At 27.3% G+C, this 128,918-nt stretch overlaps 1 protein-coding gene across 1 annotated transcript; it reads right to left on the bottom strand.

Moving 5' to 3' along the window:
• Nucleotides 1-53,486: 53,486 nt before the first annotated feature.
• Nucleotides 53,487-121,350, bottom strand: LOC136985363 (dopamine receptor 2-like). Its single transcript, XM_067282634.1, has 3 exons — nucleotides 121,255-121,350; nucleotides 120,401-120,621; nucleotides 53,487-55,344 (listed from the first exon to the last, which is right to left on the bottom strand). Exon 3 carries the CDS (start codon nucleotides 55,237-55,239, stop codon nucleotides 53,917-53,919), a length of 1,323 nt encoding a protein of 440 aa, XP_067138735.1. The 5' UTR covers nucleotides 55,240-55,344; nucleotides 120,401-120,621; nucleotides 121,255-121,350; the 3' UTR covers nucleotides 53,487-53,916.
• Between the last annotated feature and the right edge of the window lie 7,568 nt (nucleotides 121,351-128,918).

The following is a 128,918-nucleotide window of genomic DNA, read 5'->3' as shown; positions in this document are numbered from 1 at the left end:
TGTACTTCGTTAATTTCGACAACAGAGTTAGATAGATTGGACCTGGTCTCTTTGAAACCAGATTCTATCTAGCTAACTTCGGATATGGAATCAAATCGAGATCAGATATGGAAAGATTAGGGACCGGAGGTCCCAGATTAATTATATATGAACTTCAGATCTGGACCGGAAGTCACGTTTAAATTAAAATTCAATTTTTATTAACAATTACACTCATTTAATGATAATTATTCACAGTTTTGTATTATTTATAGCAAAGTTTTTCAAACTTGGGTCTATAAAACTTTAAGTTTCGTTAAAGGGTTTCTACAAGATGAAAATGAGCAATGAGGATGAAAAACATTTATTAAAGGCCCTAAGTTTGTGTGTTTGGCATTTAACATTAATCGTTCAGTCACTTTAAAAACACTTTGAAGACATTTATTTTACTTATATAGGAATTTACACTACAAATCTACTATGTTAAATAATTTTTATCTATAAATAAATCCTTCGAACAGTATTAATGCTTGGACATATCAGTTGTGAGACCTCATCTCACTACTCATTACTTTTTTGTTCTGTATCTATACCTGTGTAATGCCTCTAAAGAAATTGGTAGGGCCTCAAAAATGATTAATGAAGTCCTGAAAACAATATTCAAATAATAATGATAATAATAAATCAGCGCGTAAGTGTGGCAATGACGTTTTATAAATGTATATAAAATATATTCAGGACAACAGTGAAAGTATGTACTTTTTAAGAGACTTCTGCATGGAATAATGTATAAAACAAATATAGAATATAATGTGGGTATGTTGATAAAATTATAATAGAAATGTCTTTAGAAGATAAAAGAAATATACTTGAATTTTGAAATACAATAAATTTTCTCTTTTAAATCTGGAAGAAGTTAACACACATTGAAAAAATAAAATATGAAATAATGGGGCTGTAATTAAAAAAAAAAATTGTAGACTTATAAATCTCCAATGTCGTCCATCTGTCTGTCTGCCATTCCTTAATCTCAAGAAAAATTCCAGATAAATGAAATCGAGACTAGTTGTGGAAAGTTTAGGGGCAGGAAGCCCCAATTAACTGTATACGAACGTCCAATCTAGATCGAAAGTCACCTGACTTCAATTCAAAAATTTTATCCAGAACATAGTTATATAGATGACCCGCATGACACTGTTGTTATCAGGAAAAGTATGATTTACAGAGGCAAGACACTATTTGAGATCGAAAGCATATATTTTAAATTAAATAAATTAAAAATATGATTAAAAATTACTACAATATTTGCTCGTTCATTATGATTTTAAATTTAATAGTCTTTCCTATTTTACTATTTTCTCTTTATTAATTTAAATGCTCGACTTTAATTAAATTTTATACAATATAATTATTTTCCAAGAAATATACTTCTCAATTATCCTTTAGCAGTTGGTTTATTTAATGCTTAATAACTGAAATATTTAGTGAATTTTATTAATTGTTACATTGCCACTAAGCCAATTTAGTTTTAGATTAAATGATAAATTAATTTTGTTTTCGGAACAGGCATTAAATTTTTCTCAATAGGATCATTGGTAAATTTTATTACCAATCAACCAACAAAAATCATACCATGATAGGGAATTGAACACATGAAGCGTAATGTCGAAGATAAAAGAATGAAGATATCACAAAAACCATTAAATTTAACATCCTTTCATAGAACAGATTTAAACTGCTTAGAAAGTAAAAGTTTTTATTTGGTTTAGAAAATCTCATGGATCAAATTGTATGCGAAATCGTTCGTTTTCACTAGGGTGTCACACAATAGTTTCGACTATTATTCGTTCTCTGCTGCCTACATCTGTTGGATAAAAATTAGATATCTTTCAACGGACCTCGAATTAATTTCAAAAACATTTTAGGCCATGAAATAACTTTACAAGCACGCGAATTTATTTAAAATATCAGTAGAATGAAGTATCCTCTAACGCTTTGCCTGCATAATTTTATATAATTTAAAGTTTTATAATAGATCGTAATTGGGCTGCAATTTGTAAAAAACTGTTGACCTATAAATTCCCACTGTCTGCCCTTCCCAAATCTCAAGAACGGAGATGAAATTCGAAACCAGATATGGAAAGCTTAGGGGCAGTAGGCCCCGATTAACTATATACGAACTTTCGATGTAAAACGGAAGTCATGTTATTTTAATTGGAAAATTTTCTCCCAAAAAAAGTTAGATAGATAACCGGCACGACTCTATTGCTATCAGGAAAAATATGATTTACAGGGGCAAGCCACTCTAAGGTGGAGAGCAAATATTTTAAATTAGATAAATTAAAAATATGATTAGAAATTGCAGTCTGGTATTGTAAACTATTATTTTACTTTTTTTTTGTATTTTAATTCTCTTTTAAATTGAAAACGACAGAAAATATCATAACTATAAAAATCAATGAAATACAGTAAAAAATACTGAAGAAATGATACTAAATACGGAAATTTTTTAGAAATATCAATTTTGGAACGTCCGCCAAGCAATTAACAAATAAAATTATATTTGAAGCACACCTGATTCAAATTTAATTGTTGCCGTAGGCAATGTCAACGAGACACGTCTACAACTTCATCTGAAGTCATGTAATGACGTAGCTTTCCGACATTCATCCCTTCGGGGTCATCTGTACATCGTTTAGTAAATCCCTTCCTGCCAGATATTCTCAGAAACAACGGCTGCAACGACAAATAAGTGACCTAAACATAAAAATGAAGATGATAGTACTCTTAGGATTTATTTATTTCTTCTTCTTCTTCTTTTATAGAGAAATATTTTTACCAGTTTCTAGTAGCGTGCACACAGAAGAAACAATACGTTTAAAAATAGTAACGTATGAAACTGATAGAAGATTGCACTGTATTTTTCCAACAGAATGAATATTTTCATATTTATTTATTTATTTGCCAAGAAAATATGATTTACATATGACATCCCCCTATGAAAAAAAGGAAGTTCAAAAGGAGACAGGTGTTGTTAAATTTGAAAACCAATGGAAACAATTTTGTAGGCAGCTTATTGAATAACAGATTTGACAATTTTTATTACACTGTCAAGTTTTCAGACTAGATAAAGTAATAACAAAAGGTTTTAAATAAAGAAAGAGCCATTTTAGACAAGAAACAAATTCATTTTATTGTGTTAAGTTAATTTAAACTCGACCAAAAAAATATTCTGTATGAGATGTTTTATTTTATATTAAACGTTTGATAGAAAACTTAAACTATATGCAACCTCCTGTCAACTTATTAAAGAGAAATATTCTATATTTTATTGTCAATAGATGACTTAAATTTTTAAGAATTATTCACCAAATTATGTCCGGTAGGAATAATTAGTATATTGACATGAAATCAATATACCGTGAAATAAATTGTTATTCTAATTTGGAATAAATCTACAGATTATATTATTACTCGCAGAGAGAATATTGTGTTTAATATTCATAAATTATCGTTTAATATATTCATCAATCATAATTATTGCTAATTTTTATACTTTGCTTAGAAGAAAATTAAATTTTCCTGTTTGGAAAATTGCTCTATAGAGATTCTAATGTAATTATAAATCATATATTATTTTTTAAATTTTGGTAAATGATAATAAGTTTTAAGATCCTTCATAATAAATTTACCGAATAAATTGTAATTATCTTTATTTTTAATTAATAAATAAAGAAATTCGATTATCCAGTCTTGACACTTTGAAGCCCTCGTTTTGTTAAAGGAGTATTTTACAGATCTATAGTTTACATTCTGAAAACATCCCTAAGGACCAAATGAGCTTGGTATTGTGCCAAAGCTATTGTTTGACTACGTGTCCAATGTTTTTATTTTCTTTCCTCGTTCTTCTTTATCACAAGCGGATCCAGTAGTAGCATGAGTCTTTATAAATAACATCTGAACTAAGATTCCTTGTCTCAATTTACTTTTACTTTCTGATATGTTTCTTTAAATAGCATAATAAATAAATAAGTTACAGTATGAAGATCAACTTAAACTGTAAACTGAACAATTATTTAATACAATAATAATTTTAATTAAAGAAAATAAGGTCTTGTATTGTTTAATTTTGTGTTTTAGTTAATTTAAAACTAATTTATTAAAGAAATAAATCCAAAACTATCTCTAGAAGTAGTGAAGAATTTTCGAATTGCAGATCTAAGCATTTCCCTGTCTCCTGTCTGTCCGTTTGTCCATCTGACCTTCGTTAATCTCGAGAACGGCGTTACATGAAAATCGAGACCAGATATGGAAAGCTTAAGGAACAGAAGCTCCTAATTTACTATATACGAATTCCCGATCTGTACAGAAATCACGTGATTTAAATTCAAAATTTTTATTTTTATATAGAGTAATATATTTGGTATAGAATTAATTTTTACGATAAACTAAGATCAGTAATACATTGCTCGATCCTCTAAGGTGCACAATATTCACGTGATCTCACATTTTCTGTAATAAAAGCCATGTGAAATGTAACATCATCGTAAACAAAAGTAAACGCAGTTTCAGATTCATCGTCAAAAGTTATATTTATTTAAATTAAAATATGAATAGAAATGCAACCCGACATTGTGACGACGTCACAATAAGTAAACGATTTTTATTATCTAGAAACTTCATACAAGAAAATGATAAATAAAGGAAAGTTTTCTGTAAAGTTAATGAAATAATCTTGACCATTCTTTCAAGCTCTAATTATCTTAATTCGTGTCGGAAATAAAAACATTCCTTGATAACATCGCCTTTGTTAACTGTAATCAAGCCACATTTTCCAAACGAGTGGTCATATAGATCGTTCGATAAAACTTCAATAGAGTTTTTGACCATTAATGGTACTTAAGATCTGTCCTGATAAGATCGGACAATGCTAATCATTCGATTTATCTCGAGTAGAAATATTATTTACGGGCTGTTGAAAGTTCTCTTCCTATATTCAAACTCGATAGGCCCATCAAATTTGTCAGAATTAACAAATAAATGTCGCAAGTAGCAAATCATCTGTAATTTGAAAATTTTCTTGTACAAATTTGTATTGTAATCAATTTCTTTTATTCGTCTACTCTACAAATTTCTCTTTCGTTTCTTCAAAGAAAAATAAATATTTGTCATTTAAATTCTTTTTATTTAACTGAAAAATAATAAAAGTAAAAAATCGAATATATATTAATGTGACGTCACACTGACGGGATGCAAATTTGGTTAATGTTACGTATTGTTCTAAGATGGCGGCTCGTCTGATTCCAGCAAGGAAACAGTGGAGACGCAAGTTCTAACCTAACCTAACCTATTCTAATAATTTTGTTGGTAATAATTATGATAATTTATTAGAATAGGTTAGGTTAGGTTAGAACGTGCGTCCTTACTGTTTCCATTCTTCTATTTGCTAGAATCAGAGACGAGCCGCCATCTTGGAACCATAGGTAACATTAACCGCAAAGTTTAATCATATTTAAATGTAAAAATCACGTGACTTCCGGTCTAGACCGACAGCTCGTATATAGTTAATTGTAGCATCTGGCCCTTAAGCTTTTTCATATCTGGTCTCGATTTTAATGTATTTTATTCCGTATTAAGTTTTTAATATCTGGACTCGATTTTAATATAACTTCGTTCTCGAGATTAACGAAGGATAGACGGACAGTTGGAATGTATAATTTTAGGTCTGCAGCCCAATTATTCTTATTATTTTATTTATAGAAATATAGAGTATTGTAACAGTATAGATCTATAGAGCAGAGTGGAAACAACGGGATTAATGTTACTAATATTCTTAAATTTAAATTTGCATAATTACGTTGTATTGAAGCAAAATATTTAATACTTCCTAAGTGAAAACTGGCATTAATAATTTCCTTCCTAATTCGTCAAAGCGAGCACTTATGTTACTCTGTATTCAATATAATTCTGTATATAATTATATACAATTATACTGAATATAGAATCACAGAAATTGGTAATATTTAATGTATTATGTTCTAATGTTACTCAAAGGACGAGACAATTTAATACTCGTCTCAAAATAACTAAAATATTAACTTGTATTTGTTGCTATTTTTTTAAAGTTTTCAATATGATTATATAAAATTGCTTTTAAAATAATGAAATTTATATTTTAAATTACAAGTATTATTTTTCTATTGATAAATGTATAAATAATTTAGTGAGAAATTGTTCTGTAAATTGATTTCACTTGAATTTATGAGTTTTTGTCAACGTGATTCTCTTATTTTAATGAAATATAACTAATTTTCAGAGTATGTCCTGATATATTTGCAATTATAAATGATTAAATATATTAAAGTATGTAATTTATAAAGATATATGTAGATCTATGAGATAAGAATTGAACTTTTTTTAATTGAAAAAATTTAATTACTACAGTTTGCTGATATATTTCATTAATGAAGGGTTTAATAGCGATTAATTTATTTTATTTTAATTTTAATTTCCCGGCTATTATGTATATAACTCGAGAAATTATTGGTATCGTGCAAAATGTGACCATCGGGTTTTTGCAAATCTCTACGTTTTGAGAAATCTTGAACACAAAAAAGGAAGAAAAATCGTGTTTGTTTGTATGTTTCTGTTTGTGTGTTGGCATCTAGTTTAATATCTTAGGATGGGGATTAAGAAACGAAATTTGGCACAATAACTTGTATGTAAGGAGCATTGAAACTATTAAATCTCTACCCTCAATATTAGGCTTTTTGCCATTTTATTATAATTAATAATATAAAAGTTATTTTTTAAATAAAATCCAATTACACTCGAAAAAGTTACGCAATCGTTGTTGAATTTTTTTTTGCTGGAAAAAGCGTAAAAAACTGGAATTTGCATTTTTATATTTAGTTTCTAAATGATGATGTGTTACTGTAACAAAAAATTACTCTTTTTACATTAACTATTAATTGGTCATTTCGGGACTGATGTAACTAAATTACGTATTCTTTAAAACTGAATTTAATAAATTAGACATTTCTATAATGAATAGTGATTGGTAAATTAGATAAAATAAAAATTTGGAAAATGGAATTAATTTCCTTCATTCTCCGTTGATATATCATATAAAATAAAAGGTAAATTAGCTAACTTTTAAGATAACATTTTTAGACTTAAAAATTTATAATAAATTAGCAGATTTTTGTAAACAAAAAATGACAATACTCATTAACAAAATTTTCAAGATTTAATGTGTTACTATTAAATTAAAAACTCAGAAACAAGTCACTAATTTTATAAGTTTTCTCGCAATGTAAAGTGTGTACTTAATAGCCGTTTTAATAAACAAATTACTCATTAGAAAGGATATTTATTGATAATTAATAAGAAAAACTATAGTTATGTGGTATTGAAATTTTGCATAGAATTTTCACGTGGCATTTGATATGAAAGAAAATTAAATTCATTTTAAGTAGGCAAAATATTCCAATCCTTTTGAAATCGCTTTAATTTGGCAGTGAAGCTAATTTTCTGTTGTATCAATTTATTATTAAGTATATGCGTAATGGATTACTAATTTCCCTTTTGTAATGTTCTAATTCGCTTGATTTATATTAAGAAATGTGAATAATAATAAAACTCATAATATTTACATATCACATATCTCCTGACCTCGAAAAAAATATATATTTTTTCTGCATAAATTAATGACAATTCGATTAAATTGTAAAATAAAAGTAGCATCTTAAATAGCTTATAAAAATTAGGAATGCAAAATGTTAATTTTAAAATTGCAGCCCAATTCTTTTTTGGTGGTACTTTTTATAAATTTTCCACTAATTTTAACTTAAAGTAAACCGTTTATTGGTTAAAAATTTACAATATCCGCATTTAAAATAAACACAAAATTAATTAGACTGGCTATTAAAATAAATTATTAAGTGTATTTTGGCATAAAATTAATATATAGCCTAATTAACAAATTTATATTATGAACTTTTTTTTACTGAAATAATTTATTTAAGTAGAAGAAATGTATTGTTTAGTTGAAGAAAATTACGAAAAGTGGTAAATTAAACATTATATTTATATCTGGACACACTCAATAATTTAAATAAAAGATAAAATTTTAAGTAAATTGCTATAATCTAAAGTTTATTACTAAGAAATAAAGTAGATGAATAGACTTAATATTATCAAATCTTAAGTGCAGTAAATAGAACATTTTCTAATTCTGAGTCTCTAACGACTCATGTCACGTATCTTCAAAATGTTCAGTAATCCACTGTTCTATGATAAATAATTGCATCAAATAATAGTATAAATTTGAAATTCAACAGTTACAATCCTAAATATTGTCTTACAATCTCATATATTTTTTTTATAAACAACACTGTTCAACAAATAACTTTTGTGGGTAATAAATTTAATTTTTTCATAGGCTCTAGTTTGAAAAAGAGTTTATCCTTAGATACGATTTTTTAAAGCATTTAATCTAATTTTTATTTTAAATTAAACCAAAAGAATTTTAAAGATTATAAAAATTAACGTGTTAAGTTTAACGTCTACGCTCTTTATATTTATGAAAGTATTTCGAAAGTAAATAAAATAATTTTAAATTTAGTTAAGATCACTTGTAGTTCAATTAGAAATTAAAAATGACCCGGAGAATGAATTTAGATCTGAAGTAAATAATGTATATGTTTTAAGAAGAGACATCTGATGCTACTGTATATTGTTTAAATCTATTGTTTACCTTTGAATTAAATTGAATTGATAGGATAAGGCAATGAATACATGAGAGAATTGCTAAGAAGGAGAATTTTTGAGAGGATTTTCTATGAGAAACTGGCCCCTATTTAAACACGTGAATAAAACTAGGAAACTCCATGCTGCTAAGTCTTTGGTCAGGTGAGAACTCGCTACCAGTGTTCAGAGGTTTATCCATTAGTCCACCCACCGGTGGGTTTCTTGTCTCCTTTAAAGAATTACAGAAAATTAAAATGTTAATTTATTTTAAATACTGACTCGATTTAAAAATTATATAAAGTTTAATTCAGAAAGAGAGTAATTAATACAAAAACGATTGAAAGTATAAACATATATTTTTACCCATTTATAAAAATTTTTGTATTGTATAAGTGATGGCAGTGTCTTTAATTCTCTTAAAAAATTAAGAGGCAGGAGCGTAACAAAAACTTTCTTCTAGCTCCATCTTAGAAACGACAAACATTCAACGGATAAAACTATGTGAACGTGATTTTGTGGCTTAATTTGATTTTAAAGGCTGGTATAAAACGTTCCTCAAAATGTGTTCCATATCTGGTCTCGATTTTCATCTATCTAACACCGTTCTCGAGATTGACAGACGGACAGAAGACAGTGAAATGTACAGATCGATACTTTGAAAATTGTATTCCAATTCATATTGAGTATTTTTGCAAATGGATTTGTGCCATTTTATATTCCGAAAAACTCTTGGTCTCTAAATTTCTGAAGTATCATATAAATTATATTATAGTTTATAGACCAAAAATTTTATGAAATATATAATTAAATTTTATATACTGTAATACCTTTACGTATTTCATTAAATTATTACACAAAATGAAACTACAGTTCCGAACCAAATATCCGACGAGCTTAGTACCGGAATAGGTCCGGATTTCTGGATTTTCCAGTTTTTTGGATTCGGACAAAATATATATTTAAGATATAAAATAAACAATAAAAAGTAAATGACGAAACTATTTTCAGCATACCGTATGCTAGCAGTTACACTGAAACTGTCAGCACGACAGCTACACTGCATTCCACCAAATTTAAAAATGAATGGTTTTCTGTTAATTCCGGATTTTTGGAAGCCCGATAATTGATCGTATGTTGTATTGACATACATATTTATTTTTTAAAGCTAGTTATTATCCTGCATTTATTAGCTATCGTTATTAATTTGGTACTATCACGAAAAGTATTGAAAAATCAAATTTCATACAAAGATATGATAAAAATTTAAAATTTTTTGTTATAAATTTATATTTTGTTTTTAGGCATTAAATATTAAAAATAAGATGATCTTTATCTTATTAATAGAAAGAGATATAGATCGAATCTAATTGTAATTGCATTATTTAGATATTGAGAAATTGTTAAGCCACCATAATTTTTGAACTTCATCCTTTTTTCCCTGTAATTTTACATTTATTAAACTATTATTCATAAAGGCTTTTTTTGCAAAGTCGATTAATCCTTATTGCATCTTCTTCATAAATTCTTCAGATGCAATAAGGATTTTCTTCTTTAGCATCATAGCATCTTCTTCATAAATTTCTCTTAGCATCATAGGATCTTCTTGTTAGCATCATAGGATCTTCTTGTTAGCATCATAGCATCTTCTTCATAAACTTTTCTTATCATCATAAGATCTTCTTCATAACATATTCTTTATAAATTCTTCTTAGCATCATAGGATCTTCTTCATAAATTCTAAATAATTTATAAAGAAGATGCCATGGAAGCTATGGAAGTTATACTACGGAAGTTATGAAGTTCCTTTGTTTTGAACAGTAAATTTTTGTTTTTAATTTTATTTACTACAGTATTATTATTTTTCTTCTAATTTTAGTTTTTGGTGTTAATTTTGCCCGTATTTTTGTTTCAAGAATGATAGAGAGCTATTTGTTCTTGCTTCGTGTTATATGACCAAAGCAAAACTGGAGAAAGAAACAGGATATTGTTATTGTATTTTCTGTTCTCTAAGTGTTTTGCTATTTTTGCATTTTAGAAGAGTTGGAAATAATGTACTGCATTATTCTAATACAAACAATTCTTGATTTTTCAATAGTAATAATGTTTTCTTCAGCGTTTTTTCTTATTATTTCATTCTCATTTATTTTACTTTGTTTCTAGGGTCGAATTTCTAAACAGGAGCAGTAGCCCAGGCAGTAGCAGTAGCAGTAGTCCAGCAGCAGTTCTAAACAGGGCCAGAGCGTAGAGCGGCAGATTTTGAGGAGTAGAAAAATTGGCGGGCATAGTGAATTTCACATAAATGTTGCAATATTTATAATTATTTATTAATTCATCTAAATAAATAAATAAAGATAATGATTTAAACAATTCAATTACATTAGATAACATGACGATTTATAATGTAGGCTAAACATACTCCTATCAATTTTTAATAAAAGCAAAATGTACAGTACCGTGCATACCGTACCACTGGTATAATGATACATTTAACTAAACGTACCGTTTAGTTAAATGTAACATTTTAATATGTAAAAATAGTGTACTAAATTTAGTACATTTTCGTATAATATTCCTTAATAACAGTCCAAGCTAGTATTGGAAGCATTTACTTTTATGTCAGAAAAGCAGGATGTCCGAGCAGCTAAGGTGACAGCCTATTTCTCTTGGGACCCAGGATTGAATCTAGAATAGAAAAACCTCAAGAATTTTCGGAAAATATATTGGATCAACTTCCTCTCCATCCCGTCACTTCATTACCCAGGCCCACCACCACATGTAGGTCTGACCAAACTTATAATGGGCATGCTAAAAAGCTAAAAAGGCCCGCTTAGAGCTCTAAGCGAACTTTTTTAGCTTAAGGGCAATAGAGTTTAAGAAAAAAGTCTGTGCCTATAGCGGAAAAGTGTTAAACCTGATCCTGTCACTGCATTGCATTATTCGAAGTAGTGTTGAAAAACAAATAAATTGTTTTCCAAGTAAATATATACTGTGTATTTATTTGGAAAACAATTTATTTGTTTTCCAAGTAAATATATATTTTTCAAATTCTAAATTCTTATCCATTATATAAAATTAAACTGCAAGATTCAAATGCCTCTAGCATACTGTATTTAAATACAATTCAAATATGAATACTTTATATTTCATATATTTCATATAAAGTATTACTTTGTATGAAATAAATATATTTAATTATAAGAAATAAATATATTTAAAGTATGAATACTTTATATTTATATATATATACTTTATATTCATATTATATATTTATTATAGTATTTATTAAAGTTTAAAGTAAGAATCGTACATAAAGAAGAAAATTTGTTTTTGATCACACACTCATCTAAATGGAGAGCAAAACTTGGTTTTCGATGAATAAACTTCATTGACAATAGGCAGTTGAGACCCACCTCTTTGGGAAATCCGGAATCAAATCCGGGAGAGTAACATCAGAAATTTGTTTAAGGGTGGTCTGTGCTGCATACGTCTTAGCAATAAGCTTAAACATGATACACAGTATTATTTGATAGTATATTGTGACTCCTTAGCTTACATCAATGAAATAAATTTAACTGTAGTAACAATTACATAAATAAAAAGTAAAACTTTCAGTGGAGTCAGCATAAAAATTACTTTAAAATTTATTTTTTAATTTGTTCGAGCAAATCCTCACTCAAACTAGACTTTTAGACGCATTTTCAGAACACACAACACTAAGCACTTACAAGAACGGTTTTATTTGAACATCAGGTGTTGCGTCCAAACGCATTTCACCTTGATAACTTTGCGAAGGTCTCTTCATTAGGTTTTACACCATAGCACCATTAGGCTGTAGCAAATTACCATTTGACCATTATTGGTCATACCGTAATTTAAGTTATTGTGGTCATATAGTTAATACTTTCATTTATGTAATATAAAAAGTACTGAAAATTTTACGCTTTTCATTTCTTAGATTGAAAATTGTTTGGCAGAGAGGCTACAACAGAACCATATTACTCATAAGGTTAATTAGACTAAAGTCTAAGGGACTCGCAGGGCTGGAGAGGTGGCAATGGATTAATAAGATCCCAGTTACAAAATTATAATTATGTTACGATTCATCGACTGCATAGCTTCACGTAGTTTTTAAAATCCCTTTTGATGCGTTGCTAATCCGCACAAAATATTTTTTGGCAATTAATTCTAAAACTGAAAACAGATTGAGTTTATAATTTCAAACGAAAAAATTTTCAAGACAATATTCGTTTAGATATTTTATTACGTCGAAAATACAAATTAAGTATATAATGGAATATACAAAGTATTCGTAGCGCGTCTACTTATGCACAATTTGGCCGGCCAATCGGAAAGTTTGGGCACCACTGTATAAGGCAGCCAACACTTGACGATCTACCAAGTGCCTAGTTTCGCGTAGAAAGTCCATTTGGCGATGTTTCAACTGGACTTTCTACGGGAAACTGGGTACTGTTTAGGTGTTACACACGTAAAAATAACCCGGAAAACTCCACGTGACCAGATCGCGAATCTACCACTAACTGTCAGAGTGGTTTTGACATATAAATGAGAATTAACTGTATTTTCATTTAATATAATTCCGAAGTAAAAACATCCGTAACTGATTGCCAATGTAGGCTTTTTTATACTAATACTATTATATTAATCCATATGAATTTTTTAATGAATTTCTGATACAAAAATTTTTCGATTTCTGGAATGACAGAATCTGGAAGTTAATTTTAAATTTGAGACAATTTTGATTGATAAACTAGAAACGAAATGATATATATCACCCAAAATTAATGTCAATTCTTAGTTAAATTGGTTTGTAATTTAATAGTGCATTAATCATTTGAATATTGCTATACAATCACTATTCTATTCTCGTAACCATAAAAAAGAATATATCAAATTGCAGAGTTTCTCTTTAATTTTTTCGTACACTATAACGTTTTTTACGATAAAATTTATAATTCTTTTTCTAGTTTATTCTTTTCTTTCAACACTTTACTTTGTTTTTCTCTACCGATTAATTTTTTTTTCAAGTGAATGTTACTATTTTTCATTTTAAATCATTTATACTAAACTATATTTTATGTAACATGCTATTAGTAATTTGATATACCTTCACATATTTCTAATTATGTCTTAATTATGACATTTACCTGTAGTAGGTGACTCGACAAGCGTTATAAACTTTACATTGAAAAGTTTAGATAAAAATTAAATAAGGAATTGAATCTTCCATAAATTATAGTTTAAATTATTTTTAGTTCGTTTCAGAAAATTAAACATATTCTAATACAATAATAAAGGATAATTGAGAAGTTATTTATTCTCCAGTTGTAACTGGAAATTGATATTTTTCCATTGCGCTTTGCCTCCACTGTGCAAAGCGCAATGGAAAAATATCTTAGAGGTGCAGATTCAAAGCAAAATTCTCTGCCCTATTTGCTTTCTTTTGACATAAGAAATTATTACTTAGAATTTAAGTTAATACAAAAGCCTGAGTTTCTTGTAATCATTTAATGGTTATTTTGTTGAGTTAATCAGCTAATTCAGCTTACTAAAACACACGTTTATATGTTTTTTAGATGACGAAAGTACCTTTAATAATATATATTATTCGTTTAATTGTATTAATTTTTCAAAACAGAACCTGAAAATCTAGGAGTTTTAGCTGTAGAAAGTAACACGAAAAGAAAAATTATTAATCTTACAAAGACCACTTAGATCGTATTGAAAATAAAATATTTAAAATAAATGGTTTCAGGACAGAAAATAAGTAGAATTGATGATAATATAATATAAAATCACATAAATCACTTTAAAAAAAATAAAAAGTTAAAACCTAAAACTTTCAGATTTATGTACAGCAGAAAATATTTGCCTGTATTTATTTTTTTATTCTAGTCTTAAAACGAGAAATACAGACAATTTGATAGAATAAATCTTAAGAGTGGCTCCAATATCTCATCTTAGATTTATTTCCAGCCAATGTTTATAGAAAAAAATTTAATTGTATGATGTAGAAAGGATGCTTACACATTCCTTTAAATTGAACGTTGATAATGCCGTAATGTAGTAATGTAAAAAATATGTAATGTACTAAGTAATGTAAGATAATGTAGCTGAAATAAATTCTTAAAAAATAAAAATAAATAAAGATCTTAGCTTCCATATTAATAATGAGTCATATTTCTTAAGCAACAAAGAATTCTTACGGACGTTATAGGTATTTTAATGGTATTTTAACACACAAGATTAATAATTCAGAAAGAATCATTAAAAATTTTTAGCAATGCTTAAAGTAATAATGCATTTAAAATTATTAATATATCGATAATGAATTTTTTTTAAAATATATGAACATTGTTTTAACTGGAAAACTTCCAATTTAAGTTAAAAAAAACTGTAATTTTGTCATGTTTATCAAACTAAATTATAAGTTATCGGGTGTATGTAGTACTACATCATTATAAGTGATTTAATGTTTAAGTATTTATATAAAAATAGAGATTGCTAGCAAAATTGTATATTGAAAAATATGCAAATACAGTAGAGCATCGATTATCCGACCCCCGCATTCTAGTCGGCAAATTCAAATGTCCGCTAGTGATGTGGCGCTACAATATTTGGTAATGTCTTGGCTCCTTTAATATTATTTTTGTTAAATTTTTGCATGTTTTAGCTGGCAGCACTGGCTCGACCATGAAAGAGAGGCTAGTATTTAAACCAGGCCTAATACACTATACTACTATACTAATAATGTATTTTTTCATACTTTTTGGTTATCCGACTATTCAGTTATCCGACCAACCCCAGTCTTCAATTAAGTCGGATAATCAATGCTCTACTGTAGTTCTGTTTTCATTGTTCCTGTATAAACAATTTTGAACCATAACTGTAAGCTTTGTTTCTTGAAAGCATCTTTTTTTTGTTTTTCAGATAGAATAAAATTTAACTTTAACTTGCCATTTATTGGGCTGAAATGTGAAAAAATTGTAGACCTATAAATTCCCACCGTCGTCCGTATGTCTGTTTGTTAATCTCGAGAACGGTGTTACATAGATGTTCGGCATGCCTCTGTTGTTATCAGGAGAAAGTGTGATATGCAGGGGCAAAGCACTAGTAATTTGAGAGGGAGAGCATGTAAGTACTAAACTAATTAGGAAAGTATTTAATAAATATATAAGTACTATCAAAATAAATGTGGATTATGACAGACTGTTAAGCAAAATATAGTGTAACTATTCGAAATCATCGATTAAATCCTCGAAGCCAGAGACAAATAATGGTAGAACTTCCGGTTTGCTGGAGTGCAGAGTTAGGCTCGCATGATTGGCAGAATATAGATCAAGTGCCTAAGATGAATCTGATTCTAATTGGTTATGCATTATGGCACTTTTGTAACGTACGTTTTTCTAATGATTCTCAAATAAAGACATCAAAAATCTGCCTGCATTCTTCTTAAAGCACATTTTTTAAATTATTATATAAATTTAAAATTGATAAAATATTAAATTTGTAGCAATCGATCGATAAAATCAATTTCTCAAACGATAAAATTTAATAATAAAATCGTTTAACAAATTATTATATGCTTTCGTAAGCAGTAATTTTGAATAAATTATTAAAAATTTTATTGCATTTTAAAATAATATTTTAAAGATTTTTATTGTATTACGCAGGAAAACAACACTGGAAATTTTATTTAATTTCTGTAATGAAAGCATTGCATGAAATCACAACAGAAATTAATTTAAATGGAAAAGTAAACTCAATACACGATTGCAATCGATCGGAAAGTTTAAATACGATCCACGTTGCGCGTGATCGATGTTAGTGACTTTGTTCGGTTATGGTCCTACATGTCCAAGTGACCACGTGCCTGTTGGTGTCTGCCTTATGTTACCACGCTATTTGTAATACGTTGAACAGTTTTAGAAATTCCATCCGACATTTTTCGGAAAAAACGAGAGTCATAACCTTCATATAAATAGTGAAGAAGAAAAATACTACGATATACGGGATAGATATGTTAGATATTTTAGATTTATACTTTCTTTTATGTCTTTTTATGTAAATTATATACACTTTAATTATTGCAAGAATCATTTTTATAATGCCGGAATGCATAGTTTTAATAATATGTAAAATTTATTTAATTTAAAATATATGCTCTCGATCTCAAATTAGCAGTGTCTTGCCCCTGTACTTCATACTTTTCTTGATAACGACAGAGTCATGTTGGTCATCTATGTGACTCCATTCAGGAGAAAGTTTTGAATTGAAATTATGTGTTCTAGTTTGTATGGGTAGTTAATCAGGCCCCCTGCAATAAGCTTTCCATGTCTGGTCTCGAATTTTATCTGTTTAATACCGTTCTCGAGACAGACAGACTGATTGATATAAGCGGGTATTTATAGGTCTGCAGTTTTAAAATTGCAGCATGACAACAACAACAACAAAAATATAGTCATTATCTGATTTTTTGAATCTAAATATCTGAATGTATTTGTAAATATATACTGTAAAAGATGTTATCTGAAAAAAAGAGCACTTTTGTTTCGTAAATAAACGAAAAAAGTGTTCTTCTCCAATTATCTACAGCACAATTTATAAATAAACAAATAACGCAAAAACAAAAGCAAATAACAAACAACCAATCATTGAGTAAAGTGCCAGGATCTTGTTTTTAGTACAGTAAAAAATCAATAAATAGAAGAATCATTTGCAACGAAATAAAACTATTAAGTCAATATATAAAGTTAAAAAAAGGTTTATTTCTCTTAAAAAATCATGGTTTTGTAAAAAATATTTTAGATTTTTTTAATAAAATAAATACAGGGCGGGAAGAAAGTTACTTAATACCCCTGCTACAGAATATAGAATGTATAGTGTACATTGATTACATTATGTAACGTGCATAACTCTGTAGCCGTGGGCGGTAGGTCAATAAAATCTTTCAGCAATCAATTCCTTGTAAAATTCTGACCCTAAATGATGTGTCACATGACTCCCTTCCAATTTACAGTTTAGGAATTGCATTCAATATAGCCGTCATCAAAATGGCGGCCGTGCGCGTAACACACATGAATCTGTTTCACCTTCGGTGTAATATCAGTAAATTAATTTTAGGCAGCTATATTCTGTAGCAAAGGTGACTTTCTTTAAGTGACTTTCTTTAAGTGACTAAGTGACTTTAAGTGACATTCTTTTCTATCCTGTGGATTAATTTATTTGGGCTTAAGGCAAATAAACATGTAATAAATTAATGTTTCTTTTTATGCAGCACTTTAAATTATCTGTATTATTTCTTCAGTGCCAATTTATAAATGAGCCCGTTGGATCTTGGCCCGAGCCGCCAAATTTTTGGGGTGCGCAAAATTTTGCACGAGGAGCAAAATTCTTGGTCTTAGATGTACTGGTCACCGTTCTTCACTACCAGATTGCCCATCGTAAATCTGACTAAACCTCCAATGGGCTTGATAAGAAGGTCCTCTCAGTGCCCACAAGACGTAGTGTAAACACACTATATATGTTTAATAATAGTGTTTTATGAATGCTATCAGTGAAAGAAATTCAAGGCATTCAAGAAATTTGTGAATTTTTCACAATACACCAATATTTTCGGAATTTCTTTTTCTGTTTATGTAAATGATATTTACATAAATCATTTTTAGTATCGTTTAGATAGCAAGATAAATCACCTATTTATATCTTGTAACTTACATAAAGAAGCATTTAAAATGCAATAAATTGAATTGCTGGAGGGGTTGATTTTAATTGATCTGTAGCAATTATTTTCCAAATTTTTCAATCTATTATTTATTATTCTTATATAAATAAGTTTGATACTATCTAAGAACAAATGATTTTTAACTTTATTGTTACATTCTGTTAACTTTAAAGTTAAAAAATTAAGAAATATTATCAAATATTTATAATTAAATGTGGCTTGAGTATAAAACGTTTATATTATTTAAAGAAGAATAGCATATTTGTAACATAGTGATATTATATCAACAAACCTTGATCAACCAGCTAAAAAATAAAATAAAATGGCAACCGTCTATCAGACAGAATGATGCATTTGCTTTAAGAAAACATATAAAAATTTATGAAAAATATGGAAAATTTCAGTAGAAATTGTTTGAGAATAATGTTTATTGCACATGTACTAAATTTTCATAATTTATCGTGCATTTAAAATGTAATAAATTGAATTAATACAAGTTGTGGTGTCGTTCTGTCTCACATTCATGTTGATTGATCACATCGAGAATGAGCTAATAATGAATGGGATCTTTGATTTGGATTACCATGATAGATTAATCGATTTATCATGGTAATCCAAGATTAAAAAGTCCACTAAGTATAAAAGTCAACAAATGGAATTTCATTTGTTAACTCTTAGATTGGTGAGTTAGAAGAGTCGGAATTTCGCGTAACACTTTCTAATGAATTAATAATTTATATATAAAAAGAATTTCAAATAATTAATTACAGTAAAACCTGTCCAAAACGGAAGCTGAATGAAACGGACACCTGCCAAACCTGAAAAAATATTCGGTACCGTGCGATTCCGATTTACACAGGTTTTACTATATTAAAGAGTACACACACATGCACACAAAAACACTGGTAATAAAGAAATAATACTTGAAATATAATGACAAAAAATCTACCGATCTGTAGACGAATAGATTAAGGTATTAATTTTACTTTGCTAGATCACAGGTTCGATCTCGTTTAAGGTATAGATGTTTATTAGATTTCAATGGGAATGGTTCTAATAAACAAAAAATGAAGTTATATTTTACAATAATGTCTAATTTCATATTTTCTGTTGTTATTCATCCTTTAAAATTTAAATCAATTTTGATACGGAAATTTTGTACTCATTTAAATTAATGTTATATTTAATTACATCGTAACATATTATATTTCTCGGTAATTAAAATAAGATATTTAAAATTAAAGTTGAAATGAAGATTACATTTATTCTCGCAAGTAATATAATTGTCAATTCTTCTATTTAAATTTCTCTAGATCTTAGAAGATCTCATTAAAATCTCTTAAGGTATAATACAAAACTCTGCTAATTTTCCCTAGAATATATTAATTCAAGTATCAAGTTATTTGCCAAGGACTGTTCGTAAACAATTATCAACAATGTTACGTAGAGGATATTGATAATTGTATGTATAATATTCTAAAAATTCTTAACTTAAAAGTCGTAGAATATTTAATAACTGTTAAGTGTTGTAATGTTTTTAAAATTCTATTAAATTCAAGCATAAATATTTTTGTTTGATACGAATGTTTGAATTAAAAATTCATTTTTTTAGATGTATATAGAAAAGTGTTAAAGAACAATCTTAAATATTTCATATACTAGCCAATAACAGAGACTGTAGATAATAATTAAAAACGCAGGTTCCGAAGGTATAAAAATTAAAAATGATTAAAAAATAATGTTTTACAGAACGATAGCTACAGCTATCGATCATCAGTAATAATTTAAATGTTACAGATTTTTACTGACTATGGTAGTATTAAAATTCCTTTAAACAATATATCAACTTGGCTTCAGCTTCCTGCTGATCAAAAGTGTGGAATTTATTTAAAAAATATTAGTTAAAAACTATATTTAAAACATAAATTTTTTAAAAAACGATCAAACTCTTTAATAAATTGACATAATAATTTTAACATCTGTAGCTTTTAATTTATATGATATCAAATATGTGATGTTCTGTTATTTTATATTTATTTTAATTTACAGCAAACGCTTGATTAAGTATTGGTATAAAATAATAAATGAGACAAATTACAGGCTAATAACTTACTAAAAGAAAATAAATCAATATAATATTTATGCTTGTAAATACAAGTAATTAAAAATTATAAACTAGAATTTTTTCTGAGTACGTTTAATGGAATTTAGATCAGCAATAGATGGAGATACAAACACCAAAGATAAAAAAATTATGTATCGACGTTTAAGGAAGGAAAAAGAATGTTCACTTATCTTATAACATTGTTGAATTTCTCTGCAAGTTTTCCTCTATTTCCTTTCTTTCTTTTCCTCTTCGTTTTCATCTAATTCTCCTTCTTTTCGAAACAGCTTGTAATGTTAGAATCTTGACCACTTTTTCAATTTACCGATCATATTTCGATACAACTCACTTTACCTAGATCATAATTTTCTCGTAAATATTCCAATTCTTTGCAAGTTTTTCTTCTTTTATGACTTTTTTCTCATTTATCGTTCTGCGACAAAAATCTAAATTTTGAAATGAAATTTTTAGGTTATAATAGCATTTTTTTGTTTCCATGTAACTAACACATGTAACTGTATACAGTATATTTATATTATACTGTATAAAATAACGAATGAGAATTTGTAGAGTTTAGTTTATTATGTTTAGTTTTAGTTGATTTTTCTTGCAACAAACGAATAACCATTTTAGTTAATTATTTGCATTAAACAATAAAACTTCAATTGATTCCAGAATATATTTTTACTCTGTTAAGACAAGAACACACTAATCTTTAACGATTAGCTAATAAAAGCCTAAAATACTCATAATCTAACAATAAACTGGTTCAATTTTTATCTTTTAAACTCTAAACATAATAAGAAGTGATGCAAGTCATAGACACGACAATACTACGCACTGTTTACTATAATACATTGCGAACTTTGACCTTGTATATCTCCGGCCACAAGTCGAATTTTGAAATGATGTTCGCCTCATCATCTAGACAGAAATAGTATCTATCTGTATGTAAAAAATTATTTAAATCGATTAAGCTGTTTCTGAAGAGTTAACCGTCATACATGCTTCAAATTTGTCTCTATGAGAACTCAATAATGTATAAAGCTGTCATTTAAATTATAATGTAAATCATTTCTTATAATATAACGAAAAGTTTAGAAATAATAAATAAAAATATTACTAATAAAATACAAACTTTTGACAGTTTTTCTATAATAATATCAATAATTGAAGCGATTGAAAGCCATTGATTTTACGCGTATTGCATGATTAGAATAAAAAACTGGATCGAAGTAAGAAGAAATTCAATTGGACTTTTTTGTGAATTCTAGAAAAAAACGGCAATTTGGCCAGCTCTAAGACAAATGGAATGAGGCGTAAGGAATGAAATCCAAATTGGACTATCTACGATCATTTATGTATGTATATAAGTAGTCTCTCGTAGCCTTGAGGGATCCGAGATCGAATCTAGATCAGATTTGAATCTGGATCACTCAAGGCTATAGCAAGGTAAATTTTTACATTTTGAAATTTCGAATTAATGCAAAAGTCGAGTAATATTTATTTTTCATTATTCAAAATAAATTGTCACTCAAAATTGAAATATTCCATTGTAAATAAAATATTAAGTAAAACTAAAGGTTATTTTCAGCTAATTTATAGAACCTTCTCATTAATTAAACTTAATGATTCCAATTACAATTTATTTTCAAACCTAATTAATATTTTTAAAGAAATTAAATAATTTTTGACGACGGTCAAAAATTCCTGGTATTTTTAAAGATTTTTCTTTGTAATTTTAACTGTTGTATTAGGGAATAACTGATAATATCGTTTTTACGACTCCACATATAACAGTTCGTTTAGTAATTTTGAATAAAAAATGTATTCAGTTTATTTAAATTTAATAAGAATTTTTAAAATAACTTGGAAGACATGACGGAAATTTCTTTTCTTGTGTAAGAAAATAAATAAATAATTTCTTTGTGGCGTAATTGAGATTAGATCGAAATCTACTTTATTCACTATTGAGCAATTTAAAACATAATAATTACCAACAATTTTATATATTTATTCTAAAGATGCTTCTAAAATCGAAAGACCTTTCCTACTAATTTACTATTTTATTATATATTTATTGGTGAAAATATATTCTACTTTCTACAAATTTTAATGTGTACCGGTTGAAACACAGTTATTTTCTAGGAATTATCACATAAAACATACTATTTTCCGATTGTTTTTTTCATTCCAGTTAATGAATTCAACTGTAGGATACTTCTGTATTCCTGTTCATTTTTCATATTTTTCATCATAATAGCAATAAAATGAAATAGGAGTTTATTATTTTTTACGTTTCTTTTAACGAAATTTAAGTCGCTTTTTAAATATTTAATATTAATTATAATTTTCTTCGCTTGAATTGCTACATCCATTATGGGCACTTCGAGTTCAACATGTACCAATTGAAAACTGTTAATTAAAATATCAAATAACCCTTTTTTTGGAAAATCCAGGATGAATCCGGGCCATCAAAATGTCCCAGGAATTTTTTGTGGGTAGTACTTCACCAATTTCAGTTTGTTGCTAAATGGCATCCATGTACTGAATATTCAGAACTTCAGCAAGATAAGAGTGACCTTCTGGAACGTAAAAAGTAATATACTAATTTTAGGGGTCTTGTTTAGTTTTTTCAGGTGACACTTATAAGATTCTCAGTCAGCATATTTTGCAGCCTTCCAGTTGAGACTAAGCCGTGAAGAAATATGTCTATTGAGTGCATATAAGTCCCTGTTACGTTGTCGTCAAATCACAAGTTTTGTCACAGCATTCACGTAGCAAAAAATACACATGTTTCCACAATCGGTGGTTCCGGTTATAGAAACAAGGTTCATTTTCAGTTCCACCAGTAGACATGTGGAAATGCGTTTTCTGATGGGACGAATTTTGTTTATGTTGCAACAGTATCATTGTACAGTACCGTTTGAAAATTAATCATTATTAAAAGCTTCAGTTACATCATTAATAAGTTTTCTAGCCATTGCCATTACTTAAATAGTGCTTGAGTAGAAATACAGGACGAGTCTGCAAACTTGTCACATACATCGCAAGGAAAAAATCATTCTTAGTTATTTACAAAAAGAAATATTCAGTTGTCATAAATGACACATTTGCCAAACTGCCACACCTTGTAGTTTCTTTATCCTTTATGCAGTGCCAGCAATTTTTTTTATTTAATATCTCTTTTGATGATTATGCCAGTGTTGGTTAATGTTAAAACATTTCATTATTAGAGTGTAGGTTACAATTTTTGCATGTTTGTTGCGGAGGCAGTAGCCTATAAAGAAAGTTCGTCTCCGTAATTTTCGATGGACTACTGATGGTGTGCAACAACGAAGGGAAAAGGCAACGACAAAGGTTTTATCTTTGTGAATGCTCTGTATTTTTACATTTATTAAGTGTAGGTTATGTTTTTAAGTAATAATATGTATTCAAAACTTTTTTATTGTCAAATGAGTGTCACACCTTTCATTCTCGATTCATTTTGCAATCATTTACATACAAGAAACTTTTTGCAGAATGTGCTTCATATTTGAATTTCCTGGCCTGAAAACTTTGTCTGAAGATAAAATGTCTTTATATAGTAACAGAAGTCGAAGAAAAAAAAGAAGTTAACATTTTATATAGTAATGTGTTTTATAATAATTATTTATGTATTTAAATGTGAATGCAATCAAACCTCTACATACGGTCACAACCGAGGAGATAAAAAATATCCGTTGTAAAGAGGTGGCTATTGTTAGAACAGGGCCTTTATTAAAGAATAGATTGAAATTTAGTTAAATACTGTTTATATTTTACAAAGAGCAATGAACTGTTACTTTAATTATAACTATTGTTTGACAACTCAATAAATATGTAAAGAATGTTTTATGTTATAAAAACGACTTATTTTATTTTCTACTCGATGAAAATTAATTAAAATATAATCAGAAAATCATATTTCATATGTAAAATTTTACATAATTCATTATGTAAAATTTATTTTATTCATATGAATTATTCGAAAAATCTCTCTTTTTTTATTGAATTACAATTCTCGAATAAACAGTGAATAAATTTATAAAAACTCTATTTATATTGATTATAATGCAAATATATGAAAAATAGATTAGTTTCAAAATATAATATTTAATTTATTTATTAATTTTCAAGTTCAAATTTACTATTATAAATCTCCTATTATTTTGTAGTCTTTAGAAGTTATCCTCAGGGAAATCTGAGCTTTCATATTTTCCTATTCTGGTGGTAAACATTCCTATAATGGTCTCAGCTCTATACAGTTAAATTCTCTACAAAATCCGCACTTTCTCTACGCCGATGATATACTTTTTCATCTATACAATTATACCGAGTAACTGAGAAATTTATATAAATAGTCTTTGGAAAATATTAACATTAATATTGATAAATTTCAAAATTTCTTTTGAAAAGATAGCAAAATAAAATTCTTGAAAATTTTATGTATAAATCAAGAAAGTGAAAAATTATTTCACATATATTATCAAAAAATGTATTTTCAAGAAAATTGTATTTCCATTGTTTTAACAATATTACGAGAAATGTCCAATAAATAAATTGTAGTAAGCAATATTTTCAGTATAAAAATATTATTGTTTTACGTTGAAAATTATAAATTGAATTAAATATTCTAAATTTAATTTAATTTGTTAAAAATTTAATTAAATATATCCACGAGAAACAAGGGAACTCCCCCAAAAATGCGATGTTTTTAATTTCATATTTTATAGTACTTAAGTAATGGCAACTTACAACGAAAAGAGAGATTTCTTCATACATTAGAATACGTCGAAATGCAACTTTGAATATTCCAGCACATATCCAAGAGCAATGCCTCTCTTCTCTGCAAATGGAAGATCCAAAATGGTGACATCGAAGCATCAGAAAAAATGAAAAAAAAAACAACCATCGATATTCAGAAACGTGCCAAACTTTCAACAATCGAATTTACCTTTAGGAAACACAAACAAGTAGAGTCTGGTACTTGTTTTTTTATTGACAGTCTGGACTCATTGAAATTTATCTTCCAAAAGTTATTAGCAACCTTGCCTACACCACTTCTAAGTGAAATATGGCACACATCACCTGTGCTAATATCGAAGCACAAGTTAAACAAGTTGCTGCAATATGTTCCTACGAACATAGCGATTTTTACGTTACCAAAATGAGTTGTTTAACTGTAAAAAAATCTATGAAGGAAGCTGAGAAATATTTCAGAGAATACACGTGCAGAAAGTAATTAGCAGTATTTTAGCAGCCTAAGCTTAAATAGGTAATAAGGACATCACATTAGTGATACCACCTCATTCTTCTCTGGTATAAAATTATTGAAAAACATTATATCACTGAGAGTTTGAGGTTTTTAATATCTTTGCAACGATTTTCATACCATTGAAAAGAATTTTTAGTGTTACAATAAATGTAGTGAAAAAGGAGGCATTTCCCCGACATTTTAATTATGATATATTATTATGCGAAAGTAATAACCACCGGTTCCAAACATGATAATGTATCGAACTGGTGGCTACTCCTTATCATTGTTTATTAATATTGTACAATATAGTTTATATGTGCTAACCTGCAAACATATAGTAATGTTCAAAATATCCACTCAGTCGGTTTGACGAAAAACACAAAATTTATATTTACAGTAAATGTACAAAATAATCCAATTTAGAGATACAATTAATTATGCACGAACACTAGTCTGAACAACAACCGACTATTCCCGTACAAATTCGTCGAAAGAACTCCTTACGAACAAACAGACTTGTAATTAACAAAACCTCCGAGTCAGGGACAAGTTCGTACACAAACACGTAACTTCCAACGAGAGAATTAGTTAGCACCTCGATAACGACGATCTCCCTTGATCCGATCCGATCCGATCACCTCCGATACGATGCCAGCCGATCCGAACTCTCGATACGAGCTCGATCCGAGCTTAAATAGTCGACGGCGTTCGAACCCTGCTCCAATCAAATTTGAATGTTCCCGCAACAGCCGCCAACGGTCACTTCCCGCCGGCCAATCGTCCGGTGGTCGACGATTTGAAACTTAACGGTTCTTCCCACAGAAGTTCCCAACGGTCGTTTCTACCGGCCGATCCTAACGACTTTTCCGTTATGAAAGTTCGTTATAACAAAACAGGTGGGAATCGCGCGCCTTGGCGATTCCATACCTTACACATATGAAGCAGCTTTTTTCTTCTCCGTAGTATTTTGGAGAAGTTCCGTCGTTACCTGGGGACGTCCAATAAATAAAAATTTAAATTAATTTACAGAATTTGCATACTTGAATAAATTCATGTGTCATCAGTGGCCGAGTGTTTAAAACTACTGAACGCTGGCAGTTGGTTGCGGGTTCGTACTTCACAATGGGCAAACCACGCGATTTTCCAAGTTTCTTAACACGTATAACACTTAAATAGGACTTAAATAGAAGGCAATTTTCGATAGAAAGTCCTGCAAGGAGTCAAATTATTGAATTTTCTTGTTCCATCGATCTAGTGCAACATTGAAAATTTCTTTCCATAAACAAAATAAAAAATATTTTGAAATGAAAGGAAAATTTTTCCAATTTTCTCCGGTTTTATTGGAAAAGATATCATGATATGAATTATAATTCTTAGTAATTCTATTTAATATCCTGGATATTTGGCATTTAATAAATCACTTTATATATTTCGAGTTAAAAGACATATATAAATCTCTTAAGGAAATATAACAATAAGATTAAAATGTATATATATCAATATATATATTTTAATCTTATTATCAAATTTTTTTTTCTATAAAAGATATAAACTATTTTTGGTATAATATTAAAAATATTCGCTATGGATAAGCTAAACTTACTTTTTACCGTTATTTTTGGCAAGAGAAATAAATATTAATCATTAAATAATTATTTTTTACTCGATTATGAATAATGAATAAGTAATTTGCTGTGAATGTCTGTGTTTGTGTGTGGCACGATATTGTTCACCCACCTTGAAGCTTAATAACTCCCGTGCCTTTTCTGGAAAATTTTTAAAACTTTGCAGGATTGTTTCAGAATTATGGGCATTGATGCTGTTAAATTTTCGTAATTAAAGATCAAGGGAATGGAGAGATAAAGAAGGATCACCTGTCGTATCTCGAGAAGGGATGGACTTAATGAAGATTTTACTTATTATTAGCATTTACAATTATTTGTAAAATTCATCTCTATTTTCAACATTAAGTTTTTTACTATTTTATAATAATTAATAATATAAAATCTTTTAAAAAATAAAATCCAACAGATGGCGCTGTACGCAATTTTAACTCCTGCCGGGAGAGTTACGCAACTCGTTGCTGGATTGTTTTTAATGGAATAATGAATATATTCGAACATTTGGAAAGAGAATATTTATTATATCCTCTTTTCACTAATTATTAAGACCAGTCGCTAAGAGGTTTCGTTCCCTGAACATTGGGAGTTTGGTGGTGGTTTCGTGCCTCGCCAGGACGGGCTACGTGGAATTTTTCGGGTTTTCTCCACGTCTGTAACGTCTGAATAGGGGCCAGTTACCCTTAAAACGATCTCCCCTAGGCAGATCGCCCAAGTGTTGCGTTGCCATAACTTAACAAACACTAATTAATAAGAAACTTTAATGCTAAAACGAAAATTTTATAGCACGTATTTCTAAAATAGTTTCCAAAAGTCTTCATATTTTACAAATTTCATATGTCTGCTGAAATGTCCTTATATCATTTATCTGCATTAATTTCTAAAATTTATTCTAATTATAGAAGTTAAGCGTTATAAATCTGTGACATTTCTAATTATTTTAAATTTTCTTTCAGATAGAGATATTTGGAAATTAAATAAAACACTTGAATAAATTTATTAGAAACATGATTTCAGTTGTGTATATTTTAAAATAATTTGAGTTAAATTACATCAGATCGTTTGAATAATCTATCTCGAGTCCGGACTCTCTTCTCCTTCCTTATACACGGAGAAAAACTCGTTGACAATGAAGAAAGCCGAGGCAGACCATATATTTGTTTGATCTATTACAAATGCCGTATCATTTATAACACGAAGCATTAAAGTATAGTGCATTGGTATAACCGGTAATGATCTAATCCAAGCGAACAAAAACAAAAGCAAATTCAAAACATTTGAATGGATTTTAAAAAATGTAAGACCAAGATTGAATAATGCATCAATAATGTAACAATATTGTAAATGTTTTAATGTTTTCTTTCACTAAAGTTAAGTGAAATTCGAAAAGTTTAAGTTTTCATATTAAAAGTAACCATTAATATACTATTGATTTAAGTTATATGATTTTGTATTGAATTAATGACATACCTGGAAGACCCGCCAAGGGAATTGTCTCTCGAGTAGTGGCGCGTTATAGCTTGGTAGTGCAGGCAAATTTGATCTAGGAACCGCACTTAGTGTTGACTTCATACATTTTTCTTCCAAGAAATTTCTTGGGGAAAATATTTTCTTATAAAATATTGGTTTGAGGCCTCATGTTAGTGGGAACGTAAGGCAATTGTTCGTTTTGCCTATACGATTATGTGCCGCTGCTCAAGAGAGGATTTTTAGATGTTAAACACATGAAAAAACTCGGAATGGCCATTGCATTGATTAGAGACGAACCTTAGTGTTCAGTTTGAATCATTCGGCCACTGGAGCTCGATTTTGAATTGAATTAAATTTCTTTTTTTATGTTTTCATATCACAGTACAGTAAATTGAATTATGGCCAGTGGCATTAACGTCTATCGACTATATGACAAATTGTAATTTTACTCATTAGGAGAAAGTATGATGACTGAAAACACGTCTCATTCAAATTATCCATATTTTTAATGTTAGTAAATTATAATAAATATTGGTTAATATCTTTGTTATTTCGTAGCCAGTTTATCTGCGTATCCTTTTATTTACTTCATTTTCTAAAATTATTTATTAATAGCAGAAATTTTTCAACAGTATTTGTTGTTCTTAACACGTAGAATGGCTGCCATTAGTCCTGATAATAATAAAAAACTTAAAATTATTCAGTTTAAGTTCAATGATTTGTAATCAACTGACTTTTCATTCAGCTTCGTCAGTAAAATCCAATTTTGAAAATAATGTCCTAGAACTGGCATAAGCCTCTTTATCTACTATTACACAACATTGTGGAATTTTTTTGTATGTATTGAAAACATATTGTATACTGCTACCTTTGTTGATTTTCGAAAAGAAATTTATATTTCTTCAGGCAATAATATAAAAATAGAACTTTTTATACGAGTTTTTAAGGTTTCTGTAGCATCTGGAAAAATAAAATCTCTCTTCATAGATGAAATGGAAAAAAATAATATTTTTTTGAAATATGAAAATTGCTTCAGGTAATTACGTTACATAAGTACCGCGAAATTTATAAAATGATATAAGAACATTAATAAAAAACATGCCAAAAACATCATGTAAAACGATAAAACCAGAACTTAAAAAGAAAATAAACAATAAAAATATAATTTTCACAAATGAATTTCGTTATTGGCTGAGTTTAACTTATATTTAAATGGTAAATTCAGACCTCGGATCCAAGCAAGAAACTTCCTGGAAATGGTCTGTCTCTAATGTGTTGGGTCTCATCTTCCATCACCCGGCCGTCCCCATGGAGGGCCTGGCCGAACTCACCATTGTTTTTTCGTGCCGAGGATGGATTTCTCCCGGGAGGACTTTTACGAGAAACTTGCCCCTATTTAGGTGTTAAAAAGGCGAAGAAAACTCGGAAAATGCTAAGTGGCCAGCCCGTTGGCCAGGTGCGAACCCACGACTAACTACCAATATTTTGTGATTTTATTCACTCTGCTACTGGTGAACACCCGAATCCGCGATGAATATGGAAAAATCTCCTTCAGTGCCCGTATGGCGAAAAGAGTCAATAATAATGATTATTGTTAATATTGATGAATTTTACAATTACAAAAAGTAAATTAAAAAAATGATTGAATAAGTCATATTAAATATGCGGGGTGTAAATTAAACGCAGTTGAAAATGTCTGAAATACGAATTTGGCATACGAAAAGCGACTTAAGGGTTAAAAAAAAAGACCATATACTAAAGGGCCAATTGTTTGAAAGTTCTCTGTTTTCATTATCAGAGTATTAATTTATGATTCTGCATATATAGGGTATTGAGAAATTAGATCGACAAAATAAAATGGATGGTATAAGCTGTTAAAGATCAGTGGCAGATAAAACACTCGAAGGGCCACAAGCACAACCTAGTTTCGAGCCCCTTTTTTCTAAGTACTAATGTTATCAAATCAATTTATTACTTAATACTAAAAATACTAATCAATCAATCGTTTCCCCGAAAACAAATCTTTAAATATATTATTTAAGATGGTATCTGTGCACAGAGTGTCTCTCTTTTTGAAACTGCTAAATTTCTAACTTTCGAACGACCCTAACAATTAGAGGCTCTAATGTATAGAATATAAACACAGGGAAAGTACGGCGATTGTTTATTTTGAACTCGAAACATTAATAAATCTTTTGCTAGATAGAAAATAAAAACAAATTGTTAAAGTGTTAATGGCTAAGACGTTGCAATGGCTAATCGATTGCTCTGTTTCTTCCACTCGAATCAAAGTTTTTATAACATGTATATTTTATAATATATTTGCCGCATGTATTCAAAATAACGTCGAGAAGTCTTAAAAGCTATTTGCATAAACTTCAAAGATTTTCCAAAACTTTTTAATAATCATATTTTATCTTAATTAAGACACCGAACAATGGAAATTACGTAAAGATACAAATTATGGAATGAAGAATATGCTAATAAAAAGAAGAAAAATATCCGACTTTGCATAATTTTTATCTCAATGCAATTTATTATTTAAATATTCTGGTATTAATGAAATTTATCATATTAAATGGCTCTATCTTAATGTCAGTTTTAAACGTTTATAACAAATAAAAAATAGGAATTTCGATCTTTCTCTTGTATGAGAATCCGAACTTTAACAAAAAATAAAAAAAAATAATAATAAATAAATAAAATAAAAAAACAATTGTAATCGACGATGAAGCTATACGTGCTCACGAATTGTTGTCCTCAGCTACCTGAGAAAATCTCCACTACACTTTTCCGACGATGAAAAAGACGCCATCCCGTGATCTGCTGACCTTTTAGCTGGGCGATAACGGACTGATATCAACGTTGTCGGCTGAAAAGAGTCGTTGCCCGTTCCTCCAGGAATAAAGTCATCCCAAAAATTTCTCCAATTTCCTTCAATTGTGTCAGTGCCCAATCCTTCCCGACTGGATATATCTCTTACTCGCCCTTGGACATCGCCTACAATTGTGCCTGTATATACGAACTATCGGAGATTCCAACTTTGCCGACGATCCTAAGCGGGACGGTCACCAGCAACCCTAAGCCAGGATCATCTTTCCAGGAACATCCTTCATCCAGGCGATCCCGGGTGTATTTAGACGAATTTTTTTTTTGATTCAAACTCGTTAACGAGACAATATGTATAAAATGTACATAATTATATAATTTCCTTCCGTAATAAAGGATTATTAAGTAACCTAGTCTCAGCGTGTGTACCTTCCCACTTGCTGCCTCGAGGTCTCCATCCCGAATCTGTTCTCTCACTCACGCGATCGTTCGCGTGACCTCCTTTTAAATCAAACCGCTGTCGCGGCTTCCGTTCAATCGAGACCCGGTGGCGTCATTCCTGTCGACCCTCCGGTCACACTTGTATTTTTGAATGAATTTCGTCAATGAAGTCGAACCTCCGTTAACGACCACCTCTCAACAGCGGCCATTTTCTTATGTTTCTATCGCGGCCGTTGTTCAGAGATTTCACTGTAAATGTTTTGAGTTATTAAAATTACTTGTTTTAGAAAAAAGAAATTAAATTATTGGATTTACATGTTTCGAACATAAAATTAAAAATTTTATTTTAGCCAACAAGGAATGATAATCTAATTAGAGGCATGGAGTGACAGTTACATTTTAATAAATTTTAATGGAAAAATAGAAATATATCTAAATATATATCGTTATATAATGAATATATATATATATATTCATTATATATTATATAATTATATATATATTCATTTAATAACAATATATATTCAGATATATTTTTACTTTTTTATTAAAATTTATTAAAATGTAACTAATGTCACTCCATATATATAAATGGATATATATATAATTTATATATATGGAGTGACATTAGTTACATTTTATATATATATTATTATTTATTATTATTATATATACATATATATATCCATTTATATTCATTTTTCCATTAATATTATTTTTGGCAGGGGTGGTCTTTGTTTGTCACTTAAAAACTTGGATGTTTTTAAGCGACAAACAATTTATATAATTCAAAAGAATACAAACTAAATTACAAAATTGAGAAACTAAAAGCTCCGTAACATAACTACAACTTCATTTGTCTTAGATTAGTTTCTATTCTTAGATTCTAAACCAGGGTGAATGATGACATTCCGATTGTATAGTCTAATTATATGCTAATTTTTATTTCCTATCTGATATCAATGGCCAAAAGAAAGCTGATGCTATTAAGAGAACGTAATGTGTTAACGAACAATAGAAATTGTCATAATTGTCTCCTGCAGAAGACAGAATGAAATATCTACTGCGATTAAATAGCCATATATATATACATAAACATACGTTTTAAATTCATAAAATTGGATAAAGAAGAAAGGAAATTTAACCACGAAATTCGAATTTTTAAATCGTATACAAGAACAAATACAGAGTACAGTAATAAAACCATTCAAGCCACTGACGAAACAACACATATCTATCAATATATGTGAGGAAAAAGTTATTCAACAGAGAATTGTGTTTTGAAATATGATATAGGGGAGATTGAGGTATTCCTGAATGATAAAGCCTGACTTGAAATATTGTAGAAATAAAAGTTTGGCAGCACTGTTAGTTTGCGTTACGATTCTTATCAGCCACGTAATATTGACGTATGTTGTTACGCTCGCGCTGTTTTGTCCATGTCTTATGCAACTGAGAACTTGTTAAAAAATCTTACTCTTTCCGGAAGCGTTTATTACAAATATCATATGAAGCTTTTATATATATATATATATACTGTAAATATCTTTAAAGAGCTCATATAGAATTTATATATTTACATACTTATAAATGTAAACAATAATATTTTTTTCTGTTATTGATTTATGAAAATGTAGATAGGTTAACTTCTCTGTTTTCAAAGTTGAGTCCAATCAAACACGGCGATTTGGGTCAACCGCGAACACTTTCTAGGAATATTCACGGACAGCTTTATAATATCACGGTTTTTCTCATAATACTCTTCAATTGTCGCTTTCCATTGTCAGAAGAAGTTGATAAAACCACTAAACACTGGTAGTCGTGGGTTTGCGCCTGGCAAACGGGCTGGCCACGCCGCATTTTCCTGGTTTTCTTCAAGCTGTTAACGCCTAAATATAAGCTAGTTTCCGGTAGAAAGATCTCCCGAAAAGCATTTCCCTCAGCAGATCGCTCATGTGTCGTATCCAAGTAAATCATTTTATGGTAAGGATCTGCTCCTGACACTAGCAAACAAAATTATGATAATATTTGAGACAGTCATTTTTTATATAAATTGACGAATTTATTGTCTTTCAATTTCTAATAAATATTTGCAAATAAATTATATTATTTTTCTTTATTTCCTTTGTCTAGAAAATTTTGGTCATTTTCTAACTGTCATTGCCCCAGATACTGTCCGCCATTACCTTGCTCTACGGTAGAATGCAGGACTTTTCATAGTTGGACACTGATATTAAATAGCAGCTAAAAATATAAAGTTTTCCTATAGTTTTGACTGTTTTTCTGTTTAACAATATACCATGGAAATTCAAGACTTCCCTGATGAAATTATGTTAAGAATAGTTTTTGACTTGTAAATAAAATAATTTTTCTTAGTTCTAATGTAAGTAATGATTATTCTGTAAGAAAATATTTGAAAAGAAATATTCAAATTAAATCGTAAAAATCGTACCAGTTTTTATGTATATATCTATATATATAATCGAGACGAGTTGATGATGATGATGATGATGATGATGATGATGATGATGATGATGATGATGATCATAATAATAATAATAATAATAATAATAATAATAATCAGCGCAGAGCCCAAACGGTTAGGAGTTGAAAGTTGAAATTTGGTACACAGTTAGGGTACGTCACGAGAATGCACACTAAGAAGGGATTTTTTGAAATTCCTCCCCACGGGGGAAAGGGACAGGATTAAGGCTTAACACTTCCATCAAGAATGGAAGTGTTAAATAACAATGTAAGTGTTAAGTAACAATGGAAGTGTTAAGTAACAATGGAAGTGTCAACAATGGAAGCGTTACGTAACAATGGAAATGTTAAAAGCCCAAACGGTTAGGAGTTGAAAGTTGAAATTTGGTAAACAATTAGGGTACATCACGAGAACGCACACTAAGAAGGGATTTTTCAAAATTCCTCTCCACGGGAGAGAGGGACAGGATTAAGTCTTAACATTTCCATCAACAATGGAAGTGTCAACAATGGACGTGTTAAGTAATAATGGAAGTGTCAACAATGAAAGTGTTACGTAACAATGGAAGTGTTAAGAGAAAGCAACGTGCAAGACGCAGATGCAGTTTTTTTTCGTTTTTGCGGGAAATCGAAATATTTTTAGACCCACCTAAAAATTCTCTAATTAGTCTGGAAACAGGGGGACCCAATTCTTGCATTCTGTGAAAACGAGTAAGGTTGACTATAACGTAATAATCTTAATCTTCACTATCGTTACTTTTGCCAGAGCAACGCCGGGCCTACCTGCTAGTATTTTGAATATTTATTTAAAAAAGCAGTCATATAACAGAATGGTTGCAATGCCTCCACTCATTAATTTTTTCCACATTATCAGTCAGTGAGAAAGAAGTGTTAGATTTTAAGATGTGAACAGAGGCAAAGAACGAATACACGACATAAAACGAAGTAATGTTGGATAATTTTTTATCATTTTTTTATAACCTAAGATACACATGATGGGTGCAAGTAACGCCATTTTCCCTTTTACCTTAAATTCCATGAACTGAAATTGAGACAGACTCTTCTCAGGGAAGAACTTTTTCATTGTGTGGAAGTTTCCCATGTGTAAGAGTTAATGAGAAGTAAGCCGACAATCGTGGGATAGTAAGAAAGGAAGTTCAATTACTAGAATGAACGTAAAGGAATAAAGAAAGGCGAGTGAAGTAGACCAGTCAGAATCAGTGATGGGGGAGTCGGCGGAAAAATCTACCACTTCCGAGTTGATACTTTTTAAAATCGACTCCAACTCTCAACTCTCGACTCCCGATTCCGACTCCCCATTTATGGTTATAACTTTACCAATTATAAAAAGTATTTTAGCTTCTCTCAGGAACCCTAAATTTCCAGAAAAATCCCAAATAGCAGTTACTTATGTCACACGAAATAATCTTTAGATAGCTCATATAGAACTAATTACAATTCGAAGATAGAACAGTGTAATTGGGAAGTCCGGCATAAAAATCCTTTTAAAGAATTTGAAATAAAAAAAACTCTTTGTTAATTAAAGATCTCAATATATCACAAAGTAATAAATTACCTGGAAGAATTAAAGGAAAACTGAAGATTTGGCTGATAGGAATTTTCTAAATGCCCATAAAATGGAGAAGGATTTAACAGAACTGACAACAAATTAAACACTATCGAGAAACAGAACTTTATAGTTCATTTGGAATATTGATTTGCCTGAATTTATATTTGTATAGTACACAATTTAGTTTTGTTGCATAAAAATTTTTATTTGTATGTCTACGATACAAACTATTTTATTTTGTTATGTAAATTAAGAAATCATTTCAAGAATAAATTTTTATTACGTATAATATTCCTATATTTTCCTCTATTGAATTAAACTTTAAAATTCTAACTGAATTGAAATTCGACTTTGCTATTTGTGTTATTTTCAATAGTTTGATAAAATATTGTATGAATTTTCTTTTAATAAGAGAATTTTATTAAGAGCAAATTTCTTTCTAGGCTGAAATTTAAAAAAAAATTGTAGATCTATTAATTCTGTCATTCCTCTATCTGTCTGCTGTACTTCTTTAATCTTGAGAGCAGAGTTATATAGATGAAAGACAAGACGAGAAGTGGAAACCTTAGGGGCAGGAGGCCCCGAGTAATGGTATATACACTTCCTATTTCAACCAGAAGTCACGTTATTTCAATTCGAATATATCCCCTGAAAAGTGTAAGATAGATTATCGGCATGACTGTATTGTTAAAGGAAAAGTATGATGTACAGGGGCAAGCCACTACTAATTTGAGGTGGAGAGCATATATTTTAAATTAAATGAATTAAAAATACGGTTAAAATTGTAGCCCAGCATCGTGATGCTGTTCTATTTATATGAAATATTTTATAATTAAAAACAAGAAAATCAATAATTACCGCATTTTAACTTAATTGATCCATAATTTAGTTTTTTGTTACATATTTTGTACACATTTTCTTCAAAAAATGAAGTTAATATAAATAATAATAAAATAAATTTAATATATACAAATTCTATATTATCTGTGCAAGATTTTTTCAACAGCATTGAATGCATTTCAAGCGTGCTTAATTACTACGAATGATTGATTTTTGATTGAGTATGCTTCATTAAAGAAATTTGAATTTAATTCTCGATCGGATGGATTTTTTATTACTTTTTCTTAAATGTCCTCAGAAGTATTTGAATGAAAAATATATCCCATAATAATAAAAGCGCAGAGGAAAAATTCATTCCTTTGCAATTTAAATACATTCTTCATATTCATGATGAATCCATAATTGATTGAAAATTGGATTTTATTTTTCATAGTATTCATAATTCGTCGAATTTTACACAATTGATCGGTGTTTTTACATATTTTTATTTTTTCCGATTGTTATATGTAAAAGAGGAAAAGTATAGCTATCGGTCAAAAAAATGACCCCCAAGATTCATTTGGGACTCGTGGGACCTTAAAATGTCGAGAAATGAAAGAAAAAAAAATTGGGGGTAATTTCTGTATGTATGGATGTTAGTGTGTGTGTGTTTGGGGGACGATTTTGTTCACCCTGTTTGAAGCTTAATAACTCTTGTGCTTTGTGTCGAAAATTTCTGAAATTTTTCGGGGAGGTTTGTTTATTAGAGGGATTGATGCTGTTAAATTTTGGTTATTAAATGTCGAGGGGGTGGGGAGATAAAGGGGTCGTGTGTATCTCCAGTAGGGTCGGACATAATGATTTTACTCGTTATTAGCATTTACAATTGCTTATAAATTCATTCCTACCCTTAAAATTTAGCTTTTTGCCATTTTCTAATAGTTAAAAATAAAAAAAACTTAAATATAAAATATGATAACAGATGGCACCACCAATTGTTGCGGGGAAAGTTAAGCAACTCGTTGCTGAATTTGTTAAAATGATTACATAGAACCAACCTTTTGATCGGAAATTAAAAAAAAAAAATGTGTCTTATAATCTTTTGACACGATTAGAAATACAAAGGAATTATAAAATAAAATAAATTTTGGTTTATTTGCCTTTGTATTGATAGAATATAGCATAGGGAAACTGTAATGATCTGTCACGTGTTTATGTATCATATCTGGTGTGTGGGGTCGAACTTAATCAAAATTTTACCTGTTATTGGCATTTGCAATTTTTTAGAAACTTATTTCTGTCGTTAAAACTTAGCCTTTTGCATTTTAATAATAACCTGATTAATAATATAAAAATTATATTATAATATTATCTCATAACAAATGGTGGCACACACAATTTTAACTTTATGCTAATGTGGCTTGCTAGTATTGTTAGTAACTTAAATGTATTTTTAACTAGAGAAATTTCTCATAGTTCAACGAAATTACTCCTTTTAAGCTTTTGTTATTATTTAAATTTTATAACATAGTGTAATTAATTAAAAGTTATAGGGTTTTCTGGTCCCTTAAACTGCTGTTCGAATGCCTGGAGAGTCGAGAAAGAGTCCTTGCCAGCTTTTTCAGTTGTTAATTTATTCATATTATATAATAATAATCGTAAATTATATCATTTACGTAATTAAAGCTATAAATTTTAATGTAAACATAGTAGTAAAGCAATAATTACACCCAAGCCATGTTTATAGTCATAATAACGATGTATTATAGTTCTCCATAACTTAAAAATGTTAGACTGCAACTCAAATGTTTCTAGATTACATAACGAGATTGAAATTACAAGAATCTCAGAGAAGATAAACTATAATTTTTTGTGTTTTTATATATTCCAGTTAATAGTATTATAATCACTATGGCACTTAGCCTATAATCATAAAAACCGCAGCTCATCTTGCATTATTTTCAGGCTATTTTATGGCGATATGTTATTAATAACACACTCATATTCATGTTTCCTCAGCTTAACACATCTGTACCATATTCCGCCAGGAACTCTTTGTAGAGGTTTTGGCACATAAGTGTTTGAAGTATCTAGAACTACGAGTTCCTAACCTTACTCGTGCATTGATCCCTTCAACGATATGTTATATATTATATAATATTATATACAGTTAAATCCAGCGGTTATCGTTATAATAATAAATCTCTTCGTAACGACAAGAAATATAGTCTCCATCACACTTCGTATTAGCTTAACTTCTCCCGAAATTATATACAAAAAACACTGGAATTTCTTTGTCAATTACAAACCAATTTTTCGACTTTTCTTTTGACATTGCCTCTGAAGTGTTACTTATGAACTCCTTTTCAACAGACACAACTTCATTTTCAGATGCCCCGCCGTGTCTATTCTAAAAATCACCCTTTTAAAAATAATTCTCAATGACCTCTTCAGAAACTCAATCCCACGACATTGCCAAAAGATGTAGTGAGTCAAGTAGAAAAATTATTTTATCAATAGATGTCATATCACTTTGTTTAATAAACTATAATCTATTTTCAAAATTCTTACACACATTTCTACATGCCTTTAAATTAAATATGATTCTTTGGTGGCATGGCTAAACCAATGACGATGTACTGTACTTGCAGGAAGGAATATTACTTTAATGTTTTCTAATAGATTTTTTTTTTTGGTTTTAAAAAAATACAATTTTGACGACTCTGTAATGGTTTGAATCGATGGAATGTGGCAACTCAACACATGGAATGTCTTCCAGGAGGTCTTTTTATGGTAAACTAGCCACAATTTAAGTGTTAGACACAGGAATAAATCCCAGTAAACTCCATGATTGGGGGCGAACCCCTGTCTAACTACTAGTGTTTTAGTGGTTTTATTCATTCGCCCAATGGTAAACCAATATAATGTAAGGTCGCATTAAAAAATTAAATGCTTATTCAGTGCCGTTACTAGCAAACAATTTCAGTTATTATAAAATCGAATTGAATTAAAATTGACTTGTTAACGGAAATTTTTCCAATCTCATCAGCAATAGCTGATGTGCCAATTTTTTCAATATTATTTTAATATTTTTTTTTCATTGATTATTGAATTCGTGATTTAATTAATAGCATAATTTAATTCTGTTTAGAACAGAATTAAATTATGCTATTAATTATGCCGGATGCAAGTAGATTTTATTTAAATCTGTTCAGGCGTAAAAACGCACTTGTACCCCTTTTAAAACAAAGGAAAGTTAGCATTATGAAAAATTCTAAAATCGAGTATTTAGTATATTCGAAATAATATTTTTATTATATTTAAGTATAGACTTTTATTTACTCACATAAAGTTTAAACTTAGCAATAGAGATTCTGAGATTCACCAGTCATAATATCTATTATTGGCTTACAGTGAGAGAGAGAGATGAGGAACTTGATGGGAGGAACACGGAATTTTCTGTAAACCAGAGAAAGTAGATCAATGAAATTCGATTCAGTTCCTAGAATTGAATGAAAAAAATTCAATGAAGCTTATTTTCTCAGCACGAATGTTAAATTTAGAATTAATTTTACTGTGTTATTTGACACATTATTCTTGTGTAATTGAATTACTTAAATTATTTGTGATTCTAATTAACTAATTGCTTAAAATAAAGACACGAAATAGAAATAGATTATTATATTCTATGTTTATTAAACACCGAATCACATTTCCTTGGTTTCCTTTTCAGATATTTAAGGAAGTACAGGTTCTGCAATTCTCGTCTTTCCTATTAATTCCATCAAGAACACAATCGCTAGTAGAATTCTAATTCCGTAATGTAAAACTAAAGGAAGTAAAACCAATGTTATTATGGTTTACAACTAATTATAATGGTGTATAAGTTTTTAAATACTGTACTAATCGTCTATTTCTAAATTCTACTCAAACAATTAGTTCGGAATAATATAAATTAATTAAAGTATATTATGTAAACGAAAACTAGGAATAAATCATTTAACATTTCTATTAATTTTATTTCGAGAAAAAAATAATAAATTAAACATATTTGAGATGATTTAATTGACTTACGTTCGTTACACTAAAACAGCTTTGAAGTTAAATTCATTTACTTATTTATTAATATAAGCGATGTCGGTAAGATAATAATTGTCATCTGAATATAAGCGAACAATAAAGGAATTGCATTAAAATACAGTATATAATAAAATTACAATTAAGGTATAAATACAAATGCAAAAAATTTATACAAAATACAATAAAACGAGCAAAAATTCTCGTGACAAAGTCACAATCCTGGGCTGCAATTTTAAATCATATATTTAATTTATTTGATTTAAAATATACCTTGTATGCTCTCGATTTTAGTAGTGTCTTGTCCCTATACATCATACGTTTCCTGATAATAACAGAGTCGTACTGATCATCTAGTTTTGGGGAAAGTTTTTGAATTGAAATCAAGTACTTTCGCTTTAGATCGGAAGTTTCTATATATTTTAATCTGGACTTCCTGCCCCTCAGATTTTTAAATATAATCTCGACTTTCATCTATATAACTTCATCCTCGAGATTAGGGAAGGACAGACAGCCGGATGCAAGTGGAAATTTATGATCACAGTTTGAAAATTGTAGTCTAAATACATACAAAAATGCAAAAGATATACAAAAATACAATTAAAATAGAGTACATACAAAGATACAAAACAACAATAAAAAATAAAAAATATTAAATTCAATAGAATAAGAAATAATAAATTAAGTAGTAAAAGTATTTTTTACACATAAATTTGATTAAATATTTAAAATTTCTAGTTTCAAAATATATTTCGCATAGTTTTATATAAAATCATTTAAGTTATTTATATGGAATTCCTTAACGAGTGATTTAATGATCCTTGTTAAAGTGGCAAGGCTATAAAACATTATAAAGTATGTTGTTTTAGTTGAGGCAAGAAAAATTACACTTATAAAGACGTAGACATTTTATTGATTTTTTGAAGTGTAACCATTATTACTTTTCTTATTTGTCACGACGATGGAGATAAAGCGAATATTCCAACGATTACCTCTTACATTTTAAAGTAAATATCACTTAATAATATATTACAAACTTAATATAAACAATTATTCAAAATTTGAGAGTAAGATAAATATAAAAGTATTAAATAAATAATGTATCCGAATTGATATTCTCATTTATATAATTCAATAAACGAATATAAAGTAAAAATAATTTATAAAGTGTTATTCAGTGTTTAAAGTCAATTTTTCGAAGTTTTCAATGTGAAAGGAACTTCGTAAAATTCTATCATTTATCATTGTTAATTTTTCTGTTTATTCTTTATTATTTCGGAAAAGTCTTTGATAAATTATCCTCTTTCTTTGCTAAATTCCTACTTTAAAAAATCATCAATGAATACATTACAGTAAATGCATTCTTTGTCTGCACAGCATTAAGAGTTACAAAGTAAAGTGGAGAGACCCTTTGAATAGATTTATGAGAGTTAGAAATTAAAAGTATTTTCTAGTTTTGGATATTAAGTATATTTTTCCTATTAAAGTGGATAAATGTATAAGCACTTTATAAATTGAAAAGACTTGTCGTATTGTAAATAACATAAATATGGTATTAGTTTCTATAATGTCAGATAAATATAGAACGATTAAATATATATACATATAATTTGAATTTTAGCGAAAATAAAGACATTTTTAAGTCTCAAATGTCTAAATTTCTGGCTAAATTTGCAATTTTACTTCCATTTTAAACCTGAATGTTACACAAATTCCTGTAATATTTGTTTAACAGTAAATTGTAGGTAAATTTTTAAAAATTAAATTTGATTTTATATACATATTTTATCATATTAATTCGCAATTGTATGATTAAAATAATAGGGGTGGATCAATAAATAACCAGCGAAACCAATAGCGTGGCTGGTTATTTATTGATTCAACCCTTATATTAATATTTGAATGGAAGTAAAAAATAGATAAATATTTTAAAATTTAAAGTAAAAATTTATTTTAGAGTTTAGGTTATTATTAAACCGAAGTGAGCATTCGATTTCAAATAAAAGCTGATTCAACAGTCGATGTTTATAAAAAGAAGAAGAAAAAAACAGGAAGTTAGACGGCGTCAGAACATGATTTGTTTGAAGAAAAGACATTAAAAAATACAAGAAGTCGAGATTGAACGATTGAATCAATAAAGAGATTGCAAAGTTAAAAAAAAAATGTGATTGAATTTTTCTAACTCTGGGTTTTATTTCTTGAATCAATGAAGTTATCATCACTTAAATAGTGACAATGTGTCAAGTTTATCAAAACAAGACAATAGAAAGATTCCGTCGTATGTCATCGATTCTGTATAACAGCCAAATTTTGATATACTTTGTGAATAGACATCGATCAAAAATTCACTGGTAAAATATCCATCAATTTACCATAAATATCGTGTCTATTAAATAAATTTTAAATTAATATAATTTTTTTATTTTATGTTATTAAATTATACCTTTATCCATCATTGTTTTAATTAATTTTACTATATACAAAACTTGCTTGTTTGTTAGCATATGGCAGCGTAACACTTGGGGTTGCCACCTGGAAGGACTTTATATGATAAACTGGATCCTATTTAAGTATTACAAACGTGAAAACCAAAAAAAAAAAAAAAAAAAGAAATACTCCACGTGGCCAGGTGTAAACTTCAAAACATTGTTTTTTTGAAGATGTTTAGTGAAGTTTTTCTTTATTTTTTCCTTACAAACAGGGCTTTTTTTCAGTTATACCAATCATGAATTCGGTTATGCCGACAAGGAGGGATGTCAGGCACAAGACAAACCACCCCATGAAAAATTTCCGGGGTTTTTCCATCGTCCAGATACGATTCCGGCTTCCCCAGAACGATAGGATGACACCTTAACTGTGTCGATCGTTTGACGCGATATTTAGTGTTTGTTACTAGAGACAGTAAGCGTGTTACACTTTTATACAGCGTTAAATGTAACTTAACAAGGTAATAATTGCTCGAATATAATGAAGAGTTTGAAATAGAACACGATCCAGTTACAATATATTAAATTACTAACTAAGGTAATATTCAAAGTAGGATAATCGAATAATCGAACTAATTAATCTCATCATTAAGCAAATTATAAAGTTCGAAATCGGAATTAATTATTTGAGTTTAGTTGAAATTTAGTTATTATTGTTGTTACATTTTAAGTTTTTTATGCAAAAAATTATTTAGATTATTACAATTCTTTCCAATGACTAAAATACACGTGTCACAATTAAAATGACTTAAATATTTGATACAATTACAATTTAATTTAAATAAATGAATAAGAAGCAAAAATTATTGTTATATCGTCACAATACCGGGCTGCAATTTTCAATATTTTAAATTTATCTAATTTAAAATATATGCTCTCAATCTTAAATTAGTAGTGGCTTGCCCCTGTACATCTTATTTTCCTGCTAGCAATAGAGTCGTGTCAATCGTATATCTAACTTCATTCAGGAGACAATGTTTAAATTGAAACCACGTAATATTTAATGATTAATTACAATAAACAATTTAGAATTCAAATGATAATTATTTTACAAGATCAATGCTTTGTTATTGTTGTTTTTTTCTTTCCTGAATATAATGAACAGTAATTATGTAATGGAATTTTTACACAAAGATTTAATTTTTAATTCTGTAGACATAAACATTACGTAAGAACACGCGAAATTAATTTTAAGTGAAGTAATTATAATAACTTTAATATTCATATCTTAGTGTTTACGGATTCTACGACTTAAACTTATATTACTTCTCAGTGCAGATGAATAATTTAAAGTATATATCAAACAAATAAGCAAATTTTAATTAATTATAATTGAGAACTTTGTATTATTACTTCTGTATTATTAATATTTAACAATTAATAATTAGTAGTGACTTTTCCTAGGGCAAAATATACTTCTATTTATAGTAATTGACTTTCCTGAATATAATAAACCTCTCAGTTTAGAAATAGTTTTAATGGTAATTTACCCTAAATTTTGGTATAATCTATGCATCTATGGTATGTACAGTAAAACGTCTGAAGAACAGACACTGATGGAAACATAGAAAATAGCTGTTGTTTAGGTGACTGTTATACTTTGTATGCAGTTTTGTTTAAAAAATTGTTCCTAAAAATGGCCATTGTTTGGAGGTGACTGTTGTATTTTGTACGCAGCTTTCTTTAAAATATAGTTTCTAAAATGGCCGCTGTTTAGAGGGTCGGCTGTCTCAAATTCTTATTTAATTCTTCGATTATTATGAACTGTAATGGTTGAAACTTGGATTATTATGTTTTGATTTTGTTGTTGTATTTTGTATTATTGTAGTAGTAATAAGCTATCTCAAGATATATCTTGCCTTATAATAAGATATGGGTTAAAGTGGTTGACCTCAAATATATATCAGAGATAGGGAAATCCATTAAGATAACAGAAATATCAAAATGTTCATAAAGAAGAGACGATAAGATGCTGTAGGAATAAGTAATTTACGCTATCGTAAAGTGTCTTATGTTCGAGTAAATCTAGTGAAAGAAAATGATATCATACTTATGGTTAATCTGTTGAATCTGAGTCTGTATTGAAGACTTAATTTACAAATTTATCATTTCGTTGAAATTTGCATTAAGCGAAATATTGCTCTTAATTAAAACTTCCTTCCTGATACGTTAGGTCTTTCATTAGTATTGATTATAGCACTTTCAGAACATTTTCGTGCTCATTCAAATTCTACATACATTGCCGGTTGCAAGTTAAATAATTATGTTTCATTCAAAATAACACGCAATATATGTATTTCCTTTCAATATACTTAATTAATGCTACGTATATTAATATATCAAGACATATCTTAAGTATGGAATTTTCAATAAGTCTATATGAGTATCAGATATAAAATATCAATAAAAGCTGACAATGTTGTAGTTTTTATTTATTTTCATCCCTAATAATTGTACTATTACTTTATAAATCTTCACTTTGGTTCGGGATATATAAAGGGGATGAAGACCATTTCTTTCGAACCAGTAGTTCAATTTTCCTGAAAATTTGACTGGGGTAAGAGATGATACATGTTTTGTGTTTTTACTCATCACATTTTAGAGATTTTAGGAATTGTACGTGTTCTGAAAAACTCCCACGGGGAGGGACGAAACTGTCACGTTTTTCTTAGTTTATTGGCGTTTGTGTGTTGATAATGGAGTTATTTAGCAATAACTTTTTACGATTTTTAAGCTGCAATGTTAGCTTAAAAATTGACAAAAGAACATAGAAATAAAAGTAGCCAGTGGCGCGTTATCCTTTGGGCAAAAAGGGGCAATTATCTGGGAGCCCTTGTTGGTGGGGGCCTCAGGCAATTGCCGTTTTTGCCACAGGATAACGCACCAAAACATTTTTCATATTTTCTTATAAAAGAAAATATTTCCCCCGAAGAAAAATATTTGAGGTTATCATTGTACATGAGGCCCCTAATTCAAATTTTCATGGGCCCAAGAAGATCTAACACTCTACTAAGAAGAGTATAATAATGCTAAAGAATATCAAGTACTAAAAGAAACACTAGAAATGTGCATAAAACTAATTTAAATTAATTTTAAAAAATAACCCAAAATTTGTATTCCTTTCTGGTGTTCGAATTAAAAACACCGCATAAATTATATTTAACAACTCTAAATATTATTTTTAAATTTAATAATTTAAAATTACTTTCCTTTAATTAAAAAAGCTTCTTTTATATTGATTATTTCGTACACTCCCTCGTAATATAATAGAAACGACGAGGAAGGTGACAATATTACAATTTGCCATTTGCTTTATTGACAACAAAATAATCAAATGCAGTTCATTTAAAGTTTATTTACTTAAGTAAGTAATCAAATATAAACAGAAGGAATTTTAAGATGACAGATAACACATCTAAGTGATAAAGCAGATGACAGCGCTATTCAGCGACGAACACGAGTATGATTGATAAGGCATTATAAAGCAGTTCGCATTATTAAACGTCAAATTTAATAAAGACGGAAAATTTATAAAATTATCTTAACTACATTATTATGTTTAATAATAAAATAACCATAACTTATATAATAATTTTAGAAATAAATTTTTTGCATTACTTTTATTATTTAACATAATTTTTAGTTAAAATTATTTGTAATAATATAATATTTACATTATTTTTGAAGATATTTTCTTGTTTTTTTAATAATCTTATTTATCTATTTTTGCATTTTTTAAATATTTTTAATAAATTAATTAAATTTAAACATAGGGATGCGTGTTATATCTCATGCCTGTAAGTATACCCGAAATTAAACAATATACGGGAAAAATTCATAATTTATTTACATAATAATAATAATAATAATAATAATAATATAATATACGAGTAATTTACAAAATTCCCTTACAAGCTCTGACATAAATAAGCGGCGTTAATATATTTTTCTACACGACAATTATTATTAAATTGTTAATAAAATTCTTTCACAGTTTCCTGTGTTAAGTTTTTAACGAGGAAACTTTACAAGTATATATATTATTTTAAGTAAAATTGCCTCCTATTCTTTCAAATCTTATTAACTACATAAGAAATGGTAATTATCGAGAAGCAGAAAAACACTTTTGGTTCACTTTTCAATTAAATATAAACGTCTTTTTTCCCTCCAAATTAATTATATTAGCTATACACCATGTAAATTTTAATAAAACTACATTTTTTATAGTTTCATGACTATAGAATACTTGTTAATTACTTGGTATCTTTCGAAAGGTAACTAATTATAGATATTAGTAAATAATTAAAAAAAGGGAATTAAATTATTTAGTTATAACCTTTCCTTTGTTTAATATTTAAAAATAAAGGATTAAATATTTATTTATTTTTATTTTACGTTTATTTAAACACTGGGGCTTTAAAAATTAATATAAAAATATTTTGTGTTTTATTCAACCGTATAAATGTTATTTTGTCAAACAACTGGAACTTTTTCTTTTTAGAAAAAATATGTGTCTACAATATCATCCCCAAAGATATTTTTTTATTCTCTTTTTTCACTATTTCTTGTTTTCTCTCCGTGTTTTCATCACTGCTGAATCTATGGTTATCGCTTGTCGATTTTCAGATACAAGATTTTTTTTAAAAGATGATTTGTAGATAGCATAAAATCAATAGGTGCCCTGTTCTGTTGTACTGCTTTTCAGTGTTGTGTGTACTACACATTACAACATTTAATGTTTTGTTCAGACGGTGCTCTTGACGTATAAAACATTGGCATGGATATAGTATATATTTAAGATAGTATTTATAATAGAACTAAATACTACAGAAATAGTTAATTCAAATACAATGATTTATCCACTAAGCCAGTGATTCCTAAAGAGGTAGTGATACTACTAGTAATTTCACTAAAGTAATAGGCAGTAATTCCATTAGATATGTAGGTAGGTAGTACTCACAGGAGGTAGTAATTCTACTATGTAGGTATAGAGCGGGCAGTAATTCCGGTAGGTAGTAATTCCATTCCTAAAGAAGGGTATAACCCTCTTTAGAAATCATTACGCCCTTAAGGGGTGCCATTGAGAGCGTAAAGACTTAACAGGGCGCTGAAAGGCAAGGGAGCAGTAGGGGTGTTGTAAGACAAAGGGGATAAGAATTAATTTTGAAACAAACAAAAATATAAGAAATATATGCGCTAAAAAGTAGTCCGGAAATTTTGGGAAACTACACTAGGCCCTATTTAAAAAATTAATAAAATAATATTGTGAAAATTGATTAATAAGGAAAAAAATATATTCTAAATATATTAATATAAAAGCTTAAAAATTATTAAAGTGTTTGAACATAGCAAGCGATTACTTAATGTATATTAATGTAATTGTATAAAGCATTTTATTGTAACTAAAATTATTGATTTATATGAATTTTTTGTATGAACTGTACATAAATTGACTTTCGAATTATAATTTTTTAGTTTATTCTTCAGAATAAAAACAATAAAACTGTATTTTCATCCACGAAAAGTTAAATTTATGCAGAAGGTCATTAGTTCAAAGGCAATTTCCTTTATTTTAAAATTAGATAAATTGGATAGAATTGAGTAATCTTGTAAATATGTATTATTTAAAATTAAGTTTTAGGAACTATCATTTCAAGAGGAAAACTTTAAAGATACTGTTTTGTAGGAAAAATCGGGCATTTTACAAAGTAGGTCATTGGTGATGGAGTGGTGTTCAGTTAGAAAGAATGGAGAAAATCAGACGAAGGAGTATCATTTTTAGAAGATATAAGCCACTCGAGTGGGTTGAATAATACTAAAAATAGTATCTACGTCGTTTTAAACAGGATGAAAATATTCGAAATTAAGGAGAATTATTGGAAACTAAGTAGTTTAATACGAAACTGAATCTATTACAGACAATTTTATGAGTCAAAGTCCGATGATTTTACAAGACAAAAATACTTAGAATTCAGTGTTGTTAAAATAATTTTATGCTTAAACACGACTTTTTAAAAAGTTGCAAATAAAAACTTTAAGAAACGTTTATTTTGTTATTTATTCGTTAAATTATTAAAACACAGAGCAATTATTGAAAAAATTCGACTAACAATAATTGCTTTCACCTAGCTCATACAAAACAGCAATTGTTTTTAGAGTAGACAAGGTTACAGATTGCATATTCCTCTTATATTGTTTAATTTATTATACTAAACTCTTTAAAAAGTTTATTTTTATTATCTATAAATTGTAATTAGGGTGATTAATTGTAAATACATCTTCGAGTTTTAATGTATTATCATTGAGTCAACTATAATCATCGATATTAGGAAAAAAACGCACTATAATTAATTGTAAGCACGATTAATATAATAGTAACGATAGTATAATAGATTAGATTAAGATAGATTAGTATAAATAGTATAGATTAGTATAATAGATATAATATAATAGTAGTATAATTGTGTGTGACGGCCGGATAACCGAGAGAATAAGATGGCATCCTACCTATCGGGGATTGAATCTGGATGGGTCGAAAACTTGAAGAATTTTTTGAGGGTGGTCCACCTAGATATGTCGAGAAAATTTTCTAGGGAACAAAGCTTGGAAGGAATAATTGCATTATTTAATTTTTGGAGTTTTTAACACGTAGATGATAGATTAAATTTAAGGTCGAGGGTATAAGGTAAGGTTACATATCTCAATCACTTTTAAGGTTATAATTTGTGGAGTTTTTACGTGATTCCAGAGGAGGGCCTCCTCTGAGGACCCTTCGCTTACAACCTGGCTACCCCATTGTGGACCTGGTCGAACCTATAATGGGATCGTTAAACAAAGGTACTGTTAGTGCCACAGAACGGAAAGAGTCTTTAAAAAAAGTAATAATCGTAACAGTATTGTTGACATTAGAACTAAGAAATATCTACAATTATATAAATTCGACGAGAAATCTTTCGGAAAAAAGAAAACACTCGAAAAGAATTGTAGAGATAAATTTGCATCACTTGTTCTAAGGCTAAAAACTCTCATCAAATCGGATTTATTAGAACTGATCAATGGATGCTCTGTAACAAGTATTCATCAAAAGAAGTCTTCAATTTCGATACTCCTTCAGTTTATCATACTTCACAAGAATTTTTCGATAAGAAGTATCCATCAACTGAAATAAATCCTTTTTGATGGGACCCTATTAAAAAAATAACAGATCAAAGAATGCTTCAAAGGAATTCCACATAATAATTAATTAGACTTCCTCTGGTATTATTTTCTCCTCAATAAATGATTGCAAATGTGTCAATAGATTATCCAGCCTTGGGGAATATGTCCATGGGTCAAGGAAGCTGTGTGTTTAATAGAAATTTATTGACTGTGCATTTAACAAGATCCTTGCTATGAACTGAAAGAAAATAAATAGAGAAGCTCCTGACCTTGAATGCTTATATATATATTATATATATGGAATTTCCTATATATCACGTAATTCCGAATTTGATTGATAGATATTAAGAAATGAAGAAATTACTCCATCGAACATTATTAAATGAAAATTCTCTGATTATAATAAATGTTCTGTACATAAATTTAGTTCTAATTTATTTATTTAAATTATTAAATATTCTTAAGTTATGTTTTAAATGACAAAAATTAAATAATTATATTTAAGAAGTTTAAATCAAATATTATTTTAACAGTAAATAAAGAAATTTAATTAAATACAAAATAATAATATAAAAAAACTGTTTATAAAATATAATTTTTTAAATTTTAAATCAATTTTAATTTAGAATATTTACAATAGAATAATATAATAATTATTTTTACAATCTTATTTTAAGAATAAATATAATTAATCTACAGATTTAAATATAATTAATTAACTTTGAAGATGTAAATTGTACTATTAGAAAAATACATTTAAAGGCTCTTAAGTGTTGTAAATTAACATTAAAATTATTGAAAAAATCGTAGATCTTTAAATTTCTGTCTGTCTACCTGTCTGTCCTTTCTTAATCTCGAGAACGGTGTTAGGTAGATAAAATACGAGATCAGGACTGAAAAGCATAGGTGTAGGAGTGACCAATTTAGTATACATGGACATCCGGTCTAAATTGCACGTCACGTGATTTCAATTCAAAATTTCCCCAGAACAGAGTTATATAGATGACCGGCAAGATTCTATTGCTATCGGGAAAAGTATGATTTACAGGGGCAAGACATTACTAATTTGAATGGAGAGCATATATTTTAAGTTAAATAAATTAAAAATATAGGCATTGTGACGTTGTCACAATAATTTTTGCTCGTAAAATTTGTACATAATTTTGGATTTTCTTAATAAAAAAACCTAAATTTTTAGTTTTTAGAAATATTAATTTAAGAAATTAGCCAACCAGGAATCGAAAAAGAACCGAATAACTGAAGAATTTCGGCTATTTAATTTTAACCATATAGTAATATAAACAAATATTTCTTAATTATTAATATTTATAATTAAGTTTTGCATACATTAAAAAATTCATGTATAAATAAATCTGTTGTTTACAACCAGAAAATAAACAAAAGATAATTTACTTGCTTAAAATACTAATTAATTTTAATTATTAACTATTAATTATGAGTTAAATTGTATATTAATAATGCACTTTATAATATATAACGGTAAAAATTTGATAAAATTAAATATATATTTAATTATTCTTTATTTTCTTTAAACTTTAGATTGAGAGTAAAACTTATAAATCGCTAATATATAAAGATTTGTTCCAAAATATTTCAATTATAATTAAGAATTGCAATTTTTTTAATTATAATTTTTGATATTTGAACCAATATCTATTTAATTATAATTTAAAATATTTTTAGGTAGATTTTATTTGTATTTTTTTTTTTTTTTTTTTTTTTTGCTTATTTAGTGAGTTTTAAGTGTATTATTTTGATGATAAAATCTGCTTGAAACGTGATTTGTTTACAGAGAAAACTAGGCCAATGTTTATTTTGTCGGCTATTTCATAGCTGAATTCTTACTTTAACAAATTGAAACAGCATCTGAGATTAAAAATGTTGGATTTATTGTTGAAATTTTCTCATGTTTTTCTTTTCTATCAACTGTCGTGTATTTAATACGGGTTCGTGCCTCAACAATGGCCAGGCCACGTGAAGTTTACCGGAATTTCTTCACGTGTCTAACACCTAAATAGGGGTCAGTTATGCACAGAAAGTTCTCACGAATGTCACCACCTTTTCCACGTGTTGATTTACAAAAATTAAAACTTTTTAATATAATTATAAACAGAAAAAAACATTAATTTATTAATTTTAATTTTTACCTTGAGATAAGACTTTAAATAAAGTCTATTTACATGGTTAAAAAGTGATTTAATATGCATAAAGTTAATTAATTCGATTTTACTTTTATCTAATATATACATAAATTCATGTTTATAACTTTAAATAATTAAATATTAGGATACGGTATTTACGGATTTAATTATGAAAATAAAAGCATTTTTCGATTAATTATATGGCTTGTTTATAATCAACGAAAAAGTAAATTTTACTTCTAGAATAAAATTAAATATATTGTTTAAATAATTAATTAATTGTATTCAATATACCGTTAATTATTTTATAAAATTTCTTCAAGCTTATTAATATTATTAAGGACTTAAATCTTGATATACTAAATTAACTTTATTTTTGATTTATTTTAAATATTTCAATCTTTACAAATTTAATAATACAATAATTCAGTAAATACAACTTTTCTTTTTTTTGGCTTTCACTGTTTTACACAATATATTTCTTAAGTAGATTATTGAAAATAATTTTAATTATACTGTCTAAAACTGTTTGGGCCGATTGCTAAAACGATTTATATTTATTAATTCATACTTTTTGATAAGAATTTTAATTAATTTCAATCTAAAAACTGTGATCTAGAACGTCCCTACATTGATCTAAATCACAGTTCATGATAATTGATTGGATAATAGGATTTAAGTTGTAAGTTACTCACAGATCTATAATTAAAACTATGAATTTTGTAGATAATTTCCATTTCAGCAATTGGTCCAACGTGTTTAGGTTTAAAATGTTTATTCATAGGAAAAATAATTGTAAAAATTCGAAGTTGATTAGTGTTTTCTTTTGGTAGTCTGCCAAATGTACTCCATTAAAGTATTGTCGGCAGAATATTCTAGTGCAATGGTAATTCTGTTAATTGTGCATTTTAAAGGAGAGAGGGAATGCTTTGAAAAAATAAATAAAATCATAAAGTAACTTCTTCGGTTGCAGGTGATTTAAATCCCGACATGCTGACATCTTCACGAATAGTTTTGCAAAATTCCGCTCTGTATCTTTGTCTCTTCCTCAGAGATTGAGGGCAGAGTAGTTTTCCAAATGCTCTACGAAAGTCTCTGCTCCAACACGCGTAAATAACGGGATTCATTCCCGAATTGATCCAACCTAACCACGTTACGGTTGACATTAACGTGGCATCAATTTGACACCTCTCCCGACAAATTCCCATTAGCACGTTGATTACAAAAAAAGGAAGCCAACATAAGATAAAGACACCCATAACAATAGCTAAAGTTTTAGCCGCTTTCCTTTCTTTTGCCAACTTTGCTAATTTTCTACTAACAGAAAAGTTCTTTAGGTGTCGAGGAACACCCCTCAACGAACCTCTTTCGTATCCGTCTTCCGAATAGTCACCTTCATCCGCGTAAGAACTCTTATAGTGTGATGGTTGCAACATCCCTCCCCTATGTATCCTGAGAGTTAAAAAAGTGCAGTGTTCTCCGTTAACAGATTGTATCTGTTTTTCTCCAAGTTTAAGACAGCGAGTTTGTGCAGCCGCTGCTTTGTATATCCTGTAGTAAGTGAAGAGCATAACTGTCAAAGGCCCATAAAAGGAAATGGTCGAAGAAAATACTAAATAGCCAATGTCTTCGGTAAATTCGCATTGATTAGGAATTTCAGGTAGTATAGTAACTTCCCTCCACCATACAATTGCAGGGAATGATATCAAAGCCGAACAAATCCATACTAAAGCAATTAAAACGCATGCTTTAGTCGTGGTCATCCTTCTAGGATAAGAAATAGGATCCGTTATTGCCCAGTATCTGTCTAAAGATATCACACACAAATTCAGTATTGAGGCGGTGCTCCCAAGAACATCGAAAGAGTGCCAAACGTCACACAGGTCTCTACCAAACGGCCACGAGTTTTCTCTAACTTGCAGGATCACAGAAAATGGCATCACTATGGCACCCACTAGACAATCAGCAGTAGCTAATGAAGCGATAAAATAGTTAGTAACCGAATGGAGATATTGCTCTTTGGCCACTGCCACCATAACTAAAATATTACCAAAGACGGTGGCTACACAGAACATAGTTAACACAACACCTAAAACCAAATTAAGCACTTTGAAATCTCCGGGAGGAATGTTTTCTGTGACGTTCACATACCACGAATTATTCTTATAAATTAATATATGCAGATATTCCGTCCGGTTAATGTCATCATCGCTGTAGTTAGTCCAGAGAACAGTTAGATTTTCATAAATTTCCAAAGTGGTATTCTGCATACCGATACGTTATTTTATGCTTATTTTATGGGAATTACTTCTATTCTAGAGATAAACGGTTCCATTAGACAAATCGATAACTTCACCCTTCCAGCCAGCAAGAATCTGCAAAGAAAAATATGTACATTCGTACATTATTTTGCTGAATAATTTAAGATTTTTGTACGTTTATTAAAGCTTTAAATTTAAATACAATTAATTTAATTATCATAACTTGAATTAAAGCCATCGTTTAAACTACCTCACGAGAAAGTAGAGAGCGACATTAAAGGGTAGAGATTTCATTTCAGATATTGCTAAATATACAAATCACAATTTATTTATACACGTATTAAGTATTTCTGTAAACATTGAAGAAATTAATTAACATATTTATGTAACGGTGGATAAAATAAACCGTTGTTTCGAGGTTAAAACCTCCCATGAAACAAAAGATACATTTATACAAACAAGAAAACCTCTGTTATAAATTCGTCAATTCGATTTAAATATTAAAAATGACTTATATGAATGGATCCTTATTCAATTTTCTTTTAAATAAACACAATCTTAACGACAATTAAGAGAAACAATTATTAATTAAAGTGCAATAATTAGTTTTAAAATATTCACATATTTTAATTAAATTATTCATCTGAAGACTTGTGATCATTTGAGAGATTGTTTTTAACGTTTAGCTTTCTCCATGTTGAAATTTAAATGGAGATTTACCTTTTTTTTTTATCATTTTAATCGCTTTTAAATTCTAGTTTGAAGAAGAAGTTGGAAGGTAATAAACAAACACATTAGAAACTTATTAGAAAGTAGAGAAAATAAAAAGGAAGAGAGGTAAAAAAAATTTAATTATAACGAACAGCCTTGATATTTGACATAGGAGATGTTTTCTATATCAGTCAACCTGTTCTTAGAAACTTCACTATAACTTTTTTATTTATTTTTTATTTTTGATTTCGACAGTTTTTATAAAGTTATAACGTTGTATAGTTTTAAGTAGAAGCTTAAGGCAATTTTTTGACTAGAGTTTTATATAAGTTTTAAAGAATTGTTTTTCTAGGACTTTCTGCCTTTTTGCATGAGCGATTTTCCAATATTGTATAACATTTTCACTTTTCACATTCTATACTTAAATGATTAAAGTACTCTCTGAAATTTTATTATTTTTCGTGTACTTTTACCAAACTTGGATTACCTAAAATAAAAAGATGAAAAGATAAAATACATATATATATATAACTATTTTTATTTTTTAATAGTTTTATTGATTATAATAAAACGTAAACAATTATAACATCTTTCAGAAATGTTTGCATTCAAACATCTATTAACGGACACTCCCGAATAGCGAACACCTCTACTTAACGGACAAACTTCCCGATAGTTGAGGTTGAACTGTATTATTATTATTATTATTAAATTAATTATTATTTAGTTATTATTATATATTTAAGTTTAAAATATATTTAAACAAATAACTAAATTTTAATATGATTTATTTAATTTATTAAAAATTTATAAAATAATAATTATTAATCCCACTTATCGCGCTTAAATTAGGATAAAGAGACTATAAATGAATATAAACAGTAAAAGAAAAAAAATGTAATAATTACAATTTACCTTACAATTCGAAGTTTAATTTACTATTAAATTTTCTTAATTAATTAATTTATTAATTGTTTAGAAAGAAAATTAAAAGTTGTTATTTGAATCTCCTTCGTTCTTTAATGTAAAAATATGAGAAAGACAAAAGCAAAGTTTGTTAACTCTTAATGAGGTGGAACTTTACAAGATTAAATTTATTTTAGTAACGGAATAACCTTATGGAGGATAAGTATAGTTGCTAAGGGAACTTGTCACTTGACACTTTTGTCGATATGACATGATGCCAGCTTGTAATGCAACATTTAAATCATAGTTTTCTGCCAGAAAGTGCAGTAGTATATATTTCTCTATTGGAATTTTTATCTCCTTTCTGCTTCTATCGCCTAATATATAATCTAAAACTCCGAGATATACCGAAAAAACTTTACAAAAATATAACTTTTACATCAGACTTCGTTAAAATTACATGTACAGTACAAGATTCTATCGATTGATCGTAAATCGATATAATTTATTTATTTTACCTGATTTTATATTTTAAAAAAATACTAACGTATATTTTTCCTTCCTTAATTGCAATAACACATACAAAAATTTGAGGGGAATTAAATAGAAATCGTTATAACCACCATCAAATTATTAAGAATTTTTCCACATCCGGATGAAGTATTGATAAATTAAAAAATAATAATAAATAGAATAATATAATGCAAATTTTTTTAATGTTTGAACGTGTAAATGTCACCTTTTATACAATTGAAAATCAATATTAAAATACATAACCGGTTAAATATTAAAATTACTTGTAAAATTTACAAGTAACGACCAAACTATTTGAATATTTTACGAGGTTCTTTGATGCTAAGAGTCTTGAGAAAATAGATAAAAATTCTATTTTATTTGCTTTTATGTACCAAGAAAACTTTATAAGAATTCAAGAAAAGAAATATATATATTTCTAATTCTTATCTGATTTGTAACATGGCACTACAAATCTATAATTGGACCTTGTAAAGAAATCTTTGCAGATGTATTTTATGAGAGACACAAGTTAATATTTTATATTATATTTAAAACAAATGACTTTTTTATTCTTAATTTTTTAATATTTATAAATTTGACATAAAAATCTTATTATATAAATTTTAATTTCTATTATTTTTAGAAGTTTTACGCATTGATTTTAAAGAAAATAAAGTTTATTTATAATATTTTCCCGCTTATACTTGTGTTGTCGTTTAATTATTCAACCATGTGAATCTTCAAATGAATAATTAAATGTCAACACAGATCTTTTCCAAGTGTCCGGATTTCTTTCAAACTTCATGTGCACTCACAAAGCATCAATACTGAGACTATTATGAATAATTTCGTTGATTTCTCTAGTAATTTTTCATTTTAAATAAAGAAAAACATGAATATTTATATAAATTTCCCAACTGTAGATTGTATATCTTATTACTTCACAATTTCTCACATTAAGAGGAACTTCTTTCAATGCTTCAACGAAGTGCAACTTTTATATTGCATTCATTTAAAATGAATTTTGTAACAAAAGTTATTTTACATTCATTAAAACTCGGCTACAAATATAAACATCATTATTATGATATCAGATAAATATAATTAAAGCCTGAGATAAATATAATTATATTTTAAAAGAAATTCTATTTTTGTTTTTATTATTATTTTAATTAATAAGAAATAACAATATGCATTTATACAACATTTATTTACTAATTCTTGTAAAGTAAGAAGTGTTTTTAGATAAAGTTTCAGTCTGATTAACGATTTCTATCTTATCTTCGATTGATTTATGTGAAAATTATTTATTTATTCTTTATAAATAATATAAAATGATATAAAAGTATGAATTTTTTAGTATTTTTCAGCTGTTTGTATTCTCTCTTTCTTTATAGAAACTTTTGTTACGCTATAAAAGTCCACAATATATTACAAGGAATTTTGGTAAAGTTCCATCTAATATAAAAGTTTTATCCACTTTAAGTTTCCTACAACATATTTTAACGAAAATTACACTTTAATTATAATTTTAATATATATTTTAATAAGATAAGTGTGAAAATCTTAGTTATATCTCTCATTTAGGACATTTTTATGCTGCAAACTATGACTCTCGTGCCAAATTTGGCCTTAGAGCCCACTTATAAATGATAAAAATAGTCTTACGTAAGCAAAATTTGGCTCTCCAATAAAAAAATTTGAGCGTTACCGTTGTAAATAACAAAATTTAAGCAATATTTATTGTATTAATAATAAAGCGTGTTTCCAATTAATGAATAAGTGATTTGGTGTCAAATAAAAGGAAGAATAGATGAAGGACCGTTACGTTGACATAACTCAAGATTAACCATGGACCTGTCAGATAACAGTTATGTATAGACTAAGATCTTGTGGCACTTGTGTACTTGTGCTAGATTAACCAAATCGAACTTCTCATTCCCATTACACGACTCCTCCAAAGAATGAAAGACAAGCGAATACTAAAACAAGATCTACTCATACGTTTTCTTCAGGGATAATTTATGAAATATGTTCATCAGTTTCAAACTAATATAAATTATCTACGGAAAAAAAAGAGATAAATTAATCTGTAACCATATACAATAAATGCTTTTCCCTAATAAACTGATTACAAGAATAATTTTGATTGGTGCTTCTCGTATAACAAGATAAATAAATTTGGGGTGCATAGTTATCAAATTTAGATTAATTTCGTTATTGCTGGACCTTAACGTAGTTAGAATCGTTTATTCTATTTTAAAAACAAATTTTTCTTAAAAATTAACAATAATTACAATTAAAAAAACGAGTTGCGTAACTTTTCCGGCAAAAAAAATTAAAGTTATGTATGGCGCCATCTGTTACGAGATTTTACTAAAAAAAACTTTTCATATTACTAATTATTATAAAATGGCAAAAAGGTTAATTATTAGGGTAGAGAGAAGTTTTATAAAAATTTGTAAATGCTAAAATCCAGTAAGATCTTCAAGTTCGATCCCACTGGAAATATGATAATATCTCCTCACGTCCTCGATCTTTAACCCCCAAAATTTAACAACATCAATGCCCCTAATACACAAATCTTCCTGCGAAATTTCAGAACATTTCGAAAAAAGGCACACGAGTTGTTAAACTTTAAAATGGGTAAACAAAATCGTGCACTCCTCACATACAAACATCCATATATATAGAAAAACACCCAAATTTTTTCGAATTGCTGGACGTTTCAAGGTCCCCCGAGTCCGAAAATGTGAAATTTTTGGGGATCGTTTTTTAGCCGATGGCCATACTTTCCCCTTGTTATATATAACAGCTTGAAAAGTAATAATATTCTTTATGTTATTGATAAAATTTGTATTTAACACTAATGCTTCACACGTATTTAAATGAGAGTATTTAAATAATTGCTACAGATTTAGAATTCTGTTTTGGTTAATGATGACAGAAATTATTGAAATAATAATCTTGTTTAAATATGGTAATTAAAGAATTACGTGCTTAATAAAGATTGATTGTCTTAAAACAGCATCATTACTGTAAATCTTTCAAAATTAATAGATCAGTAATGATGATAACGCGCGGAGGATACGACAAATGCTCGCTAGAAAGTTAATTATTTCTTTATAAAATTGATACGGCAATCTTATTTCACAGGAAATTTTGTTTTATATCTTTTTAAAATTATGTTAAAACTGAATTTAAGGAAATGTCAGCTCAATATTAAAGAAAAAGAAGAAGAAGAAGAAGAAGAAAAAAAAAAACTATATATCCTGGAGGAGAAAGAAACATCTGGAGATCCTAGTTAAGTTCCTTCAATTAGAAAGACTATAAGTGAAACGTAGATTCAATATTTTCAAGATACTTTATTGGATTTGCCAAGCAAGACATCCAATCAGACAAAATGCGATCAAGCAAAACTCTATCGAATATTAGAAATATTTCTAGTCGATCTTGTTTAATTTTACTTTCCAGGCCGTTATACAACACAGGGAAAGTATGGAGATCGATCAAAAAAATGACCACCCAAAAATTTTGGACTCAGGAGACTCTTAAACACAAGTGTAAAACAGTTCGGGGTGTTTTCTGTACGTATAGATAAGTTGGTCTGTGTGGGGGGGGCACAATTTTGTTTACCACTTTGGAGCTTGTACCTTTCGTCAGAAATTTCTGAAATTTTGCACAGAGGTTTCATTATTAGGGTCATTAATGCTGTTAAATTTTGGAGGTTAAAGGTCAACGGGGTGAGGAAATAAAGAGAGTAATGTGTCATGTCTCGAGTAGGGTCGGATTTAATGAAGCAATTTACAATTTTTTATAAAGCTCATCTTCACTCTCAAAATTCATCTTTATCCATTTTATAATAATTAGTAATATAAAAAGTTAGTAAATAAAAATCTAATAAGAGATGGAGCCACACACGATTTTAATTTTTTATGCCGGAAAAGTTACGCAACTCTTTTGTTTTTCATAATTTTGACGAATATTTCCGGTCTTAAATTTAAAGTATAAATCTAATTTTTCTGTTAAATTTCACAATTATTAAAGCATTTGTTTATGTTAAATATATAACGTTTCCACCTGTTTTACGGGTTTAAAAATCTATATAAAGACTAAAAATTGGCATATTTTCAGGGGAAGAAAGTATTTACTACGAGTAAATTTATTTCAGTTCGAATTTAATTACGATATCATCAAACAATAATTCTGCCAAGTAATTATGTTAAATTTATATAGTTTATTAAAGCTTATTAATTTAATTAATTCTTTAGTGGTTAAACAATTAAACTATTAATGTTAATATATAAATTGTCCAAACAATTTCAAGATATTAAACAATAAAATCGTTTAGAGTAGATTGTATAATGTTTAAATAAATTAAATTGTAATTATCTAACAACAAAATTCGATAGGAAATTTGTTTAAAAGCTTAATTTAAAGAAGAAATGTATAAAATTTATTAAAATTAGAACAATTTTGGGTTGTAAATTGGCACTAATATTAGCCACAGTTTATTTTAAAAAATGGTATTTATTTTGTTTTATTTTTTTAAAGATAAAAAACAATAATATTTTGCTATTTATAATCGAATGATATTTATTTTTTGCTATTAAAACTCCATATAAGTTAGAATAACATTGCTAATTTAATCATGTAAAATAGACCAGATACAATATTATTTTCTCTCAAGGCACATTATTATTGAAATTTATTCTAATTAAATTCTACCATTTTAATATTTTATTTTAAGAATTTCTTTAAGAATATGAGCAAGATGAGGAAGAAAATCATAAACAAATTTTTTTCGAATATAATATACAAAATTTTAAAAAATAAAGAATTATTATTTATAATTTTAATTATAAATTTTAAGTAAAAATGTATTAATTGTTATTAGTCTTACTTTTTAAGTTAAACGAGAATTTATTTATGTAAATAAATAAATAAGTAAAAATGAAGAAAAATTGATATTAATTTAAGGTAAAAAATGAGGAACGATAACAAATTCATTGGATAATTAAGATAATGATTTATAAGTTTCGTTATCACAAGCATTATTAATTATAAAAGTGATAACTTATGTAACAAAATATTGAATAAACGTGTTTAATAATTTTCATATTTTATATTTAACTTGCAATGTCAAAAATTATATTAATTTGATTAATAATATACTTTTAAAAAACCAGAATTATTATTATTATTAATTATCAGGAGAGTTTGCTGATTAAGTATGTAGTTCACTTGTATATTTTCTATTTAGAAACACAGTGATGTGTTAATTAAAGACACAAGACTTATTTATTATTTATATTTAATAATTTAAACTTGTTTTAGTATATCCAGAACAAATATTTTCAGATTTGTATGCTCAAAGTTGAACTTGATGGCATAAAATTTTGAGTATGAATCACACGATACATTAAATATTAAAAGTAATAATAAGCTGTATATTATTTAATGCATGAATATTTTATCAATTAAGAAAGACTTTGCCATATAAATTTTAATATAAAAATTCTCAGAAGTGAATTTTATTTAAATTTTATCACTTTTACTTATTTCTGACAGCTTATTTACAAAATAATGTGAATATCTTTATTAATATTTTCAAAAATATGAACAATAAATCGATACTTTGTAAATGGCACTACACTTGTGTAATTAATTGTAATTAAATTAAGTGGTTTAAGATTTATAATACGAAATAAAATTATGTGTATGAGCTTATATGTGTAATATTTATTAAATTGAATATATAAGCTAAATAAAAATGGTCGTGTCAATCAATATTTATTTTTAATTACATGTAGGAAATACCTTATGACAACAGATTTCCTCCCCCACGTCAACACATAATCCTTCAATTAACACATTAATATAATGAATATATTAATATAAAAGTTGCTTTAGAAATGGATATTTCTCGTATTAAGAATAAGGAGAAAATCTTTTACGTCTGCATTTAGACGTCACAATAAAATGACGTGTAGTTTATAATATTTACATCAGACCTTTTACAATATTAATGCAGTCTACTTTTCACATCATACACGTGAAACTTATTCTTCGATTTCTAGAATATATATATATATATATATATAATAAATCGATACACGTGTATGATGTGTGTGTCGTAACCTAAAAATCTGTAATTTTATTCTAATCTCTCCCATTAATTCTTGTTTATAATAGATTTTTAATTTAAAAAATCTCACAGTTTTATTTAGAAATAAAAATTAGTTTATATCTAATCGTGTTAATCTTATTGTGCTTTTTATAATTTCCCAATTAATTGTGAGAAATACAATGCTCCCTCCAGAATATTGATAATTTATATTGTTTAAACTCAATAAAATTAAGGGAAAAAATCAAATGCGTGTTATTGTGAGATCATCACAATGTCGGGCTGCAATGTTTAGTCATATTTTGATTTTAAAAAAATCACGCCACTTCTAGTCCAGACAGGAAGTTTGTATGTAGTTAATTAGAACTTAAGCTTTCGTATCTGGTCTCGATTTTTATCTATCTAACTCCTTTCAGTAGAGATTAATGAAGGACAGACGGACGACAGTGGAAGTGTATAGGTCTGCAATTTGAAAATTGCAGCCCAATGAAACAAACTTTATTTTTTCTCTAGTGTAATCATTTAATTACTTTGTAAGTATGATAGAATTTGAATTTTAATTTAGGTAAGCTTAAACTATATAATAAACCTGGCGTATATTTCAGTTCTACACGAATTATAATAGCTGGAGGAAGTATGAAACTCGACAAAGCAGATATCATTATAAATTACACATTAATTTTTCTCTTGATAGAACAGTGGCTGGGTAATGGAAGAAAGTCAAAATTAGCATTAATATTCAATTACCGTAACAATATTTTTGTTGAAACGTAACATCAATTGGCAGTGAAGTTTCTAATTATGATGGTAATGTCATCTTACAACATATCTACATATTACATTATGAGTTAGCAATCAATACAACTGTAAATAAATAAAAGTTCATCGTAATATTTTCAACAGAGGCGAAATAAAATAAGATATAAATGTTAATATCAATATTAAAGAGAATTTCTTAATTACGCAAGTGAAAAATTATAAAAAAATAAATCATAAAATGAAACTAGTTGCACTTTATGTGTGAAGAATAATACAACACGGTTTCACAAAAATCATAAATCAATATTTTAATTAAAAAATCACATTATTCGCAATCCAGAGCAGAAGTTCATATATAGTTAATCGGGCTTCCGGCCCCTAAACTTTCCATATCTGGTCTCGATTTTCCTCTATCTAATTCTGTTCTCGAGATTAAGAAAAGAAGGACGGACAGACGAACGACAGTGGGAATCCATAGGTCTGAAATTTGATAACTGCAACCCTATAAAAAGATAAACTTCCAATGTATATACAGTTTGAATGGCATTTTGACGTAAATCAAATCTCTATCTGGAGAGCTCAGGTTCGATTTCCGCTTGTTATGATATCTCTTGCTTCTTAATAACCAGATAAATTACATGTTTATTTCATTGACACTAAAGAAAGTCGAAGATAAATTTCAATACAAACGAGAAACTTTAGTAACTTGTATTAATTATACAGACAACCTACAAATTTAATAACAATTAACTTGTTTAAACATTAAAATTAATTGCTAAATGTTCTCCTATAAAATAAACATAACTGATAACATAAAAATAATTATTATTAAGTATTAAAATACCCAATTTAAACTCAAAGGGGAGTAATTTAAAATGTTTTTATGCGGTAGAGATTTATATCTGCAAGTAAACAAAAGTAAAATATGACAAAAATCATTTGACCTTTTCTTCTTACAGAACCAATGACGTAAAAATTAACTTTGAAAAGGGAAAGAGAGACGATAGTATTTAAAGAAGTGATGGAAGGATCGATACTGAAGAGCCATCAGATAGCAAATTAAGATATAATTGAGTTTTAATCGCATTAAATAGCTGCCAGGATCGAAAACTTCAATTTATTATTGGTTTTAAACCATGTAATTAAAGGATATTGTATACGATAACATTTCCTTTTTTATTATGTTTTTATAAACAAATTACAATTAAAAATAAGTATGTGAAAACAAGTATAATTACCGATAACAATTGAGTGGAAAAAATTGCAATTAATTTAATCTTATTAATTTACTTGATTTGCAACTTGGTCTTGGTAAAAAATTTTGATTATTATTAAACTTTAATAACTACTAACTTAAACATAACGAGTAAAAATTAAGTCTGCAGTTCTTTAATCATATTCTTAATTTATTTAATTTAAAATATATGCTCTTCATCTCAAATTAGTAGTATCTTGCGCCTGTACATCATACTTTTCCTGACAATAAAAGAGTTGTGCCGGTCACTCCATCAGGGAAACATTTGAATTGAAATCACTTGATTTTTGATCTAGACTGGAGGTTCGTATATAGTTAATCGGGGCCCCTGTTCTAAGCTTTCAATACCTGGTCTCGAATTTCATCTATCTAGTACCGTTATTGATATTAAGGAAGGACAGACAGACTAGGAATTTATAGGTCTACAATTTTTTTTTCGAATTGAAGCCCAATTATAGTTTGATAATTTATTGAAGAAATAGCATTAGGTACTAGTAAAGGGCATTAGTGATTTTTATTGAATTATAAAGGTAAAAATACAATGAACTGATTATTGATTTATTTACTTTGTAAAGAAAATAATTACGATAAGAAATTCTGAATATTTTATAAGAATATGGAATAAAAAGTATCTGAAATCATTAGAAATACACTTGAAAGCGTCCAACTATTGCTCAACTTAAAAGAAAAAGTAAAAAAACAGATACCACCTGATAAGATACATTCTCCTTTTGCATTTATTCATTCAAAATCATTTTAATTTCACTCGAATAAACTTCGACTAAAAAGAAAATAAAGTATATAAAAATACAATAAAAATAAGCTATTTTCTTCCTTAAATAGAATAAAATTATGTAGAAAATATTTTATTCCTTTCATTATTAAAATTTAAATGTAATAATAATAAATTAATGATCAAAGAATCGGGTGTTAAAAATGCAAATATATTTTTAATACCCTTTTTAATAATTTATAGTTTAAAATTTTTATTGAAATATAAGTAAACCAATATTTCATGTTCTGTTTTGTGAATCCTTTATACATTTTATTTCCCTTCAAGATCTGGATTTGTCAGATGATATATCATTAAAATAAAATATTGAAGGTAAAGCAGTTTAAATATGATTTTCCGTTAAACACTTACCACTAAAATGGTAAGTATTTTTTGCTCCAGTGAAGAAAATAAATCACTTCTAAGTCTCTAGGGTCAAGCACTTTGGTGAAAAGACAGTTTTACACTAAAGACCGTTCCTCCTCTAATTCAAAAACTGTTGCCGTTTTTACACTTTTCCAAATTGATTTTATTCTTTTGTAATATTAATGATTGCTTAAGAAATTTTCAGTAATTAAGTGTCAAACAATTCTGTATTTTATTATAAATGAAAATTTAATAATTCTTCTAATGTTAAAAGCGTAATTCTACTCGAAAAATTCTATTAATGAGGTTTTCTTCACAATTTAAGAAATTCTATTCAGAATTTTATTCGTCTTTAATTAATAAAACGTACTTAATCATTAAATCCTCTTTTAATGCTCGTTCTCTCTCTTTTCTCTTGGTTTCTTTCTTTCTCTCTCTCTCTCTCTATTTTTTATTTTCACTTCTCTCTCTTTGTCTTATTCTTACTTCTCTCTCTCTCTCTCATTCTCAGTTTCCCTCTTTTGTCTCATTCTCTCTTCTTTTTTTTTCTTTTTTTTTCTTTTACTCACTTTTTCTCTTTTTCTTTCTTACTTGTTCTCTTTTCTATTTCTTGTTTTCTCTTCTCTCTCTCTCATTCTCAGTTTCCTCCGTTTGCTTTCGTTCTCTTTTTTCTCTCTCTCTTTTTCTTTTACTTGTTCTCTCTTCTGTTTCTGTTGTTTTCTCTTCTAAATCTCTCCCATTCTCACTTTTCTCTGTTTGCCTCATTCTCTCTTCTCTCTCTCTTTGTTTCTTATTTGTTCTCTTTTCTGTTTCACTTACTTGTTCTCTTTGTCTCATTCTTTTTCTGTCATTCTCTCCGATAATAATAATAATAGTCAAGAAATTATGTATTTTTAATTATTCAATTTAAATTTTATTTTAACTCGATATATAACTGGATTAAAAAAATTCGTTCTTTGGAAAATATACAAGAAAGTTAGTCAGATTTCAAGAACACGTGTCTACATTTCAAATGGCAGATATAAACGTTCTCTGAAAATAAAATTATGATTAAAAAAATTCGATCGATAATCGGAAGTTTAATTAGATTAATGTCCGCTTCCATCACTTTATAATGCTTTAATACAATTAAGGGGTTAATGCTAGAAGAGGAGAAAAAAATCGAAATTTTTAATGAGATTTATTTAATAAATATTTTAGGGCATAAAAAAGAGATTATTTTAAGATAATTAGCTTGTAAAATTTTTAAATAAATTGTTTATCAAATAAAAATTTCTTAATAATTAAATAAAAATAAAACCGATAAATTATTTAACACTAGAATTAAATTGTAACAATTTCTATCAGAAAAAAAATAAATATCCCGTTTTATCGCACACTAAATTAAGTTTCGTTGAAAAAATTATTGTTGAAACCATATCAATAAACTAGTTAATATATTTTACATTAATTTAATTTATCTGTTAGTCTGTAACAGTTTTACTGTTATCTTTAACAAAACCTGTACGAAACGGAACCTTAATAAAACGGAAACCTGCCTAAATGGAAAAAATATTTTGCAGTGCGATTCTGGTTTACCTTTACACTATTTTAATTTATACAGTAAAACCTGCATAAACCGGAATCATACGGCTCAGAATATCTTTCCGGTTTGGCAGGTTTCCTCTTTAAACAGGTTTCGTTTTGGACAGGTTTCAAAGTACTATTTAATTATATATAATATAATTATTTATAAATATAATTACCTAAATAAATAAATGCTGATAAATTTAATACAGATCTCCTTTAATTACAAATAAAGACGTTTGAGTAAAACTTTTGCTAATGAATTTTTTGAAAGAAATAATAATATTACAACCGGTAATTTCATTTTATAAATAAAATTGTAATATCGGAAGAAAGTCATTTAGCTCTTTAATTTTGAGAGTCGTTAAGCAAAATGAAGAATGAGATCGAAGGCAGTTACAGGGAAATTAATGATAATCGAATGAAGATCAGTAGACGTAAAGTAATCGAAACTTGGTCAAAACTCGGCCGAAATAAGTATAATAATACAAGAAAACTAATTAAAATTATATCAAATAAATAAATAATTTTAAGGATAGTTAATTAAAATATTTTTTGTATCGTTTCCTGCTTAATTGTAGAGCCAGATATTATCACAGACACGCAAAAGAAGTTCGAATGTCACCATTATAAATATGTGAAAGCTCTCATCATTTGGTGTTAGGAGCTTTTTAAAAAAATACATAATTTACATATTACTAAATGTATCTTGAAAAACTGATTTGATGCCGCTAAAACTCCCACCGGATTACACCCGAAAGAAACTGCAATTTTCTATTTTAGCAGGATGGTGGAAGAAAAGTTTTATGTGTCTAATGGAATTTTGTGAAACATGTAACCTGTTATTTTACGCAAGACTTGCTATTAAGATCGTCCGACACAAACAAAATACTAATGGATCGGTATGGAATCTCGGGTTTAATTTGTCCATGGGATAACTTATTGTTGTGTTTTTTCTCGAAAAAATTATCTTCTCCATTAAAGTTTTATAAAATGATTGAAATTTAGATAATTGCTCCTTAGTTCAGAGCAAGTAGTTGAAGATCTATCCGTTTTCTTTCCAATCAGCTAGGCTATAGAAGTCAATCAAGAGCAAAAGAATCGATCATCAGTAAAGGTTCTCGATTACATCACATTTCCCTTAGGAAACAAGCTGTGTTTCTCTTCAGTTCGACAATCAAATGGACAAAAGTTTTAATCACAACTACAGAAACTTTACAAACTTGATTTTTATTTCATAATTTTTCTCACTTTTTTCAAAAAACTAGAAAACTCGACTAAAGAGAATGAAAATGTAATTCTTAAATCGAAAGACTGCAATCAGAATAAATTGAGAAGATTTTTAATTTTGTAAAATATTCAAATACTTTTGTAATTTATTCTCTTTGTTTAGCCTGGAGATATAACGTCTTTTTTAATTTTTTTTATAAGCGAAATATGAAAAGATTGGAATATTTTAATTTTACATCTTGAAGAATGAAGTCGAGCTAATTTTAAATCATTAGAGGAAAAACTTAATAATTTTATTCGTTTCCAAAGATAAATTTAATTTCATACATTCTCCTCTACTTAAATTAATACAAGTTTTGTAATAAAAACATATGAATAATTGAGGAGTTTTATAATACTAATTTTCATATATATTATTATTATTAATGAAGCTGTAAATTATTTCTAAAATATGCTTATACTTAATATAGACGGTAGCTGATACAACACTAACTTAAAAAAAAACAATAACTCTTTATAATTCTCGCATGAATAACACTTTACAACCTTCGATAAATTTCACGAATGAATAATGAATAGAAACTCGATAAAAGTTAAATAATGAAGACATTTATAATTTTATACTCCGTAGATCCATTAAGTATCGTTTCTATAAAATTTCGAAGCAAAAATTATATTTTATAACTTCTCTAGTATATAACTTTTAACACGTCACAATAAAGTAAAAAAATCATTAGAGAAAGTTAAATATTGACTTTATAATCACAGAATTTATGCCTCAGTAATTTTAAAAAGTTATAAAATATTTTAAAATAATAAATTATATATCATCCTGTTATAGATCCTGCTCTAGAATTCTAAATCCAGAAACTCCTGTGATTTGGACTTGGTGTAAAGAACTTTTCTTTTGTGGCATGTTATTATTCCATGTAAGTCTTTGGAGCTGTCGAACTGAGCAGATTATTCTGCCTGCTACTGATAAGGATGTTTCCGATAGAATGGTTTATTGCTGGATCAAAGAGGCTTAGGTATAAACCAACACGTTAACAGCCTGACATTGTTACAGAAGTATCGTTAATAAAACATCTTATAATCCACAGACAGAGGAGTAACAAGTATAAAAAAAATGGGAGGGAAGAATTCTGTGATTCATTTTTTATTTAAATTGTTAATTAAGAGATTTATATATATAACTTCTACAAATATATCGTCTCATATTCAAAAGATAAATTGATTGAAAATAACATCTTGAAAAGGAAGAGTCATTCTTTGGGGAATATAACGTGACACCTTTCTCGGTTTCCATAGCAACGCTAAAGTACAGACCGACATGCCAATGTGTTATCAACAGCATTCGTGTACCCCACCAATCCTTTTAAAAATACATCTTGTCACATAAAAAATAGATCAACACATTGTTATACACGTTTACAATTTATAATTGATATTGTGAGCAATATTTTATTTTATTTTATTTTATTTTTATACGTAACAGTTTACAATTGTTGAAAATTCCTTTTAAATTTATAAAATATAAAAATAATTTGTACTTCCAAACGAGCAAAAATAATTGTAACAATGTCCGGTTGCTATTTTTATTTAAAAATATATGCTCTCGATCTCAAATTAGTAGTGTCTTGCGCCTGTACATCATACTTTTCCTGGTAATAACAGAGTCATGCAGGTCATCCACGTAACTGTTCTGGAAAAAATTTTTAAATTGAAATCACTTATATAGAGTTTATCAAACCTTCTGCCTCTAAGCTTTCCATATATGCTCTCGACTTTCATCTATCTGACATTATTCTTGAAATTAAGGAAGGACAGACAAACAGCAGTGGATAACAGTGGGAATTTATAGATGTTTAATTTTTTAGTCCAAAAAGTTATATTTGGATATAAAGTCATTATTTCACTTTATAAATTATTTTAAATTGTAATAGAGTATCTTATACACTCAATTAATAGGGAAGGTTAGATTATAATTGTGTAATGTTAATATTAAGTGTATTTTTCACGAGTTAAATGTAGCATTGCAAATTTTTCATAAATTATTTAAATGAAACAATTTTAGCATAAACGATTTCTGAGAAAATTACAGTTTTTTCTCCTCTATGTATTTTGTGTGCCACGTACTCTAATGTCTTGAAACCACTTTGTAGATTCTCTGTGGACACAAATTCTTGATACCTTAAAAAAACTAACTCTGAAATTGTTTTTTGTAAGGTTAGAGAAAAAAAAACGTTAATGGTGTAAAGAATGATTTTGCATTTTCTTGGAGTTAAAAATCAAATTTTCTAGAAGAATTAATTCCATAAATAATAAAATAAGTTAAATATTAAAAAGATAAATTGTATTTTGAAGTGGTTTATGTTAATTAATTAGAAATGATGCTAATGTATATCTGTATTTTATTTTATTTTGTAATATAGAAACCGAATAAAAAATTTGCAAATAAAACATGAATTATGTAAAAAACAGTCATATTTTATTTGCAAATTTGATTTAGTGCGTTAGCAAATATTTTGATTTTCGAAGTAAAAAAATATTTTCAAGTTTTAATGTATATTCTTTCCTAAAATTATGTTTTTTAAAAAAAATTTAAAGTAAAATATAAGTTATGGTTTACACTAGTTTTCCTTTAAATATTTTAATATTCTTATTACAATGGATATAAAAATATAACACACGATACGATACAAAATAAGGATGTAAACATACTAAAGAATAGTTTATGTTTTATATGATATATAGACAATTCTCATGTAGGAACTATCAATATGAATATATTTTCTATATAAAACTAACTGTGAATGTAAAATTGTGTACGGGTGATAGTATGATAGTAGCTTACATTGTTATTTTTATCTTATATAAGTTTTCGTTTAAAATTCAAGGGGAACAAACAACCTTATATACAATATAAGGATAAGAATATTTTCTTTAAAATACAAATAAGAATATTTTCTTCTTAAATTTCCACTTCATTTACCGTAATTTTTATTAAACCATCTCTACTTTTGCATATAAAACCTCCATCCATTCAATGACAAATGAAATCCCTGCATTTATCTTGAACCCCAAATCCCCAAATAAATGGGATACAAGAGGATGATGAAGTGATCCAGTATTCAGTATAAATAAACTAGTTCTTCTACAGTTAACATGTTACAATAAAACATATATATTTTTATTCTTAGACTTGTTTAAGGTTATTTATCATTAAGACTCCATTAAATTCAAATAAAAGCACAAAGAAAATGACGATTGATGACTGACGATTGAACTTATTAAATATTACATTGTCACACAACGAAAGATACAGTAAACCTGTCTGAAATGAAACCTGGATAAAAGAGAAACCTGTCTAAACTGAACAAATTTTTCAGGAACGGAGCAATTTCCTGTTATAAATATGTAATTAACTATCTCATACTTGTAAAGTTATATAATTCGGGTTAAATTATCATAAAGGAACCCGCGACAATAATATTTATTTAATGAAATTTTATTTATACGTCTTATTAATAAATTAAAATTTAAAAAATATATAATTTTTATAGAATAAACTTTCTATTCTATAAAAATGACGCGTAAAAAGCATAGCAAAATGAAGATTGATGAATAATAAAGCATAATGAAGCGCTCGAAAATTTGCTTCTAAATATAATTTTTATTTTGATACTAATTAAAAGAGATATTCTAATTAAGACAACTTTAAAAAAAGAACCGAGAAATTAAAAGAAGCAAGAAATAAATACGTAATAAATTTGTAGCCTTCAGGAAAAAAAAAAAAAATAACAGTAAAACAAAGTTTGATGTTATATTATTAATACAGGAATGGCGCAATTTTTTCTGAATAATTGTTTCAGACACTGATTAGTTGATGTATGATCTCGTTTACGTGACACTGCATTAATGGTCAAGCATTTAATAACAATGTGTATCTGCCTGCCATGATAAAGAATAAGGAACGGGCTATACAACAAAGGAAAAAAAAACGTTTTCTTAGAGAAATTCTTTAGAACTAAACATAAAAAGTAATAATTATTATTAAATTTACGTAAAATTTAATACAAAAAACAAAAATTAATATTTTCAGATGTGTAGATATTAATTTGTTGGTAAATTGCGAGATAATTTTTCATTAAAATTTTAATTATTAGAATAATTAAAATTTATTAGAATGATCGTTGTATTAATTAGCATTAAAAGAAAATTAAAATTGATAATTTTATAATGTTTAAGGCCCGTTAAATTAATTTTTCGTTCCTAATCTGATATTCGTATTTGAAAATTTCATTTGTAATTTTACGGATGATTTATTTTTGTATTGATGCAACATGTAGAAAGGTGAAGAATTTTTATTTTAATCCGAGTTTTAATTTGCAGATTTAAATTTTTATATTGATTAAACAAGCAATTATTCATTGTGACGATGTCACAATGCCAGACTCCAATGTTCAATCATATGTTTAATAGTTTTTTAGTTTGAAATATAAGCTCTCCATCTCAAATTAGTAGTGGCTTGCCCCTGTACATCATACCTTTCCTGTTAGCAACAGAGTCATGCTGGCCATTATCTAAATCTTTCACGGGGAAATTTTTAAATTGAAATAACGTGATTTCCCGTTCACACCAAAAGTTTGTATATAGTTTATTAGAACCTCCTGTCCCTAAGGTTTTCACATCTCGTCTTGTCTTACATCTATCTACGACTGTTTTCGAGATTAAAGATGAACAGACAGATGGACGGACGAAAGTGGGAATTGATAGGTCCACAATTTTTTCAAATTACATCCTAATTAATAAGGCTAAAACATTCAGCAGAGAAAACATATAAATAGTTATAAAAAGCGTATAAGTTATTAAGTTGCACTTTTTCTTTACACACAAGTGCCATTGAATTTAAATAAATTCCTATGAAACCGCTTAACCGATCACCACAAAATTTGGTGTGGTCATCAGGTCCAGGAGACGAATGTCTTAAGTTATGAATCTTAATCAGATGACCTCCCTGAAAGAATATCGAGACTCTCAGCTTAAGTCTATGGCAGAATTTTCACGTGATATTTTACGTGAAAATTTTGCCATAGACTTAAGCTGGGATTTTGGGTACTACCAAGCGCGCGCAGCAGTTCAGTTCTGTTTATAAGCTTAAACAAACACACTTTACTTAATCTTTGCTGGGCATGCCTCCAGTTTTAAACAATTTAACGTGACGACTGAGTCAAAATTGTAGCTTTACAGCTTATTTATATGGCTAGCTGACAATACCGAACAAGATCAATGCTTGTTAGAAAATAAGAGCTATAAAACAGAAATTTACAATTAGTTTCCTTTTATTATTAGCATTAGTTGTGTTAGTTTGATTAAATATATTATATTGAAAAATTCCTCGTTATATTCTTTTAAATCGTTTATTGTGGACATGAATCCAGTTCATGCCCACATTAAACTTATCTTGATTCTAAATTAGAAAGCATCAATTTATTATCGATAATCTACATAAGTTGAATGAATGAGGAACGAACAATATAATCGTAAAGAACATTTACGTGGAAGGTCAAATCCATTGCTAAGTTATTTATACTTAACGATGGTTTTGATGGTAATGTGTTTAGCACGAAAAGTACCTCTTAATATATTGATATATTTTTGTATTACACAGTGATAAAATTTACTATTCCTATTAAAAACTATAAAGTTTTAGCGTGTAAAATTTAATTATCAATTAAATTTTTTATATTATAAAATAAATGTTGTTTCTGAATACTGCGTATAATTAATTTTTTTTTAAATTTAAATTATAGAATATAGTATTTTAAAAATAACATCGGAAATTTATTATTTTTTAAATTTTACTATTTATGTAATATTTTGTTTTTTTTATTACATTACTTACGACATATTCAACGTAAAGTTTATACAATGTAATCTATATTTTTATTATAGAATGATATGTAAATGAAACTTTAATATTTAATACTTCTATATTTGTAATTTCAGTGATTCAAAAACACTTCACAAGTATAAAAGCGTATAGAATTTTAATTAAAAGACAATGGGTTAAGTCGTTTTACCTCGAATATTCATTTTGGTTTGTTGTGAACACCATCAGTGATACAGTAAGCATCCCACTTGAATTTAATTTTTTTGCCAAACTCGAAACAGCATATTTTATTTATTTTTTGTCAATTCGGTAACTGCGATGATGATTCGAGATTTAAGGAAGGGTGAATAAACATTAGATCTCTAATGAAAATCCAGATGAAAAGTCGAAAGGTGTGAAATCATCGAGAATGGAAAAGATGGAGACAAACGTTTATTGAGGATTCTTAGGTGGGGCCATAAGATATTCTTAGGAAAGGGGGCCATACATACTTTGTTAAGAACACAAAACACATTCACTTTTGAATCCTGTCATGAACATGTTCAACAGTTACTTGCCAGTTTTCGAGGCTTCAAATCCAGCAGTTGTGAATGTTCACATTACCAATGAGATGAATTGTGGACTCAGCAATAAAGATAATGCTGTCTAAGAATGTCTCGTCACTCTCAATCCCACGCAACATTTCTACACTACGTGTGATAAACTTGATGTGTATTTTGCTTTGAACTAACTCCTCAATCGATTCTGTAAGACTTCTGATTAAAATTTATATTCTTCTGAAACTATAAAGTTTTGTTTGAATTACCTTCCATTAGAATTTGCGATATCTTTAAGTCAGAGATCTTTAATTAAATTTGTCGCTAAATATATGAAATATCATATTAATTTATAAAATAAAACTGAATTTCGTTCTTCAGTATACTTTTCCGTTTAAATGACTTAAAAACGCCTATATAAATTGTTATCTTTATCAATATAAATTTAAGAAAAAAAAAATTACTTTTGAAATGATATTTTCGAAATATCTTGAAAACACGTTTAAAAACAAGATTTTCTCAATACAAAAGCAAGAACATCTGAAAAATCCGTGAAAGAAAATACAAGCGTATCAAAATTCTGTTTCTGAAGGTGACAGAGGTGACACCTCGTTCTGTTTACAAAACCTGAAACTTTTCAAAAGTATATCAAACTATCAAGTCTATAAATCATGAAAACATAAAATGTACGTACTTCCGACGTCATTTTAAAAACTTTCGATAATAAAAATAAAATAAAATAAAATAAAATAAAATTTTATTGAGTTTTCTCAACATTTTAAATTATATTTTTAATTCCAAGTTTTAAAAATATATTAAATAATTTATAAGTTCGATAAATATGAGAAATTTATCGCTTTGTAAAACTTAAAAAAACTTTTATTATTAAATTTTTGTCTTTCGTGATAAAAGAAACAAAATAAGAACATAAGGGTGAGAAAAAAAAGATGTACAAAATATAAAATTCTGCAATGTTACAGGAAAATTTTTTCTTGTTTTTACTTCTCCACATATTGAGACATTTTTCTCTTTCGTATGGGGTGAATGCAGAAAAAATTCATAAACAGGCGGTTTTTTACACAAACATGACATGGATTTATGCATAGACATATTTAGTTTTCTGCTGTAGTTTACTAAAAATATGTAAGGAGGAGTCGAAAGAAATAAGTCACCATCTCGGATCACCATTTTTTCCCTCAATTTACACCCCACTTAATTCACTTTTTCCATAAAAACCGTTTTATATAATTCATGTTTATGACTGAACGTGAATTATGAATTTTAAACCGTGACATTATATCATTATATATATATATATATACACACACATATATATAACAGAAGATGTCACGGTTTTAAATAAAATTCATAAGCGCGTAATTGGGAAAGATATCTAGAGCCTAGTGATTCAGATATTAGTCGATAGAGTCCGCCACCATTCGCTAAAAAGGCTGCCAATATCGTTTTTGGTTTCAAATAATTGTTTTGTGAATTTTGTAATTAATAGCAAGTTTATATTATTGCTATGTAAAATTTTATGCAACATTCTTATCTATTTATAATAGTTTTGAGATAAGAAGGTATTTAGGTGTGTTTGCAGAAGGCTTAAAGATGATAATTTAGGAAAATGTGCTGTTGAACCAGATTCAGTGTTAGGTTTTTAAATTATAAAATTCCGGGTTTTCACCAGAAATTCGTGATTGGCATGAGAATAAATTCAAATTTTCTGTAAAGTTAGGAATAAATGTTAAGTTTAATAGACCAGAAAAAATAAAAGCTGGAAAGTTAAATATTTTCTTATGGAAAAACCAAGAATTGCCCCCTAAGAAAATCAAAGAGTAATTTCTTTAAATAGAGCGAAATACATGAGTAAAGAAGTTGCGAAAGTTCTTAAATTGCAAGAAAATGTTTTAGACCAGTAAAGTTTGAGAAACAAGCCTAGTCACGTGATCGAGACTCAATAATAAATCAGTGCATTTAATTACTTTAATAGGATCACTCATCATTCAATCTTTCCTGAAACTATTATAGTTGTAGCCTGATGTATCAGAGAGGGAAAAACAAAAAATTCTCGAAATCGGTTAACCGGTTTCAAAACCACTTTGCATTTTCAGTTGAACGTTTAATTATTGTATTAAAAAGTGCAACGGAAAATATTAGAAAATATTCACAAACGTGCTTTTACTACGTATTTTCTCCAGCAAAAACAGGCAAGTGTTTCTTTCATGTCAATAAACGCTTGAGTTTAACAGCATTTGAAAACGTTACCGTTTTGAAATTAATTCACTGTGATGTTTACGTTGATTTTCATTTTAAACTTTATGCACGAATAGTGCTTGAGGTTATTATTATTATTATTTAAAAAAAGCCAAGAATGGTAAATTGATGCTGAGTATCAATTGCAATACTACACTGAAACTTTCTACATCAGTTATGTAAAAGTATCTTAAATCCAGGCATACTTTACTGCCAAGTAAAACTAAAAAAAAAAAAGTAACTACACACAATGGTACCGATTTCATTGACTATTCAAAACTGGTTTACGGTTTTTTGCTGAAACAGCGGTTACAGAAAACTGGTTTTGTTGCCAGCACATCTTTTTATTATCCATCTGTAAATTTAAAGATAAAGAAAAAAGTTTTCGATGTTATAACTTTTGAAAAACCCACTTATATGAATTCTGATTTGTTTTTAAGTGGATTAAAACCTACTTTCCGCTAAGAAAGCTTTCTGATTAGGTGATTTTAATTTTAAATGTCCATGTTTCAAATGAAAAGTTAAAATTCTGTACGGAAAATAATAGTTTTCTTTTGCTTCATACAAATGATTATCTATAATCCCTTGACACATAATTCTTTTAAAACCTTGAAAAGTCTTTTTTAACAATAAATATAATCTTTCGATAAAATTAAATCGGCTTCGGTTTGGGAGATATTTTTGATGAGCGTGGCTTATAAGTGCTACTGTCTCTAATGTCGTGTCAGGTATCAAAGCAACCGGAATTCATAATTATTCATTTAAAGTTTGTGAAACAGAAGTTGACATTGTGTCAATTATTCAACAAGAAAATTCTTCACAGCCAATAAGCAGGACCTAGTCAGATAGGTTAGACTTGCCTTCTCATGGCAATAATATCTTAGCAACTCTCAGTAAAGATGGCACTGTCTCTAACAGTGATAATAAAAGTGTAACACTTCAAAATGGATGCATGAAATTGCCATCATACCAGAGTGTAAGAAAACTAACAAAGGAAGGCAACAATGATTAAAGCTTCTCTGTATATCTGAAAACATTAAGAATGCTAAACAAAAGAGAAAGGACGTTTTAGAAATAAAAATAAAGCCACTCAAGCCAATCAAATGTTAAGAAAAATAAACGTGTTAATTTTTCAAAAGCACAACTGTTTTTTGATTCCTCGAATTTTGATAATTACCCAGCTCAATATTGTTCTTTGTATGATTCAGAAGCTGTGTATTGCAATGTAACAAGTGTAACAATGAAAACACAGTTGAGTACACTGATACTATATGTACTGTACACTGCTGTGTTTGTACACTGTATTTGTCTACTGCTGGACAGAAAAAGTGAATTTATTTTTCATATAATCCACCATTAAAACACATTTAAGCACAAAAACAAAACTAAGCACTTTACTGTTATAATTTTCATACAGTAAAAAAGTAAAAATATTTTTATTTTATATAACTTTCTTTAAACCAATAAATTAATCCAGAATGCAAACCGACACAATGTTTTATAATTACACAAATTTCGTATAATTTTTTTAATATTAAATAAATTATTTACTGATTTATAATTAATTGTTTAATTTATTACTTCGTAAGAGTTTTATTACTTGTTTAATTAATTACGAACACCAAATTGTACGTCTGTAAAATGTAATAAGTCTAAGTAAATTAAGTCGAGGATGTTAAGAGGAAAATATTTTCTTCTTGATTATTATATTTACATTGATATTCTATTATGGAAAGTACACGTGAACCTGTTTATTTCTGGGATAATCAAATACACGACTATTTTCTATAGAAAGATTTATCAAAGAGAAACAAACATATTAATGCTCAACATAAAGGCAATTTCTTTGTTACAGGACAAAACAAATGTGCTTATATGCTTATATATTTTATATGCTTAATGTAACATTACGCATATAAAATATAAATTCGACTTAAATTTTAAATTATGCTACGCTATTTTGAAATCCAATTTACATTCTTGTTTTCTCTAAAATATTTGAATACAAATAGTATAAAATTTTATATATAAATGTATCATAAATTTACTTAATCTAAATATTAAAGTAATAAAGATTTTTTTATACTTTTTGGGTCAGAATTTAGCTTTACACACACACACAATTAATATAAATTAAACAGTATTACAGTTGTTAAATTACTGTAATAAATTTGTGAATATCTGGTTTTGTTTTTAATTTACAGAAATTAAAAGCATAACTCGCGATTATGTTCTTTTACTGTATTTAAATTTAAATTTTCGCACAAATAGTTTAGCAATTTTAGTGGGCTTTTTTAAAATTAACAAACAACGTCATTTCCTGTTACCATTTGTTATATAATGCATCTATAATTTACTGTAAACATTTTTTAAATTCAGATTTTTATTCTTGTTTACGCAAATCTAATTTACCTGTAAAATTATTTTACGATCGATTGATTCTAGAGATAAATTTAGTGAAGGTCTGATAATATTACAGTATAAAAATCGAATATAACGACAACAAAAATGGAAATAAGCCTTATAATATTGTTTAAGGCTTATTTAAATGTTTTATAAACATTAATTACTCAGTAATTTCATGTTAGGTTTTTAACTAAAAATGCTCTTATACAATTAATATTTTCAGATAATTTGTAAATCAAGACTTTTAAATGCTTAATGTTTGTATTTTCTATAGTATAAAACTTTATGTAGTTATAGTCTTATGTCGTATTTATGGGGGTGATGTGGATGTTGGATACATATAGAGGCTTCGAGAATAAAATTTTAACTATAATATTTATGATAAATGAATAAATTGTTTATAAATAAACGTTACTTTATGGTACACTTAATTTTTATTCATTCTGAATTCAGATAACCTCACAGACCAAAATTTTAGTTATGCCATAAATTACCTACTAATGTTTTCATTTCATCCATCTGTTGCTATGAAATATTTATAAATCACGAATTATAAAAACTATAAAATTTACCAATTGTTGTATTATATAAAATATAAAGTAATTATTCATTTTATAAATATAGATTTTTTCTGGATTTTTTAAAGCTGTAACTGGCAAAAAATATATATATTGAATTAGAAAGGTGCACATTGAATTTCTTTAATAAATGATAGAGTTTTTTTCCTCTCTAGCTAGTAGATACAGTTAGACATATTTGCCAAGTCTCTTTTGGCTGTTCTCTCAGCGGAATAATCTAATATTTACGACATGTTAAAGGTTTCTGAAGTTGATACTGTGGTTGCAGGTAATCATAACTTACTCGTATATGCATAGACGATTTCAACTATAAAATTAAGTGCTGGTAATACAGAGCGATAGAATACAATTAATTAGATTAAAAAATTAAAATACGTCATTATTTTATACACGTCATAAGAATTTTTCTGCCAAATATCTTGTGATCAAAGTCTAAGACATAAAGAACGAAACAGTAAGCTCTTGTGGATTTAAAAGATAATGTTCTTTCTCCAAATGATAATGTAATTTCTATAACCTTTAAAGAAAATGAGAGTCATGAAACATAAAATACATAATTAGAAACGAAATGAGAGCAGTTATAAACCATCAACAAAGCAATGATCTTTAATAATTAAATAGATCATTAATATAATAATTGTGAATATAACATAAGTATAATGTATTAATAATTAATATGTAGCATTTATTTTAAAATAAAAGTGAAACTATATGTTTTTTTATTATTATTAATAACAATTTACTGTTTGTATTTTTAATATATTTATGTAGTTTTTAAATTAATTTTTAACCTATTCTATCTGTATCTTATCTGCAAGCTAATTAATATAATAAAAAATTTAGAATATATTCTAGGGGCGATACTGTGAGTAATGTTCAAAATAACCACTCAGTCGGTTTAACGAAACACAAAGTTTATATTTACAATATGAATGTACAGTACAAAATACTACAAAATTAGTCACAATTAAATATGCACAAATACTAATCCACGACAACCGACTATTCCCGTACACGTTCGTCGAAAGAAACTCCTTACGACCTCCACAAACAGACTTGTAATTAACAGCACCTCCGAGTCAGGAACAAGTTCGTACTAAACCACTGGAGACTACTTTATCCAGATTTCCGTAACGTCCGACGAGAGAGTTAGTTAGCACTTCGATAACGACGATCTCAATCCGATCCGATCTTCCCGATCCGAACTCAGTCGATCCCGATACGAACTTACGATACGAGCTCCCGTTCCCGCCGAAACTACGGCTTAAATAGTCCCAACGTTCGAATCGTCCGCCAATCAAATTTGAATTCTTCCACAACGGCCGCCAACGGTCATTTCCCGTTATGAAAGTTTGTTATAATAAACCAGGGCGGAAATCGCTCGCCTGGCGATTCCAAGCTCTACACTGTGAACGTTATAAATTAATATATGTTAGCATCCATTTTCAGTCTAGATTTTTCAAGGAAGAATTGGCATTGTAATCCATCATAATAATAAATATAAATTTTTTCAAAAACTTCCATAAGTTATGGAGTATATATTTTATTAATATATTGATTTTTATCTATTACTTGTTATCAACAGCTGTTATTAAAAGTTTTATAGTGAATCAAACATTTTTAATAATTTTTTTTATTCTTTATTAACACACGCTTTCCCAATAACAAATATTCTGTATTAAAAGAAATACATAAAAAGAACAATAAAAATATCCCCAAATACAAACACTATAACCATAAAATGACGTACTGTACAACATACATAAATAAATAAAAACAATAAAGCTGTAAAACAATAAAATCTGTTTATCCATTTAATGACCTAAGAGGGGACGAAGATACATTTCTTGCACATCTTTTTAATAAATTCTAAATAGATAAAGTTTTCACAGTATGTATGTGTGCCTATGATATGTGCACATTCATAGGCATACGTACAGTACATACAGTACATGCATACGTAATTTACTGCATGCGTACAAACCTAAGGAGGGTCTCACATACCTTTTACACATCTTTTTTACACTTTTTTTAAAAAAATAAATGCTTCCAATTTACCATAAAAATGATCTCTTGAATAAACATGACCGAAAAGGAATATGAATCGAGAAACGCTTACGAGTGTTTTATAATATAATTCGTATATTATTGATGTGAGTTACCGTCAGTCTATTAAACACTATAATAAATTAATCTATCAAAATAAATCAACCTACTTTCTATAGATGGAATATGCAACCTGGCAGCGAGCAATTCCGAATTGGTAATGTGCGGTAGATCTATAAGTTTGTTTAATAGCAAACATACCTTATACAATTCTGATTTAACACTAGTTAAATTTGTGATAACTGTGGATATCCAGACTAGCATAACGTAATCCACTATTGATTGAAAATTGGTAAAGAGCACGGCTCTTGAAGATAATAGTTGGCAATGGCGTCGTAACATACCATTCTAATTGCTTGACCCTCCAGTAGTTTAGCAACATGCTGGTTAAAAGATAGTTTACTATCAAATATCACACCCAAATATATTCAATGAGTCAGCATTATATATCGAGAATGGGACCAAACTAGAATATCTTAAGCAACTTCAGTAACGTAGAAGAATTAACAATCAGACGAATTGAGTTTGCTTCTTTATTAGGAATTATGGATATTGCAGAGACACACTATTATGTGGAGAATAGAATTACTTTTATAAAGATCTGGATGAATAGGTGGATACAAATAGGAGAATGTATTTCGGAAAAAAAACTTCATGGAATTTTATTTATACTATAACTATTTAAAGGCAGGAATTAATTTCATGGATTATTTCATTATACGAAGATTTATGTCATACCAGCAAAATTATCTTCGTTCTGTTGGCAGTAAGAAGAGCTTGAGATGAAACATCATAAAATATCCGTTTTATATAATTGTAAATTACGTAAACCTCGTCATCTGATCTTTTATTAGTATTTTTTACTATTTATGAGTAAATCTAAGTAAAAAATTGCTAAAAAGGCTAGGGTCATATGCATATTGCTGCACGTTTTTGTTAACATTCGAATTGAATTTGACAATTATGATAATATCTTTGTTGAAGTAACTTAATTTATGTACATATAAATTAGGAGAGTTGCCATATTTATTCCACGAAAGCCAGTTCTTCCCTATTTCATTTTTATTTTTATAAAATCACAAGTATAACATTTATAATGAGATAAATTTATATTTTTTATATTAAACATTTTTGAATAGCTTCATAAAATATATTGTCTGTGTTATCCAGCTTTTGTGATAATGGAACGTTCTGATTTATAAGAAAAGACTAGACTTTAAGTGAGATAAAGACTTTTAGTTTACTACTGTCTAGATCATTCCAACAAGAATTCCTTTAAGAATTCCTCTAATTTTAAGAAAACACAAAATATGCATGGATGAGAAGAATATAGTATAATTAGTACTCTAAAATTTTATTTACATATTCATATATTTTCATAACACTGTTTATAAGAAATATAAATATGATACCGCCACCTCGCCTAATATGATACAATATTCATTATGTTATACGTGTTCTCCTTGCATTGATTCGTGTATAACATAGTACAAAGTATTACTCTTATTAAATTTGCATCCATTAAATAGATGCTTTAAAAATTATAACCTATCTGAGTTTTATAATCCTAAGTAAATTCACATTCAATCGTGGCATTAATCCATATGGGATAGAGAGAAATATTTCCAATATTTTTATACCAGAAAATTGTTCTCCTTACAACGTATTCTAATTTTATACCATACTATAAAAATTAAAAGCATCCCCCTTCGTAATATTTATACAGACAGGCTCATGCCCATTCAATTCATTATAATTAAAATTATTTAAAAATCAACATTCAAAGCTTAAACCACATAATTATAGAAAGAAAGAAACCAAACTCTATATTTATAGAAAAAATACAGCAACGAGTTGTTTAACTTTCCCGGCAACATTGAAAACTGTGTGTGTAACGCCATCTGTTATGATATTTTATTTAAAACTTTTTTATTTTTAATTATTATAAAATGGAACAAACTTAATTTTGAGAGTGCGATGGGTTTTATAACTGTAAATGCTAATAACGAGTAAATTTTTATTAAGTCCGATCTCCCTCTATCTTCCCAACCCGTCGATCTTTAACCACCAAAATTTAATAGCATCAATCCCCTAATACACAAAATTTTAAAAATTTTTGAGAAAAGACACAAGAGTTATTAAATTTCAAAGAGGGTGGACGAAAACGTGCCAATCCCCACAGACAAACATTCATACATACAGAAGAGATTACATTGTTAAATTATTATAATTTACATTCCAAACTTCCATCCCTCACACACAAAATGAGATTGCACGTTAATTCTAATGAACTTGTAGCTTAATTGACGTTGAAGATTGAAAACAATTTTATCTGCATACGTCATAATACTGAGTAGATTATAAATTCTACTCAGTATTATGACGTGTTACAGTATTATATTAAGCTAAAGATAAACAATATGTAATAATCAGAAACTAACGATTACTTCCAAAAGAAAATAAATTTATGTCGAAAACTTAAAGAAAATGTCATGTATATTATTGTGACATTGTCACAATGTAAGGGCCAGATAGGATGTTAGTATGTAACTAAACTGTACCTCCAGTCTTCAAGATTTCCATATCTGGTCTCGATTTTCATCTATGTAACACCGTTCTCGAGATTAACGAAGGATAGACAGACGTACACACGACAGTGGGAATATACAGGTCTTTAATCCAATAAAGTTGAATAATTTGGCACCGTTTTTTTCATGAGGGCGACCTGCAAAATTTATTATTTAAAATTATGATAATTTATAATGTTTTCTTTTTTATAATTACGTTTCTATTGATTTTTTTCCAGAAATTTATTTATTCTTTATAATAATATCCTAACATAGCCCATTAAGACGATGTAATCAGCATACAAATTTGTTCTAAGTACATTTCAAACTTAATCTAAATATTTAATATAGTAATTAATAATCAAAACTTTAATAGGATTATCTTATAATTATAATATTTCCTTAAGAGATGCTATTTTTTAAAAAGGTGTAGCTGGAGATACACAATGAATAGAAAAGCTACAGAAACTGCATAAATTTACCATATTTTTAAAATATAATTAAATAAACTGTCATGCTAATACGGACAGACAGATAATCCAAGATTTTCCATCTACTTTATGGGATTTAGACTATATTCTTGGATAATACCATGATTTTTCATGATGCGAGAAAGGGTCATTGACTAAATAATGATAATACGCTGCGTGTTAATTTAAGAAAATTTCATATTATAATTTATGTAAATTGTTAAATATAATTTACATAGTGTTTATAAATATAATTATACTTACGTATAATTATATTTATGACTCGTATTATTTAATTATGTTTTCAGAAACTTTGAACACAAAATAACACAAATATATTTGATTGTATTATAATATACAATTAAACCTCGATATAACGTCGACCTTATATAGCATTAAATGATATTTGCGAACGGATCTTTCGCATGAACATTAAATAGAAGGTTTCTTAGTATATGTAAATTATTAAATATACTATTTTGTGCGTTAAAAACGGTAGTGTTAGCACTGAATAACGTGATTTTCCAACTTTCGAAATTGTATACATACGTGATTACTGCATATAATTACTGTTTCGGATACTTCAGTTTAATACCACATTTGATTTAGCGCCAAACAAATAGCGGTGTTAAATCGGGGTTTCACTGTATTAAGTTTAAGCTATTTAATAGTATATATTCGTATAAACTTCTGTTTGTAAATAGAATTTAGACAAAAAAATCTTAATCATTTATTGTGACGACGTCAAAATACCTGGCTGAAATTTTTAATTATATTTTTAATTTAAAAATTAATCCGGTCATCCGGTCTCGATTTTCATCTAACTCAGTTCTCGAGATTAACGAAGGACCGACAGCGGGACGACAGTAAGAATTTATGTTAATGTGACGTTAACGCAATATTGACATTTCTGATCAATAATTCTCGTATATAAGAACTTTGACATAGTAATTCTTTTTGAAAAAGATTTAAAAAATCAGTATGAAATTCTTATATAAATGATTGTAGTAGAAACATATAAAATTTTGAGACTACTCAAAATGAATTATCTTATAAGTTTGGCTATAAATTTCTGGAATGAGACATATGTTATAAGTTGCAATATGGTAGATTTTAAAGAAATATATTCGATCTATTTTTTGTAATTTTTAAAATAAATTCTGCTGAGAAATTTTTAAATTGCTTTTCTATTTTTTCCTCCTGTTTCAATTTGGTTATTTTAACTCACTGCGAATACGTTTGATTGTTGAATTTATATTATATCACGCAAGAATTTTGATGGCGATTGCTTGCAAGCATTATTTTTTATTTAATTAAATAATAATGTTAATTTTTTAAATATTTATTTCTAGATTTATAATAAAAATAATTATACGAGCAATTGTTTATTGTGACATGGTCACAATGCCGGGCTGCAATTTTTAATCATATTTTTAATTTAAAAAATATGCTCTCCACCTCAAATTAATAGTGGCTTGCCCCTGTATATCATACTTTCATTTTAACAACAGAGTCGTGCTGGTCATCTATCTAACACCTTTCAGGGAAAGTTAATTTAAAATATATGCTCTCCACCTCAAATTAGTAGTGGCCTGACCCTGTACATCATACTTTTCCTTTAACAATACAGTCGTGCTGGTCATCTATCTAACACCTTTCAGGGAAAGTTTCTATCTAACACCATACTGATAGACCTTAATTAAATATTCAAACTTGATATTCCGTACGCACTGATAGGAAAATGACTTAATCTAATAGATAAGTATTTCCAAACAGTTGCCCACCCACATTTAATGTGTGAAATTCTGACATTAACGAAGAGTGCATTTACATTTCTCTAAAGATTCGAAAACACAATTTTATTTTAGTGTTTAATTAAATATCATAGTTTCCTTTCTGGTGTTTTAGTTAAATATAATATAGCACAACTACTATTTGGTGAATAAAAAAAGATATTTTGTAAGAATATAAAAACAAAAATTAATTTAATAAAATGATTTAATTTGATTCTTCTTAATTGTGTTTGGCATGTTTCGATTGGCGCAAAATTTATAAATTCGATTAAATTATTTACATTATTACATTGTTATATTAAATTGTTTTATAATGTATAATTTTTAAAAAGTAAAATAGTTAATTAATATTTTATAATTTAGCAGATTTTGATTGTTGGTTAGTCGCTTCTGTTACTTTCCCAATTGTCATATTTAACAGAGGGAAAATATGGCGATAAGTAAAAAAAGATCCCTCAAAGATTTTTTCGTTATTTCTTGACTCAGAAGACCTTGAAAAATCTAGAAATGCAAATAATTTGGTGGGTTTTTCTATAGGTATGGATGTTAGTGTGTGTATGTGTGTATGTGTGTATGTGGAGGGTGCATTTTGAAGCTTAATAAATCCTGTGCCTTTCGCCAAAAACTTCCGAAAGTTTGCTGAGAGATTTGGGTATTAAGGAGCCTATTGCCGTTAAATTTTCAGAGTTAAAGGTAAAAGAGTGGGAAGATAGAGGAGGTCATGTGTCATGCCGCGAGTGAAGTTGGACTGAATGATTTTACTTGTTATTAGCATTTAGAACTTTTTAAAATTCATTTCTGCCCTCAAAATTAACCTTTTTGCTACTTTTATAATAATTAATAACTTAAAAGTTTTTAAAATAAAATATCATAACAAATGGCGCCACACATAATTTTAACTTTTTTCCCAGGAAAGTTACGCAACTCATTGATGGAATTTTTTTAAAACTTTGTTTAAATTTAACATAAATTCTTAAAAAATTGGATTTATCACAAGAAAATAAACAGAAAAAGTTTAATGCTAAATAATTCCCAAAATAAAATAAATGTCCACGATTTTACATTTTTGAATATATCAAATATATAATCAAATTCAACATACTTGAAATAAATAATAACATGTTAAAAGGCTTCATTTCACAAATAAATATCATAAAATTATAATATCAGAATATAAAAATCATAATCTTAAGCACAGCTAATGCAGTCTAGAGATAAAGTAAAAAGAAATTCGTTTTAAATTAAAATTCTACAGAACAAATTAATTATAATTTTGTTTAATGATGTTCAGTTAACAATAGTTCCTTTATTTATGACTTCTTAATGTATAATTATAGATTAATGACTTTAATATTGTGATAATATTCATAGGCTAAACCCTCTTCTAACTGTTTAATAATATATTGAAAATATTTTAAATTAAATTTTATTGTCTTGTTCTTTCAGGATAAATAAACTTTTTCAATAATATCAGACACGTAATTCATGTTTTTGTTGTTGCAACACTTCTGAAAATTAAGGCATATTTTTGAATTACATTAATAATAATAATGTTTACTTGATATAAAAATTAAATATAAACATTTTAATAAAAAAAATAACGCTATAGAATATAATAATTAATTGAAATTAATGAGATAATTTCAGGAAGATATCATGCAGTTTCCTTTATAATTATAAATATAATAAATTCAGTTGTACAGAAAATTAAATTGTTGTCATAAAGTTTATAAATTATTCAAAACAAACGGAATTTAGAAGTATGTCAACTTTATATATAATATAAATTGTTTCTATCTTTTATATGTTATAAACAAAATATTGAATAAATATCGCACTTTAAAATCGATTATATAAAAGACGCCTGGCCAACTCATATTGGAGTTAGGTCTACTGTTATGAATAAACAGTACAGATAATCGACCTCCATATTTTTATTCTTTTGTAAAAGTTTAACAACCCACTTAATTATGACGCATAACACACACACGCACACACACATACACACACACCTACATGTACTGTACATACCCAGACATTATCACTCATACCCAAATATACCAGTAATGATATGTACAGTACATACAAACACATCCACACACAGTAACAGTAACAGTAGCACAAAGAGGATGAAGACCCAGTACTACTCATAGGTATTGCCTGGGTGTGAAAAGGGGATAGGAAAGATGAGAAGAGTTGAGGAAGGCGGAAGGTGAAGAAAAAGTAAGATAGGATAGATGGTGAAGTAGGAAGACTCGTGAGCGCCTGCATCGCATTTATTAACAAAACAAAAGATAATACACACATCCACACACACCGTTATATTTATTAATTGACGTTTCAGTTTACCCTTGTTTTTTAAAGTCAAGGCAAATTAAACAGCAGTCTATAATAAAATAGCATTTTATTTCTTTCATCACGCGAGCCATAAGTTTTGCTCCTCTTTGTCTCACTCGTTTTACACATAACTGAAATTGTTTAGGACACAGCAAAACAATTTCTAAAATAACAATATAACCTGGATACGACCATTGACGAAAAGAGCACGTTCCTTTCGTATTTATTGTTCTTTTTGCTGTGCCACAGTCAGAAACGAAGACGACTACATGTTACCTTATACAGCACATGGCTACCAACCCATAAAAATAGTTTAAAAAATTTTATCTGTAAAAAACACATGTAATTTTAACACACAATAAAGGTGGAATTCACACAGATATTCTAGAACATGTGTGAACACTGTTCGGATACATTTCAAGGGTACATCAGACCATGTGAAGTGTGTATGTTCGCATAGAGATCCACGAGCATCTGCTGTGAACGGCCAGACAGGTATGCCATACTGCTCTGTAATTACATGCAGTGTAATATATTTTATTGAGTGTTAAATATGCATTTATAGGTGCATCTTTGTTCATCGTCTTGGCACAAATCACTACTCGAAGTTCGAAGTTTGTCTCTAATTTTGGAACCACTCTGTATAGTATCAGAAGCCGATTTTGGGTACTGTATCAAGAGAATATCGTCAAGCCTATCTGAGGTCATAAAGGGTCGAGACCTTAAACAAAAGGCTAACTTGTCTGCGCCTACCACCTTGCTGAATAATACAAATTTTGAAAACTATAAAAATTGAATGCAGAAAATCAATAATGTTTTTTTTTAATTTAAAAAAATACGCAAACGTGATGTAAAAAAGTAATACAGAAAAATTTGTAAGGAAAAAAACCCAGTTTAAAATTATTTTATTTGTATAAATATTAAAATATTCAAGTAATCACAAAATTAATTTATATAATCTATTTTCTCTACTGTTTGTTATGAAATAAACAGTTGAATGCAATTCCTTTTAATGGAAACTTTATTAAATTCACAAAAAATTTAGGATTATACATTTCAAAAAGAATTTGTAAAATATATTACCTTCTATATACATCCATTAAAAAATTAAAATATTAAATATTAATTTTTTAATCGGAAGTAACGTTGGTATCAATTAAAAATTTACATTTTTGTTTCGTACAGCAGCGATAAAGTAGTAAATATTTTCTAAATTCCTGCAGGAACGAGACTTTAATTCCAAATTGATACGAGTACATTAAAGGAATCGTTAAGGAAGATGCTGGATGACAGCTGCAGGATTAGTGTCAAAATTTTGCCACAAACTTTTGTACAGTCATTAACTGAATAGCAATGGGAAATATTTATCACTCTCAGACTGAGAAACTAAAGAATATTTTTTGTTTTATATAATTAAAAGAAAATTCTTCCATGTTTGAATATTTTTAACACCGATAAGTATTGTTATTTTTGTCTTGATTTTAAAGAAAAAAAATATGGTGGTTGCAATTTCATTTTTCTCTTACAAACTTTAAAGTTTCTTCGTAATGCTTTTCACATTTAGGTGTAATATATTACGTAAAATAAAATATAACTTTCAAAATTTCTAAACTTGGCTCTTAAATTTATTTTTATTTTTGAATTTAATTTTTCTCTCAATTTTTTTTATATCAATCGTATCTACTACAATTTAAAAAAATAAAATTATTATTAGAAGTTGTTAAATTAGATTTTTTTAAATTTAGATTAAATCTAGTAAAACTGAAAAACATTTTACATGTTGAAAGTAGTTAGAATATTGAAATTTATCTATTTAAAAATTACTACTATTATTATTATTATTATTATTATATTATTTATTGACGTTATATCGAATTTAATTTCCGGATATTTTAGAAGTAAAATTAGGTAGGAAATTTAAAATTAATTTTTTTTTTAATTTAGAAATTATTCGGAAATTTCCAGATAAATGAATCACAAAATACAGCAAATCGATTAAATATAATCATATTTAATCATTTCTTCCGGTCAAAGAATGCAACTGACGTCATTTATGATGTTATTAAAGGTATAATATTCCATCATAAAAGTAAAAATGGACTATATTTTAAGGAGAATTAATAATTAATAATCTGAAAAGATCATTAATGGAGAAATAAATCAAAATTATCTTCGTGTTTACAAAACATCATTTAAAGTTTCCAACTTACTATCAATTTTTTATGTTCGGACAATTGAACATTGTATTGGGTATAAACTGATCTTTAGTCTCTTAATCTATATTTGTGTTTTTTTGCCATCAGGACCAAAATTGCCATTTTAAGTTATCTAATAGTTCGAACAAAAGGGAAGGGATGTTCAGTAAATTGATCATCTGTTCTGGGATGCCATTGATGGTATTAAGGATAACATTTGTCTTCTATTCTATTTATTTAATTGTTTTCGAGATATATAATGCTTCACTTCATTTATCTATCATTTAATTCATGGCATATGTTCCAGACTTGATATACGATATAAATTCTTCCGGGTTTTCGTGTTTATTTCTTGCTTATGTTCCATAATATATCGTAGCTGTGGGAATTTACACAATAATATTAGAAATAATAACTACCGTTGTTACTTTATTAACAGTTATGAGAAATCATTAAGTACGGAAAAATTACAAAACTAAGTATAAATTTTGAAGAATTTATAGAAAACTTTGTTGATTAAATGCAAGAAAGCGCGGTCGAAAATGTCTATATTACATAGAAAATCGATGAAATATATAAGTAATTTTAAAATTACATACGTGAAAACGGTGATGATCAAGTTTGTTTTATTATTATCTACAAGAAAACTGAATAAAGAAGTAAAGACCTACAACAGAGATAAAGATTCTAGTGTAATTAATGAGAGCTTTTGAAAAAGTAGGGAAGATCAGTTATAGAGGATTCGAGTTACAGAAAGATTAATAGGAAAACAAGATTAAGAGTAATTGTTAAATTGATAGAAGAAAAACTATTTAAAATATTTTTTAGCTTCGTAATTAAATATTTGTCACGATAACTGGATTATTAGAAACACAATACTTGAAAATACTAGATTTAAACACTCTTGTAAAGTTATTTTTTAACACCTTTCATGGTTATGAGAAAGATTATGTTAATTTATTATTATTTCTTGGTCATATTAATTCGTATATTTACTGCTAAAATCACGAAATAAATAACAATTACTCTTCAAAGTTATAAAATAATTTTTTATATTGCAAGAGTATGTGGAATTTCAAATTAACAGACGATTAATTAGTTTATTAAATATAATTTCTTCCAACTTTTTGAGTTTTTCATAAGATAGATGTAAGATAATTACTTTGGAAAGGCTAAATTGTCAGTGTGAGTGTTTTTACCGTTATATACGGTATCACAGAGGAAAAGCATGGCTGGCCATCAAAAAATGACCTCCAAAAAATTTACATTTTTTTGACTCAGGGCACGTTGAAACGTCGAAAAATGCAAATAAATTCGGGTTTTTTTTTTTCTGTGCATGTGTCTGGGGAGGATACAATTTTGTTCACCTACTTTAGAGCTTAATAACTTCCTTGTCTTTTGCCGAAAATTTCTGAATATATACAGGGCGGTTTGTGTATTAGGACTATTGATTCTATTAAATTTTGGTGGTTAAAGTCGAGGGGGAGAGGAGATAAAGGAGGTCGTGTGTCATATCACGAGTAGGAACGGACTTATAAAGATTTTACTCGCTATTAGCATTTATGATTAGATAAATAAAACTCATCTCTACTTTTACAATTAAGCTTCTTGCCAGTTTGTAATAATTAATAATATAAAAAGCTTTTATAACAAAATCTCGTAACAGATGGCACTACCACAATTTTAAATTTTTTGCGGGGAAAGTTACATAACTCGTTGCTGGATTTTTTACACAGTAAATAGTTTAAGATTTAAAAAATTACAGAAGAAACAAGGATCGATGTAACGTTTCTGTAAGAGGAAATGAATATTTTTCGTATAATTTATTATAGAATAAAGTAGTGAAGTAAACTTGGTAAAGAAACCTGATAATAAATAGGACTGCCGGGAATTGTCGAAGATATAAACAAAGAATTATCCCCGACTAAAATGAGCGAAATAAAAATTATTAATTCATATTATAATTAATAGTAATTAAATATCTAAAAACAATTTACTTAAACATTGTAATTTTATAATTGTGATTTTATTTTGCAGTTCGACTTTATTCAGAAAGGAAACAAAGCTGCTTCGTCATACTATGACGATGTTATAATTTTTTTTTAAAAATAATTATTCATACAAAACGATTTTTTATGTCATTAAAGTTTTGAAATTTGAAAATTTTAAATGTTAATTACTTTTAAAAATATTTAAGATAACGAAGAAACTTTAAAAATCCTGTAAAAAATCATTTTTACAGGATTTAATCATTTCAAAGTAAAAATTTCAGTTTGTATATCATATATCATTGAAAAAAAATTTAAATATAAATTATTTTGACTATTTGACCCTGTTTTTAGATAATTTTTAAGAATATGATTTTCGAATGATTGTTTTTTTTTACACTGTAAACATTTTTCTTTTTCAGTTCTCATAAAAGATCAGCATAATATGACGATGTATCTTAAATAAATTTTAGAAATGAAATATTGTTTATTATTAAATGAATATTTCAGACACGAAACACAATGAAATTAATTGAAACAAATATGTGAAATAATTTAAAATATTTATTCACTTTTCTTTTTAAAATTTCTTTGAATGTTCTTTTCGTACAATATCTAAAGTTACAAAATGCTACTGCATAATATTTTCTCCGAATTTTATAATTTGCTGTTTTTCTATTAGAAAGATTGTGTATTGTCATTTTATTAGGCTGGCTTCGTGTAGAAGTACTTAGCATAATCCTGTATTTTCAATGGAACACAATACATGGAAATCTTGTATTTACAAAGAAAATACAATGTAAACAATACAGGGAAATATTGTATTTAGAAGGAAACAATACAGGGGAGTTCTGTATTTACAAGGAAAACAATACAGAGAAATCCTGTATAACTAACCTAATAAAACAAAGCAGTCTTTTAAGTCCCGTAAAATCAACTTATAAACTACTTTTGAATATTTCATTATTATTATTATTATTGTTGTTTTTAAATATTGAAACTGAAATTAAAAATTTATTGTAATTCAATAACGATTGTACAGGGTAAAACAAAAGTCCTTCGCATCCTTTTCATTACAAAAGAACTGAAGATATACTGATTTTGTTAATATAATTACATAGGTAATTATGCAGGGAGAATGGAATAGAAACTTTTGTTGACCTTAAAAATCACTTTCAAGGTCATATATGTTGTAACTTTTCAAGGAGCAGAGGTAATATGAAAGTCCAAGAGGAAAGTTGAAAAGCGCCAATTAATTATTCTAAAACCATTTCCTGATTTTTAATTAGCATTGTGTAATAGATTTTCAAGGCATTAAGTTTTATAAATAGCGAAATTTAAAATTCACGAAGAGTAAAAGTGATTTTAAGTGACCTTAACACGCGGTAAAACATTAACTCCCGTTTTGTTTAATACTTTATAAGCATGTTTTTCCAATTTTTATCCAATATTTATTCCAATATTTTTAATTTTTTACTACCATTCCACGTGCAGAATTTAATTACTATTGCACGCTAATGCGTCAAATTTTTTCAACGCAGTGTATCTTAAAAGTATTTTGTAATACAGATCCCAATTTCATTTAGGAAAGTAAAAATAATTTGAATATATATAAGAAAAATTCCAAATACTTAGTTCTAACTAATTTTGTTTTAGGAAGTGAAGACAATTAACATAGTTCGTATGGAAAATAACTTAATAACAGAGGGAAAGTTGTATTTATATTATTTTCTATCCTAAATAATAAAGAGAAATTATTTATTAACATTAACGAAGCATTTAATGATGATTAATAATACATTAACATCAGCTTTAACGAATGATTTCAAGTAGTCAATTGAGGCTTCACTTAGATACGAGATTTCTAATTCAATACATATTTTAATAATCGTGTGAAATTTTAATAACTGAATTCATGTTATGATGTCAAAATTATGCTTTTCGAGTAGAATGCTATTTATTTTATTGGGCTTTAGTTTTCAGATTGCAGAACACAGATTCTCACTGTCGTCCATTCGTCCTTCGTTTATCTGGAGAATGGAGTTAGATAAGTGAAAATCGACACCAGATACGAAAAACTAAATACCAGAGGGCTCGACTAACTGCACACGAACTTCTGTCTGGACTGGAAGTCGGGTGATTTTTTAAATTAAAATATTATTAAAATTTGCAGCCTCTCAATTATGCTTTCGACTTTTTCTTTTAAAAACAATAAGCTATCCATTCACTTTAAATTTACTACAAATTCGACAAATCTTTATTCTTTCAATTATTATTTACGATGCTGTTTCTAACATTGAATTAACGTTGTATTTATTTTCTTATTTTATTTCTTTAATAATTTTCCAGCAATAAAGTAAATTAAATTATTCCCTATAATTAAACAAAGGATAGAATGATAATAGCTTATGAATTTACCAGAAAAAATGAAACGAATTTCATTAGCAAAAATCAATTTATGATAATGATTGACAAATTAACTCAGCATCAATATAATAAAGCCCGTCTCTCTTCGACGGTATGAAATATAATTACCATATTAAAATCTTATATAAATAACACTTATTATGTCTATATAGGGAGCAGAAATAATCGAATGTAAGGCAAAATACATTATAAATATTTAATGTGTTTTAATATTTATATCTTCTTTCATAAATATATTTTATGAATTCGTCTAACGTACTGATTATTCTAAAAGTGCAATTTTTATGACATGTTAGAAAACATCTTGGTTTTGCTGCGAGGAGTTTGAGTGAATATCTATAAAGATAGGAGCATTGTAATGCGATAGGAAGTTGTATTCAGTGATTTATAGCAGCAGTAATGTCAAGTTTAACTATTAAAGTTGTTATATTATACAATTAAAATGTATTTTAATCGAAGAACTTTATTGATTTCACTTTATAATCGATTATACAAAATAAATGACTGAATAAGCAATTAATAAAATCATACTTTAATTAGAATGAATATGGAAAGAAGGCAAAGGAGTAAGAATTTTAGTGTTGTGAAGAATTTTCAGTCGAGTTATTCAAATGACAATCACCAATGCGAAACTCATTTTCGCCACAAATTAAAGTTTTAATTACCAAGTGAATTCTAATCAGATCTAGAAGAATAAGGAAAAAAAAAATTAAAGGAAGAACTGACAACGAAATGGCGTTACTTCATTGAAGAAAGAAATTCTACTTATCAAAATTCGAATTTATTTCTTAAAAAATTTCCTTTGATTTATATAAACGAAACAAACTTATAATGAGATTCTCGTTCTGAATACAGATATATATAAAGATAGTCAAAAATTTAATATTTATGCCCAACATTTGGATATACAAACGTGATTCGACATAAAAAATACATAATCATTGTTATGAACTGAAGATTTCTTAAAGGAATTAAAGCACAGACATTAGCACTATGATAAAAGAGATAAAATATATTTTAAATATATATATATATATATACATATTTTAAAAAAAACTATTCTAAACGGATCATTAAATTAATATAAAAGAATAAATTAAAATAAGTGTAATTTACAATGCGCTTACAGAAATAATTTCATTAATGAGATTCGTTATTATGTAATTACAATTTATAAAGTCGTTACTGAAAAGAAAAATTAAAATAATATATAACATTATTTAAATTATAAAAAAAGTTAAATTAATAAAGTAAAAATTATTTCCAATTTTTTAGAATTTTAAATTATCTTTCTACATTTATTAAAAGCAATTATTTTGGTATTGTGCAATATACTAGAATTATAATATAAAACTTAATTATAAAATTATTCTAAAGAGCTAAAACAAAATTATGTAGTAAAATATAAAAAAATTTAAGTTAATTTAAATATTTTAAATTTAAATAACTGAAGATTGCAGCAACAATAATTACAATTTAGTATTATTATTATTTTCGTCCGAATTTTCATTTATAATTAAACTTATTTTTAATTTTAATTAATATTTATACTTAATTGTAATATAATTAATATTATTAATTATATAAATATTTATTGTTAATTATAATTATTACTGTATTTGGTTTCATTTTATAATAATATTAATTAAAAGACAACGTTGGCAACTTATTATTTTTAAACAGGTTATTTAAGTTAATTATTAATAAAATTTGATGTTTTATCGGTATATGATCATTTATAAAAAATTTTTTTAAAATAATGGACAAGAAATTTGTGTAGATTTTGAATATGGAGTGGAATGTATTAATATGGTAAAGATAACACAAAGAAAATAACACGTCTTGTAAAAAACTAGTTCAGTACGAGTGATGTAGTTATAAAATAGGGTGCTGCATACGGATACACTATGGGCCATTGATATTCAAAGGATAGTAGTATATAGTTAAATGCTAGTTTACATGTATGTAGGTCCTCAGGGAAGAAAAAACACAATAACCATAACGTTTTCCGGGATCATGTTGATCGACGAAATTGAGTGAAACTACTGACTATGAGCATCACGTATACAGTAAAGCAGGCAAGTGCCGTAATCTCGATTAGTTGTTCGTAACAATGTAATCAACACGTAAAAAATCAGTTAAATTGTGCTAGATAGATAATTTCCAAGCAGAAATAGCTCGAACTTTAAACTACTGAATAGTTTTGATCGGTTTCAATTAATGACTTGAAACCGTGTCGCGCTTGATTCTTGTTGTCTACGAACACAATATAGTGCTTTCGACGATCACTTGGCTTTTCTTCTCCCTGTTATTTGATCAACTAAATAACAGGGAGAAGAAAAGCCAAGTGATCGTCGAAAGCACTATATTGTGTTCGTAGTCAACTTTGATTGGTTTCTACAACCTGTGAATACCTAAATTTAATTTAAAAATGATGGGTATTTTCTTTTATATTTTGAAAGTAAGTAGGCGTGCGTAGGCGCTCCTATTACACTCAACTCTTTGGTATTGTTTCTAGAGCTGTACGCAGTCACGAATAATTCGTTTTTCCGCTACGTAGACACAGTCCAGCACCACACTCGTTTTCCTCTCTCTTTTGCGTTGCCAACCCAAAAATAAGAAATAAAGAGATTACCCATGACACCCTCTTATAATCTTAAAACACATTATAAAACTATAAAACTAACTGGGCTTTATGTATATAACGCCATCTACTGTCTAATCCTTTTGTAAAAATGCTCGCAATGATATTTATACTTTCCAGGTACTTGAATAACTCAACCTCGATAACTTTCCAAGTACCGTACATTAGAACCAAACCTGGATTTTTTTTTTTTTTTTTTTTTTTGGTATACTTGTTCATTGGCACTTTGATTATCATTATATTGATAGATGATGGTGGGTTTTCGAACATAACCTCGGACAGTTGGCTTCTTTGGCTTCCGCTTCTGCCATTAGAACGACATACTCGGCATCGCTCAAGGAAAGTGTCAATATGGATTGCAGACAATGTAAAGGACCCTTGAGGGGAATTAGAATAGAAACTGGATTACTACTTTACTCTGCATCAGCAATATGCAGTCAAGTGGTCTTTCCGTATGCTGGAAACGAATACGGAGATCCTTCGTAACGCAAGATAAATACTCGTAGTATCTTGCGTTACCTTCAGTTACATTAAGATGCTGTGCATTGTTGAGTCTGCGTTGGGTTGGTTAAGGATTTAACACAAATGCTATGTCGGGTTTTTGTATGACAGAGATATAGCGTTTCGCCAATGAGTATGGCTGCAGTCTACGGGAATTGCTTCGTGTTTATTGTGTCAGAAGCCAACCTGGAATTCATGTCAGCTAAAGTTTTTATTCCATTTTTAGTTTCATTCTCAATTGTCTAAGAAGTATTTCGATGTGGATAACATTAATACATTTCACACATTTAATTTTATTTTTCAGAATTTGACGCTGATAGAAGGTCATCTACATACATTGCTATTATTGTGATGTTTTTGTGTCTCTCTTGATGTAGATGTAGTTATCAATTGGCAGGTTTCTAAAATGCATTATTTTTAGTAATTTATAGGGTTTTGATTCCATAATTTTCCAGCCTACTTTAGCCCATATAGCGATTTGTTTAAAAGAAAAATTTCGTATTTTTTTCCTTTCTTCTATGATCCCTCCAACTGCTCCATGTAGATTGTAACATCCAATACACTATGCAAATATGTCGTTGTGATGTCGATCTGGTGCAGTTTGATATTGCATTCTGCCGCTAGACCAAAAATCTTTCTTATCGAATTGTATCTTGCCACCGGAAAAAATAACTTCGCAATCGATACCATATTGTTGTGAACACTCTTTTCTTCAAGGTGTGCCTTGTGTTAATCGATCTGACCATTGTTGCCGTATTTAGTGAATACCCATTTACATCTAATGGATTTCACATAAAGGATCGCTAACTTCCAAATGCAATTTTTTTATGAGAGCATGCAAAATGATTGCAATAATCATTTTGCACGGTTGTCTTTCATGATGAGTGTGAATATGTTAGCGCTTCACCTACTATTTTGAATCAGAAAGTATATGACCGTGAGCATCTGCAAGACAGTTTTATTCAATTCAATACTGCTTTCATGACCTTCTTCTTCTTCCAGCAAACATTTTGAAGGCTGTATCAAGAATTTTCTAGATTGACTAGTCTGTTTCACATGGTCATGATTGTTTTTCACTTCATCAAATGGTGATTCATTTATATTTGAACTTTAAGATCAAAGGTTACGATGGCAAGAGCAGTAATGTCTTCAATATTTATAGATTCTCTCTCTTCTACATGATATGGGAGTATTTTTGGTATAGATTTGTTCATTGACTCATCTAATTTTCTATGAAATGAATACTTCTAGCCTTAACAATTTGTAGGTTTTCATAAGTTTATGCCCTTGATTCATCGCTATAACTCATCAATATGCATTTCTTTAAGCTTCTCAAATTTACCTCTTCCATGCTCGTTTTCTTAACGTATGCAGCACTTCCAATAATTCAATGAGTGATATTTGATGTTTTTCCAGTCTATAATTTACAGGGTATCTTGTTACTTGCAAGCTTAGTAGTTCAATATGTAAGCAACTGTACACACTAATTTGGACCAAAGTTTCTCAGAGATTTGTTTACCAATCAGTATGTAGCGTACCATTTTAATTAACCAGACTCCAATTAGTTCTCTCCATTATTCCATTTTGTTGTGACAAGTACTCGATTGCTGCTTGGTATTGAATTTCATTTTCCTCAAAAAATCAGATAAATTCTGTTGAGACATTTATTTCCGTTACCAGTACAGTATCCTCTATCTTTCTTCCATATTTATTCTCTGCGAGTTACTTGAAGATCTTGAAAGCTGGAGAACCTTTACTCTTCTATTTCGTAGATTTGACATACAAGTATCATGACTATATAATACAATATACTTGAACAAAATACATAATTTAGTAGTACGTAATTTTTATTGAAGGATTATCGTACACTTGATTACTAGTTTCTTGCATGTTTTATTTCTGTTTGTCTTTAGCAAGTAAAGCACTTTTTCGACCTTGATCATCTGCCTAAGACCTCGCTTCCTCTTTAAAGAGTTTAACATTCAGATAATTAATTCCTTGCTTCTATCGACATCCAAAAATTTCCTATATATATCAGGAAAGCTGCTAGGGTAAGTAAGTTAGCAAATCGCTTGGTACTTCAAGGCAAGTGTTGGCAAGTTAACTGGCTAGCACATAAAATGAACTGAGTTATCCGAGACCATTTGTAACTAGGTAGGCTGCTTGGAACTGGCTACCATCAGGCAGATGATCGTTCAGTCCGTATATTACCATAGATTACATAAGCACAATTTTCATCTGAAGCCACAATGTATCGTAGTCATCCTTCGACAAGTTTTCTATTTGGTAAAGTCCGCATGCCATATGAAAGCGAATAGGTCAACAACAATAATCTCAGTTCTGTGCTCACCGCCACAATCTTTATTTTATATCTAGTTCATGGTTCAAGTAAATTTTGAGTATGTAATTGAATGTATTAATGTGGTGCTGATAACACAAAGAATAATATGCTAGCAAAAGTGGTTTAATATTATTTCTAAGCAATCTACACGCAGTCACTTGACAACCTATCTCTCCACCATGCACATAACTTCCAGCACTATGCTCTCTTGTTCTTTTTATGCTGCCAATCTAAAAAAGTAAACAAGATTATCACGACAAAAATTAATTATTATTAAATTTAACTTAAAGTTTCCATTCGTTGACACGAATAAATTTATTTAAATGAAGCTAATTTTGTAGTGTATTAACTTCATTTAATATATGTATATTATATATACATATAAACACTATTTTCTTTATTTTAATTTTTAGTAAATTGTAATTATTGAAACAATTTTATATTTAATATTTCTATTCAGTTTTTGTTTGTATTTTAAAAAAAATAATCACAATAAATTAGTTTATTTTTAAATATTTAATTAAAAATTAATATAATTTTTTTCTAGAATTGTATATTGTATTTAAAGACAGTTAATAATTAAAGACAAAGAATTAAATAATACTATTAATAATAATTGTCATAATACCTAAAGTAAATAAGTGTAATTTATGAATAATTTTAAAAGTTTATAATTGATTTAAGATAATAAATATATTGTTAATTTTTAAATATTTTTAATTAAATTCAAATTTATTCAAATTTCATATAAGGTAACATTTGTTTGATTTAATGAAATTATTATTAATGCTAATATCTGAATTATTATAATTACAAAAGGCATGTACTGTACAAGTAAGAAACTAAATCGTCGTTATTGTTATTTTTTTACTTAATTTCCATATTTATTTATTATTATTTTTGTTTTAAATATTCTCAAACAAATTTTCTTAGAAAAAATTTCTCATTTTTAATTCTCTATTAATAAAGAAGTGGATAACAAACTTTAAAAAATATAATATTAAAGCCATTAGACATAATTGAAATTTTTAAAAAGAATTAACAATTAATTTATTATTTTAATAAAAATTTTTCTAACTTTAATTTGTTATTATATAAAAATTTTTATATATATTTTTCTTTTATTTTACTTATTAAATATTCCCAATTTCTTTCCTGTTTTCTTAGGAGTTCAAGGCTTTAATTCTAAGAGAAGTATAATAAGATGTGACAAGATAACGAAGAATTGTTGACAAAGATATTTAGTAAATTTATAAAATGTGTAATTAAATTTTCTAAATAAACGAAGGTAAAATATATTTGTTAATATATTCTCAATCATATTAATATATTTAAATTAATTACCTTTATTACATTAAATTATTCGACATTTATCACACGTCAGTTATCTTGAAATATGAGAATAAATTAATTTATAAACATTAAAAGTTGTAATTAAATTTAATAATAAACAATAAAGATTCACTTTCGATATCAAATTAATTATTAATATTAATTATAAATATTTCATTATTAAATTGAATTTCCAGAAAATAAGATTATTTTATTTATATTTACACCAATATAAAGATCATAATTAATGGAAATAAATTAATATTTTAATTAGGTTTATAAGTTATAAAAAAATACTCTATTTATACAATTGAAAGATTCCATTATTCAAATATTTATTAATTTAGTGTAAGTTTTTTTTATGTTTTAAATATTTTTTAAATATTAAATTTAGTATTAAATTTTTTATAGTGTTATATCGTTTAATCACAGAATTTTTTAAATTATTAAACTGTAATGTGAAATAAATCCCTATCATAAATCAAAAGACTTATCTTTATGTCCATGGATAGCAAATGATAAAAAAGGAAACTAAATGTAGCAAACCAGTAATAGGAGACTACTGGATATACTTCCTACATTTTTATACTCTAAACATTGTAAACAAGTATTGAAAACAATACAAAAGACACGTAACATGAAACACTACATATACCTTACCCGAGCAAAGTTAGCAAGTCTGAAGAATAATAATGTTAATCACGCCCACACGCAATTTCTACAATAATTCATATCTTTTAACACGTAAGAAATCCAGAAGTACTCTTCAGGGTTTCAAAACAATTCGAAACTTATAATATTTTTTATTTATTTATTTATTATTATTTGTACTAAGATAACCTTAATGCTTCCAGGCACAATCATTCTGTTTTTTATTTTATTTTATTTTATTTATTTATTTTTTTAAAGAAGAAAAACGAAAAATTGCCTACGACATTTTAAAACTTGAATGGAAAAATGGACAAATAGGATTAAATTCTTATTCATTTTAAAATAAAATTTTATTGATTAGAAAAACGAATTTGTAACCAACATTAGTTGCAAGAAATAAAAATCAAATAAAATTTACTGATTTAAAAATTATTAACGTAGAAAACTAAAAGAAAACAATTTATTTCTCAATATTTTAAACAGTAAATAGTAAAAACAATTAAAATTATAATTTAACTGCTACTTAAAAATTCACACTACTCAGCACAACATTCAGTGCCGGATTAACTTTCGAAGGAGCCACCAAGTAATTTAAATTTTTCGGGCTCACACGCAACGAAAATTGGAAGAATTAAACTTATTTATCACTAACATACAGTTTACTACATAGCTTACTATGGTCTACGTTGTCTTCATAACTCAACGAGAAAACTTTTAAAAAATACAGAGGGAAAGTTTCGGACAAGGCCCTCTCAGCGTCGGACTCCAAGCAAGCAATTTATTTTTCTCTTTCCTAATTTGGTTTCTGTTTTGTTTATTTGATTACGACAACGCGACACGTGGGCAATCTGCTGAGGGGGACGCCTCCCGGGAGGACTTTTTAGGGAAACCGGTCTCTATTTAGGTTGTTACAAACGTGAAGAAAACCCGGAAATTCCACGTGTCTAGTCTATTTGCCAGGTGCGAACCACTACCAATTACCAGTGCTCAATGGTTTTATTCACTCTGTCACTGGTGGGCTTTCCTTCCTGGTAAATCCGCCACTGACCACCATATATAATATATATGTAATATATATATATATATATATATATATATATATATAGCCTATATATTGTACTGTACATAATAAGCTAAAATATTGCACTTCTTATCTATTATATTCTTCCACTGTTATCATTAGTAAATCAGTCAAACTCTTTCGAAAATCTAGTTATAAACATTTAATAAATCGAAATTATATTATTGTTACAATGTAATTGTTTTTATTGCTCAATATTTTAAAATGCAATACTTCGTACAATATAATCTTTATAATGGCACTGATATAATATTGTCAAAGAAAATAAGTGTCAGTATTAATTTCAAAATGAGAATAAGGTTACTCATAATAATTTCATATGTTAAAAATATTTTGAAATATTTAAATAACGTGGGAATACAAGAGATTATATGTGATATATTGTAACGCCAACGCGGAAATACAAAAATAAAAAGACTAATTTCTTTTCTTCCATACTGATAATCAACAAGTCTCATGAAAAATTGGTGTTTTCAAGCACTTACTTTTGTAAATTATTTCTTTTTTTCTCTTTTTTTTAAATTATGGTAAGAGGGATTTTTGAACGACGATCAGACAAGCGTATTTACATTATTATAAATTATTCATACCATTTATCAAACTTCAATTACTGTAAAAATCTTAATTGGATTGCAATTTTAAATTTTCAGACCAATACATTACCACCATGTGTCCTTCTGTCTTCGTTAATCTCGAGAACGTAGTTAGATAAAAATCGAGACCAGATATGGTAAGCTTAGAAGCCAAAGGATTCCATTAAGTATATACAAACTTCGGGCCGGGACAAAAAGTTACGTGATTTTTTAAATTTACAGCTGATTAAACATTGCAGCTCGGCATCGTGTCACATTAAATAACTGCTCGTTTCAATTTTAAAACTGAATAAATAATTTATCTATATTTACAGATTTTTTAAAATCCAAAATTACTCTAAATGATAAAAGTTTTTTTTTTCTAACAATTACTTTCATAAGTGATTGCTACAAGCAAAATGTTAACTGAAATTCGTATGCATAAATTAATTTTTTAATAAGTTGTACTTCGTACTTAATGTAAAAATTTTGTTATTAGTAGATAATTTAACTTTTGTATTTTGTTGTATACTTTTTTAATCAGAAAAAAAGATTACAAGGATAATATAATTTATCAGCTTTAAAACTGTATACAGCTACTTATTTTAAATCGAAAGTTATGACAGAATATGGTTAAATTAATGTATTTCAAATATTTCTCTAATTAATAAGATGAAATAAGTAAATCAGTTTTTTACTTATTATAAATACGTAATAATAATATTAATACGTATTAATATTATTAAACGGGAACATGAAAAAGGCCGTTATTTACAGGTGGTCGTTACCACAGGTTCAACTGTATTTAAGATTGGATAATTGCCTTTAAATCGTGTTAAACAAGAAATTTTTATATTGTAATGTTTGAATATATTTTCTTTTAAAACATTATAAACTAAGATAAAAGTTTATAGCACAAACTATAAAGAACAACCTATATTATCACATCTTATGCTTCGATCGTCTAGATGGGCCATTCAGTATTCAACCCGAAAAATTTGGAATCAATTCTGATACTCTATTTCTCGAATTTTTTTATTTATGGGAATTCGAAGTTAGCTATCGATCTGCATTCCTCACCTCGTCAATCTCCAAACTGCGGATCTGGTAAGCGTGAAGGTATATCACTAGAGATGGCCATTCTTTATTTTCGTTTACACTTAAAATACCACTATTCACACAAAAATTTATGTAGCATTTACTTCCTCTAAATTTCTTCAGGACTATCGTGAGAATGTAGAACACAGTACTTGGAAACTTTCATACGAGAACTTTCGTATTAAAAATGCTAGCAAGGAAACGTGTTCGAATAGAAGGTTAAATGAACCATTAGAAAGTCAGATAATTTTCAATTATACTAGGTTATGAAATTTAAGTGATAAGAAGAGATTGAAAGAAGTAAATTTATTGAATTATGATTTAAAAAATCTCTGTTAAAACTACTTAAATTAAAAAAAAACATCACGACACAAGCTGAAAGTTAAAATCGTGTCTGATGCCATCTGTTATGAGAGGTTAGTGAAAATAACTTTTATATTATTAATTATGATAAAAGGGCAAAATGGATTAATTTTGATAGTAGAAATGGGTTTTTAATAAAATTATAAATGACAATAACGAGTAAAATTTTCAATAAATCCGACCTCACTCGAGATATGACCCCTTCTAAATCACCACGATCTAATACTACGCGATGTAGACATTAACAAAATAATTATTGTATTAGTAATTATTGTTATAGTGTTGATATAAATGAGTACGTTAACAATTTTGCAGTATGTGTAAACAATGTTAATTTATATAATATCTATAACTTAAATCAGTACTTGGTAAAGGTTCTACTACTTCATTATTTGACAATTATCTTTTAGGGTAAGGTGAGTTAATATGGCCTATGGGCGAGCACTTCAGTAAAAGTTTTTAATTGAATTGTCCAAATACTGTATATCGATTTAATCTTAGTAATTAATTAAAGTTAGTTGTATTCTTCTCTTCGAAGGGATATGCTATTGCTTAAGAATTTTACGAGACACGAAGCAGTGTTTTAATTGATTTCTCGTAAAATCCTAAATTTTTTCGGTTTGTAGTAACGCAGAAAATAGTTGATGAAATTAAACTGTGTAAAGCAAAAGGCCCAATGAATTATTTATTTTCCATGTTTATTTGTTAAACGAAAGAACGTATAAAATACATGACATATATATAAATATATATACACACACACGTTAATTAAAACAAATATTCTTGCACAAGGTGATTTCAGTAAGATTTTCAATTATAATAAAACAAAAATAGCTGGAAAAGAAAGATATTAAATTCTGAATTAAGATTTATTACTATAAAATCCTGATCCACAGGAAAAACCATTTTGTCATAGAGGCGAAACAAGATAATTTTTTCTACGCGACGTTAAAAATAATTTATAACTGTTGAATATTTTATTTAGAAATAATAATTCTTTTATATAACTAAAAATATATAATAAAGTTTTGTTTAAGTAATATCTTAATTTGATTTCTCGAAATATTCAAATTTATATCTTTAATTATTTCAAGCAATCAAATTGTTGTTATATTGTTGCTTGTATAGGAAATTTCAGGCTATTTTATCTTTTAAAAATTTATATCCAACTATTATATCTCATGTTATTAACCAAAATTATTCGCATTTTTGTTCCTTTGATTTCTTTAATTAAATTTAATTTCTAATTTGGGTATAGAGCTGAATTCTTACACTGAAATTTTCTTTCTAATGTGTTTCAGGCGTGAATTCATTGTAACTTTTTGTATAAATAATTCTTTTCTGATAGATATTTTTTTAAAATAAACTTCCATTTGGCTCTATTGTCTGTATGTATTATAGGAGTAATGTTCAAAATAACCACCAGTCGGTTTGACGAAACACAAAATTTATATTTACAGTAAAATGTACAAAATAATACAAATTAGAGTTACAATTAATTATGCACAAACACTAATCCAAACGACAACCGACTATATCCGTACAAGTACGTCGGAAAAACACCTTACGATCTCCGCAGACTTAGAATTAACAACACCTCCGAGTCAGGAACAAGTTCGTAATAAACCACTGGAGTTCACTTTCACCAGATTGCCGTACGTCCGACGAGAGAGATAGTTCAAACTTCGATAGAAACGATCCCGATCCGATCTGATCTAATCCGATCCCTTCCGATCTCATCCCTTTCCCGCCGAAACTACTTCTTAAATAGTGTCCACGTTCGAATCCTCCGCCAATCAAATTCAAAGGTTTCCACAACGTCCGGCCAACGGTCACTTTCCGCCAGCCAATCGTCCGTTCATTCGAACCGCAACGGTTTTTCTAACGGCCATTTCTAACGGTTTTCCGTTACGAAAGTTCGTTATATTAAAACAGGGCGGAAATCGCTTGCCTATGCGATTCCATACCCTACAATAGGTATTCTGGTAATTCAGAGAATTTCAGTTTATACTTAATATTAGTAATACTTAAGGTATTATTATTAGGGTAGGATAAGAGAAGGAGATATGAAAGCGGATAAGAAAGATGATATTCAAGAAAAATATATATGTGCTTCATGAATTATTATCATTTTCATCTTATGCTTCAATGGTTTTTAAATTACAAAAAAAATTTAAAATGTTAAAATTCTTGTAGGCATTACCTTGTTAAGCTGCAATTTTTTAAAAAAAATGTAGATCTAGAAATTCCGGCTGTCTGTCTGTTCTTCCTTAAACTCGAGAACGGAGTTACATAGATGACGGGCATGACTCCGTTGTTATCATGAAAAGTATGATGTACAGGGGCAAGACTCCTAATTTGAGATCGAGAGCATATATTTTAAATTAAATAAATTGAAATTATGATTAAAAATTGCAGCCGGGCATTGTGACGATGTAACAGTAATTTTTGCCCGTTTGTATTATATTTCCGGGAATGCTAATGTACTTACGTGTCGTTAATGAGATACGCACATTTTTATTCGTATTATAAATTATGTACAGTACGTAATTTGATATCAAATATGTAAATATCAATATTTCTGTGTTAAATATAATATATAAATATTTTTTACATTTTTTGATATACGAGGCGATATTTGATCGGTGCTCGTGATCGTCCAAAGATGAACGAGACCTGGAGGAAAATATATGTTAGAGCCCTACAGCGAATTAATTTATTAAATTAAGTGAAGCGAAACATAAAAAAATTGTATAGAGACCCCTAATTCCTCGGGACTCAGAGTGATTCGCTTCTTCCTTCTTTGAGGTCCCTCTCAGAACTGCTGGAATTTCGAAAAAAACTTTTTATTAATTAATATTGAGGATATGTTTACAAAAATTATATTAATTTAGAAATTTATACAGCGATAATAAATATAAATTTTATTGTGGCGACACTCAATTTAATGGTTATAAATTATTTCTGTGCTTGATTTCTTAAATCTGTCTAAATTATTAATTATAAAGAATAATGTTTCCACAAACTGGAAAAATTACAACAACGTATTAAAGTGTAGTTTTAAATATTTCCATGAATCGAATTGTTAACAGTTTATGGTAGAAAATATCATGGTTACATTATTTGACAAACATTTGCTAAATTTAAACCTAAAAAATGGTTTTCTTCTGTTAGAAAAAATTAATTTTTATACAAAATTTTAAAATAAACTAAAATAAATTTGCAGATATTTTTGTGTATTAAATTCTTAAAAAGAATTTATTATAATTATAATTAGAATATGAATTTAATAATAATTTATAATCGTTTTTATATTAAAATTAATATATAATTTTGATAATTTTTGAGAATATTTTATTGCAAATATTGGTTAATTATCAAACGTTACGAGTGAAAAAGTTATATAAATTTAATCAAAGATATTATCTTTAATTTTAATAATGTAATTATTATATTAAATGCAAATGTCAGCAATGTAAGTAAAGTTTTTTTTTAAATTTCTTTGTTTAAATTTATTTAAAGAAGAATTTGCTTTAAAAACTTTGTACAGATTTTTTTCTTTATCGCATGCTTTAGTAAGAATTTTCTGGTTTAATCCAATTAAATCTTTATCGCCGTTCTGGAAAATCCCTATTGTCGGGGTTACACAAAAATGTACAGTAAAAAATATTAATAAATTACAGGCTAATGAAAATATTTTGAAAACAATCTTACATCAATGGTTACATCAGTTGAAATTGTTACGTTTGGTCAGCATCAACCAAACGTAACAATTGAATCGATGTAACTATTGATGCCTTTTTCCTTCAATTTTTTACACTCTAAAATCAGACGTGGAATAGAATTTACTACTAAAAAACAAAATTTATTTTATGGCTTAACTGGATTTTACAGTCTTGCTTGTAACAAAACTGACATATATATATATATAACTTATAACACTTATAATAAAGGCACTTCATCGAACAACAGCCTGTACTAAGAAAAAATTTCGTAAATATTCTATGTTCTTGATATAGTATTTTACGTCTTAGCCTTATATAACTAGATTCAAATAATAATTAAACGATTATGGCGATTCCATAAACAAACATAAATATTTCTTACATTCCTATAATGGGTTATATTTTTTTATTTTAAAAATACATTTTATAAAACATTTCTAATTGAAATAAGTCAGACCCCATACTGGAAAGGCGCAATTTACCATTCTAATTATAATTTGTTTAAATAATTTAAAATAAATATATGAAGAGATTGTAACCACTTCAATTCTAGCCAGCTCAAAAGCTATTGTTTTGCCTTGCGTTTAAGTAATTTGAATGCCTTTATAGGAAAAATAAACGACCAGATGTTTCATTTCATTAACGAAATTAATTTTATTCTTATCCATAAACCCATTTATCCTGTTCTTTTCTAATTCTTCCACCATTTCCAAATACAAAATTTTTTGACTTCTATATATTAATCAAAATTCCATTAGAAAAACTATCAATTTTGATAATTTAATTAGTATTTCTATTTTTAATATTTTTACTCGTAATTATTTGCATACATTAATGTGTATAAATAATTAAAATTTAGAAATTTTTTCTAGCATTTTAATTTTACAGAAAGTGTAATTTGATTTATTATACAGAGTTAAAATATGCTAATTTGTGCAAATTATTGATAGAATTCGGCTGAGATACGTACGAAATGACTTAATTGAATTATTGTTAACCATGGAAGTTATGTGCCAAAATTTATTAAGATATTTATTAGTTTATTTACTTTAAAAAAGCATAGACAAACTTCACGTAATCAAAAGTGTTTACTTCTTTATTGTATCATTTGTTCATTAACAATATTTTTATAATATAAATGTGTATAACAGATATAAAATTACTGTGTATAGAATGTTATAACATACATTTCAGTTATTAACATATAATTAAACAATTCTATCTGAAATTAAAGTATTATGACTCATACTAAATAAATTATTAAAATCATACTACTACTTAATTGTTATCAACTGATTCATTTCGATGAGCATTATTCAGATTCAAATATTCCCTTATAGAAACAATCCTGTATTTGGGGTTCTTGCTGGATATTGAAGTATCTCTAAGAGATGAAGTACATAAAGTTATAGTAAGATAAAAGTCTAGTATTTATATGTATTTTTCAATATTTTGCATAGGGTTTATTAGTAATAAATAAACTGATACAGTCTACAGTACTTCATATGCTGAAATTAATTATGACATATACGCAAAAATATATAAATATTTCAGTTTTAAGAAGATTAAGACGGTATAAGAAGGTATTAGAAAGTATAACAAGGTACAAGTATATAAAATTGTTTGCATTTACGATCTGATAAATAATGATAAAAAACTTTTACGATCGTAACGATCGTAAAAGAAGTTTTTAATCATTCTATTTAAAATATAATTTAAAAAAAATTTAAACTCAAGCTTAATTAAAAAATATAATTGTATATTTTAACTTTAATTAGTTAATATTCGTATATACATTAATACTTTAAGTAAACAATAAGATTTTAATATATCGTAGGATTATAAAATAATAGTGGCCATTTGAAAAAAATTCTCCGACATGGCAAAGGAAACTAAATTTTTTACGTTTGTTAATAAAAATTAATAATATAAAGTAAATTTTATCAGACTACTTATCTTCATACAACAAATCTTGTAGCTATAAAAAATAAAATTTATTCTATATATAGACTAACATATAAGTCTCTTTAGATGATTATATCCAAACAATCGACACAACTATCAAAATTAGGAATAACCTTACATAAAACCTTAATAATACACTTTGCAAGCATCAAACGAATAATATAAATTGATTTTTTCGAACAGCAGAGATAGTATAATAATAGAATTACAGTTCAGAATTTATACATTTAATTATATAAAGTGCAACAATAATACTAGTAATGGGCAGTAGAAAGTTTCCTGTATATGAGTGGGCAATAGCTATGGAGTGAGGGTACTTCAGACTTGCAACTAAATCGACACACAATCAAGTTTACAGAAGGGACTTTGTTGCATCTTCATTGTTTTTTCGGAAAGTCGATTAACTTTATCAGAAAATATTTATAAAAAATTGCAAATTTCAGAAATTCTAAATAAATTGTTCACTTAAAAAGCTCATTTTCTTAACTGGGATGTTTAAAATTGTCTTAAATCTCAAGTAAGAAAAGAATGTTTACATTTTGCATTAAAATGAAAATTTCCGATCAATTTTTATGTATATATTGAAAATATGTTATCTGTTTAAACGTGACTAGAGTGCATTTGACTTAAAATAAAGTAGGAAAACCAAATTAAACAATTCTAAACACGATTTAAAACAACTGAAAAATTTATAGATTTTTACGAAATTAAAAATCTGTAACTAAATAATTTAGAAAATTTATTATAATATAATTTGAAAGGATTGTAGACCTATAAATTCCTACTGTCGTCCATCTGTTTGTCTGCCTGTCTTTCCTTAAGAACAATGTTAGATAGATGACTTGCAAGACACTGTTGTTATGAGATAAAGAATGATTTACAGGGGCAACACTACTAATTTGAAATCGAGAGCATATATTTTAAATGAAATAAATTAAAATATGATTTAAGACACATTAAAGAGGAGAAAAAGTAATTAAAATTAATAAGATAAAATTACGGCTTGTGATCTTAATTACTCAATTTTCAATTTATGATTAACTGTTGATGACTAATCGGAGTTGAAATGATGGTTTATGTATTACGTTCTATACCGATTTAAAGCTAGACTATATTTGACAATGTATCTAGAATAATTTATCTTAGTTGTAGTAAATGCCGTATATTATACGCGTTAAAATTGGTCGGAACACATTCACATATCCCACTATTATATGTTACTTCAATAATTTATATTAATTCAAAATGTTCAACACAAATTTACTTGAAAAATTCGATTTATTACTGGCATAATTCGCTTGCAACATATTCAAATAAAATTCAAATTTCAATATTAAATTCAAACATAAGTTACGAAATGTAAGATTTTATAAAAATTCGTCATTTTAAAATATTCGCATTTAAAAATACATGTAATTTTTTCATTTATTTAAATAATACAAATCCCATAACATCAATTGCAGAAGTTGGTTTTTTATAGATTTTTTAAATAAATATATTTAATTTTTATTGATGAAATTTCTAAAATTTGAAATATATTTTTTTAATTTTTTAGAGATATTTAATTTTATTAATTTTTTAATTTATTAAAACAAAAAAATAGTTTATAAATATTCGAATATATTAAATAAATTAAGCGAAATAAAAGTTATTTCCTGAATATTGCCGTGTTTTAAAGATGTAAATTAGATATAAGTTTACTACAGTAAAACCCGTCTAAACGGAACTGAAACTTGCCTAAACGGGAAAAAATCTTCGGAATTGAACGATTTTCTATGTTAAAAAGAAAACTACTAATATATTCAGTACGGTGTGATTCTGGGTTTCACAGATTCTACTGTATTTTAAAGAATAATTTCTCTTGACAATTAAAACTAATTAAAAGATATATAAATCATTATTCAATACGTTAACATTCATATTATTTTTTATTCAACGTTTGGCTCAGGGATTTTACTGTTTATTAATTTTTTATTACATAATACTTTCAAGCAATAAAAAGCAGTTCTTTTGTGTAAAAAACGTACTTTATCAACATATAACATTAGAAATAAATAAAAAATAATAATCAAAATATCAAATTAAAAATAAAGATTGTAATTGTTATTACTTATACACAATTTGCATCCAATTTTCTTTCAAATCTATTCAATCAATAAAAATTTATTTTGGAAATACGATCAGATAAGCAAATAAAACTAACAGGAAATTCCCATTTGAATGCGGAGAATACCCCGAAAATTGTATTGGCTTATTTATCATGATTTTACATATTTATGGAAATAAATATATAAAAAGAAAATTCTCATGAACTTCATGAAGATCTGAATTTTAAAAAAATTAGGCACGTTTCTCCTATTCAAGTTAAAATCACCTGTTAGTTTACCTATGCTCATACGTCCATCAAATTCAAGAAGTCTAATAGAGTTTTTCAATAGAAATTATTTTCAGCAATAATTTTATAGTCTCTAATATAACCGAAGAATTGTTATGAGGCAAAACCTGTCTGAAACGGAACCTGAGTAAAACGGAGCGATTTTCTAAGTTAAAAACAAAAAACACCGTTCAAAATGAAAACCTGTAAAAGCGGACAAATATTCTAAACCGTGCGATTCCGTTTTACACAAGTTTTACCTGTATATACAATTTAAAAATTTATTTATTAAAATATATAAAAGACGTGTATTTACATTAATAATATCTTAATTAAAATTAAAAATTATAATAACAATTTAAATTTGTAACTATTTACAGTAGAACCTGTGTAAACCGGAATCGCAATATCCTGGTTTGTCAGGTTTCCGTTTTGGACAGGTTTTACCTTATATCGTTACTATATTATTGGCCTTGTAAATCTTGTAAAAAATATTTCTGATAGTAAAATATTATGTAAAATATTGCTTTAATCATTATATTTAAATGGAAATATATAAATATTCTATCAACATTGCAAATAAGCAAATTATAAATTAGAAATATAAGGGAATGAATAGAAAAGTCAGCTCAGTGTATACTAATTATAACGTCAAACACTTTTTCTAATTAATATTCCATTTTCATTATTCGAAAAAAAATATAATATTTTTATTATCCATTTTGCAATTATAATTAATTGATATTACACTGTTAATTAACATTAAATCATCAGGCCTATGAGTTATGCGAACGGGATTATTTCCATGTATAAAAAAGGGATTTTACCGGATTAATCAGTTACATAAATTTTTGTTATTGTAAATGTTGTATTATCAAACAGAAGAGAGAAAATAATTTAAATTTTTAAAGACTATCAAAGACACCAGTTAACTGTTTAACCATACTCTAGAATTCATACACAAAATTATTAATCATTTATATATAAAAATTAATCATGATCTTCGTAACGTGGAGCGGAAATGAATTTATTTACAAGATAATTACTCGGTGTAACAATGTTGTGCTTTGCAACAGAACAATTATAAAACATAATTTTATTGGCTTGTGTTTATATTAAGATAAACACAATTTAAATTTATACATATTCAAGCCCCCTAGTTATACTATTGTACAATAGTATAACTAGGGAAACGTGTAAACCTACTCACCCTACCCACCCTTGTACTCGTATCACTGCGGATGTAGCCACTCACTCTGTAGATGATTAAATTCAGACATTGTACTTAAATATATATAAGTAAACCTTTACTTGTTTTATTTTTTAATTTATTTATTTACAAAAGGAGCAGGAACCTTTTCCTTTCCTAGTAACGTTATTGTATAACCCACGTTTATAAGAGTGAGCGTGACAATTTTGTCTATAAACTGTAATATATTTTTTATTTATAATTTCCTACTTAATTAATAATTAAAAATACAATTTAATTTTAAATAAAAAATAATTAGAATTGATTAATTTTTTTTTTATATAATTAAACTTTAAATTTCTCCGATATTTCTCCTCTTAGCTATTCAATAATATGCAGTTAAATAATCTTCAGAAATTATCGGTGTAAAATATCATAAATTAAATAATAAATTTAAATATTTCATAACTATAACCTTCAATTCTAATTAATTAGATAGAAAACAAGTTTATAATTTATATTTTATTAAAGAATTAGTACAATTATCTTTAAAGGAGGCGAATATGAGTAAATTGAATTGAGCAAAACATAAGAAGGAAAAAAATTTAAAAATAAAAGAAAAATAATAAAATTTGAAGCAGAAAAACAAAATATTTGTCCAATTAGAAGGTTTTCTAAATATTTTAAATCCTAATTATATATCACGATCAAACGCTTACCTTAATTTACACCGAGGAAAACAAGCATAATTAATAGATTTATCTCTTTTCACATAGAAATAATTTTAATTAAGGTATATATAGATATATATGCTTATAATATATAATATATTATGCAAAATGCAATATTCTACACATTTAATATTTATATAATTTCACAAAACATCGAATTTTTGCTTAATAGTATAAAAAAAATACTTTAAATTCCAAAAATGAATTTAGTTTATAGCAGTTAAGATACTTGCACTAGAATTTTGGCATAGTTCTATAAAATATTTCAATTTTTAACAAATGATATTTAATAAAATCATATAGAAAGTTCTATTGTGATCCTTACTTTTTTATTTCACAATATATAATAGAATAGTAGAGGAGGAGAAGAATACATTATCGATTTAGTTTCAAAATTCATAAAAATAAAATATTATATAATAAGAATTTAAGGAAATTTTGAAAAAAATAATGTAGAAAATTTTGTATATAAAATTTAATTTTTATATCAAAATAATAAATTAAAATTATTCAGAATCATTTTCAGTAAGCAGATTGATTCGTTTATTTTATTCATTCCTAAAATATTCATATGAATAATTTTATCGAGGAATTTTTATTGTCAACATTACGATTCTAAACAGCTATTCACTTCAATTACTTTTTTCATTAGTACTTAAAATTTAGTTGACATTTAAACGAAAAGATATCTCCTTCTTTTGTCAGGCAATTTAAAAAAATTACATCAACTTTTGATAAATCTCTTCTCCGGAATCACAATAAAAATCATTCTGAAATAACTCCATCTTCACTTATAGTTCTTAAGTGTAGCCTAGGGGTTAAACTTATGATTAGTTGATTTCGAAAACTACACGTATCCCATCTAAATAATACCACACGTACTGTACATACAGTACACTTGCATTGAATAAGACAATTTTATAAGTTAATATATCTTATGATTTCTTAATAACTCTATTCGATTTTAATGGCGATATATATCAACTTATTTATTTTTAATCATTTATATTTATATCTTCTATCACAATTAATGTAAAACGTGATTAAAAAATCGAAGAGATTTATACATTTTCTCAAAGATTTGTCGTACAAACTCCAATAAAAAAAATAGCATTAAGACGAATAATTACGAATTATTGCATCATGTACTGTACCTCCTAATAGGGGACGAACGAAACACTTTCCTCTCAGGATGGAGCGAAAATTCCACAAATTATCGTGTAAAATGTGCAAGGTTGCATACCCTTGACCATACTTTGTCTGTTTAAAAAAACCAGAAAAAATTAAATAATTAAATAATTTACTGATGTAATTAATTGTCTTCAAGCTTTGTCCCCCATCTGGAAAATTTTCTGCTGACCCTCGTGAGTCGATGTATTGATATTTCTCATGACAACTCATTACCATTTTCTTGATATATCCAAATTTTCCACGTGTATTATATTGGAAATAATGTTTATGATTTATGTTTTTTGTCACAGGAATTTCTTTTATTGTCAAAATAAAATTACTTCCTTTATTCCCTTAATATAAAATGGAAGGTTTTTTAGCCATAAAATGAAAATTAAGAGATAAACTATGCTAGTGAATTGGTGTTAATGGGAAATTTGGCACCATCTCAATTCCGTATCCATCTTGTTGAATTGATGCTTTTGTTGAATTCACATAGTCTCTAAGAATAATAAGAAATTAGCAAAACAGTAAAGAATATTTATAAAATAATAGGAACATTTATGATCCTACCGAAATTATGTGTATCCATTAGAATTTATCATAAATTAAAAACCATTTCCTCTCTTAGGAGTTTTAAGTAATAGAAAATTATAATTACAATTAAGCAGTGAATAATTTTATATAAATTAAGAATTTTGAATATTATTTATTTACTTAGATATAAACACTAAATTTTTAAAAATTACTTTGTTATTAAAATTAATTAATTAAAATTTATGCTATGGTATGATGTGAGTATTTATTATTAAAATAATTTTAAGCATTTTAAAACAACAATTTTTGATTTCTTTTTTTAAAATTGTATTTCTAGAGCAACACGGTCCCAAATTATTTCAGCACAGATGTCAAATCACACGAGAAAAATGTTCGGAAAGGAGTTTTTTTCCTACAAGAATGAGTCGAAAAGAAACGATTTTTCACTTCAGGATAAATAAAGATGCGTAGAGATAAGTTCTAAGCTGATATTTTCAAGTAAATATTCATCATTTCCGAATTAATTTATGATTATTTAAGATAAAACATAGCAATTTGTTAATGTTAATTTAAAATTTCAGCTTAAGAACGTACGAATTTTTAAAAAAACAAAGAAACTGTTTCAATCTCTTTTTTTAAAGTTTACAAATATCAATTTTTTAATTGCAAATGCCTTACAAAGTTTTTCTTAATCTTCCAATAAACAAAGAAATATTTAATTATACATAAATGAAAAAGTAATAAATATATAACATTTAAATTAAAAAAATTAGCGTATTTATATGAATTTAAAGGGAACAATAACACGAGTTTTCTTCATTAATTTTTTAAAATTAAAATCGATGTTACGTCAGACAATAATTAAAAAATATATATACTTATATATATATTTTACTGTCGACAGCTTTAAAATTGTAAGTAAGTCAGTTTAAGTATCTAATTTAAAATATTTCACTCAACCCCAAGGAATTTATCAGTTTGACTTGATATTTTACAAGTGATTGGAAATGTACCAATAAACAAAGTAACTATTGTACTTAATAATACACCAATTACAAATCAAATTTTGTGAAATATTTTAAAATTTTACAAAGAAATTAATAGGTAAATTACTTATAAAAAAGGGAAACTCTTACCTGTAGCTACTCGATAATATAAATAAAGCATTACGTGGTATTTCCTCATATTGGCACAGACATAATATATATTGCTACAACCTCACACTATCACCGACTGACTAGAAAGCACTTGATCCTTTAACTTTATATTTCCAGATGCGGCAAGCCGATTCAGGGGACGATTCCAGCTCCCTCTTTTGGCAGAAGCTCCAATATCGAACAGTACAAGTATCTGCCTTCTATTAAGTATAAACGTTTCTTTTGTTTATAACACTACATTTACTTATGTTCTGTTACGTATTTGTTTACTCTGATAATAAAATTTATTACTAGGGTATATAAAAATACTGTATTGCTATAAAAATTGAATTATATTAAATATACACTAGGGGTATGCAAGTATTATTATTATCACGTGCTTTTAAGGAAATATATGATTTAACCTAATTATTATTAGCAATTTCGATAGGTGAAGGAATGAATTTGTCCCCTTAATTTTATTTGTGTTTTCATAGTTAAATAATACATTTTATTGGCATAGATCCGTGCAAAAATTATTAAACGATGCGCTTAAATTATAATAACGAGAGAAATGCTAATTTCGAACGCTTTTAAACAGCATCAAACGTCTTTAATTCTGTTTAATGCAATTTTATTGCATTCTTGAGAGGAGGAATTTGATAAACTGGCTCTATTTTGATTCATTAATCCGTAAATAAATTAGAAATTAAACATTATGATAAATTCGATTATATGATTGTATTCAAGCATTTGGAAATTAGAAACAAATGTTTATGTAACCGTAAAAAGTGCTCTGTTGCATTAATTCTAATGCAGTTGAGACATTTATGTAGAAATAAGATAATACTTACCTTGTTTTAAATTGCTGACGTAGCAGTTTTGTATTGTATCGTCACATACATCGACATAAAAAATAACAGAAATTCTTTTGAATGCCATCTATATTTGTAGTATACAATATTAATTAATTCTCAATTTAAAAAAATAATTAATAAGAAGAAATAATACAACTTAATTTTAAAAATGAAAAAAACATCGATAATTAATCTGTGTATTAAAAGAAAAAAAAAGTAACTTAACTTACTGTGACAATATTCTCAAGCTGTAGTTCGCGAACTACACGAGTAATGCTACTTTTAATAAACATTATTGTTTTATTCATTATATTTAAGCAATGATAATTAAATGTATTGAAAAACAATTAAGAAGTTGTTAAATACATAATTATCACATTAAAATTAATCTAAAACTTTATCCTTTTTTCTTCTAACTTGATTAACGAATTAAACAAATGCTCATTTTAAAATTAAGATATTTATAACTTCAATTTTCTAGTGAATTTTAATCTTTAATAATTTAAATAAATGAAATTAAATTTCCGACGTAAAATTAGTATTTTATCGACAGAAGAATTATCTGAAGATTCCACATTAAAAATATAAATCTGTGAACGATTATTCGGAATTAATTCACAATATAATATTTATTTACACAAAGTAAAGTTCTTAATATTTACATCATAATGAGTTGATATACTTTTTTAGAATTTTATTAATTACTGAATTGGATTAACATTTAGATAATTATTTAAATCAATAATTATACAGTTAAATTTTTGAAAATTTGTTATTAATCGAAGAGGGAAAATTATAGTAATTTATAGAAAAAATTATAATTTAATTGCCAAGTTTTCAAGTAAATTGATAATTAATTACTTTTGAAATGTGTTTTCATTACATATAAATTAAATTTTAGTTTTTTCAGTCAAATCTATTGTAAGTTTAGAAGTAATCTATTATGTAAACATGTATAAATTATGGAAAAAATATTATCAATATATTGTTATAATTAACATTTATTACTATGACATCACGCAGCGTAGAATAGTAATATAGATACGTAGTTAATACTTATTTTTTAAAGCACTTGTTACTGTTATAATGTAGAGGCTTTATTGTCTTACAAGAATTACTTAAGGATTAATAGATTCGATCTAATAAACTTAAGCACATTTTCTTGACGTCATTTCCAGGAAGTCATTAAATTCATAATACAGTATAATATACTTATGATACTGGAAACTATTAACAGCGTGTTCTTAACAAAAACACTTTTAGTTCAATGTACTTTTAATTAACTCTATTTTATCATAATTTATTCTAAATATAATAATAACCATACTTAAATTTAGTAATTAAAACATAAAATAATAGACTTTATTTTTAATAATTTTAGAAAATAACTAAATTTTTTATATTTAGTTTAAACAAGTGAGATGATATATTTAAAATTGTTATGTTTGATGGGATAATGCAACGAACCATACGTGTCTTACACCTAAATAGGGGCTAGTTGTCTCTTGTGTGGTTTCTATAGAAAACTGGTCCCTATTTAGGTGTTAGACACGTGAAGAAAACCCGGGAAACTCCCCGTGGCCATCTCATTGATCAGGTGCGAACCCGCAATAAACAACCAGTGTTCAGTGGTATAATCCACTCATGACATGAATGTAACTAGTAGGATGTTTTCGATAAATATTGATGTTTTTGCAATGTTTTTGATCATAAAATAACCTAAAACGTGAATATTTATTTACTTATATAATAAGTTATTAAACTAAAGTTATTTACGAAAAGTAAAACATGATATATTATATAATGAGAATGAAGTTGTTTGTCTTTTGAGTTGAAAGTATGTACTGTAAAACTTATTATAAAAATATTTAACGTGTACGTGTGAATATAATTTAAATATTTACATATAAATTATATATATATATATATATTTTATTATAAAAATATGATTACTTTATTATCGAAAGTATACAAAGTAGATTAAATTTTTATACATTTTAAAGTATATTCTTAATTTAAGTATTATTAAATTTTATATGAAATTGGTTAATACTAGGTGACTCGAAGTAAATATTCTAAAAGTTTACCCGAAGCATTAAAAAATAACACAGAATTTATTTCAGCAAACATAATTAAACATTATTAGTTTCTTAATTAATTACAGTATTACAGAAACAAAACTTATAATTTTAAGTTGAATAATTTGTGATACGTGAATTAAAAAAATAAAAATTTATTTAACTGTAAACATTTTTATGGAATCGATTGCCTGAAATGATTTATTTTTATATTTTAATTTGTCGCTTGTCGTGTTTTCAAATGAAAGACGGAGACGGATAACTTAGAAATATTATACAATAACTTTATTTAGACACTAATCTACGACATTTCTTAATATTTTATTATTATCATTATCATTTAATCCTTTCCATTTTCTTGAATATCTCAGAATTTCGAATGTAACTCTTAAGATCAAGATATAATTTGGCTATAATTAATATAATTCAATTGAGTTTCATAATAAATTTTCAGATTTATAACTATTAATAATTGAATTTATTCAAATCATTCACATTTCGTGTAAATTATAAAATAAATTCTGTTATAATTAACTTCGTTTTGTGGATTTCGGGTTATGTAATGACTAGATTTGTCATTAAATAACCCATTTCGGCACTATGTTGAATGAATTCTGCATTTGTGTCTTTTCGTCTAGAAGTTGTTACTTGAATTTAATAAGAATCTGTAAATAACATGACGATCATCCTATCTAAAGTGCTATCAAGAAAATTTAAAACTATATAATATTTCTTAGTTAGAAATTATAGCGGCTTATGATCTAAAATTTTCTCTGTATTAAATTAATATTTTATTATTGATAGAGCGAGAGATGAGAGAAAAGAGGGATAAGAGATTACTGTATCTTTGCATTATTAAGATTTCAATGCACTCAAAAAGAATTCAACAATGTTTCTGTCTCAATACACCTATTTCTTATCTACAATATGAAAATTAACATACAGAAATATCTAATCTCTTGTATATTCTACTGTAATAACCAAAATTTTATTCAACGCCTTTTAAATTGTAGAAGAATAATATGTAAAGTTAATATGTGAAATTTTTCATAAAATTTCTGAAAAATTATTGTGATATTGTCACAATGCCAAGCTGCAGTTTTTAATCATATTTTTAATTTATTTAATTTAAAATATATGCTCTTTATCTCAAATTATTAGTGTCCTGCCCCTGTATAACATACTTTAGTTTACCTGGCAACAACAGAGATATGCCGGCCATCTATGCAACTACTTTCTGGAATAAACTTTTGAATTGAAATCACGAGACTTCCGCTCTAGACCGGAAATTCGTGTATACTGTAGTTAATCGGAATTTACATCCTTTAAGATTTCCATTTCTAAAATTGAATTTCATCTATCTATCACCGTTCTGGAGATTAAGGAAGAACAGACAGACAAACGACAGTGAGAATTTATAGGTTTATAATTTTTTCAAATTGCAACTCAATGATAATTAGAATAACGCTATTTAAACAATTAGTTTACAAATATATTAGATTTATTAAAATTAAAATTTAATTGTTATATACTGTACAATTATATCTTTATTTTTCTTTATTTACTTGCAGATGGAAGAGATATTAAGAAAGAATTCAGTTAAATATCTATACACAGTATCTTATTACATCAATTTATATATATCAATATCTGTAATACAAAAATGTAACTTATTGCACTATTAATAGAATTTTGATGAGATTTATCATCTATATCCAAGTTTATATTGTAAAGCAGGTACATTACATACAAAAATCAGAAATATAAAACACTTTTTGTGATAATAAACATCATAAAAAGTAGCTTCATCACGTGATTCGATATTAATACCAGAAGCTATTGTGATATATTGATTTTTCAGACAATACGTAATAAAAGATATATTGATCAGAAAAATTTCACAGAAAAAGTTAGAGTTTTTATCATCAAAGTTTTGAACTATCATCTAACATTCAATTTATAGGAATCATTATGATAATAACGGCACTTAAAATATATTTTATTTAATACAAAAGATTTATGAAGCTAATTTTTCAAAATTATTTTGGACAGAAATATATTGCAGTTTTATATCATAAATATTTATGCCATAAGTATTTTGTTTTTAAAAATATGAAATATTCATCAAAAGTTATGCTACAGATTCGTTACTCCTGTTTTAGGGGCTGAAATTTTAAAAAAATTGTAGACCTGTTAAGTCCTACTGTCATCGGGCTGCCTGTCTGTTCTTCCTTAATCTCGAGAATGGTGTTAGATAGATAAAATTGGAGACCATATATGAAAGCTAAGGAGTAGCAGGCCCTAATTAACCGCGAATAAACTTCCTTCATAAACCGAAAACCACACGATTCTAATTCAAAAAATTTTCTCTTAATTAACGGCAAAACTCTGTTGTTATCAGGAAAAGTATGATTTACAGGGGTAAGACACTGAGATCGAGAGCATATATTTCAAATTGATTTTAAATTGCAGTTCGGCAATTTTTGCTTGTCATTATTATTTTGTTGTCTTGTTTGTTTTTTATGGTCCCAACAATAAAATAAAAATGTTGTAGAGAAATGTCAGATGCACGTTCCTTGGAAGAAAACAATTTATGTACATATCAGTCTCTGTGAAGATGAAGATGGGGACTAAGAAAAGAGTGAATAAAAGAGAACAGTGCGAGAGAAGGAATGTCATCTTCGTTATAACGGTAGGTAAAGAAGAAAAAAGGTAGTAAAGCTGCAGGTATTCCATCATTGTCAAAGAAATCCAATTGCGGTTTTGTACTCAAAGTTCTTATTAGATATGGTGCTTTTTTTCCCTTCTACTTTAAATTTTTTACAAGAAAAGATTAGCGATAACACAAGAAACAGATAATCAAAAAAATTTTTAATTTTCTTACAAATAAGTTTAATCTATATATGTTTTAATCCTTAATTAATGGTCGATAAACGTGTAGGAAATATTTTTTGTCAGTGAAAAATGGCTTTTTATTTGTTTTTATTTAATGGATATTTATTGTTGAAAATTGAGACTACTTTTTGATAAATCCTTACAAATATGGTTTTATGTTTCAAATAACAACTTTGACAGTTTTAACATTGATTGAAGCTTTAATTCAATAATGTTTTCGGGTATTAGCCTATCAAACAACCTTTTACTAAAATAAAATATGATTTATTAAATTCAGAGATTTTAAACCTAATAAATCAATTCAGGAACTTTTAAATAACATTTATATTTATAAATGTATATTTTGTTGCAAATTTTAAACACGTTACGGTAGACACAAACATAGTAATATTGAGAATTTGTAAGTCTATATTGTGAATAAACGAGTTTGATTGCTATATTAGAATATCTTTCCTCAATAAACGTTTAGGAAACAATAAATAAACTTATTCTTTTATTATTTAGATTGAAAAATTGTTTATTTTTTTTATTTTTTATGTTATTTTATTTTCTATTTTCACACTGTATTTGTTTAACGCGGTTCGGTAGATATCTATGATAAGAACACTTATCACACTGCGTTAAACAAGGTAAATAATGGAAAAAATCTTTATAATACCTATATATTTTTTATAAACCTTTTCCAGGTTTATAAAAAATAATATAAATAACAGTTTTTTTAATTAAATTTAAAAACAAACAATATAGAAATGTATACAAGTAAAGTATATGTATATAATGAGCAGTATTGTAATTAAGTGAATGCGTTTATAATAATTAATGTATATGCTATACAATATGATATGTTCAATAAGTGAAGTTTAATCTAATTAATGAAAGTAGTAATGACAGTTTTAAAGAAAAAAATGCTATTTATTGTATTGAAATTGTCGTTTTATTTCAATCTTTCACTATTTATTAAGCGAGGTATTTTGATTGAATTTTAAAATTTTAAGATTGTTTATAAGTTTACCTGTTTTTGGAAATAGTAAAAGCAGAGAAATTAGAACTTCTTAAAGTTATTTCTAACATACTTTTTACATAATTATATATTATATTAACTATTTGTTATTTAACTTAAAACTTTAATGTAAATCAATAGAATTTTGTAAAAATTTAAAGAGTGCTCTTGAAATCATTATCGGGATATTTCGTGACATGCCTTTTTTGATTTACGTAATATAATTAAAGGAATGTTCTAAAATAAAGCAATTTATTTTAAAGAAAATTGTAACAATATTTATATTTTTTAACATTTCAGTAGTATTTAGTTTTTGTCAAACACAATTCCTCATGTCGTACACAATTCCATCGTGCATGACAAGAGAATATTTTGCATGACAATGTTATTCTGCACAATTCCATTGAATTGTGCAGAATATCATTGTCGTGCAAAATATTCCAAATATCCTATTAATTTTTTATTTATCTTTGTTTAAAAAGATAAATAAGTAACAATCGTTTCCTATTAGGAAAAATAAAATTTGTTATATCAATCCACTAGTTTTAAAGGAATTTTTTGTTTCAGAACCATAAAGAGTGGCTAACGTCGATCATAGTAGATATTTAGACAGATTAAATTATAACAGAAGTAACAAAGAAATTAATGCATAATAATATATAATATTTAATAAAATATATACCTCTGTAAATGTGAAAGGTGAGATGATTTTACAGTCGTCTACGTGAGTGGTTATATGCAAAGCATGAGAGTGAATCTATTGTCGTATATTTTCTAAGGAGCATGAAAGTGAAACACATTCAAAGAAAAGATGAGATAAATCTTGGATTTCGAGATAATGGAATGAACATAAATCGTAAGAAGATGCCAGTATTTATATTGATATCTAATGGAAATTTTTTTCAACCATAACTGAATCATAAATAAATTTTATGTTATAAAATTTATTTTAATACATTTACTATAGACTATAAATAAAATAGTGAATTATCAGTTACATAAGGTATTTTCTTAAAAATAATATATTCAAAATAAATATTATGATAAAACTTTAAACATCAATTATATTTAATATATAATAATATTTCTTACCATTGTTTACTTGAAAATAATTTAATTTAAATTATAACAGAATAGTGACAATAACATAAATATTAATTACTGTTTAAGATATAATACTATTTGCTTACTTAAGACTATATAAAAAAATTTTAATTCAATTTTAAAGTATGCAGAAAATTTAAATATTAAATAATAGAATGGATGCAAAATAATTAGAAATATATAAAATTATTCATTCAAATTATTTATGTTGTATAATTTATGTTAATATCAAAAGTTAGAAGTCTTGTAATAATGTTATAGAAGCTTTCTTTCTCTCATCATACCAATTAGATTAGTTAGCAAAATATTTTTCGATAGTATAAACTGTTTTAACTTTATTATTATCAAAAGATTTTAATGCAGATTTACTGAAAAATTAAAATTTGAGTTTACATTTTTTTAATCTAATTTTTTTAGTTTTTCAAATCTGCAAGATATAAATGGTTTGATCAATTTATTTCAAACTTTTTTAAATACCAACCTATGTTCTCAAATGCTTTAAAGAGGTCCCGCACTCATTTTTAACAATTCAAAGTCTATAGAATATTACTGCTAAAGTTTTAGAAACTTTCGTTGATATAAGC

Source organism: Centruroides vittatus, unplaced genomic scaffold (genome assembly GCF_030686945.1).
Source record: "Centruroides vittatus isolate TY-2023 unplaced genomic scaffold, ASM3068694v2 contig_962, whole genome shotgun sequence".
Taxonomy (NCBI): Eukaryota; Metazoa; Arthropoda; class Arachnida; order Scorpiones; family Buthidae; genus Centruroides; species Centruroides vittatus.
The sequence above is the reverse complement of the archived record's forward strand: the minus strand, read 5'-3'. Positions and strand labels throughout refer to the sequence as shown.

What these genes read in the sequence shown, in the direction of transcription:
- LOC136985363 (XM_067282634.1), bottom strand. Translation starts at nt 55,239, where the DNA reads ATGCAGAATACCACTTTGGAAATTTATGAAAATCTAACTGTTCTCTGG.